A 144,179-nucleotide genomic window follows, 5' to 3' on the forward strand; every position below is an offset into this window, starting at 1 on the left:
ACACTCACAGAGTTAAATTGACATTGTTACAGTGTGCTCATACCCCCCCCCCCTCCCTCCCCTTCTCTGCACTGCTGGCCCGTCGCCGGTCTGTGTCATAGCAGCAGCAGCAGTAGCAGCAGCAGCAGCAGCATCACACAGCACACATTCACCATACAGACATTTATTGAGGCAACACGCGGATTGCGGCTGTATGGCTGCTGGCATGCACACGAATCGGGAGAGTACATGATTTTTTTGTTTTTGTTTTGATTTTCCGTATTGAGAATTTCTATAGGCTACACTTATAAGCTACACTTATTTCTCCCCCCCGAGAGTGGATCTAGTTCAATGTAGATTTGATGTTGCATGGCTCTATAGGTTCGTGTGGTTTTGATTAGAGGTATCTGTATCTTTCTGTCAGGGGTATCTGTCTGTGTGGCCGCAGACCTAAGCAGAACAGAACACCACAACAGAACAGGGGGTGTTCAGTGAGAGTCAGAGAAACCGCTGTCTGAGATTTAGCTATAACTGCGTCTGCCTGTCGCCTCCGATCGTCGTGAATGGACTGCCGCTCCCTCCGTGATTTTATTCTGCTGTCACTCTGAGTCATTTGTGGAAGAAGATGGCGGACAGGGCTGAGATGTTTTCCCTCTCCACCTTCCATTCCCTCTCTCCTCCCGGTTGCAGGTAAGATCAGATCCCACCGCGCCAGAATAGAGACGCAGCATGGTGGGAACGATGGTCGCAATCCGTTGACAATGAGACACGGATGGCGGGGAGAGCGGGATAAAATGGATATTATAGATCACTTACAACCGTGTTTTGATTGTTATATAGATCCTAGTAAAGCAAAAACTACCGAGTGACACAAAATTTAAGACATGATAAAAAATGAGCTATAGGCCCTGCCTGCTGCCACTGCTACTCCCTCCCTATACATCTTGCAGCCGCTATAACGCAATAGGCTATTATAGATGCGATTGCATGGGAAGGATGTTTCTATTTTGTTGACTGAAAGCGATCAAGCGTTTACATGTTTATTAATGGCAATCATTTTGTTAGTAATCAAAGGATCGGTCCATTGTGAGAAGTGAGAGTAGGCTATACCATTATGAGACGAGAGGGCAAACGATTGATTTGAGCTGCCTTGCGCATTCTCTCAGATTCAATTACCTCAGAGGGAGTGAGGCCCACGCCCTATTGAGACAAGCCCAAATGTGTTGCATTCCCCGTGACTATTTATATTGGCCGAAACGCTTTTGACAAAGCATATATTATTGCAATTTCATGGTTTTTGTGCAATGCCTATAAGAAAAAAGGGGAATGATATATAGCCTCAGATGTCGACTGTTATGATTACATTCCTTCAAAACGATTATCTGGTTTGATTGCATTATTTCACATTTGTTTCAATTTAGTGTCCCTGCTGTAATTTAAGCTTGGTTGCTGCAGATGGTAGGCTAATAGGCCTATTTTGGATCACAAGTTACATTGAGTATTGTTTGTATTGTTTTGTATTGTCTCGTGTTTTTTTTTTTCTTTCTTTTTTTCATGCTGATGCTGATGTAACTCTGGTGTATCTCATTATCTCATCTATGATAATAGCAGACCGTATGGAATATTGACGTGTGTTAAATAACATGATATCTGTATGGATAAATCACATGTTAAGCTAGCTACACCCAACTGGAACAAAGTGGGTTGAACCAACCCACATTTGTCCCACTTGGCTTGGGGGTCTAAAACATTTTAAAAGGCAGAATTTGTGATCACTAAGTGCAAAAGTTGGGATTTTGAGTGTGTGCAAAGTTTACATTTAGGCCTGAGGGTGGTGCTAGAGAAAAGGTCATGGGGTCACTCAAATGGCAAGGTCAGGCAGCGTCTCATGGGAATATGGCAGTAAAAATTTGAGATATCCTATACAAGTGGACATTTGAACCTAAGGGTAACACTAACACTAGAGGAAAGGCCGTAGGGTCACCATCAGTGGGGTTCATTCAGGGAGCACAAAGCTGCTCATCAAAGTCCTACATTGTTTGGGACAGACGGGTGGACCAACCGACCAATCTTGCCATCCTTAGATCCCTGCTAAGTGGGGGGTAAATAAAATAGAAAACCCTACAGTACAATTACAGTGATAAATAATCAGTATCAATATATAGCCCAGTCCTAAATATTAGTAATTATAATAGAGGACAAAATAGAAGAAGAAAGACAACATGCTATGAAATTAATATTTACCAGAGGTGAAATACAGTAGGTGCTTCATAGCTTTTGTCATCCTTATGGGTGCTCCATGTTCCAGCAGCAAGCCTTAGACAATGCAATTTAATCCTATTAGTAAACCTGGTCCATGCAGTTCCTCCCCACTCCTGCACCTCAATAAAGATAACGGTAACCAATTCCTTGTGTAAAGAACCATGAGAATGACCTTGATATATAAATGTGAGGGAACTAAACAGTACAGTCCAAGAAGTCATAACAATGCCAGTGTCACATTACTTGGCCTCTTTACAATAAACAATAAACAACAAAAGCAATATGGGAAATAAAGCAGGAATCATACAGACACAAAAGACAAGACTGACAAGAGTGGCCAAAACTAATGCATCTAATAACTGAGGCTAAGACATTTGAAAGTTTTAATTAATACAAATTCACCACCTTGTTTTCTTCCCTATTCCATTCTATTTCTGTTTTATGTATTATGGATGTAGTGCCAAATAATACATTGCTCATAAGCAGTTTGTTATGAGTAAGTAGTGTCTTTGTACGTTTTTGTGATTAATTAATGTGATTAATGCGCACATGTTTTATAAACCCAGCTCCATAGCACTCATCAGGGATTTAGTTACTGTTCATGGCATCATCGCATGGTCAGATCAGATCACGTTAGATCAATAGGCCAATGTTTTGCATGAGAGTTGATGACCTCAGCATTGAGCACATTACTGAGCTTTTGTCTTTGCAGCATCATGAGTTCTTTACTCCAGCACTGGTGGTTCATTACCTTTTACGTATTTCTTCCATTAAGTTACTTGTGTTAAGAATGTTATGTTGACACGCCTGCTATTGTCTCATTTTGCGACTCAGCTTTTCTTTGTCTTATTTTAGTTTTGTTGTTGTTTTTTTGGGCATGAGGCCCACAAGAGAATGTGGGCCTCAGTCACATAGCATGTGATCGATAGCCCAGTTTCATTAGGTTCCACCCAACTGATGTCTAGGTGACTTCTGAAAATGAACAAATATTTGTTTGATTATTGCAGAATTTTGCATAATGCTGATTGTTGACGTCTTCAATCATCTTGGATCAGCAACAGCTGAGCTATGTCAGGGTACCAAATACCAATCATATTAATTAAAGTGTGTGTGAGCGTGTGTGTGCGTGTGTGAGCGTGTGTGCGCGTGTGTGTGTGTGTGTGTGTGTGTGTGTGTGTGTGTGTGTGTGTGTGTGTGTGTGTGTGTGTGTGTGTGTGTGTGTGTGTGTGTGTGTGTGTGTGTGTGTGTGTGTGTGTGTGTGTGTGTGTGTGTGTGTGTGTGTGTGTGTGTGTGTGTGTGTGTGTGCACTGTGTGTTATGTTCCTAGGTGGAAACATAAGCCCTCCCAGAGGCTGTTTCTCTCTATATCATAGAGTTTCTCCCACACTGAGGGATGATGAAATTTACTCCATACAGAGAACATACCACTGACTTATATATTCATCCATGAGTGAGGATAGCTCAATAGTATAGTTCAATAGCAATGCTTCTGCTAGACAAATGTGGGATTATATTCCCTTGGAGAAAGAAAAAGTACAGGCGTGGTGAAGTTAGTTGAATGGTAGACATGTTGTGGTGTACAGTGATACAGTAATGAAGGCATCAGACACGTACATAGGTATGTATATGATACCGATATAGGCCTCAAAGAAGCATAGAGAAAATCTTCGGTTCAGAGTCAAATTTCAGCTGCATTATTATTATTATTGTATTTATTTTTCTCCTGGAACTAGAAATGTTCAAAATGTAGGATATACAGCTCGATGTCCACCTTTCTGATATAAGCCATCCTTGCTAGGAAAGTCTTCATAATTTAAAATTGGACAGTAATGTATTTTAGTTTGATTGTCTTTCATCCCGACAGCATCGCTCTCAGGTTGGCTTTCCAGGACGGAAACAGAAACTATCCGCCAAGGCCTGTTTATTTTCTATCAATTGCACACCCCATAAATCCTTGGATGTTTGCCTCAGACCATCCTTAGCCCACTAGCACAGATGGCACCTTTTGTGAGATATGATATCATACTATCACAAAGTATTATATATTAATGAATATCTGCCCAAAATGTCTGACGCACTGAACAATATTATTCACATACACATAGAATCGTCATGTCCGATTGTGTGTAAACCACCACTACTCTGCTGTCTGAAATATTTTACTGCGTCTAGCATCAGGTCTATTTCTTCAACAATGACTATGGCTATCTCCAAGGTCAACACTGCTGCACATTTGTCCAACCCAGGTATAGTACGTTCAGTAATGCTCAGGCAGGCAACTGCTGAGATTGCTTTAGCGGACACATTTGAGAATACACAAAGCTCTGCACTTTTGGCCTTGGAAAAGGACAATAATGCATACCTGTGTGGAATGTGCAGCTCTATCGCCTCCCAACAGTGATTCATTTAATCTCCTCCATTCTTCATACTGGTGTCAACTAGGCACCCTGGGCAAATTATTCAGTCTAAGGACTTCCAAAGTGCAGGTCGCCAGTGAAAACAAAAGTATAACATGGCCTAAGTATAATAATAAGTTAACAAACATCAAATGGACTGTTGGGCTATCAAAATGGTGTGGGGTTTACCTTCTCATCCATGCAAATATGAAACGACTGTCCACAGAACTCTACGTCAATCGGCAGGATCGTCTATCCGTTCTTGACAGTAAAAACAGACATCAAAACATAAGTCCTTCTAGGAACAACAGAGTCAAAGTAGTTAGAAGCTTTCTTATGTAGCTGCAAGTTTGTGCTCGCTTCAAAACATCAATGGCCTCTGTAGCTGTGGGGATTGGGGAATGACAGTAGTGTGTCATCCACGTAAAGGTCTCTCTACCAGTTGCTTACATCACTATCATAGGAACGTTTCTTGGTCCCTGTTGCTGCCTGATATGAAAGAAAGAAAGAAATGTTGCACATCAACTACATTCTTTCCCGTCTTTATTCTGGTTGTCCAAAATATTTAGCATGAACTCAATAGAAATGTAGTTTTCACTTCAGTTTTCTTCTCTAGAGTAGTCTCTAGAGATAACTTACAGATGATTCAGAAATATGGGATGATTATGAAGTATCACAGAAGACGAACATCAACAGCATTCACTCTCATGTCTACATGAAAACTTCAGCACTAATTGCAACAATGGCACCTTACTAGCTATATTTAAAGAGGTGGTGCCATGGTTTTGCACTTTTTCTGTTTTTCATGTGTCGACGAGGTTGATAGAACTTCATTAAGCCCCCTGGTGGTGTTTTTATGGTGTTTTATGTCTTCTCTGACTATTTTGAGTTTCTACCTGGAGGCTGAAACCTTGAGGGTCAAACGTGCCAATGGAAAAACAGCGCTTTAGTGACACAGTAAAAATATACCCTCCCCCTCATTATCATAACACAACAGGTGTGGGCATGAGGAGGAGGGACTAGGACAGGTGGGTGGTGCTAAGGTGAGAACCAGGTATACTTAATGAACTGGAGGCGTGTCCACATAAAAACATCATTTTAACACTTTTTGTACACTTTTTTGAAAAAAAAATCTTCCTCCTAGTATAACCATAATACCTGATGATTATGTTTTAGGGGGGGAGGGGGGGGAATCACTGAGCAAAAACTGAACGCATCTGTATCACTTTTTGATTTCAGATAAAAAAACATTATTTTACACTTTGGCTATTCAAAAATAGCAGATATACAAGCTCATAGTGCGGCACCGAGTGCCGCGTTACGAGTTTGTAGATCTGCTATTTTTGAAAAATCGTGAAAATGTGTGCAAATCTTTGAATATATATTATTTTAAAGACAGGGTGCGATTTTCAGTGATTTTTTCCCCCCCTAAAACATAATCATCTGGAATTATGGTTATACTAGGAGGAAGACTTTTTTCAAAAAAGTGTACAGAAATTGTTAAAATTATGTTTTTATGTGGACACGCCTCCAGTTCATTAAGTATAGGCCTACCTGGTTCTCACCTTAGCACCTCCTCCACCACCTTAGCACCACCCACCTGTCCTAGCCTCTCCTCCTCCTCATGCCCACACCTGTTGTGTTATGATAATGAGGGGGAGGGTGTATTTTTACTATGTCACTAAAGGGCTGTTTTTCTATTGGCACGTTTGACCCTCAAGGTTTCAGCCTCCAGGTAGAAACTCAAAATAGTCAGAGAAGACATAGAACACCATAAAAACGCCACCAGTGGGCTTAATGAAGTTCTATCAACCTCATACACATGAAAAACAGAAAAAGTGCAAAACCATGGCACCACCTCTTTAAAGCGAAAACATTTTAACTCAAATCTTTGCTTCTGGAGGTCCCTGGAACTAAATATTTTGAGATGGGGGTCCGCAGCCAATTCATATAGTTTTGGGGCTCCTTGACACGACAAAGTTTGAGCACCACTGACATGAAAACGTAGGTTTTTTAGAATACTGTTGGGATTTAGAAGACATTGTAGAATCGGCTTCAGGTCTTAATGGGCTAAACCCTATATACTTGTTGTATGTTACATAGCAAAAATAGCTGATCTACAAGTTCACATCATCTCATAGATCTGCTATTTTTGCCAAATGTTGCCTATTTTCGCAGAATGTTCACCCATTATGACCCAGAATAGGGAAGCTAGGGTTAATGTGGTTGAGGAAAGAACCACTAGAGGACAGCAATGCATATAGTTATTGTGTGATTTTCAGTTTATCCACCTGTGGCCTTAAAGAGAGTCATTTTAGCTGACAGTGTCCTGTTACCTTAACCCTGTCTCTTGATGGCTACTCCAATATTAACCCTCCAGTTTTGCATTATGTTACTTTGAAGTCAGCTGGAAGCTGAGGGAGTGACAGAATGGGTGGGGTGGTGGATGGCTGGTTGCCATAGTTACGGTATGAGGTAAGAGGCTTAAATCAAACACACAGGCTCACTTCAACATAATTGTTCCATCTCTCTCTCTCTCTCTCGCCACCCCGTGCAGTCTCTCTCTCTCTTGCTACCCCGTGCAGTCTCTCTCTCTCGCTACCCTGTGCAGTCTCTCTCTCGCCACCCCGTGCAGTCTCTCTCTCTCTTGCTACCCCGTGCAGTCTCTCTCTCTCTCGCCACCCCGTGCAGTCTCTCTGTCTCGCCATGATTTTGTATAACAATGATTTTCACCCGTCACCAACAGAAGTAGCTATGTCTTCTATGAAACCTGAGTACCAGCAAGTGTGTGTGTGTGTGTGTGTGTGTGTGTGTGTGTGTGTGTGTGTGTGTGTGTGTGTGTGTGTGTGTGTGTGTGTGTGTGTGTGTGTGTGTGTGTGTGTGTGTGTGTGTGTGTGTGTGTGTGTGTGTGTGTGTCTCAATTAACAGGCAGAACCTCAGTGCCACATCCCCTTTCACCCTGGTATCCATATTTTGGGTATGTCTTAGCCTAAAACATTTTCCCATTATTTAAATGTATCTCCCTCACCCAATGAAATGGGTGAGGGAGATAAAATGAGACCACACTTCCTTTGATTTGGCTTAATTTGATTTATTTTTAAATAACAATAATGATAATAATATCTATATCACACATATTTAATTGTGTCATTGAATTGCACCCCTTGATTAGGAAGCCTTCTTAAACACCTTGATGTTTGAGAATGCATGAATTTTTGATTCATGATGATTTTGATTGTGTGTGCCTGTGTGTGTGGCTATACAGTGCACACAGGAGAAAGGCACAGATGATGATGGCAGAGGGGTGGAGGGAGAGAGGACTGTGTTTTGGTGACGTTCAATGACTCACAGCCATAACAGCAGGACCCTGAGCGACTGGTATGAATCTGACTGTGCTACCACAATAACATTCCCCACAACATGGCCAGTGGCAATGTGTTGTCAAGGTGACACAGATTCACTCTCTTCCGGCATTAGTCTCAGTTCTTTCACAGTCTGTTACCAGGCAAAATAGATGGAAATTGGTACGAAGGAGATATTTTGAAGGAGACTATTATTCTAGTGCACGGTGCACCTCTCTCCAGCTGTGAGGCCTCAGGGTCTTTCACTGACTTATAATTGATGAAAAATCTCACACAGAGGTGGGCTGTAGGAATGTCAATGCCTTCACTGCTGGTTGTTAGCAGTAACTGGAGACACTATATTTCATGACAGGCATGGTCCACACACTGTGACTTTGAGAAAACACTAAGCAGGAGAAATAGACACATACTGTACTGACATGTCACCACTGTGGTGGCTGCATCCACAGTACCTGGCCTAAAATGTCACATGCTCTGTCATTTTAAGCTGCAATGGCAATTTGAATTAAATTTGATGTTAATCACTACTGATGCTCGTGTTGTTTTATATTAGTTAAATATTATGATTGATGGGGCTCACAGAGTCTTCTTGTGTCTGTGTATTGGATTACTGTTCATCCTCAGCTTCGTGTTTCTCTACACTCTAAATTAAGCAAAAGTTGGCTATAAGATATAGCATACCCAATCCAATTTATTTATAGAGCACATTTAAAAACAGCAGAGGTGACCAAAGTGCTTTACAATGAAGTAAAACGTCATAAGAAACAAACAAACAAAAACACAGTAAAAGGGGGCAATATACTGTATGTATGTATTATAATTGATATGTCACAGTAATTACTTTCACCAAATCCAAAACTTGCATCAGAAATTGTACTTACAGCGGTCTTATCATTCTCAGGCTTACTGAAGGAATGGATTAGCACAGGGAACTACAGTAGCATCACATGTGCACCTCCTTTGGAAAGAGAGAAAGAAAATGGGTAGATGAGGTAGAGGCAGTAAGTGGAGTTGTCCTTTTATTGGACATGGGGTCAGTCTGGGTTTTCCAGTGTTTAAAGGCAGAAAGAGGCCCATTGGGTGGACATTACCCAAAGTCTGCAAGCTGTCCCTGACACACATTCTCCTGTTTTGCAGTGAGGGGGAAATGGGGACATATTCTGGTGTGACACGCATTGCAGGGCTGGGAGAGAGCTTGAGCTTCAGCACTTAGCAGATGAGTAGATAAACAAAATGGAGTCTGGAAATACAGCAGTAGCCAAAATGAGAACAGCAGAAGAGGCCAAGTACAGTGGGGTTTAACGATGAATGGACAGGATATAAAAAATGATTGGCAATTGGCTGAGCATTATGGTTAGATGGTACCGACTCGCAGGAAGGCTTATATGAATCTTAAGTGATTTCATTGAATGTGGCCTGTTATGTGATGCATGCTGCTGGCTTGATACATTTTGCTATTACTGTATGTGCACATCTCTCAAAAAGCACAGTTTTTGGGGACATATTTTCTTTCTCATGAACATTCCCTCTTTCTCTCTCTCTTTCTCTCTTTTACCATCTTTGTTTGAACAGTCAATAATCCTTTGCTTCATATCCATCCATTTTTCGATTTCTCTCAATTAGCTTAAATGACGACGTCACCCATTTTCAGCCTTCTGTACTATTATGCTTCCCGTCTTCAAATCTCTACCCATTCAGTTATTATAGTAGACTGATAATATACGCAAAATCAAATGGGCAGATTGTCATGAAACTTAACACATTTGCACGGATGAACCCTATTGATTTTGGTGACTCCCATGACTTGTCTTCTACTGTAGTACCTCCTTTAGGCCAAACCTTCTATTTAAGTCACAGATATCTTAAAATATAATGGGCAGATTGCCATGAAACTTGCTGAACATATTCATGCTCCCAGGAAGATGAGCCCCAGCAGTGACCACATGATTATCCTGTAGCGCCACCCTCAGGCCAAAAATATTAACTTTTCACACAAGATATCCCATAATTTAATCAGCAGATTCCAGGCCAAATTTGGCTTTTACTCTACCACCACTCTTTGGTCAGTACACATACATATAATATATGTATGTGTACGGGACACAGTGTCAATATGCATACATTGTATTCATATTGTATATCTTATATATTATATTTATACATTTATGTAAATGTATACTAAAACATGACATTTATATAATTAATTTGGAACAAATGGCACTTGCGACATCTAGTGTGCTAACAGCTGCTGCCTGTGGTGAATGGTGATTTTCCATAGTGAAACACATACATCTGTGGATGAGTGGACACACACGCACACACACACACACACACACACACACACACACACACACACACACACACACACACACACACACAGGGATCCCACGTGTGGTCACATTGTCATATTTAGCTTGGACGAGGCCATTGATAATACATTTGGTGAAGGGATGGCATCGATGTGCACACAGGAAATAAGAAGGATGCAGACTTGGTGTTTAGTCATGTCAACCGACTACACTCAGAACATTAAAGTCAGAAATTACTTTAATGTAGAAATAGTTCACTACTGAATCCCTTACCTTCAATGTTTTGGTCCCTTTGTCAAGAGTGTCTTACAGAAATGTCACCATCATGATCTTAAATAGATAATGCTCCACACCTTCTGTGTTCACAGGTGTGAGATAATCAGACTCTCTGGTGGGATTGTCTCTCCCTGATTGACTGTGACCTGTGTATGAATGCTCACCCTAAAAAGACAATTCCAGACATGAACGAATGTGACACCATGATGACCTATTTACGCACCAAAATGCCTACTTCCCAAATAATGTCTATTTACAGTACATTATTTACAGGAATTGCACAACTAAGAAATGAAAACACCTTGCAGCTTTGACAAATCGTTCCAAAATGGGCAAAACGTATCTTAAATACTACCTAGACATTTCATTTGATCGACAATCGCCTAGAGCATGACATGTCATGGAATCTCATCATTCAATCCTTTGGGAGATAAAGTTTGCAAACTATAAATCCAGTACATGTCTCTTCTGTTAAGAATTCTATAGATATTACCACCTGTCTCTGGCTATCTTTCAATAACCTGGAACTTGAAATATGAAATAATGAGTCATGTTTTAAGTAATTGAAATGAGCTGCTTTTGGGTAATTTCTATAATTTCTCTTTATGGAGCTTTTGTATTCATTTTTTATTTGTTTCAACAGGCGTGATGTTTTACCCACATAGACACTAATCTGCTGATAGCTGGGTCTGATGACTGTGTTTTTTAACTACAGAGCCCAATTTATGACAGTTGGACTTGGAGTGTATAGGTTTTACTCAACATGATTGAGTAAGTATTTTTCACTGGCACATGCTTTTTTAATTTCTTGATTTCTGCAAAGCCATTTGATAAGCTTCCTAAACACACCTGGATCCAAGAACCTTTGCTTCATATCTACTGACGTCAATAAACTCCTCAGTGATGAGACCAAATTGTCTGAGTTTAAAGAACTGACTTCTTGGTTGACCGCGTTTCAGGGGTGTGGGATGATATATTGGCCAGCAGTGGTGTTTGATCTGTATAGTGTATGTAGTGCATAGTGTGCCAAATTTCTTCTCAATCCACATATCCGGGAAATTAACTCTATCCCAAGCTCAGTAAACTTCAAGTTGGGATCTTTTTTATTGAAATCTTGTGAACTCATGCAATTCAGCATGTCACCTTCAAAAAGACAAAAGATGCCATCAATGTCTCAGAACTATTTCGATGTCAAATTGTCTAGGGACAAATGAAAGACCTTCTGATAGAACAGAGATAAGTGCAGTTAGTTTAAGTTTTGGAGAGTATGAGAGTACCGCATCCTTTAGCTGTAGTGGCTCTTGTCGGACCGTTTTCCACATCTGTAGCGTTTATTCGGTTTTGAGGGATGCCCTTACCTCTGCCCCGCTGTGCTAAAAAGCGCCCTCGGCCATGGAGTCACTGTCACTTTGATACCCGCTCTACTGATAATCGCTTATTTTATTAAGCTTTCACACTAGTCAGAAAAATGCTTTCACACTGCATTGATTAGTGTTAACTGTGCAAATGCACGCACACGCACGCACGCACGCACGCACGCACGCACGCACGCACGCACGCACGCACACACACACACACACACACACACACACACACACACACACACACACACACACACACACACACACACACACACACACACACACACACACACACACACACACAATAATGAGAAGTTCCTTTCATGTCCCTTGCTTAGCCCATGGCTATGATAAAAAAAGAACATATTGGAATATTCAAACTTTATTTGAATACTATTTTAAAGATTTGCACTACACTGTAGATGGCCTAGAATACAGGTCTGATGGGAGTGAAACTCTAAGCTACAGCATACATATTTTCCAACCTGATTACTTTAAAGGAATTAAAAGGAGACCAGTGCTGGGATTTGTAATTGTAATTTCTCATCAATAAATGTGTGCTTTCATTCAACTAAAACCAAATTCTCTGCTTAGCCATTTAAAACAAATCAACAAACATGTTCTTCACCTTCTCTGTGAGGTCACAGCAGTAATGTTTAAGCAGCTGTGGCGAAGCCAAGGCGGTTGTTGGTGCGGTCGTAGACGGAGTAGTACTCCCTGAGGAACACGTCACCAAGGATCCACAGTGGTTGTCCGTTATGAGAGGGCAGATAGGTGGCGCTGATGGCCACTGAACAGAACTGGTATCCATTCTGGTAGTGCTACAGATGAAGACAGGATAAGATGTGAGTTTCATCAAAACATTGCGCATGCGTGACGCATACAGTATATCGTGAAACACTGCCGGGTGCATTATGCTGGCTTGCACACACTCATGCAAACAGAAACATGTGCTCCAACGTTTTTGCATGCATTTGAATGTGTACAACACTAATGTAATGTATGTTCAAGAAAAAAATCACACCCTGTGTGAAGGAAGCGGTGCCTTTGGGGCGGGGCTTCACTCATTTCAGTTCGTCCCTATTGGTGGTCTGAGTCCACTTACCAAATTTTTACGTGGTAGCATGCTGCAAACTGGAATGGTGGCTGTTTTAAGCCCAGCCAATGGGCAGACAGAGGGGACGGGGCTTAAGTAATTACAGTTTTTCCCTATTGGTGGTTTTAGTCCATGTACAAAATTTGTACTCCCTAGCATGCTGAGAACTTGAGTTATGGCTGTTTAAAGGCCAGCCAATGGGAAGACAGAGGGGGCGGGGCTTCAGCAATTTATGCTCGTCCCTATTGGTGGTCTAAGTCCACATACCAAATTTGGACTTGGTGGCATGCTGCAAACTGGAGTTATAGCTGTTTAAAATCCCGTGCTCATCCCGTGCTTGGGGGTCCCTGGACCCCTCTTTGATAACGTCAGCAATTCATGCTCGTCCCTATTGGTGGTCTAAGTCCACATACCATATTTGGACTTGGTGCCATGCTGCAAACTGGAGTTATAGCTGTTTAACATCCCGTGCTCATCCCGTGCTCAAACGGGCGGACAGACATAACATACGCTGGGGGTCCCTGGGCCCCGCTTTGATAACTTCAGCAATTCATGCGCGTCCCTATTGGTGGTCTAAGTCCACATACCAAAGGTGGAGTTGGTGGCATGCTGCAAAGTGGAGTTATAGCTGATTAAAATCCCGTGCTCATCCCGGGCTCAAACGGGCGGACGGACATAACATGTGCTGGGGGTCCCTGGACCCTGCTTGGAGAACTTCAGTGATTCATGCGGGTCCCTATTGGTGGTCTAAGTCCACATACCGAAGTTGGACTTGGTGGCATGCTGCAAAGTGGAGTTATAGCTGTTTAAAATCCTGTGCTCATCCCGTGCTTGGGGGTCCCTGGACCCCTCTTTGATAACTTCAGCAATTCATGCTCGTCCCTATTGGTGGTCTAAGTCCACATACCATATTTGGACTTGGTGGCATGCTGCAAACTGGAGTTATAGCTGTTTGCGCATCCCAGGCTGAAACGTACATACGGACAAAGTCAAGTGTAGAGCGGTTGGCACCGCTAAAACATAACAATAATAATTACCTGCTGGATGTAAGCAGAGGGAGGCAGAGGGAAGGATACCCCGCTGATTACGAAGTTGAGAGTTGGCAGGTTGTACATCTGGTTGCAGTTCACCACGTACTGGAAAACGAGATTATGACATCATGCAGTAAGGACAGGGATAGGAGCATGATATTGGGTCATTGACACATGTTAGCAGAATTATAACCTCACCATGTTTAGAACCTCCTACCATTACATGGTGACGAAGGAATCAAATCTGATAGTGTCATTCTGTGTGCCTTTGTGTCTTTGTGTGTGTGTGTGTGTGTGTGCGTGCGTGCGTGCGTGCGTGTGTGTGTGTGTGTGTGTGCGTGCGTGCGTGCGTGCGTGTGTGCGCGAACGTGTGCGTGTGTGCGTGTGTGCGTGTGTGTGTGTCCTTACCATTCCGGTATACTGGTACTCCTGGGCTCCAATGGCCTGCATGATGTCTCCAATCACCTGGCGAGGGGCAGTCAGCTGGGAGGTTCCAGTGTCAACGATGGCCTGACAGCCCCCAGAGCACCAGCCTGTCTGCCGGCCGTTAATCCCGAATCTGCAGGGCACCACACCCATTACAATGCCATTAGAATGCACAGTGGTGGAGAACACTAAAAAGGAACATGTGAACGGAAATATACAAGTAACGTCTAATCTAGATTCTAGAGAACACAACACTATGCTATAGCATTCAAGCAGACATGTGAGATTAACTGCTGGTCATTCTGATGGAATCTTATGGGGAAATTGGAACTTTAAAACAGCACAAACCCATCAACGCCAATCTGCCAGTAGGTTTCAGAAGTGACAGGAGTCCAGTTGATCTGGCCCTGGAACTTGCTGGTGTCCACTCCTCCAAAGGACAGCGCGCTGCCCTGCTGTCCTCCCCTGGACAAGACAACATCCCACAGCTTAGCTGCAATCTTCATGTGTTAAGACAGAGTGCTTCATTGTTATAATGTGAGGTGTAGAGTGTATGATGTTATATTTGGTATGTGTTTTTACTTAAGAGCACTGTTAATTTTCAGTGTACAGAGCATGCTGCTTGGATACCTGGAGAGGTAGAAAGCGAAAATGTTGTTATTCAGCAGGTTTTGAGAGATCATGTTGTCCATGACGGGGGTCTCTCCTCCGGCTGAGATGGAGGGGTAGGCCAGGCCCATGATGCCATCAAACTTGGCCACAACAAAGTTCTGACCGGGCTCGTTGGTGCTCAGACCAACCTCTTGGTTGTTGATCACAATGCCACCAATCTATAGGGTACACACATCACAAAGTAAACAACCAACAACATCAAGATTGAGGGGATTCAGTCAGGTAGAGAACATATGTGCTAATGTAATCACCTGAATGTGAGGAAACCCACTGCTCAGGGGAAACCTCCCTGGTCACAGGAGTTATTAGGCTTCCGGGCTTCAGTCAGGGCTACTCTGCTATACACTAATTGTGTTAGTGTATAGTACTGATATTGTTGTTATTTACTGTCATGGTTATATTGTAGTAATACTAGGGGAATGTTCAGATAATTTAAGCCTATTTTGAATTAAAGCCCAGTTCACAGCGGCAGTAAGCAGTCTATCTTTGTGAATCTCTGGAACAGACACCTTTTTGTCGTCTGTGGGTTTATTTAATTGTGACAGAGATCCATGGTTACTTAAACTCACATTGACGGTGTCATATCCAAAAACTCCAGAAAGGCTTCCAGCTCCATAGGGCAGGTAGAAAGTCTGGCCGTTGGCAGAGTAGGTAGAGGACTGCTGGGGGTTGAACTTGGTGTGAGTGTCTGGAAATAGCATAGGTCAGAATTATCATAAAGGGTAGCTCTCCATCAAACAGACTATTACAGATTACTACAGACTGGCAGTCGTATTAAGTCGGGAGATCAGTCATATCTCCCGTCATATGAACCAATCCTTATGCCCACAGAGCCTGTTGATATTTCATATCAGCATCCGAATTCCATGACCCTCTCTCTGCATGTTAGCTTCCCAAAGACCAATAATCAAAAATATGAATCCCATGTACTGCATGTTCTGTACAACATGCCAGTCTTTATGCAATGACAAAACACAAGTTCTGTAATCTCAGTCTACAACAGTTTCCAACTTCCTGAAAACATGTGAAAATGTTTTTAAGTTCAAAGTTATAGATGATACTTGTGGGCTGATGTTTATTGGTTTCAGCATTTCCACTATAGACGGTCTGTACTCACTGCAGGCCTGAGTGTTGCACTTTATGGAGTCCACCCACAGGTTGGAAGATCCAGTGTCAAACAGCACCTGGAAGGACTGAGGGGGGGTCCCAATGCTGATGGGTCCATAGTAGGTGGTCTGGTGGGAGCACATGTGTTAGAGTTACAGCCAGATAGTTAGGAAAACAACACATCTTGTATACTTGGTTGGCTAATAATACTTTGTAATATATGTGTCTGACTTTACAGTCACCTGTGTCATGGTTCCTGATATGCAGGTGTGAAACATGTCGGAAGGTACTGTACAGTATATAGTATACCTTCAAGATCTCATGATCTGAATTTCCTTGTATTCTTATATTTTCAAGTATAATGTGTGGAATTTGTAAGTGGGCCACACCAAAACCTGCTTTAAGGCCTTGCTTTAATTCCTCTACCATTATAGCTATTTACTTCAATAAATTCCAATTGGACATTGCATGTTCTGTGAGTTTCTCAAAAGGAAAGACAGATGTGATTGCAGTAGGTAGTATTTATATGAAAGACAGTGAAGTGACATAGTTGCTTTAATGAAGGTTTTCTCACATCAGCATAGTTGTTGATGTACATGTTGGCGGAGCCAGCAAACTCATTTCCCTGGTGGTACTTCAGAGCAGGATCCTGATAGGGAATTTCGATGCCCTGTTCTCTCAGGGCCTGACGCATGGACTTATGCTTAGTAAGAGGAACCCTGGGAAGAGAGGGCACAACAGACAAACAAATAAGTTTGGTCCCAATGTTTCCAATAGCATGTCAAAAGGTGCAAGTCATAGAATTTGTGGGATAGAAAGAAAGTAGTTCTTTACCTGTGGATGCCCTCGGCAAGCACCGCACACACTAGAAGAATAAGACACTTCATGTTTCTCCCTGTATCTCACAGCTCTCTCACAGGATGAATACACCTCAGTAAGGAGTAGAACAGGCCTTATATACTATTTTATATCAGACCCTTATCAACTCCTAAATCATATCAGATGAGACCCTTCTTTCAGACTCGGAATATGTTATTTGCCTTTGAAGTATAATTAGTTTACAGTATAGTGCCTTCATATCACCTTTTGTGTGATAGTGAACTTAACAAACATCCACACAACACTTCACAAAGCACTTTATGCATCTTTATGATAACATGAGTGAAGGGGTGTTTCATTTCAGCTGTATTCTTGAAGGGATATATTGTACCGGGTGGTTGTGTTGAATCTTTAATACAAAGTCTACATGTAACACCTTAAGGGAAGTTGGCACTTATTAACGCTGCCATAGTCGTGATAAATACCGCCATAATATAGCACCTGAAAACTTTGGGTCTATTTCTAAAACAAATTAATGTTTACATTTTTTTCACATTTAAAAATATGCAGGGAAATTAGATTTCTCCCTTAAATACTGAAGAGCAGGAAAAAGGAAAATAAAAAATGAAATTGTATAGAGTACTGTATGTGATCCCAGTTGTTTTGCTCAAACTTTGTTTGAATGTCCTTGTTTGTAAATCTACTAAAATGCTCCATCAGCAGTATGTTATTTTCCAGTTAGATACGACACCACATTCAAATAAGCAAGGTCAAGTCTATTGATATGGCATTGACTTTAACTTTTCCACAAGTGGAAAACGGATGTGTTAGATCAAGGTTTTAATATCAGTAGCACCTTGAACACAGTCTTATCAAATGTCCCTGTATCACACACCAATATTAACTTTTAATAGTCTTTGTTTTAGGGGGCTACATTACTGTATATTTGATATTTTTACTGTATTATATTTCAATTTGAATTTAGATTTGAACTGGATTTGATATTTGTATTTACTGCTTTAAAAATTAGCTAGTCCATGCCATGTTTGCAGTGAAATATACTGTAAAATCTGCCCCTTGATTCTCTCTGCCAAGTTTTAACCGCTGCTTAACCACTTCTCAAACCCTATAAACTTAGTTGACTGGGGTCCCCCAGGGGTCTAAACATGGTCCCCTCCTTTTTTCCCTTTACACCAAATATCCTCACCGAAAATAGCCGATCTACACGCTCACAACTTGTTGCAACGCAGCGTGTTGAGAGCTTATAGATCTGCAATTTTCTGCAAATGTTCACCCCCAGAACAAGGGCGTTAGGGTTCATTTGGTTAATGGATACCAGGCTTATTGCAATGGATGACACATACTATACTTGATATTGATGTCGGTTACTCATCCATACCCTTGGAGTCAGTGGCGATTCTATATGGGGGGCAATTTTTTTAAATGTATTATATTCTATATTTGGCAATATATGGCAAGTATATGCAGAATATATGCTGCATACAGTATATGCCATATTCAGGTTCATATATGTGCATATTTGTGGATATATAGTAAATATATGTCTCATATAGCTTATATATATACAAATTGATGCCGCATATCGCCTCTGACAAAACCTCCCAACTCCATTGGATCCTCAAACTGTCCATCAAACCACGCAACTCCACCCCCTCTCCTCTCCCTGCTACCCTTCCACAGCACAGCGCAGTGAGCGCACACAGACAGAGGAGGAGATCTACCGTGGAGCAGCAGATTAACAAACTGCAAGACGTTTTTTACCCCCGTAGTCTGTTAAAACTATGCAGTGTACCTGTTTATCAAACTTAGCACTGACGCTAATGTTATGAAAACAAGTAATTCTATTTCTAAAGTCTATGAAGTGTTTAATGAGGAGAGCAATGTGACAAGAAAGGAGTTCATAGCATTTCTCTCACTAGTTCTACTGAAACTCCAACTCTGTGAAACCTTCTTTGCAGAAGTTATTGTAATATTTAAAGTCCTATTTATTATTGTAGGCCTATATAATAAGTGTCACGAAGCATCAGGGCATTAATTCACACGTGATGCATTGTGAGCTTGGAGATCTATTGTCAGCTTAGCCCCAGCCCGGGGCAGCGGAGGGAGAGGTTTCAAATGGGGGCTGGCAGCCCCCATTTGAAACCCCCCATTTGAAACCTCTGCGATTGAAGCTATTGTCAGGCGTCAGCTGTTTGGACAAAACTCCTAACTCCACTTGAGCTGGATTTGGGTAAAGTGGTGATAATATAATGATACATGCACGTATCTGACAATATATAAAGTCACTATACCAACTTTGATGAGGCAGTATTGCTTTGTTTTAAAAAATATAAGGTTTTCTTAATTTCCTGAAAAATGAGCGTTTTGGAGTTAGCTGATTGCTGCCGGACAGCAGAGATATATGGATATATTTATGTACGCATATGTAGAGACATATATGCAGGCGTCCAATTTCGAATATGTCACATATATGTTGCATTTATAAAAACATATATGTTCATATATTTCCTTTGCCCCCCTGCTGACAGAGGCAAAGGTCGCCTATGCTTGGAGCCATGGAGTCACTGTCACTTTGATACTCACTTTACTGATAATTGCCACATTTTATTAAGCATTCACTCTAGTCAGAAAAATGCTTTCACACTGCATTGATTAGTGTTAATTGTGCCAATTTGCACACACACACACGCACGCACGCACGCACGCGCGCGCGCGCACGCACGCACGCACGCACGCACGCACGCGCGCGCGCACACACACACACACACACACACACACACACACACACACTGTGCACAATAATGCACAATAATGCACAATAATGCACAATAATGCACAATAATGAAATAATGAGAAGTTCCTTTTATGTTGCTTAGCCCATGGCTATGATAAAAAGAACATATTAGAATATATCAACTTTAAATGTTTGATCTACAATTTTTATTTATAATTGTATTATTCTTTCTATATACAGTATCATACTCCATCAACTATTTTAAAGATTTCCACTACACTGTAGATGACCTATAGCTCTGATGGAAGTGAAACTCTAAACGGAAGGGAAACTCTAAACTACAGTATACCTATTTTCTAACCTGATTATTTAAAAGGAATTAAAAGGAGACCAGTGCTGAGATTTGTAATTGGTTTATTTCTCATCAATAAATGTGTGCTTTCATTCAACTAAAACCAAATTCTCTGCTTAGCCATTCAAAACAAATCAACAAACATGTTTTTGTTTACCACATTATAAATAGCTTACTCAAGCCTCAAACTGAACATTGATCATTGCCAAAGATGGTTCAGACTCATTATCAACACAGTACAGATCGTTTGAAAGGCAAGTTGGTCTTCTTGTAAACTACCCACAAAGCCTCTCCAAAGGAAAGTTTCAGCAATTCCCAGATCTTGAATGGCAAGAAGTCCATACATTAGCTTAGGTATCATCAAACTATATCTGTGATATTGGTCAAACATAAACACAGTAATCATTATGCGGGCAGGTTTTGGGGGTACGGTCAGGTCACAGCAGTGATGTTTAAGCAGCTGTGGCGAAGCCAAGGCGGTTGTTGGTGCGGTCGTAGACGGAGTAGTACTCCCTGAGGAACACGTCACCAAAGATCCACAGTGGTTGTCCGTTATGAGAGGGCAGATAGGTGGGGCTGATGGCCACTGAACAGAACTGGTATCCATTCTGGTAGTGCTACAGATGGAGACAGGATAAGATGTGAGTTTCATCAAAACATTGCGCAAGCATATACAGTAGGCCTATTGCGAAACACTGCCTGGGTGCATGTGTATGTTGGCTTGCACACGCTCATGCAAACAGAGAACTTACCTGCTGGATGTAAGCAGAGGGAGGCAGAGGGAAGGAGACCCCGCTGATGACGAAGTTGAGAGTTGGCAGGTTGTACATCTGGTTGCAGTTCACCATGTACTGGAAAACGAGATTATGACATCATACAGTAAGGACAGGGATACAGTAGGAGCATGATATTGGGTCATTGACACATGTTAGCTGAATTATAACCAGCCTCACGAAGGAAATCAAATATGATAGTGTCATTCTTTGTGCCCTCAACTTTAGTGTGTGTGTGTGTGTGTGTGTGTGTGTGTGTGTGTGTGTGTGTGTGTGTGTGTGTGTGTGTGTGTGTGTGTGTGTGTGTGTGTGTGTGTGTGTGTGTGTGTGCGCGCGTTTGTGCGCTCGCTCGCGCGCGCTTGTGTGTGTGTCCTTACCATTCCGTACTGGCTCTGCTGGGCTCCAATGGCCTGCATGATGTTTCCAATCACCTGGCGAGGGGCAGTCAGCTGGGAGGTTCCAGTGTCAACGATGGCCTGACAGCCCCCAGAGCACCAGCCTGTCTGCTGGCCATTAATCCCAAATCTGCAAGGCACCACACCCATTACAATACCATTAGAATGCACAGTGGTGGAGAACACTAAAAAGGAACATGTGAACAGAAATATACAAGTAACGTTGATTCTAGAGAACACAACACTATACTATAGCATTCAAGCAGACATGTAAGATTGACTTGTTTGCCATGCTGTTCACTCCGATGGAATCTTATGGGAAAATTGGAACTTTAAAACAGCACAAACCCATCAACGCCAATCTGCCAGTAGGTTTCAGAAGTGACAGGAGTCCAGTTGATCTGGCCCTGGAACTTGCTGGTGTCCACTCCTCCAAAGGACAGCTCGCTGCCCTGCTGTCCTCCCCTGGACAAGACAATATCCCACAGCTTAGCTGTAAACTTCATTCATTCCATTCGATCCGGGAACGCAAATGTCTTCTAAATCCTAACAGTTTTCTGAAAACCGTATGTTGCTATAATATCAGTGGTTCTCACACTTTTTCATGTCAAGATGATATGTATTTGGTCGCGGACCCCCATCTCAAAATATTTTGTTCCAGGTACCCCCAGAAGCAAAGATATGAGTTACAAATGTTCGCTTTAAAATATATATATATTCAAAGATTTGCACATATTTTCATGATTTTTCAAAAATAGCAGATCTACAAGCTATGAGCTTGTATATCTGCTATTTTTGAATAGCCAAAGTATAAAATAATGGCTATTGCTAAAATATAAAATTACACAGATGCGTTCCCAGATTGAATGCGTTAAGAGTAGCTCCGTCATTGTTATAATGTGAGGTGTAACACTGTTAATTTTCAGTGTACAGTGCATGCTGCTTGGATACCTGGAGAGGTAGAAAGCGAAAATGTTGTTATTCAGCAGGTTTTGAGAGATCATGTTGTCCATAACGGGGGTCTCTCCTCCGGCAGAGATGGAGGGGTAGGCCAGGCCCATGATGCCATCAAACTTGGCCACAACAAAGTTCTGACCGGGCTCGTTGGTGCTCAGACCAACCTCTTGGTTGTTGATCACAATGCCACCAATCTAGGGTACACATCACAAAGTAAACAACAGGTAGTTCCGACGAAGCAATCTGATTGGTTAGCTATCTACCCGTGTTTCAAACGAGCATGACAGCACACCTAATCAAAATATAAAAATCAGCTGGGCTGATCAGATGGAGTCTAGAGCAGAGCCGGCTAAGTGGCTAAGCTAGCAGTTTGCATGGGAAGTTTGCGGCCGTTGTAGCTAAATCTGGCATTAAAAAAGAAATAATTTCTATCGAATATTTTAAATACAATGAGATTGAGCTAACAGTAAAGTTTTGTTTCTCTATGTGTCCAGTCTGAGTAAAGTTGTCTAGTGTGGCCGAGTAAACAAGGACTCTCTCTGTCAGTCAGACGGACCCCGTGTATTTCCAGGATAACAGAGATAACACTCGCAAAAAGGTTGTTATTTTGAGAGAGAAATATCCCGCAATATGAATACATTTTGATATGTTTTATTTTGATGGTAACTATTCCATAATCGCAATATTACATTGCATAAGTAAACAACTAACAACATTAAGATTGAGGGGATTCAGTCAGATACAGAAGTGCTAATGTAAACCACCTGAATTTGAGGAAGCCAAACACCCACTGCTCAGCCAAGGGGAAACCTCCCTTGTCACGGGAGTTGTTGTCAGGCCTACTCTACTATACACTAAAATGTTGTACTGATATATTGTTGTTATTGACTGTCATGATTATATTGTAATTGTAATAATACTAGGGGAATGTTTAGACAATTTAAGCCTATTTTGAATTAAAGCCCAGGGTGTGTGATTACAGCGGCAGTAAGCAGTCTATCTTTGTGAATCTCTGGAACAGACACCTTTTTGTCATCTGTGGGGTTTATTTAGTTGTGACAGAGATCCATGGTTACTTAAACTCACATTGACGGTGTCATATCCAAAAACTCCAGAAAGGCTTCCAGCTCCATAGGGCAGGTAGAAAGTCTGGCCGTTGGCAGAGTAGGTAGAGGACTGCTGGGGGTTGAACTTGGTGTGAGTGTCTGGAAATAGCATAGGTCAGAATTATCACAAAGGGTAGCTCTCCACCAAACAGACTATTACAGATTACTACAGACTGGCAGTTGAATTAAATCAGGAGATCAGTGGTATCTCCCATCATACGAACCAATCCTTATGCCCACAGAGCCTGTTGATATTCTTGTAATTAATTTCAACATTCGAATCCCATATACTGCATGTTCTGTACAGCATGCCAGTCTTTATGTAATGACAAAACAGTAATGTAATCTCAGTCTACAACAGTGTCCAACTTTCTGAAAACACTATAAAAAACATTTAAGTTCAAAGTTATAGATGCTACTTGTGGGCTCATGTTTATTGATTTCAGCATTTCCACTATAGACGGTCTGTACTCACTGCAGGCCTGAGTGTTGCACTTTATGGAGTCCACCCACAGGTTGGAAGATCCAGTGTCAAACAGCACCTGGAAGGACTGAGGGGGGGTCCCAATGCTGATGGGTCCATAGTAGGTGGTCTGGTGGGAGCACATGTGTTAGAGTTACAGCCAGATAGTTAGGAAAACAACACATCTTGTATACTTGGTTGGCTAATAATACTCTGTAATATATGTGTCTGACTTTACAGTCACCTGTGGCTATCAGGTTTCCTGATATGCAGGTGCATGTGACAAATGTCAGAAGGTACTGTATATACCTTCAAGATCTCATGATTTGAATTCCCTTGTATTCTTGGGAATCTTGCCAAACATTTAGAAAATGTTCTTTTTTATGTTCTTTCAGCTATGTGGACTGACATCCATCACAATGACTGAACACAATTAACATTTTAAAATCTTTTCAATTTTAATGTGTGGAATTTGTAAGTGGGACACATCAAAACCTGCTGTAAGGCTTTGCTTTAATTCCTCTACCATTATAGCTATTTACTACAATAAATCACAGAAATTCCAATTGGACATTGCATGTTCTGTGAGTTTCTCAAAAGGAAAGACAGAAGTGATTGCAGTAGGTAGTATTTATATGAAAGACAGTGAAGTGACATAGTTGCTTTAATCAAGGTTTTCTCACATCAGCATAGTTGTTGATGTACATGTTGGCGGAGCCAGCAAACTCATTTCCCTGGTAGTACTTCAGAGCAGGATCCTGATAGGGAATTTCGATGCCCTGTTCTCTCAGGGCCTGACGCATGGACTTATGCTTAGTAAGAGGAACCCTGGGAAAAGAGGGCACAACAGACAAACAAATATGTTTGGTCCCAATGTTTCCAATAGCATGTCAAAAGGTACCGGTCATAGAATTTGCGGTATAGAAAGAAAGCAGTTCCTTACCTGTGGATGCCCTCGGCAAGCACCGCACACACTAGAATAATAAGACACTTCATGTTTCTCCCCTGTATCTCACAACACTCCAGGATGAATACACCTCAGTAAGGAGTAGAACAGGCCTTATATACTATTTTATATCAAACCCTTATCATCTCCTAAATCAAGTATTTATACAGTGTATTGCCTTCATATCACCTTTTTTGTGATAGTGAACTTAACAAACACCTACACAACACTTCACAAAGCACTTTATTTATCTTTATGATAACATGAGTGAAGGGGTGTTTCATTTCAGGTGTATTCTTGAAGGTACATATTGTACCTGGTGGCTGTGTTGAATCTTTAATACAAAGGCTTCATGTAACACCTGGTGACCTGAAGGGAAGTTGGCACTTATTAACGTTGCCATAGTTGTGATAAATACCGCCATAATATAGCACCTGAAAACTTTGGGTCTATTTCTAAAACAAATTAATGTTTAAATTCTCTTCACATTTAAAAAATACCCATCCAAATTAGATTGCTCCCTTGAATACCGATTTGCAGGAAAAAGAAAAGAAAATGAAATTGTATAGAGTACTGTACTGTATGTGATCCCAGTTGTTTTGCTCAAACTTTGTTTGAATGTCCTTGTTTGTAAATCTACTAAAATGCTCTGTCAGCGCTATGTTATTTTCCAGTTACGTAGATACGACACCACATTCATATAAGCAAGGTCAAGTCTATAGATATGGCATTGACTTTAACTTTTCCACAAGTGGAAAATGGATGTGTTAGATCAAGGTTTTAATATCAGTAGCACCTTGAACACACAGTCTTATCAAACGTCCCTGTGTCACACAACAATATTAACTTTTAATAGTCTTTGTATTAGAGGGCTACAGTACTGTATATTTGATATTTTGACTCTATTATATTTCATTTTTATTTAGATTTGAACTGGATTTGATATTTGTATGCTGCATGCATGTTGCCATGCAGCGTGTTGTGAGCTTATAGATCTTCCAATTTCTGCAAATGTTCACCGCCAGAATAGGGGCGTTAGGGTTCATTTGTTTAATTGATACAGTACCAGACTTATTGCAATGGATGACACATACTATACTTCATATTGATGTCCCTCCCAACACCTTCTGTGTGATCAGGTAGAGTGTTTGGGGGGCAGCCCCTTACTGTACATTCAACAACTTTGTAGCTTGGGAGGTTAAAGTAATACTAGGTAACTTAAAAAAAAAAACTAAAGTAACATTTTATATCTTTTGTGAGTGGCAAATGTTTCACAACACCCATTCCATGAATTTTACCCCCGAAAGCCTTTTATAAACATATTTTCTATTGAAAGTAGACAGGGGCGTCTTTCCCACGAAACTACTGTGCTAGTAACAAAAATACATTTCATGCTGTTTTTATGGCATTATAGGATTTGAAGATGGAAAAACAACAGCAAAAGAAAACACAGCTCACGGTAACTAAAGCTCCACTGGCTAAGAGAAATTATCCGCAGATAGTATAAAACAACAAAAAGAACGCTTTTTGAAACGCTTCCGCCTTCCTGTGAAAACAAATGGAATTCTGGGTAATGCAGGAATCCGCAAAAGACCTGCAACGACGGTAGTGACCAGCAGAGGTTGCTAAAAATCTTTATTTTGGGACTTGCACAGTCCCCTTTAAACTCTTGAGGATATTCCATGTTTTGGAAACTCACCGTGATTACTGTGGCTATTTTGTCCCTGCCACTTATCCTCACTTTTACCTGTATCAGCATGTCCTTATTTGCTCCAGGTTAGCAAATAGATTAGATCACACCTTCTGTATATGGCATGGTCTCCCATGTGATGCAGTCAGTAAACATCCATAGGTAATGTGTGGAGTGTGCTGTCCTCGGTGGAAAAGCTGCAATGCAGCATTTCTCTCTGAGCTTCACACATTGTGAGAACCAACTGCTGGTAGAGAAAAGAGCTTGCTGAAGCTAATGGGGCAGAGATGAGATAGAAACTAATCAAGATAACATTGTATATAACGGCTCATTTGAGAGACATTCTTTTCCGTGCTGAGGCACTGTTGTAAATGGAAGTTCCCAGCTCTCTGAATAATGACAACCGCTTGGAAATGTATGCTAAAACTGGGAAAAATTAGAGCATGACCATATCCATTTGGCCACTATATCGGCCATTATTTTACTTTTTTTACGATATCGGTATCTGCAACTATTCAGCCGATGTGTCCAACTATTCAGCCGAGGTGGTGGCATGGTTTTGCCACCACAGGTTGATTTGAACTTCATTGGTGGTGTTTTTATGGTGTTTTATGTCTTCTCTGACTATTTTGAGTTTCTTCCTGGAGGCTGAAACCTTGAGGGTCAAACGTGCCAATAGAAAAACAGCGCTTTAATGACACAGTAGAAATAAACCCTCCCCCTCATTATCATAACACAACAGGTGTGCGCATGAGGAGGAGGAGGGACGAGGACAGGAGGCGGAGGGACTGGTTCAGGTGCGGTGCTAAGGTGTGAATCAGGTATACTTAATGAACTGGAGGCGTGTCCACATAAAAACATAATTTTAACACTTTATGTACACTTTTTTGAAAAAAATCTTCCTCCTAGTATAACCATAATACCTGATGATCATGTTTAAGGGGGGGGGGGATCACTGAAAATCACGGCAGCCCGTCTTTAACAAGTTTCAACATGGCGTCCCTATATTGATCATGTCAGTACGGGTGAACAGTTTGAAAAGTTTCCCTAAAAAATTGTGTTCAGTTTATGTGTGTATCTTATATTTACTTGTGTGCTTGTTGATTGTACGTATAATTAAAGTTAAATATTTTATTCATATCAAAAATGTATCTATCCAAAATGTATTTGATACATTTTTGATATAGGCAGTGGCATAGTTGCTTTACATCGGAAATAGATTTGATAGTTGTGTATTTTTATTTATAAATGTTCTCAAATTTCTTAAAAAGTTATTAAAATATATATATATAGATTCGTATTATTTTTTTCTCCAAAATTGGGACCAACATCAGAAATATAGCATTGTTTAGGCTCAAATAATGTGCTTGAAAAATGCAATTTCTCATGACTATGGAAGATACACCATTGTACTGATATCTTTCAACACATTGAAGGATGTGTCATTGGAACAGAGTATGTACCAACTTATCTATAGTGCATGAGTCTAAGAGACATTGAAAGGTAATATCTCAAAGCAGGCATCCCCAGGGCCAAGGCGGACATGAATCAATAAGAAATTTCTCCTTTGGAGCGTCCAGTGATGGCAGCAGATTATATACTGTATTTCTTTCTCCAACAATATATTTATTGATTTTTTTTCTTTTTCCAAACAACATACAACATTACTACAGTACAGTACATAAAACAAAATAAAATGAGCAATTACATTAAACATTACAAGACAATCACACAAAATAACAACAAGAGGACCACAAACAAGAATATGAATATTTATGAGATGATTTCTCTTGTGTTTTTACAGGCCAACCCACGATATTAGTCTGGAGGAGTTTGATGATGAGGATCTATCTGAGATCACAGACGACTGTGGGATTGGACTCAACTATGACTCTGACCCATATGAGAAGGCAAGGCTCTCTTTCATCTCTTTCTTCTTATCTTTCTTAAAGCTTATTTAGCTTATTTTTTCTCTCTCTCTCTCTCACACACACAAAAACAACAGTTGGTAAAATATAGCTGGAGATAGAATAAAGCTTGAGGCAGAAAAACAGAAAAGATAGACGAAATAAAGTGTGAGAGACTGGGCAAGAGAGAGCTAGAGTGAGAACAGAATACCTTCTGTGCAGATACTGATAACTACCCAGTTTGCTTCTCTCTTATGATATAAGAGAGACGCTGGCTGGTAGACGCTGGCTTTTATTTATGGGCTGTACACTTGCTCGTCATTACATTAGTGGCTACATTCTCAGAGTGCCAGTAGTCCATATCATGATTAACATGAGTGGAAGGCAGGGACTAAATGAGAAAGATGTTATACTGGTGCAGAGTGGGAGTGGGTAATCCATATAAGTGGATACAGCATTCAGTAGCATGTACTGTAATATAAAACTCTTCCAAGACAACCACTACACAGCTCATTAACCACTTTCTGGGTAGGTGATTTTCCAAAAAATATTACATTCTTCCAAAATTGTCATAGATTTTCCCAAAATGTAACAAAAAAATATACATTTTCAAATTGCTCAAAAGCAGCTGTGCGTTGGGAACTTCAAGAACAGCTTTTCTACTATTTGTCGTATGACTCATTTCTGCTGCCTTCCCCCTTGTATCATTACCGTAATCCTGAATTACACTTTTCCCTCAAAACCATCATCTCATACAGTATCATTCCTCTTTACTTTGAGATGTAAATATTTATACCAAAGCTTGTGGCTTTAAGCCATGGCTGCAGCAGAGGGCGGGTGACCCAGAGCAGTTTGCTGCTATGCAGAGACAATCCGCACCCCCCCTGCACCTCCTCTGTCTCTCCCTCCCTCGCTCTTGTCTCCCCTTCCCTTCCCTCTCTGCCACGCAGAGCGTTGCTCGGAGACGGAGCTACGATTCCTTCCCACCTTAGCTCTCTTCCACCACCCCCTGCCTTTCGTCCCCTCTCTCTCTCTCTCTCTCTCTCTCTCTCTCTCTCTCTCTCTCTCTCTCTCTCTCTCTCTCTCTTCCCCCTCTCACTTTTTCACACTCCTTCATCTGCCCGGGCAAGTGGGATTTAGCTGAGAGAGTCAGTTCCCCGCATGTTAAGCTTCTGTGGCATAAATCTGTAAATCTGATTATTATTTGTATTTTTATTTTTGCTACCATCACGTTAATCCGAGCAAGAGAGAAGACCAGCTATAATTCTGATATTGATGCTGGTGAGGCTTTCAACAGAGTCTCATTCTTTAGTGTGTAAGAAAAGACCTTACCCTGAAATTCTTGTAGGAGAGACTTCAGAGATGGGGATGTTTTACTTGCCAATGAGGTCATAGTAAAACATGCATGCTTTTGTCTGTCTGTCTGTCTGTCTGTCTGTCTGTCTGTCTGTCTGTCTGTCTGTCTGTCTGTCGTTGGTCTGTCTGTCTCTCAGTCATTATCAGCTTTACGCTTTCAAATAATTGCAGACCAGCTCCCCTAGCCACGCACAGCACAGCACAGGCCCTGACTGCTCATTTTACACAGTGTCAGTCCTTGTTATGTTACATCACAGCCCCGTCCCCCCCATCACAGCCCACAGAAAGTTATCCTGCTGACATGGGATAGCGGACACACTGGATTAGAGAGCATGGCCATAAGCCAGGGTTCTGCGTGCGTGCGTGCGTGCGTGCGTGCTCGCGCATGTGTGCGTGTGGGTCAGAGTACAGCTGTGAGTGTGTGTGTGTGTGTGTGCCAGCAAAATAACAAGCGCAAAGACAGAGTGGAAGAGACATCTGCCTGCATGCGGTTTTGCATGCATTTGATCATGCGCCTGTCAGCGGGACAGAGGACAGTTTGTCAGGTCATCAGCAGCAGCTATCCAATCTCTTTCTGTACGAAGATAACACTGAGGTTGGTAGAGTGGCTCTGAGGGTTTTGAGTTGATTCAGTCATAACAGTCTTTGATGTTTAGGATTTAACAGCCAATCTAAACTGTGGGATTATCCTTCCCCTGCCCAATCCCCAGCTCGGGTTAACTCCCATTTGTTACGGGGTTCAGGTTTTAATCGGCATAGCCCTCTTATATTAGTGCTTGACCTCTGGTGGCACGGCCCTGCATAGACACATGTGAGAAGAGAACGCGTGCACACATAACGCCTGATTTAAACCAAATATAAATCTGGCATAACGCAACCACGCAACCACGCAACCACGCAACCAAGACCACTACCCATCACTTCACTCTCACACTCCTTATCTCCATTTAAAACTGTTTGATTACACTTTGCGTTGAGATTTTCAATCATTTTACTAAGCAGAGCCTAAGACAGGCAATTAGAGTCTGTAATGGAGATCTTATTAATGTTTTTCTAACTCAATAAAGCTAACTCGGATCTAATTGCTTTCTAAATGTCACAACACATAATGAAGGGCATGCAGCCAGGACTTTTGTACAATCTGGCTTGCAACTTGAGTGGCTTATAGAAGTTTACTGAGAATGTTTTAGCATTTTTTAGTTTGTTAGAAGGGTTTGTGATGAGGACGCACGCACGCACGCACGCACGCACGCACGCACGCACGCACGCACATACATACACCGCTACCCTCTGCATCTTTACCATCTCACCTCTAATTTTCCACTTCCTGTTATTCCCAAATATCCATCTCTGTCTCCCCCTGGGTGCTGATTGAACACCTGTGTACATGTACTATTCAGGAAGTGCCCGAGCAAACGGCTGAAGAGTGATGGTGTTTGTATCTCGGGTACCACATCAGGGCTGGGGTTGTTTTTCACATGTGAAGATGGTCATTTACTGAGACGCAGCGATGTCATTGATAATTGGAGGGCCATTTCAGACCACTCTCTTAGATCATTGGTTTTCAAAGTGGGGTCCTAAGTGGTCTTGACCAATAATAAGCTGCAATAATGCACCACATCTAATACAACCGACTATACTAACCCGCTACATGCACCTAGATTTTTAGCGGTGCCAGCCGCTCTACATTTGACTATGTCCGTCCGTATGTCCGTCTGTCCGTTTGTCCGTTTGTCCGTTTGAGCACGAATGTCCGTTTGAGCACGGGCTTTAAACAGCTACAACTCCAGTTCGCAGCATGCCAGCAAGTCCACATTTGGTATGTGGACTTAGACCACCAATAGGGACGAGCATTGACTGCTGAAGCCCCGCCCCGCCCTATTATAGCGCCACCAGGAGGCCACTGGCTTTAAACAGCTATAACTCCAGTTTGCAGCATGCCACCAAGTCCAAATTTGGTATGTGGACTTACACCACCAATAGGGACGAGCATTAATTGCTGAAGCCCCGCCCCGCCCTATTATAGCGCCACCAGGAGGCCACTCATCAAAGGCACCGCTTCCTTCACACAGGGTGCGATTTTTGATGTGTGCATGCCCACAAACACGTGTAGTCGTGTACAGATAAATGCTCAAACTCATTGACAGATTATCTTGTTTGGTTCTTAGTAAGATCCCAGTCTTAATCATCCAATAATTCTACAAAGCTCTGTGCGTCTCTGTGTGCGTCTGTCTGTGCGTATGTGCCCAAAATCTCTAATGCCCGTTTCTCCTCAGTGGCTGGAGCAATTGATCTGCATTTGCACACAGCCATTGACCATTACCATGTGCACGGAACACGAAGCCCGTTTTTCGCTTTCCCCATATGTCAGCTGTTTATTAGTGTTCGCTTGCGCTCGGGTTCGCTTGCTCCCGGGTTGCCAAATAAATCATGTGCATAAAACAAGCGCCGATATTGCCACATACGTGAAACAAGCGGACCGTGCTCATATCCCCCGACGGGTATGGTCTAGTGTAAAGTAACTTTACTTTTTTTAAATATATTTTTATTTTAACCAGAAGAAGGAAGGCACTGGAGAAAACTCGGACAATGAAAGCCTTTTTTATGTTTACAGGGTGCAGGCAAATAACGGGACAATGTTTCGATGTCAATACATCTTCATCAGCGTCACGTTATTTGCCTCAGGTCATGACCTGATGAAGATGTATTGACATCAAAACATTGTCATGTTATTTGCCTGCACCCTGTAAATATAAAAAAGGCTTTAATTGTCTGAGTTTGCTCCAGAGCCTTCTTTCTTCTACACATACCAGTCCAGCTCCTGAGATGCACCGGACCAGCCTGAATTTGGTTTGAGACGCGGTGGAACCCCTTTTTTTATATTATTTTAACCAATATGTATGGTACAGTATGTTAATACAATATATCATCTTAAAGAACCATACAGGGGCTTAATAGGTTCTGTAGAGCAGCAGTGCTATAGAACCTCTACCACCCCCCAAAGAACTGCTGAAGAACCGCTGAAAAAACACAGTTTATTTTGTTAATAACTAACTACTGCACCAAACCATACTCTCTCCGCTATCTACTGGTGGTCACTTCCCTGTTAGATCCGTAAAAACCTCTTTATGATGAGACACCTAATTACCCCTATTACAGTCTCATAATTCACTCTCACCAATTTTCAATCACACAAATTGCTGTGCGTGCGTCCTGGGCTGATCCCTCCTATCTCCCAAGACTCCCTCAGCTGTCCACTGCCTCCCTGCATCAGCTGGACACTTGAGCTACCAGTATGTACTCAGTGCACCATCAAGCTACTTCCCTCCAAGAGCGCTATAGTCATTGACAAGCTATCATGTTTCTCTCTTGTGATTCGTTTCAGCAGAGTTAATGGCTGCAGCATCAGCCATGCTGAACAAGCCTCCGGTCTGAAACAGAATGTCAGATTAGAATGTCATTTGACACACTGGTCATCGTTCAGGGTCACTGAACTGTTGCACTAGCATTGCAGAGCAGAAATCCATGCAAGTCTGTGTTTTTAAGGATAGTCGTTGGGTTATATTTAAGATATAATATTAACCTGATTTTGCATGCACACATGTTTGCTCATATGTGTGTTCTTGTTCAGCTGTAGGCGCGTGTGATCGCTTCTTTATATGATATGATATGATATAAACATGGCCAGTCAGAGTGGTTGCTTGACATAGTTTCATCCTCATTGAATGCGATTAGTCTGTCCAATCCCTGGGAGTGTGAAAGAGGGCTAATCTCATTCACATCGACCCTCCTTCATAAGCAGAGTTGTGCTTATTACGTAAGTCTGCTGAATGGGGGGCGGTCATGGGGACCAGAGATGGGGTGTCCTTGGGAACCTGAGACCATGAGCATCGATTCTCAAAGGGAGACAACTCATATTTATAGCTGCTCTCTCTCTCTCATTCTTTCTCTCCCCCCCTTGCCTATCTGTCTGTCTGTCTGCCAGGTGGGCTAGCTAAATAATGCTTTCACTCCAGTGTGTAGATCTTTCACCTCAAGACAGTTGTGTGGCTTTTCACATCCTTATTGATGAACCCCAAGATGCTGGAAGATATTATAGGTCATTGTGGCAAATGATGTATTACTGTAGGTCATGTTTTCACAACGATAGAGTGTGGAGTCTAGTTTGTTTGTAGTTTGTTTGTTGTTGTTGTGGTGGTGGTAGAATTTGTATTATGATGGCCTACATTGTCACTGATAATAATGACAGATTATAAAACACTGCATCACACGGCTAATGATGATGAAAGACAAGTAATGCCATCACCCCTGCAACAGGAGAGAAGCGGAGAGGAACAATACAGGCTTCACGTGTAAACTGGCCGATGTGCACGTGCCTAAAGATTGAGTGTTCATTTCTGTCACCATGGCCTTAAGAAGCTTTTCTGTGCATCAGCAAAATTGTGTCAGGTGGATGATCAGCGGAGGACTGCGCTATGATGCCTCGTCTTAAAGGCTGGCACTGGGTCTCTGAGACAAGGAGAAAGTGCTGTGCTGTTCCAAATGCAAAGCAGAGGAGGATGGATCCTTCCCCTGTGCTTTTACTGTCAGATTCGAGATGAAGAGATGTACTGTTTGTGCCAGCTACTCTGTAAAATCCTCACCGTAAATTTAAGGCACTCAATTTGGAACTCTTTTGTGAATAAAACATAACTTACAATAACTAGTACATCTGCAATGGTTGGAGGTGGTCTCCCTATACTCTTCCACTGAGAAATGTTGTCCTGTGTTCTGGTAGGGACGCTAGTGGTTGACAAGTGGTATTGCCTGAAAAACAAAACGCTATATCTCCCCTGCCCAAGCGAGCATTTTGTCTTAGCTAACAGGTCTTAGCTAACAGGTAGAGTTTTGTCTCCAACACTGTGAATAAATGTTATGGATTGCAGCTTTAACTCTGAAATTATACAAATGTAACCAAATTGACTATGGGGGGTCCATTTGGTTAGATTTGTGCACTGACTCTCAGAGTTACAAATGGATAAATTAATACCAAGGAGGGTTTTCTTACCATGTATAGATTCCATTACATGAAGAAACATGTGATACTGTACCTATAGTAGCTCAACCCATAGCTGTACTGTACATAAATGTTGATATCATGATAGAAAGTGAGAGTTGGTTTCACCCTGTGTTGGCAGGCAACTGTAGAGGACTGAATTAATGAAGTATGGTACATTTTAAATTGCGTTGTGCTGCAGAAGAGCATAAAGCGTAGAGTCACGCATTCTAATCATTATACCTTCATCCATATTGATGAAACAAAAGAATGCATTATATAAAGGCCTAGAAACCCACTCTTTAATTTACTGTAGAGTCAGGAATTAGTTAGAATATCTCTGCTGTCGGGCCAATCACAATCCAAAATATTAACTTTTCAGGAAAAAAACAACAACATGTTTTTAGAACAACACAATACTGCCTCATCAAAGTTGGTACAGTGACTTTATACATTGTCAGATACATGAATGTGTCCTCCTTATATTATCATCAATTTACCCAAATACAGCTCAAGTGGAGGTTTTTGACCATTAATGTGGAGATTTCCGTCTGATTTCGTCATTCTAATCAATAATGGATCTCCAAAGTTGAAGTTAAGTGGTTTGACCGACGGTTTGAGGATCCAATGGAGTTAGGTGGTTTAGTCAGAAGCGCTTTTTAATACTTTTCATTGGTTCAATATTTGTAAAGTTGAAAAATGGAGATAGCTGCTTTCTGCTTAGCCTCGGAAACCCATGCATTTTTTTTTGTTACAAAAGAAAAAAAGCCTGGGAGAACGGTGCAGGAACGCTGGTCTTAGGACCTTGTTATCTCCTAACAAATCAGAGTGCAGAGGGGCGTCGCTCTAAATTTGGTGACGTCAGCGTGCTCCGTGCACAGGCCGGGGGGGGGGGGGGAGGGGGGAAGGGGAGGCGGGGACATAGATTGGTGAAGCAATAGGAAGCGGTGTTGGAATCCAGCACCTGGGTTTGGATCCGCCCTTCAAGACCATCGATTAGGCTCGTTCTCTCAGTCTACTTTCTGCCTGACAGCAACGATATAAAGGCACACAGCAACACAACACAGCACAGCACAGCACAGCACAGCACAGCACAGCACAACACAGCACAGCACAACACAACACAACACAACACACATGTGCTGTACGCAGTGGTGCAATGGGACTTCAAAATAATTTACTTTACCACTGACCCGTAAAGGCTTTGAAACCCAAGAGGCTTTATTGATCCGACTTCACTGTCCTTTACCCACATTCTCTCTCATCTTTCTCTTTCATACACACACACACACACACACACGCACACACGCACACACGCACACACGCACACACACGCGCACACACACACGCGCACACACAGAAACACACCCACACACCGTCTGATGGTCTCCTCTCTATCTTTTGGGCGGTCCACCTGAGACGGCTCCATTCTTCCGCTCTCTGCATGCTCTCATTGTATCTCTAAGTGCTTTCACTGTTTCCTGCTCTCACCTTTCTGCCCTCACCAGGAGATTTCTAAAAACACTGCTGAACACTGCATGTAGCTTCACTCTCCCTTCCTCTCACAATGATGTGTCTACGCCTAGACATAGTTGCACATGCACACGAACACGCACGCGCACGCGCACAGGCACAGGCACAGGCACAGGCACAGGCACAGGCACACGCACACGCACACGCACACGCACACGCACACGCACACGCACAGCTTGAACTCAGAAAATAAGACATCAGCAGAATCTGCTTTGACTGTTTATGTATATTCACTAACAGAGCCCTTCCCTATACTGCAGTGCTTTGGATCGCGTGCGTGCGTGCGTGCGTGCGTGCGTGCGTGCGTGCGTGCGTGCGTGCGTGCGTGCGTGCGTGCGTGTTTGCACTCAATCAAAGAATATTGCACTTATAGTTCTTGTCTAAAGAAAAGCAGGTGAAACTGGTGAAATAGGGTCCGTTTTTCCCCTTTGAGTAGTCTCACTGCCTGGTTGTTTATCCTCTCCTGTCAGAACTGTGGCTACTTCATAGCTCTGCTGAGAGAGAGACAGTATTAACGGAGAACATCCCTATTTTGAATGCCTGCATTCATTCACGTACCCCACCTCCTCCACCAGGACTGTCTCATACTGGAGAAGAGCGAGATGCACCACCCAATCTGCTCCTTCCAGGACGACTTCCAGGAGTTTGAGATGATTGACGATGAGGATGATGAGGACGAGGATGACGAGGACGAAGAGGTCGATCCCGACGCGCCTCCCTCCCCCTCAGCGTCCCCTCTCAGCTCCCCTACTCTTGGCACTCTGAAGAGCAGACCCACCACTCTGAACCTCACCACTGCTGTGTCACAGGTCTGGAGAACAGTTTCCATTCACTTCACATCACATCACAACCCCCCTTTTCTTGTTGCTGAAATGTGGTTTGCACGCATTATGTACAATAAAAACGATTAAAAGACAACACCACAAAATATAGATTACTTTAACTTTATACCCAAGGGCCGATATGACAGCAGCAGACCAATCAGAATCTGAACTGTTGACCTTGACGGTGGTTGCTGTGTTGATCAAGCGCTATTTTCTCCTTGCCTTTGTAACTAAATATGTCTAATATGGGTATGTGATGAACATTATCGCCCTCGGTTGGACAATGGCCGGGCAATCATTTCAACCATTCTCTAAACACAATAGAGTGCATGACCTCTGTAATGATCCTGTATAAGTCAATAAAATCTCACACTGTCTCCTTTCCCATCAGGATTCCCTGAATAACAACAGCAGTACGTCTCCAAAGAAAGGAAGCTGGCAGGACTCCCTACGAAACCCTACTTCTCAAGGTGAGAGAAGTTACTGACTGTAGCTCTAGAAGCTCTAGAAGAATATGACGTATGGTTTTGTTTTATGGTGAATGTAGTGAATGGCTAACCGCCGGTAGATGTGCTATTTCACTACATATATATACCAAAAAAACAACAATTGGGGGTTTTAATAATCACTCACAGAGTCCTTTCCTACTGCAGTGCTTTGAAGTGCGTGTGTGTGTGTGTGTGCGTGCGTGCGTGCGTGCGTGCGTGCGTGCGTGTGTGTGTGTGTGTGTGTGTGTGTGTGTGTGTGTGTGTGTGTGTGTGTGTGTGTGTGTGTGTGTGTGTGTGTGTGTGTGTGTGTGTGTGTGTGTGTGTGTGCGTGCGTGCGTAACATCTTTAGAAAACATTTGTAACATTTTCACCTACTATAAGTCCAAAGTAGGGCATCAGGTTGAAAGTGGTTGATTTAAAATGGCAAACTGAATGTCGCTATAGTTATTAAGGTCTGCTCTGCTTTCAGTCCGTCTGTCGCCCACCCACACGTGCTTGGAGGATGGCAGTCATGTGACAGGACAGTGCCCAGCTGCCCCAATCTCCCAAGCACCAGGCAAAGGTACTCTCCCAAAACAGGCAGGGGAGGGCGGGCACCCTCAGTCCCCTCGCAGGCCCCTCCTTTGCGACATGGAGGGTAACAGGCGGGAGAGGCCCGAATACGGTAACAATGGCCGACCGTCCAAGTTCAGAGCTCATCCCATTAACATGAATGTCATGTCGTGACGTGCTGTGAAGTAACGTGATGTGAATTGGACACCTTTTGCGATATACGAGTTCAACAAAACACGATTGTTTTGTACTGACATCCGCCATTCTTCCTCAAATTGGATCATGTACTTTAGGGAAGCACAATTTTATATTTTGATATGGATGATAGTTTGCTGAACTCTACTGTATATCTACAGTATATGTTTTTTATTATTCATCCCCCATCCTTCCCTCACTGACTGTGAACTTAAATGAACTGACATATTTATTGGCTCCTTAATCTTGTCTCTTCTCTCCCTCCTTGCACCCTGCCTCTCATTATTCATTCCCTCTGGACTCTTTCATTATCTCATCCTCTCTGGCTCCCACAATTCCATGCTCTCCTCACATCTAATTCTTTACTCTGATGCATCTGTGTTCTCATTACATCATGTCTTCATTCATTCTGTCTCATCCCTCATCCCCTACTCTCATCCTCGACTACTCTCATCATCTCCATCTCTGTTTCTCTACACCTTCCTTTCTCGCAGGTTCATTCGGTCAGCATAAGATACACACCTGCCCTGGTGATGTCATCGGTACCATCATCACAGAGCCTCCGATTCAAACCTCCAGAGTTCCCTCGGTGGATGAGCACTCCCAGTGTTCTGACACAGAGGTGGACCACGACCTCAACAGCGGCCACAAGCACGTGACCCGATGCACCACCGACACCTACACAGTCACCAGTGAGTCAGGTCTGGACCCGGAGTTGGAGAACGACCCGGACGGAACCAGCCACTGTTTGTCCTCCACCGCGCCCATTGGAGCCAATGACGGCGCTGACACGCCTCTGTCCGACGAGGAGCTGGAGAAGGACTTTGAGGTGGAGTTCATGCGTAAGGAGACCTATGACTTGGTGTGTAAGGAGAACCGCAGCTCGACATACGTGGAGTTCCCCTCCATCGAGCCCTCCGAGCTCGCCTCGTTCTCCAGCTACCTGTCCTCCAGTCGCTCAGATACACTCGACCAATCCAACAGCTCTGCCACGGCCAATGAGGCAGCAGCTAACGATTCCACTTCTCCATCGTCAGACCCGGGGATCGCCGACATGAACGCTAAGCGGAGCTATGTGACGTCAGACCCGGACCTGAGCTCCCCTGGGTCAGACTCTGACATTGAAGGGGAGCTGGAGGCAGCGTTTGCCTGTGGAGGTCCTCTGGTTTCCAACATGATCTCCTCCATCTCAGAGACGGAGCTTGACCTCACCAGTGACGACAGTAGCAGCGGACGCTCCTCTCACCTCACCAACTCCATTGAGGAGGCCAGTTCGCCCACTTCGGACCAGGAGTTGGACCCAGATACAGAGTTGGAACAGGACAGCGGCATTGTGGGGATGAAGGCGTCTCTGCTTCTGGGCCAGCCTGACCCGATTAAAGAAAGCTTGTCTCTACGATCTCCATCTCCCTTACCTTCTCCCACCCTGGCGACACCTTCTCCTGTGGACTCGCCCTATCTCCCACCAGAGCCCTATGATGACGGACTGGCTCTGATGGGGCTACAGAATGTGGATGATGAGTCGTATGAGCCCCAGGCTGACCCAGATGAAACTCTGCCCCCAGCCCAGCACTGCGAGGACAGCCTCTCCAGACAGATGGTGCTGGAGATAGAACCAGACCATGGTTTGGAGAGCTTCAAACGCTCCTTCTACCTGCCAGTAGGACCCAGGCTCATGCCCAACTCTGATGACTATGATGGAAGTGAGGGAGACTCAGAGTCAGAGAGTGAAGATGAGCTGAGTGAGAACTCAGACTCGCCCTGGCTGCTTAGCAATTTGGTCAACAAGATGATCTCAGAGGGGTCTTACCCAATCAGCTGTCCCGAGGAGTGCTTCAAGAGGAAACCGTCCATGTCTGATACCATCTCGCCATCCTCGGACATTGAGGCGGATAGCTTCAAAGAAGACACGCAAGGGAAGAAATCGTGGATGGAGGGATCAGAGGAAGAGGATGAGGATGGCCTGAGAAGAAGAAGGGAGGAGGCAGAGGAGAGGGAGATGAGTGCAAGACTTTCCAATGAAGATGACCGGTTTGGTCCCTGTCTGTACATGAGCAACCCCACCGCTGACACCATCGCCCCTGTGATTGTGGAGCGCTACCTCAACAAAGGAAGCCATGCCCATCTCATTAAAGACTCTGAGAGGAACTTGAAGACCAAGCCTTCGAAAAATGCCAGGAGACAGGGAGACGACGAAGAGGACGACACCAGGGAGCCCGATAACGACTTGATGATGCTGGAGGGGAGGAAGGAGCTTGACTCACCGAGCTTCAGTGAGAGCGTGGTCAGCGACAAAGACGAGGGACGAGAGACAGAGCCCAAGCCCACGGGTCGATCCTCGGCTTCCCTGGAGCGCATCACCGAAGTAAAAAACAGCCTGACGCTGGACATCCCCACTGCCCAGACCAATCGCTGCTTCAGCCTCACTTATTCCACAGACAACGATGAAGAGGAGGACTCCTCTCCCTTCATGAGTGACTTGAGGAAGCAGTCGTCTTACAGGGGCAGTGACCTGTATCTCGACAGTTCACCGCCCATTGATGACAGCGTTCGGAATATGCCCTTGTCAGACCAGGACCTCCCGCTGTGTGAGAAAGACCTGGGTGACAGACTGCAGACAGATGACGAGGGACTGGCTTATGACTCCATGAAGTACACACTTGTGGTGGATGAGAATACCACTCTGGAGCTGGTCAGCCTAAGGAGGTATGTTCTAAAAAAACAATATGATTGTTGCAATACAAGTTTGGAAGCTGAAATATAATTGAATTGCTGCGACATTAAACCTCAAAATAATAATAATAACAATAAAGTTTTTACTGGGAGCAGAAATAATAAATGTTACTATTGCTATACGGCAATTGTTTGCCTATAATGACGTACCCAAAATATGGACGCCAGGTTGAAAAGTCTGTCTGTGGGTTTTATAAATATTTAACCAATGAAAAGTATTAACAAAGAGCTTGTGACTCAATACTAACTACTGTACATTGCATTAACTGGAACACAGGTTCATTTTTCCATTTCCTGAAAAGTAACGGTTTCGGACATACACGTTTTCTGCCCGACGGCAACCTTATGGTCCTGCAGTTGTTTGTTAACACGTCTCCACACGTCTCTCTCCTCCCAGATGCACTTCGGTTCTGAGTGATGACAGTGAGCTGTCCACACTGTGCGACGAGGAGCCTTTGGGGACCGGAAAGGTGGTCTACAGCCATAGTGGCGAGGAGCTACGATCGGAGCTCCTCAGCTCTTCAGAGGACTCCTCCCCGGAGGCCGACCTGCCGTTCTCCAAGAAGTTCCTCAATGTCTTCGTCAACAGCACCTCCCGCTCCTCCAGTGAGTCACATGCAGAACCACTGACAGACACACAGCCCTTTACTGGAAGCCTCTGTCATCATCATGTGTGCCAACAGTAAAAGAACCACTTAAAGTCACAGGCTTACATCAGCATGCATAATGAGAGAGGTCTCTGTAGGGTTTTTTTTTAGCAAGGAAAATCGTTAGCGAAGCAGCATGTTTCTTAATGCTGTCATTTCAGAGCTCTCTAAATGAACAGATTAGGATTCAACTCAGCTCTGTCAGCCATGATGATGCATGAATACATGAGCTAATAAATGTAATGAAATAAACACGCACAAGACTTTGCAGGAGGGCTGTGCTCCCCAGTACAGCTATGATCACTCATATGTACCGTTCACATGCTTAATGAATGATGGAAGGCTGATTAGGCTGGCTTTTGTTACCATTTCTATCTTGATCTTTTGTTTAGACTTTGGCAAAGAAATCTATCAGCAGTATTTGAGTGAAACGAGTAGTAACCTCACATTAAATCTTTTTTACTTGACATGTTTTTACTAAAGGTCAGAGCCACAGATCATTTTAAATGCTGGAAATTCAAACAATGTGAAAAAACAGGACCTACAGTATGTTATAATTTGGCATTCTCATGGACAATGCACTGTACATACATTTTGGAAATTTTGAATTTTGAACAGCTAAATCCTCACATTTCCCATACTCAAGGCTGTGATGTCAGGAGTACAAGAAATCCAACCTGGCAAATTCACCAAACTCTGTATAAACAAATACAGGGACACTCATATCCTCAATATACATTTAATTTCACAATTAACAGTAGAAAGGGTTCCAGAGCATTGCAAATATAGCTTGTTTTAAATGCTAGTCATTTTCAATCTACATGCATAGGCAAATATTGTACCAAGTACTGTCAGTACCGTATTTACTATTAACTATACTTCCTCTACTGATGTCATTACTGTCCATTCTGCTACCTGTACCTTTTCAGAACTTCTCAGTTTAAGTCATTTCTGATTTAATTAAAAAATATATACTGTAGTCTAAATATTGACTTGGACTAGGATGTAAATATCTGAAGTTGTCCCTTATCTGTTGCCCTACCTTTAAACACTACCCTTTCAGGTAACATACTGTAGCTGTTCTGCTGCAACATCACATATCTCTTACATGTTTAGGCACAGAGTCCTTTGGTCTTTTCTCCTGCACGATCAATGGAGAAGAGAGGGATCAGACACACAGGGCAGTCTATAGGTAAGCCGTTCTGTTATCATGTGGTTATCAGTGATCTACCATGTCAACACAGGAACAGCTAACGTGCTTTAACCACTCAAACCCCAGCATCCGTATTGTATATAGCAGATCGACAAGCTTACACTGCGACGCATTGTAAGCCTGTCGATCGGCTATTTTCAGCGAAAGCTTTCCCCACAATAACAGAAAATACACTAGCATAGAGCCCTGAGGGACTCCGCTGAACCATATGGGGTTTAAGGGGTTAAAGCACAACAACACTTTGGTAGAGGTTTGGATTGTGCCGCTACCTTTGCCATGGTGTAAACTCCAAATGTTGGCAAAATATCTTCAATAGTTGTTCCGTTGATTAAAAATTGATGTTCCAAATGTTGTCTCCTCATTGCATGACATTGCAGCTTTTAAAGTTTTTTTTAAATCAATAAAATAAAAATCTCAACTTCCGCTTGATTGTTTTTGAAGATCCGGATCTGCGGATCCAGTCTTGGTCTTCTTCCTATTTCATTCAAAGAGTAAATACAAAAGGAAGTAGCCTTTTTTTTGTCTACTGGGATTTGTGACGTCATATAGTGGTAGAATCCGCATCGTTTGCATCTGTTTATGTGCAAAAAGAGAGACTTTGAGAACTGTATCACTATCTATATTTGAAATTTCGAATTTATGGAGCAACTATTGAAGATATCTTGCCAATATTTGGATGGCAAGGTAACTTCTAACTACACAATCCAAACCTCTACCCAATTGTCATTGTGCTTTTAAGATGGTAAAAACCTTGAACACTTTAATTGAATTACAACTGATTGATTTTTAGGAATGGAGTTTGTAAGATGGTTCCCTAGGCGGTTATAGTTTGCACTTTACAGCATGCAGTAGGAGACATGACCATGGTGAATCACCAATGATAACAGGGAATAAGGCACGTGTCCTAGCTACAGCTGTGTCCCTAGTGCTTCTGCAGGGGAACCAATGATATTCACACCACCGTCGCATTACTGTTGTCTGTGTGCATGCATTGGCTGTGTTCGTGTGTCCATATACTGTATATCCCTTGCACATGCATACATGTGTGTGCGTATGTGAGCATGCCCCTCCTCTTTCAGTACACAGTCATTTTCAGTCATTTCTTTGTCTCCTTTCTCTGCTCCTACAGTACCCCCCCTCCCCCATGTTCCATTCTCCTGGGTGAATGTGTGCTGTTTCATTACAGCTCTCTGAGTTGTCCACTGGGAGTCACCCAAAACCCAGACAGATGCTTCCGCCCATTAAACAAAGCCAAGCTCTGCAGGATCTCCTAGTTTGGCCCAGTGCAAAAACCTGCTCAATTTGTTAGCGTGTCATGATGCGAGGAGGACATAATTCAAAATGTAGCACCGATGTTCTGCTCTTCATAGATTGTGCGTCTGTCTCTATGCCTCCCTCTGCAGGTTCATTCCAAGACATGCAGATGAGCTGGAACTGGATGTGGATGACCCTCTGTACGTGGAGGAAGAAGAGGATGACTACTGGTACAGAGGTTACAACATGCGTACGGGAGAGAGAGGAATATTCCCTGCCTTCTATGCCCATGAGGTCATTGGTCAGTCCAAGGAGTTGCTAGGTGAGCGGAGAGGCCATTTGGCATTTTGGAAGTTGGAACTTTTTTGTCTTGTTACGAAGATGATCTCTTCTCATTTTGTTTCTTGTGTTTCTCCTGTAGCAATGAAGAGGAACCCAGCATGGACTGAAACATTCAACGTTCAGTTCTTGGGTTCCGTGGAGGTACCTTATCACCAAGGCAATGGCATCCTCTGTGCTGCCATGCAGAAGGCAAGTGTAACCCCCCCCCCCACACACACACACACACACACACACACAAGCGCACACACCCACACAAGTACGCACCCACGTGTACAAACGCACACGTCATCATAATTCAAACCTTTTTTCTGTGTGTTAGATTGCGATGTCAAGGAAGCGGACGGTTCATGTGCGACCACCTTCTCTGTGTGAGTTGGAGATCAGTATGCAGGGAGTCAAACTGATCATGAGCCTGGATGATGACTTTGACACTTTGGATGAGGTGAGAATAAATCATTGACTGAATCAATGCAAAGGAAAAGCTTTACCAAAAGATTACATAACTGACACATGAGTTTAGAATAGAAGGCTCAGATAAATCTAGCCATGAATGGGATTTAATTTGAAATAAATATGTAGAATCTTAATGCTCTTTTCTTTATATCTTTCCTATTATCTTTTATATCTTATATCTTTTGCCATCTCCAGTACGACAGATGTAGTCACTTCTTCCAGATGAAGAACATCTCCTTCTGTGGATGCCATCCCAAGAACAACTGGTACATGGAATAAATGCATGTTTTCTCAGTTTTCTCTATATAGCTTGGACTGTACAGAGACTCATTGCATCTAATTTTTCCTTTCTCTCTGCAGCTACTTTGGCTTCATCACCAAGCACCCCATGCTGAACAGATTCGCTTGCCATGTGTTTGTATCCCAGGAGTCAATGCGGCGTGTAGCGGAGTGTGTCGGGTGAGATGATGCTACGCTTGAGAAACACAGAGACTGATTCATAGATAGGGTCATATTTAAACATTAATTGTGTATTGTTATTAGCCTATAAAGATAAGGGAAACGGAGGGAAAGGAAATACCTTTGTTAGTCCTGAAGGGGAAATTACATATCTATCTATTCTATCAATTACACACCCTGTGAAGCCTTGAATTCATGGAGATTTTTTTGTTTTCGTCGTATTCCTAAGCCAATAATTTGATGACCGGCGGAAAAGATGCTAAAGCCTCCGGTGGGAGACTCCGCAAGTCTCCTACCGGAGACTCCGCCGGTTAGGAAAGCGACAAAAAATAAAAAATCTTCACAGGTTGTGTAATTGATAGAAAATACGTCGTTTTTTCGGTGAACTACTCCTTTAAGGGCAGCTTCCCCAGCAAGCTCTGTAAAATATAACTGAGGAAGAAGACAGAGAGAAAGAGACAAGAGGCTATTAAAGAATATTGAGCTAGGGTCCTGCTGAGACAGTTTGTACATGAATCAAATTTTATGTGTGGGTGGGAGCTGTGTGTGTGTGTGCGTGCGTGTGTGTGTGTGTGTGTGTGTGTGTGTGTGTGTGTGTGTGTGTGTGTGTGTGTGTGTGTGTGTGTGTGTGTGTGTGTGTGTGTGTGTGTGTGTGTGTGTGTGTGTGTGTGTGCGCGCGCGCGCGCACGCTGCTGTGCGTGCCTGCGTGCGTGTCCATCCATGTCCTTAATGACTGCAAGCTTGTTAACTTCTGAATCAGTCTGAATCAGGCGTATTGGGTTTGAATTATTAAATATATTGATGGTTCCCCAGACAGAACTAGGGTGTGAGACAGATCTGGGCAGAACAGTTTCGCTCATCATTTTCTCTCTCTGCTCTGTCTATAACAGACATGAAAAAAGACAGAATCTATCTAAAACAATACATCTATGATGAGTCTGTAGTTTCTTTTAACAAGCTAAAACATGTCTTTAGCTGTGTTTTAAACAGAATTGCATTTTACAGTTCGCTTTAACACAATTTGCTACTCCATTTGGGGCAGGACTAAATACTTGGCGTGAGAGACAGGAGGACATCGCTGCCAAATCTGTCATTAGCAAAGTGATAGATATGGAAGCCTTAATGTATCTGTATCCGTTTTGCTGATAAGAAGAGACTGGCTGGGAGACAGATCTGTTATCAGAGCTTAATACCACTGCATCTGTCCCGTCTCCAGGAGAGCCTTCCAGGAATACTACCAGGAGCATCTGGAGTACGCCTGCCCCACCGAGGACATCTACCTGGAGTAGGAATTGTTGCCATGACAGCGGCCTCCTTCCTCCTTCCGCTCACTGCTTGTGTAATGCTTATCGGTTTTGCCACCAGAGGGCGTCAGTGGAACAGGTCTTCTCTCCATTGCGAAACAAACTTGTGCATCCCTTCAGCAATCAGGGATCTTTTTTTAATTTATGTTCTACCGTATGCTAAGCGTTTGACTGATTCACGTTCATCTTCTATTTATCCATTTGTTTATTGTCTGTCCTCTCGTGGATGGATGGACTGCCTGTTTCTTTTAGTTAATCATTTTTCTTTTCAATGATATAAAACTAAGAGGCAGAGCATCTGTTAACTTTCCTCTCTGGTTTTTGAAACAAACAAATGACAATTATATACCTACTGCTGTTTCACTTTTCAATGCATGGCTAGTAGGGTTATTGCACACAGACACACCCAGAACACACATGCAACAGAACAGCAAGCAGCGCAACAGCCATTAAAGAGGATGATGCAGAATTGATGTGGTTGGTGAACTGTAAATATGTATTTGTCATTCAACAAAACGTGTTGATTTACAGGTTAAGAGTAGAGAAGAGCAGACAGCAACATCCTGGGTGATTTAACTCTGGATTCTGCTGTGTACAGTGAAATGTCCTTACCGCTGTGTTGCGTACGAGACCTAGTCTGTGTTGTAAATATTATGTATAGAGAGTAGAGACAAACAGGCGCCTCATACAAAACCATGGAAGATGATGATGGACAGAGATGTTGATCTCAGTTTTTTTCTGCGTCAACACAAGTGGTTTTAACTGCAGTGGCAGAAGGGCTCACGGAAGATTGCGGAAAAGTCATGAGTCATTGTGTTAAATGGATCTTGAAAGACAGCTACGGTTTATATGTCTCACAATTACCAACAATTACACAGCATTTCTGCAGTGGTTGAGTGCATTGACACTCACAGAATCAGGACCATAAATTGTGTTTTACATGATAAATAGAGGCCCTTTGAATGAGGGCAAGAAAGAGTCTGCTGGAGAATGTGACAACAGCAATGTGTTGTTTTAACTGTAGCTGTTGTGGCTGCTCACCTTCACTAGGGGGTGCTTTGATGAGAAATCAGATACCGTTAGGATAAATATAGATCACAAACTGTATGCTTTTGCAGTGGTCAATGCAACTTCAAGGTTCAAGAAAGCAAAGGTAATCTGAAGCCATACTAGCAGGATTCTGACTGTTAGACTCCCTGCGACACTACACAGCAAAAAAACTAAACTGAGTGTTAAACCCTAAATTAACACTTGTAGTTTTCATTGATACCACTAGTCTCCATCTTTTCTTTTTTTTCCAACTTGGCAAATTAAATTGGCGAAATAGATGACTGGATTGTGATGACAATAAGTAGTACAGTAGTAGTTATGTGTCAGTACATTGTACAATCTCTGGGTTACAAATCAATGAATTACCACAGAGGATTTTACTGTATAGGCAACTGTTATTTTCTGAGGTTGATGCTTTGATATAACCAGCACTCTGCAGGTTAGGAGAGATGGCTACGTTCTCTCATGTATTCCTTGGATTAACTTCATGGTGGTCGATGTTTACACATAATTTGAGGGGTTGTTTTAGCATACTGTAGCCTGCAGCATTAACATTAGAGGGAGGAGAGAGGCAGATTTAAAAATGTATGTCGATACAGCCAACTGAAGCCCAGAGGTGGGAGCCTAGGTTTTTAAGACGTCCCCAAATATCAGGTGCATCAGGGTAGATGAAGGTCATCGCTTTTAAGATACACATCCCCTGCTGCTTTCAATCACCAGTCACAGAGCAAGAACCTCAGATCTGTGAGATTTCCATGGTGACAGTTCCTTTGACAGTTAAGTTGACAAGAGGGCAGTAGGGTGTTATCTACATGTGTATCGCTGTCTGTTAGGTACTGTGTATATACTGTATATATAGTATAATAGCGAATCAAAATGATAGTGCTGTGTCCTTTATGTTAAGTATGTTATTGAAATGAATATGTATAATTGAAATGACAAATTACAAAAAAAAAATGATCACAACCAAACGAATAACCCTGATGGATAAAGAGAAAAAAACAAAGTAGTCTTTTTTTTGTGATCTGCCATCATTTTATTTCAGGATTCACACAAACTCTCAACTCAGCACCTGCCATGAACATTGGTATTTGTTCTCGCAAAGCCCATGAGCACTTCAGACAGGCTTCAGCAGCACATTTAGGGCACATTGTGTGAGACGTCACGTCATCATAATTCTGTGACACACCCACCAGAGTACTGACCAGTCTGCTGTTAGAGCTGAATAGTGACCTTGTCGGCTGCCATAAGAAAACTATTATTGCATCTTCTTGCCAATTATAGTCGCCTTTGAGCTCCAACAGCGCGCCCCCATCACTGACCTGTACGTGCGTCCTTGTTTCTGTTTTTCTATCTTGTTACGGCTTAGTTACAACCATTCTGTCCATATAGCTTCACAAGCCAACCTTCGAGGATCAACTTGTCCTGTTTAGCCGCTGAGACATGCGTTAACAGTTAAACCAAACTTTCGAATTTGCTACATAAACAAGATTCTTCACATTATACCTAGAGCAAATCAATATGTGACGGAACAAATGTATCTTATCTTCTACCTTTAAAAAAAATCAAGGACTTGTACAATTCAAAGGAAAAAAGAAGAAAAAGACAAAGAAAAGACAAAAAAAAAAATCACTCTGCCTTGTCATGGGTTTGGTCTTATGAATAAAATATATGCTTGATGTCCGAAAATGTCTGTCTCCATCTGTATCATTTATCAGTGGTCATCATTGTTGGGGCATTGGAATAAATTGGAATAACTTAAACACTGAACTTCATATGATTGTCAAGTACACTGATGTGTAATTGGAGTGCTTGAAGATTGTTCTGTCTAACTGGACCACAGTATCAGACAGACGGTAAAGCATAAGGACAAAAAGGATGGAAAGAATTAATATCATATACTATTCAAGTAAAAGCCAGGCATATTAAAAAACAATATTAATTCTCGTTAACATTTAGAAAATAAATTTAACCGAAGTTAGACATCCTCCTCACTGAGGAAACAATTCAATGGCCTTAGACATAATCCTGCATTAGTCAAGAGTACACATCATCACAAGTTCACAACATTATGTAATTGACAAAAATCATCATGTACTTTTGTTTGCTTGAGTGACATCAGTGCAGTGTCCTTTGATACATTCCCTTCTAGTTACAGTTTGATCAATGGTTTTGGCACTTTGCCTCATCAACACCGACAGCAGCTGGGTTTGGGGCTACACTGAGGGTTGCAGCAGGGCGCCAATGCAGGGTCGGCCCCTCTCCGTACTTGGCTCTCTCCAAACACCATGGAGGCCTCAAACTGAGCCTTGACCTTCAGGATCTTGGCCAGTAGGGACTGGAGGTCTGGTCTGCCCACCAGGGAGAGAGGGTAGTTCTCAGAAGGGTCTGCTTCCAGGTCAAAAATAATTGGGGGGTCATGAGCCTTGAGGAGAGCGAATATGTCACAGTCTCTGTCTGGGGTTGTACCGCTGTGGGTGGCTCCTGTAGTATGATGAGCAAATGTGTCAGAAAAACTCCTGCTTTATATGACATGGTCAAAATATTTCCTCTTAGACATTTTAACAATACATACCACGTGTGTAGAAGTGCGCTTTGTACTTCCCGAACCTGAGAGCGAACATGCTATACTTTTCACTGGGATCCGTAGGGTAAAACATCATGGACTCCCTCTTACTCTATAAAACAAGACATGTATGTAAACAAACAGATTATTTGGATATTAACTAAACTATGAATTTTGGTGAATGAGAAGTGTGATGCCTCTACAGTACCATTCCATGTTTGACTAGGATATCTGTCATATCATATCCATCAAGCTGCACTTGGGGTAGTTTGGCTGCTGCCAACCCTGCAAAAGTGGGCAGGATGTCCAGGGTGCTGGCCAGCTCATGGGTCACCCCTGAAAGATGCATGACAAACAGACACAAAACCCACTTAGATGAGAAAGATATGCAGCTTAACCATTTAATACTTTGTAGTATGACTGTGTCATGTGGCAAAAATAGCCACTCTACAAGCTCACAACGCATTTTTGTTTTTTTTCACCTATAATGACATGCCCAAATATTGGAAAATGCCAGTGCATTTGCTAACTACAGATACAGGTACTATTATGATGTAATGCCACAGAATATCAGAATTCAACTACAATATAAGAGTTCTGGTCGAATCAGTTGCATTAACCAAACCTTGTTTTGTGAAGCAAACTGCACTCGGATGAACTCTCCTCTTTTTATGAGATACTTTATCCATTATGGACTGTGTTCTTCACTGATAACCTAAGCTTCAGTGGCTGCTGATAATACCCAGTCCAATCACAGAGGACTGTAGGTAAATTAAGTGGTGCATTATATCACAGTGACCTGGTTTGATAGTTCCGGGCCAGAAGGCGATGCCTGGCTCTCGCATGCCCCCCTCATAGGTGGTGCCCTTCCCACATTTCAGTGGACCAGAGTTACCTCCACGGGACATACGCATCAGTTCAGGCCTGGTCACAGAGACAGAAATAACATGGCAATCATAACAGGGCAATAACACATCATAACAGGACAATAATGTGGCAGATTGTAAGAGCGCCATGAATAGTATTATTACCCGCCATAGATAAAAGATTCCTTCACCTTTGAAAAGAGGATAAACAAACATAGATGTGATGGCAGATTAAAATGTCTGCTCTTTTAAAAGGTAGGTCTATTCTGGTTAAAAGGCTTAAGCTGTTTACTAAAGAGCTGGAGAGACAGGGAAACTCCTGTTACTGAACAAATACAGTATATATACATAGCAACAAATATATCAGAATATAGAGCTATTTCACACTTATTTGAACAAATATCACTCACCCTACTGTACCTTAATTTTGCTTAAGAATTTGTTATTAAAAGATGTATTCTCGCTCTTTAAACCTATGTAGAGACTTTTCTCCCTATAAAAAGATAATAATAATAATAATAAAATAAAAACACATTAATTAGTACAATCAAGATACACCTAAACCTGTCAACAACCAATAAAATAAAATAAGAAAAGAAGTAAAGGCAGGCATTAAACAGGCAATAAATCCAATTAGGTTACACATCACAGAACACAGGCACCAACCCACCCGTTATCAGAGGTAAAGAAAACCAGTGTATTGTTGATCTGCCCTGTTTTCTCCAGGGTGGAAAGGATGTTTCCCACAGTACTGTCAAACTCCATCAGAGCATCTCCATAGGGGCCCCTCGGAGACAGGAATGCCGTCTCTGGACCCGCATACTGGGGGTAGTGCGTGTGCTGGACAAGGTTGGAAGAAAGTTTAAAATGTCACTCAAAATAAAAATACATTCATTATACAAAATATCAGGGCCACCAGCTCCTTCTGTGAAACTGAATGATCAGGTACTGTTTACCCAGTATATCCAGCATAAAGCTATTTGGCTCTCATCATAGGATTTCTAAGCACAATCACTTGCATGACTTAGGAGATTGTGCAAACAAGAGTGAAACTCACTTTAAGCAAGGAGATCATGACATACATATACTTTGTGTAAAGGAACAAACAAATTACAATGACTTGCAAAGTATGAGTGTACATTCAATTAAGTACCCACAATTAAACGGAAATATATCTAAACCGATATTTAGATTAATAACCGACTTATAACCAAATAATCGAGAAGGAAGGTTTTTGTAATATATATTTTTTCTCATTACATTTTTTTGCGTCGATTCCTTGATATATTATATCAAGGAATCGACGCAAACAAATGTAATAGATTTTTTTTTGTCTGACCACTATTTTATAATTCATTGTATAATAGTGGCATGCAATAAATAGTGAAAATAGCCCATTGTAGATCGGCTATTTTCACTCTTTTCTTTTCATCGTTCATTAATTGTGATCACGGCAAAGGTTTGAAGTCATGTCACCAGCCCTACTAACAACATTGTGAGCTTGTAGATCAGTTCTCTTTGGCAAGTGACAACTTGGTAGTATAAATGAGGCTTCAGTCTGCTCCTGATGCTTACGTGGGTAGGATAATAGAGGAAGAAGGGTTGCTTCTTCTCGGCTGAAGCAGTGATGAAGTCCGTAGCAAAGTCACTGTAGGCCCTCTCCAGGTCCAGGAAGTTGGTTGGCTGCTGCTTGATGACCTCGTTATGCATCAGTGGGACGGTCACTGTGCCAATGTCACAGAATCCAACACACTTAACATCAGGGGGGAAACAAGTCAGGTTGTGACAGGGGCCCTGAGGGAGGAAGAGGGAAAGAATTAAAGGAAAGAAAATACATATACCTGCAAGCCTTTATTATGCAGTTAAGAAATTGCATCAGGCATTACGTCAATGAACAATTACAAAACATTTGTATATATAGTTTCCCAGAATTGTTGACGTCTTTAATTAGTCACCACACATTAAAACCTCATAGTCTCATTTTACTTTTGTGCTAAGTATCATGTTGTGAGAGGGTTATTTAGTTTATTTCTTTTTTCCAAATGCGCCCATGTCACACAGTGGAATGAAAGTCAATGACACTGACCATGTCATGAGAGTAGGGGATCCCAAGGTACTGGTCAAAGCCCTGACGGGTAGGCAGGTACATGCCATTAGGCCCATACCCCAGATGCCACTTCCCCATGGCAGCCGTGGCGTAGCCAAGAGGCTTCAACACCTCCGCGATTGTGGTCTCATTCAGTGGCAGACCCCCAATAGAGTCTGGGTACAACACTCCTGGGTAGATACCCGAACGGGTCTGGTAGCGCCCTGTTAACAAAGACGCCCTGAAAGGCAACATGCAGCAAGTGATATATAGTGATATTCTCAGTAATATTCTCATCATCAGGTCATGAAGATGTATTGACATTGAAACACTGTCACACTCTTTTTTACTTGCAACCTGCTATTAAAAGGCTTTAACTGTCCGAGATGCTCCAGTGCCTTCCAGAGACCAGTCCCACTCCTGAGATGCACCGGACCAGCCTAAAATTGGCTTGAGGCACTCAAATTGAGTATTTCATGTCCATCGTGTATAAGGGGGGTTGCTAGCCTTGGATGAAGACTGTCAAGAGATTTCTTTTATCGATTCTGACATGTCAGAATGTCAGAATACATAAAATAAAGTCCAGTCCATGAGTCTTGGACTAGGGAAAGTGACCAACTATAGACTTTGGCTTTTACAATTATGTGGAAAAAAATAATAGGTTGAATAATTGGTTGAGCAATAACTATTTGAATCACTGTCTATCGCTAAAAGATAACACCACTGTAAAGTTATTGGCTGTCAACTCTAGACAAAGTCCTGCTCTCTCTGCCCCCCCCTCTCTCTCGCGCGTACACACGTACTCGCTCGCGCGCGCACACACACACACACACACACACACACACACACACACACACACACACACACACACACACACACACACACACACACACACACACACACACACACACACACACACACACACACACACATTGAATTGAGACACAGCTATTTGTCTTCCTGTTATTTCACCTGTTACCTGTAACAGAAAGATACTGGTAATACTGGTGATTCTGATTCAGTTATTGTCACTACCTGCAGTGCTGCACTTGTGACATTCTGCACAATGAGTACTTTTACTTTTGGTACATTAAGTACATTTTGACACCAATAATTTTGTACTTTTACTCAAGTACATTTTGAATTCCAGACTTTTACTTACAGAGTATTCCTACATTGCAGTATTGATACTTTTAATTAAGTAATAAATGTGAGTACTTTTTCCTCCACTGATTGTCATTGTCACTAGTACCTGGACGGGCTGCAGACCGGACTGGTACAGTAGAAGTCAGTGAAACGCAGTCCCTGGGCGGCCAGTCGGTCCAGATGGGGAGTCAGTGAACTGGGGTGTCCATAACAGCCCAGATCTCCGAAGCCCAGATCATCAGCGAAAAGTAGCACAAAGTTTGGTGGTGATGACGATAAGCAGCAGCTGGAGAAAAGCAACACACTTAACAATGCAAAGGGGATTTGATCCATTTTACGTCGCACTGATCATTTATAAAAGTGGAGCTTGGGAGAGATCTAGTAGAGACCAGACCACTGTACACTGATATAACTGAACCCAGGAAGCTTTTGACTGAATGAGGAACCACAACAACAACGTCACATGCGATCGTTTGAAAACGTCGCCTCTCAATGACGTCATTTGTTATGGGAAATGTAGTATTTTTTTGCTCTGCCTTGAGAGATTAACTTTATATTCTGTCATGGTTCCAGTCGGTCAGCAGGGGTCGCTAAGTAAGTTGACGTGGTTGATCTGATTGTTTGTTTTATATTTTATTATCATACAAATCTCAGACAACGTTACTTTTGGGGGAAATCTTGATGTGAAACACCCAGATCCTTATTGTATTATTATGAGAGCAAAACACGTAGCAGCATACATACATATAGAATAATAGGCTACAGGCGTAGCTGTTGTAGAGTAGCTAAATGAAAATGTACACAGTACATATATTTTAGGATACAGGATAGGTGGGAAATAGTGCCCACTCGTCCAAGTTGTTCTTTCTGGTGCCATGCCCTTCTCTAGAGGTGTCAATGTGCAGTGCAAGGATAAATATTGTGTCTAGTAGACCTACAGCTGATAAAGCCAAGGTCAAACTGATTGTTTCCCTGGGCAACATGTAGTCTAATACGTATAGTATAGTAGTAGTGCCTATTTAAATAATTGTGTTGTGTCAAAGTGTCTGGACTGTGAAGGAGAAATAAGATAGGCTAATAATTGCTAATATTTTCTAAATTCTACTCCCTGCCACTGCCAAAGAGTATTAATAATATAAGATTTTGAATTATTAAGATGCAGGGCCTGCTGCATCCTAATCATTCTAAATCTTATTTAGAATATTGACACTGAAAAATGAATAAGTATTTCAAATTCCTGGTTCGATTGACTCGGGTCAGAAATGGGTCAGATATGATAAAATAAAATAAAAATAGAATCCTAAAATGACAGTTAAGTAATGCAATCCAGTCTATTAAACACTGTTTAAAATGAACAAAGATATGAAAAAGCATCTGCTTTTGATGGTGATCTGCCTCCATAGACACAATTAAGAACAGTGGGTGAAAATGAATAGACATTGTAAATTGTCCGATACAGTTGTGTTGTCCTACAACAAAGGACCAAATAGTGAGTGAGAAGAAATTATGCAATTAATAATTGTGTGCCTAATATAAATGTCTTTGACATGTAACCATTCCTTTTGTGGGCAGAAAATGTGCAATTCCAGCCTTGAATTCAGTCGTTATGACTGTTCTTTTGTTTAGTCTGTCCTACAAGCAGTGGTGGAAAAAGTAGTGAAATGTTTTACTTAAGTGAAAGTATCAATACTGCATTGAGGAAACACTCTGTTAGAAGTAAAAGTCTGGTAATAAAAATGTATTTGAGGAAAAGTACAAAAGTATTGGCATCAAAACATACTTAAAGTACCAAAAGTAAAAGTTCACTTTATGCAGAATGTCCCATTTCACAAGTTTTCACAGTGTATAAAAAGTATTTTGAAAATAGCAGATCAAAAGGCTATTTTCAAAAGGCTGAAATGTATATAGGGCTGAAGTGGGTAATCTATATTTTGTAATAACAATCAAAATCTACAAAGTTACTAGTAACTAAAGTTTTCAAATAATTGTAGTGGAGTAAAAGTAAAAGTACTGAAAATTGGAAGTACTGCAGTAAAGTAAAAATACCTAAAAATTGGACTTAAGTAAAGTACTTGAGTAAATGTATTCAGTTACTTTACATTGTTTTCTTTTGTTTACAGTACAGTGCCTAGCAGTCAGACAAGCCCTCACACAACACTTTACCAACGCCCTAAACAGCTGGTGAATTCTTGTGTCTCATCTCTCGTGGTATTGTCATAGAGTGCCTGCCCTCTGGTGGCAGTCTGGTAGAAGTGCAGCTTGGCTCCCGGTACTGCAGTGTATCCTGATCCGTTGGCAGACAGCGTGCTAGTGTTGCCAGTTGTGCCAGCCTTTATCACTTTAAGGATGGCAGGATCCGCATGGAGGTCAACGGTAAGTGATGGACATCACATAACAGTAACAATTCGTTAACAAACAAACTAGCAGATTTAGATTTATCAGGCAGCTAACAATGAACTGAAGAGGGAAGGACACGCCAAGGCCTTTAAATGTCCTCCACACTTCACATAGCTAGCTTATCCCTTCTTCCTGTAGCCATAGCAACTTGACTCTAGCTAGTTAGTTAGCCATCAAGCTAACATTAACTACCGGATCGATACCTGACAGACTTACACAGACGTTCGCCGTGTTACTAACATTGTATTACTTTACTGTTACGCGCCCAGTCAGTGATGAAGCTTGGTCCCTGATTTCATTTAATTCTTCGCTGTATAAGCTAATCGATTGGTCTAATTGGCGTCAATGTCATACAGCCACAAGAATGCTAACGTTAACTGAAGAGTTAACGTTAGCTGTGCCTGTGCCACTGATGATTAGTTATTGTGAACCATTAATGTCTCTTAAACACTCCTCTTGCACTCTGCAGATTCTTAATCTACTGAGAAAGTGGGGTTTATCGATCAATGACAAGAATAAAATCAAGTCAGAGGAAGTAAGCATCATGATTGGTTCTCTATTTCCTGGCTAAAGAGAGACATAGCTAGATTAAGAACACCCCCCTGTGTAGCATTTTAGGGCAGATCTGGAAAGGACATTTTGATTTAATCTAAGCTTTATTGACTCACACAAGTGCAATACCTACCGTTCAGATGAGCTTTATGGTTATAGTTACCTCAAGGTGACCTTCCATGCTTCTGTTATACGTTAACTAGACAAGATGCTTCTCCATTTTGCTAACTAACCAACCCATGTGTCGTGACCCGTGTGTGTGTGGGGCAATATTTGTCACTTGGTACTAGGGATGCAACTATTAATCAAACTAATTAGAATAATAATAAAACATCGATAATCGATCATTTAATAACATAATTAATAATCTATCCCTATTTTGGAAATGTCTTATAATTAAAATTTAAAAAATGCATAAAAAATAGAAATACGTGTAAAACTGTCAAATGTAAAGTTTTCCACTGTGTCAAAGTATGAAATAGGGCTTAATTGGTTACATTTTGTTGGCATCCTTAAAGGACATGAGAGAAATGTCATTGTTGAGTCTAAATACCTGCTGGCAGCCTGGCAGACAACCTTACATGGTGAAGGTTATACATTCCATTGGCACTATGCATTACTAACTCTTCTGAGACGTAACAGTCTCTTGACATCAACAGAGATGGATTAATCCTGCTCTGCCTTCTCAATGTCCTTTACAGATCAGCTCCTTCATTCATCCCCAGCACTACACAATAGATGTTGTTCTGTGTTATGCTTTACTTTTCAATATATTGAAATGCTTTTCTGTGGTCTTTTCTCTCTTGGACCCATGAGGCACAATATATTGTATTCCCTTTGTTGAGTATGTTATACATTACAGAGTGAACAAGGATTGGTCTTGTCTTGAATGTGATTGGGTTAGAGATGTATGTCCATTATATCTCATCATAAATGTTTTATCAGACCTGTCATATGATATGCAGTAATCAAAACTTGAAAAAGAAATATCCTTGGCTCATTCTGTTTTTTTGCTTTTGTTATAATGCATCTTGCTGTATCGCCTTATGTTTTGAAAAGTGTCATTATTGCTCCATAGAGAGGATAGAACATCTTATCTGGGTGGTTGAAATAAATGGCCAGATTTTCTACATTTACTGCTGTTTCACAGTGGGACAACATTCTGTATGTTTTGCCCTCCCCTAAAGTGTAAGTCTGCTGATACACTGGAGGAATTAGCATGGCTGGAGCACAGATTAAGACATCATGCAGGGATGTTGTCCAGACCTATCTACAGTAGGCAATCATTATGTAATTGATCCATTTGTTGCTTCGACCAGACCTTAGCCTGTTATGGTTTTGTGTATCTATGAAACTGGGTCAACAAGCCCACTGACCTATAAACAATTGAACATGTTAATAAGGTTATCCACATATCCATGGCAGTTTAAATTGGCCTGTTCTAAGACAAGTCTCTTTTTTCTCTTTCAGGTGTCGCGGGTCGTTGGAGCTCTGAAAACAGAGGCTTCAAGACCCAGGATGTCTATCCGTGGGGTGTGTATGACCTTTTATAGGCCTACAACTTGAGTAAAAAGAATTTTACTATTATATACTTGTACACAAGATTAGGCCTGTCACTATTATTACATAATGGCCTAATCACAATTATTTGAGATAATCGCAATTAATCGTTTACATGTTGAAATATGTTTGTTCATTTTGAAAGAAATTCAGAAATGGTGGAAATCGCTTGTAGATAGGCTATTTCCACTATTTTGTAACAGATTTCGAGTATAAGATATAAAATATGGTGTATTTTGGCTATGATACGAGGCAGTATTGATTTGTCGTACATTATTGATTTTGATTATTGGTATCGGTCATTGTCTGTCATGGACAGGAACACCATCTGGCCTAAAAGCCACACAATTAAATCGTTAATCGCAATTATTTGTATGACAATTAATATTGATGTAAAATGTCATAATCGTTACAGCCCTACACAAGATGTAACAACATTGGATGTTGTGGTTGTTTTGCCACAGATGCAGACGGTCACTTTAATCCCAGGGGATGGAATCGGTCCAGAGATCTCCCAGGCTGTTGTGAAGATATTTGAGGCAGCAAAAGTAAGCACTGATGGGGAAACTGACACTTTTTGATTATGAACTCCAAATAGTTGGTTACATAACAAAAACTACTGGCAGGGTCCACCTGTTGCGAAACAAAAGTGTAACATTTGGCTTGTAGATATAGTATTAATTTTGCAACCCCCTGAAAACGCTCTAGCAGTTACAGGACAACAATATTTTCAGATGCATATATCAAAAGAAGAATGCACTCAATAGAATGAAGACCTCCACCCATGTCTAAAATTCTCTCCACATTTCTCACTGTAAAGTTTGGCCTGATGGTGGTGCTAGAGGAACAGTCATGCACTAATATCAAACATGTTTCATCCTTTTTGGAGCATGACACAACACATTTTGTTAAGGTACTGTATGTTACATTATCATATTCCTGTGACTCAGGCACCTATCCAGTGGGAAGAGAGAAATGTTACAGCCATTCAGGGGCCTGGTGGCAAGTGGATGATTCCACCTGATTGTAAGGAATCCATGGACAGGACCAAAATTGGACTCAAAGGTATCCCAGTATATACACCCTTACTGTACCCACTTAAGCCCTATTTTATATAATTATACAAAAGATAAATGGTGAAAATAGCTGTGCAGTGTGTTGTGAACTTGTAGATCTGCTATCACTATTTTTGAACATTTTTGCTGTCAATGTAGGTCAGCTACAAACTTTTTTGCCTATAATGTCATGCCCAGAATAGTGATGCCAGATTGTAAGTGGTTATCCTATCCATGGTTTGAATAATTATTAACACTTTGCTGACTTTTAAAGTGAATCCTGTCTATCTTTTGTGAAAATCTGACAAAATGTGTCTCTAGAGCTCACACACTATGCTTCTGGAGAAACTCTGTCAGTCTACATAAAACTTGTCTGCTCTACAAAAGGTTACGGAGCACCAAGTACCGAGCGGTCGAAGCCCTAAAGGGGGAGAAAAATGTGTTTTTGTGTTTTGTGGGGGAAAAAAAGTTGAATACTTTTGCGTAGATAACACATTTTATGTAGGCTGGTGGAGTTTGTAATACATACGTACATGTTCAGTGTTTTGGGCTTTATTGTCAGATTCTTTCATGTTAAAGAAGCCTAAATAAGAGCGTCTGCTAAATGCCTAAATTGTGATTTGTAATTGTATTTTAATCTACAGGCCCTTTAAAGACACCAATTGCTGCTGGCCATCCCTCTATGAATCTACTGCTCAGAAAGACCTTTGACCTCTATGCCAATGTCCGCCCCTGTGTGTCCATCGAGGGCTACAAGACGCCCTACACTGATGTCAACCTGGTCACCATCCGAGAGAACACAGAGGGAGAATACAGTGGCATTGAACATACGGTGAGAACCATGGCTGTGTGTGTATTGTTTCCACAACTCAATTACTCCCTTTGTCAGTTAACATATAGGTATAACTCCTTCTCTTCATATAAACTGTATAAAGGCTAATATATATTTGATGACATTTTTTCAATTTACATTGGGACACGTTGCCAGCTTTTAGATCAGCCATCTTCACCGAATGTTAGCCCCAGAATAGGGATGATAGGGTTCAAGTGGCTAAGTGAAAATGGTATACAGAGCTGCTGCTTGTAATTTGTAGGTGTATATGCAAGAAAAAACATTCAGAATTAATGGAGTTCTCTGATTTCCATGTCTTTCTCAGATTGTTGATGGGGTTGTACAGAGTATTAAACTCATCACAGAAGATGCCAGCAGACGCATTGCTGAGTATGCTTTTGAATATGCCAGAAATAACCAGAGGACCAGTGTCACTGCTGTCCATAAGGCCAACATCATGTAAGTTATGTCCAGCACTTGGCAGTTCATCATGTTAATGTTGGATTTGAAGGATTTATTTTCCATTGTTTCCATTGACTCCTGTAGGCGACTATCAGATGGGCTTTTCCTACGGAAGTGCAGAGAGGCAGCTGAACTATACAAAGACGTGAAATTCAATGAGATGTACTTGGATACTGTGTGTCTTAATGTAAGTATCCTGAACTTTATCTTATATACTTGCAGTCAATATAGCACGATTGTTCATGCTTTCAACAGTTTATTTTTATTTTTGTTTTGCTTTGTTTTTACACAGATGGTACAGGACCCCACACAGTTTGATGTTCTTGTGATGCCCAACTTATATGGTGACATCCTGAGGTCATTTGTTTTCCTAATAGCTTGCAATTGTTCTTATATGACTTAGTTTATAGTCATAGTTAATATCTGTATGAAATCAAATTGTGTTAGATGATAGTGTTTAATGAATTAATATAAAGCACAATTGTATAGTCAGCGTATAGCATGGTGTATGTAAGACCTGATATATATACTCTATTTACTCTTGCAGTGATCTTTGTGCTGGGTTGATTGGAGGTCTTGGAGTGACTCCCAGTGGAAACATTGGCGCTAACGGTGTTGCCATTTTTGAGTCGGTGAGGAAAATAGCTTTTCTTTCCTCCAGCACAGATAGTCAGATAGTTCTGTGTTGTTGATATATAGCAGATTGTCAAAGTACAAGTCACGCAACATAAGTTTGCCTGAGGCCATAATTCAGCATTTCAAGGGTCATCGTGAAACATTAACCCTGACAATGACAGAACATGATGTGTTTACTGTCAGGTTCATGGAACCGCACCAGATATCGCAGGAAAAGACATGGCCAACCCCACTGCTTTGCTCCTCAGTGCAGTCATGATGCTGAATCATATGGGCCTGCACAGCTACGGCAAGAAGATCCAGGCCGCCTGCTTTGATACAATCAGAGAAAAAAAGGTACACTAGGCGCCTTTGCTATTTCCTTCTTCTACGAATTCCGGTGTGGTGATTTCATCATGTATGGACCTCCCAGTACAGTAAAGAGTGTTCATTTACAGTAGAATTACTCTTTGGTAGAGGTTTGTGTTCTGTACTACTTACCTTGCCATGATGTAACTCCAAAGTCTGGTGACATACCTTCAATAGTTGCTCTGTTGATTAGAAATGTATAATACAAAATATATGTATATTGTTTTTATTTCACCTTATTGCCAGGAGTAGTCCCATGTTTACAAGGGAGTCATGGACAAGACAGCAGCAACACAAAATGTATCGCTTAAAATAAAGATAAAACAGCAACATAAAAATCCATTTTAAAACGGATTTAAAGATTAGTAGCGTTTAGTAACAGGAGTACAGTGGTCAAATAGTCCATTATCCAGTTTTTTTAAGTTCTCCATACTGGTGTCCGAGTAGCTCAGTCGGCAGAGAACTCGCCTTGGACTGCAAGGTCCCGAGTTTGATCCCGGGCACTGCCAACTCAGCGCATGAGTGGCACTGCTTGGGTAACTAAGTTGTGCGGTAAGTACTGAGAGCTGATAGTAGGTGTTGCGCTCCACCTCAGCAATCCATCTCTCAGGGGTCTAGCACATTAAAAAGGACATAGACACCCTCGTTCTTGGCCGATACAGACAATCTGACCTACTTTGTTGCTCACACCAATATTCTCCTCATTGTCTTCCATTGCACAATGAGACAGGTCCCAAACTCTCTTTTTTTCACATAAACAAAATTGAACAAAGCACTTTATGTAACATTACAAAACCACTGTATTTTTTATTTAGTTTTCAATAAAAATGTCAACGGATTTTTACAATTTGAATTAGTAAGAAGATCCAGGTTCAGGACTTTTAAATAGAAAAATAGACAGGAAGTTGACAGAAAAATAAAATGCTGTGTCAGGTTTTGCAATATTATACATTATCAAGATGTAATTTTTTCCATTTGTTAACACTTAACCTGCCAGAGTTATTTCAGATTTTTTGCAGTTGTCTGCCAGAGATTTTTCATTGAAATTAAAAAAGTACTCAGGAGCCGAGATACAGAATTTTTAAGTTTTAAGTTAACAAGGAAGTGGATAGGAGTCTAGATCTTCGAAAAATCATATCTCCTTGGTCTTTGGGTCAAATTTATTTTTTATTTTATTTTATTTTATTTTTTAAACGCATATATGTGTTATTGGCAGGCAAGTGATGGATTCTATAGAACGCATATATACGTTATTGGCAGGATATGAGTTAATATCCTTCCAAGTCGGCCATGACCATATTTTGTATTTTAAAACAAAATGCCAGACGGCTGGAGGATTGATGAGCTAAAAGAGTGAGTTTGAGACCTCTTTCACTGTGCAATGTAAGTCAATGCACTCACAGTGAGAAGAATGTTGAAAACAATAGAAATGACAATATTATTAATTATAATAATATAAAACATTACTGAATTCCAGAATTGGTTGAAAACAGGGTAAGAAAAACGTTTTTGGGGGGAGATATCACTTTCTCAACAAAGGAGCAACTGTTGAAGATATCTCGTCAGTATGTGGAGTTACTGTATCATGGAAATGTAACGACACAACCCAAACCTATACCAAAGTGTAATTTTGCTAGAGTGTAAAATTGGAGCCTTACTGTATGTGTGTTTATGTTATCTGTTTCAGGTTCTGACAGGAGACCTTGGGGGAAAATCTAAATGCTCCGAATTCACAGCAGCCATATGTGAGAAGGTGAAAGAGGCAGAGTAAAGAGATACTAAAAGGGAACCACTGTCAGGGGTTAGCTCTTTCTCTGTACTGTCACTGTAATACATGTTACTAAATAGTATATTTACCTCTATGGGTCCTATTTTGGGACCGGTGTACTGGCGTCAGGCACACACACAGCCCACTGAGGCAGTTGACTCCACGTCACGCCAGTGTGACTGTTTCCTCCAAATTGCGCCCTCTAAACAAGATTCAAGAGTTTGTGTTTCTGAATGTTTATTTTTAATGCTGCAAACACAAGCACCGTCTTAAAACCTTCTGACCATTTCCACTGTACATGTGTGAGATACATTCTAAATGCTGAATCTGATATATTATTCTATTATTTATTGGCTGATGTTGACTGCTGGCCTGATCACCGAGTATAAAAATGGGACATAAAATTGTGTGTAATTGCTGTTAATTATTTCAACCTAATCAGGTGTTAAGCACATTTCATTTGTTACTGCTAATGGCTAATGTTATTCATAATCAGTAAGTGCTTATATCATGTATTGTTGTGGAAGCAACTATTACATATCACATGCTCCTTCAAACGCAAGGCTTCAATATGACTCCCATCACTCTTATACATGTAACGATTGTTGTGTAGGAATAGTGTCAGAACACAGGAAGTAGAACAAAATACAAAAATTGGCATTAGCCCTATACAAATATTATTACAACAAATAGTGTAGCATAAAATAGATAAATTGAAATGAGTTTAAGGCAGTAATTGATAAATAAAGCTCACTATGCTCAGCTTTATATTTTTATCAGCCCGTTGCACTGCACAACCCCACTCTGAAGATGTATTATCAACTATTAGTCTCTAGGATACTGCCATAGTTTGCTCTCAAATAAAATTGAATTATTTTCTCTCCTACTTCTGCCTTTTACATACAATGAAATGTCATTAACGAAAGACCTCTCAATTAAAGGGATCATGTGGGTGACTTATTGACTTTGATAGCAAGCTACATTTACACATTAAAAAACCTCGGCAAGATACAATACATAACTCTTAATCTATGTACAAGTTCTGTATTTCATTGTGGTACATCTCCAAGATAACAAGCCGACGAAGCTTCATTGTGGGACCTAGAGGTTGAAAATAAATGGGGGGAAAAAAACAATTAATCCTGACTAGAAAATGACATGACTTTGTCATTAATACAGTAAGCGGACAATGCCATTAACATTCACTAATGTGTTTAGGAATCAATGTGGCCTTGAATTTACCTAGCTCTCCTCCTGAGACGGAAAAGTCCCTCCTCAGAATGATCCATTTCTGTATGCACTGGGCATTGGAGGTGGCTGCATTGTTGACTCTGTTGATTCCCTCTTGAATAGCCTGGTACACTTCCTTGTCTTTGCCTCCAATGATGTCTGACACGGTGGTTGCCTGGCTCCCCAGCTGCTGGCAGTACTCTACAGCCTCCACACTGAGCTCCTCTTTGGGCTCCAGGCTTTCCTCACTGCTGCAGCACTAAAGTTGAATTACACAAACCTTAGTTATGGCATCTTTAATTCATAATTAGTGTCGAGTGAATATGACTGTTGTGGCCATTTATTTTAGCATTTTTTACATTTATTTTAAATTTTTAGTTTTAGTTATTGACATTTACATCACTTCTTCACATGAGCCCTCATTATTCACAAGTAAAATAACACAGTGAATACCCATGAGAGCCGATGATTGGAGCAAATGTTCTTGGAAACATAAATTAAAACAAAAACAAAAAATGGTTTTCATACTCGTGTACACAACTAGACATTTTATATTAGCCAGATTGTTCCCCTTCCTGTAAAAGGCCTACAACTGTAAACAAAAAGGTTATTGCGATACACGATATGGTTATGGCAGTGGGGGTAGGGGGTTGTTGGCAACAAATGGGGACCCAGGGTATGGCCACCTCTAATCAATTTGATAGTAACACAAAATCAATGGGCTCAATGTCTCATTTGCAAGGACGTTTCCTTGGTATGAAGCATTGTTAGGAACATCTTATTACAGTAGGAAGCATAGTTACGTCCTAGTTAGTTTCCTTGCATGGTGGAAATGTGGGTTGGCTTTGGCTGCATAGAATATACCATAAGATGAGGCTGGGTACTCATATCAAGTTATTTTAATTTTTTTTTTTACTTCCTCAACCTCAGGTTCAGTTTCTTCTTTAAAATAAAACAAAACTACAGATAAAAACCAAAGCTGCATCAAAAGATATGTTACTGCACTGTTACTTATGTAAGTTACAATTCATGTAATCTTTTGGACAAAACTGGAGCCGAATAAGGAACATTCCTAACTAAGTACCAAGGTAATAGGCTGCATCCTTCCAATGACACAGAGCCTTATTTGTCTCAAAAGACTTGTTCTTGCAGTGCATGAGATCGGGGCCACACCACATGGATACAAATATTCTGAAAAGGACTGACAGACTGTTTAAGACTCCTTGTGCATTTGATTTAACCAGGCCCTTTTGTAGTTGCCTACCTCATTTGATCTGACTTTAACTTTGGTTGTTATTTTTGTTATTTAGACGTGAGGCCAATTCTAAAAACGCCTTCTAAATCCTGACCCAAGTTTTCTGAAAAACTTCAAATATTCACTCAAAAATGACAACAAATGTATGTTGCTATATACTACTGTACATAGCAACAAGAACCCCAAAAGGGGTTCCCGTCCTGAAAGCTATAGTTACAAATAGGGGATCCCGCAAGGACCATTTCAACCTTGTTTTCATATAATTGTTTCTGTTCATTATAAGATTACACCATTTTTGTCTACTCAATCTGTGTCTCAGAGGTGGGCTGTGGACAGTTCAGAAACCCACCTACATCATCGGTACTATTTTTCTTTATTTTTGTGTGCTATCTTTCCAGTAAGAGAGAGGCTGTAGTTTATATTAGCTTGGAATCCCATCGATGATATCATTGGTAGGAAAGTTTCTGAACTGTTCATAACCCACTCTTAGAGTTAGCACAGAGTGTGTTGATGGGAATGGTGCCATCTTACAAAAATGGGTAAAAACTAAAGATATGTAAGATGAAAAACTTTTCCCCCAAAATACTGTCAATCCATCTTTCTCTAATCAGAACCTGTTACAGTGGTATCACACTTGACCTTTGGTATAACATTATCATAGTCACAGCTATTCATGTGCATTACCTTTAAGGTTAAAAGCAGTGACAAGAACTTCTTCTTGTCCCCTATCAGCATGGCATTGCTGACGATAGGCAGCTCCTTCTTCACAGCCTCTTCTATGGGAACAGGTGGGACATTCTCTCCTCCTGCTGTGATGATGAGCTCTGAATAGAGAAAGGTCACCGTGACATCTTTGCTGTTTGTGATGCAGAGCGCAGTGACAAAGTGTACAGTGACCCGCTCCCTTATCTGAACAGAACACCATGTACTGTAAATGTGGCAGTTCTAAGCTGAAATTGGCAAACTCAGCAATTTGCTGTTTGTGTGACTGTCCTACCTTTTATCCTCCCTGTGATGTACAAGAACCCTTCCTCATCTATTTTCCCCAAGTCTCCAGAACGTAGCCATCCATCTTCATCCAACGCCTCTCTGATCTTGTCCTCCATATTTAGGAAACCCATGAAAACGTTACGTCCCCAAAAGCAGATTTCTCCTGTCCCCGCAGAGTCTATGTCTGCTAGCTTGTACCGGCAACCAGGGACCACCTTGCCACAGCTGTCAGAGAAATACACAGAAACGCTTACCCTGTTTACACTTTACTTGTACTCAGAGTGTAAACGGGGTAAAGATTGCCAGTATGTAGGACATATTACTATTAAATTGAAATGTGGGACAATAACTGAAATCACAGGACAACTAGCAAAAGGGCGGCCTGGGCCGCAGCGAGGCGGTCCAGGCACCCTAGGCTGCAATGCCAGCCTGACAGCGTGTCGCGGGTTCGACTCCCGATCCCGACGACCTTTCTTCTTAGGCTTTTCACAGCAATTGCACACTGCATTCATGATCTTGTTCCAAAAATGTGGTTTGCTAAATTAGACCTGCTGGTGGCGCTATAACAGGCCAACGTGAAAAGGGGGGCATTTCTTCCTCAGCCTAGTGGGAATGTGCATCCAAAATTTCACGGAAATCGCACACTGCGTTCATGATTTGAGGAATTTTGTTCAAAACGGACCTATCCTGCAAACTTTGTAAGCCAATGTTAGACAAGTAGGATGGAATATGAAATATCGGACACATCCATCTTGATCACAAGACTATAGAGATACTGTGTACCGATTTGCGTGTTTTTTGGACATCATCTGAAAGAGTAAGAGAAAAACATTTGTTTTACAAAAGTCAGCCTCCTGGTGGCGCTCTGAAAGGCAGATGTGAAAAATGCAGCGCAAAGGTTTTTCCTTGGCCTCTAGAGAGTGTGCGTGCAAAGTTTCACGCAGATCGGTGCAGTTATAGGTAAAAACGTGAATCGGCCTGTTATAGCGCCACCATGAGGCTGATGTGAACGTTTTGAAGTGCCATTTCTTCCTGGGCCAAGTGGGAATCTCTGTGGAAAATTTCACGGAAATCGCATGCTGCGTTCATGATTTGAGGCATTTTGTTCAAAACGAACCAATCCTGCAAACTTTCGAAGCCAATCTTAGCCAATCAGGATGGAATATGGAAGATCGGACAGATCCGTGTTGATCACATGACTATAGATTTGTGTGTTTGGACCAAATCTGTAGGAGTAATATCCAAAAATGTGTTTCGCAAAAGTCTGCCTCATGGTGGCGCTATGACAGGCTGATCTGAGAAATGTGGGGCAGAGGTTCTGCTGTGGCATCCAGGGAGTGTGTGTGCGCAGTTTCACAGCGACGGGCCAACTGTGGCTGAGATTAGCTGCTTGCAGACAGAAGGACGGACGGACACACGGACGGACGGACGGACGGACAGGGGGCAAAACATACTCTCTCGCCATGCCTTTCGGCCTGGCGGAGACAATAACAATTTACAAAACAAACCATATCAACCTTTAATATCTTCTATCTTAAGTCAGTAAGTCAGTGACATTGAAAGTTATTAAATTGTGCAAGAAATTCAGAGTGGTTCAGCAGTATTGAGAAGCTGGTCAGTTTGAGGAAAGAAGCTGCAGTGGCGTCATGCAGTCTGGGTGATGGATCTGATTCTGTACATCTCCGGCCGTTTGTCAGTTTGGTGAAGAGGTTTTAAAAGCCATAATTCAAAATGAATACTGTTAGTGTGATGTTTATCTGCTTTAGGCTTACCTCGGTAGTTTGTAAGCTTTGGGACCAGACATAAAGTGTGGTCCTGTACTCTCACTCATGCCATAGGCCTCATACAATCGGATGTTGAGGCCTAGGAAGAACTGCATGGTTTCAGTAGCAATTGGTGCCGCTCCAGAGAAGAATTTCTGACAGCAAGAGAAGCCCAGCTCAGCACGAAGCTTTTCCAGTATGAAGCTGTTTGCCAGGGCAAAGAGAAAGGGCTTCTCCTCATTTCTAACAGGAAAGAAAACATAGAATGTTGTACGGTACCATGAATGTATAGGCCTAAATTAAATGGATGTCTCTTAAGTATGGGTGTGGATGATTTAGAATGTAGAAGTATTTCTACTAGTCGTTTAGGTAGAGCTGCAGAGTTTTTATACAACAGATCAAAACGATAAAAATGTTGTCAGGATACAACACTACCTTTATGCTGTTGAATAATAACGTAACCGCATTAATCCTGGTATCCCTATTTTGGGCACATTAGAGGCCAACATTCTCAAACAACGCCTAGTGGTTCATTTAGACACGTGTTGCACAGCCAAAACTGCTCACGATATAATGTGTTGTGAGCTTGTAGATCAGCTCTTTTCGTTGTATGATGTATCAGGCTTAAGTGGTTAAACTCCATCAGTACTTACTTTTGTGTACACGTTTTATTTGTTTCCAGGCTGACAGACATGGCCCATGTTACCATTTTCTTTCTCACATATCCACACTGACTAATTCCTTCCTTTATCTTCTCCATCATCTTCTCCCACACCCGTGGGACACCCATGTGAGATGAAGGCTGGACTTCTTTCAGTGTTGTTATCAAACTACCCTAAAGAAAGAGGGTATCTTCACTTAACTCTAATAGAAGTGGAAAGTAATACTCTACACACTACACAGTAATATAATCTCAATAATTTAAATGTACAAGAAATGTATCCAACATTTGTGCACTCTCAGAGGTACAGATGGATACATTAACACAATTACACAGGATATTACAGTGTAAATGATGTACTTGAGTTTTGAGTAATACTCTATTCACTGTCTGAAGAATATTTTATTCGGTAAATATTATGTGTACAGTATTTTATTTTTGTGTATTCTTAGTCAGCAGTGATTATACTGACTTTAGTATATGGTAGCAAACTGTAACCATCACCATAATGACCTGAGGTCTCTCCTGAGAATGAGACCTCAGGTCTCAATGAGATTACAATGAAATAAAATAAAATAAAATTCAAACTCCAAATACATGATTGTAGTGAAACATGTGAAATAGATATGTCAGTACATTTGATCCCTATGAAAAAACTATTCTTCTTTTCATCTTTGGGCTGTTGTCACACATTTCAGAAGTAATCAATTCTAAACTCATGACATTATACCATGTAGGGCCTATGCTTACCTTTAGGGCATCTGGCTGTGCAAAGTATACGAGCTCTCCGTACTGGATGCCCGTCCACAGGTCATAGATCTGGGCTGCAATGTGACTCAGGGGCAAGTAGCTCACCAAGGACTCCTGTTTAGTGTCAGCAGGCTGCATGTCCCCAACTCTGCTGGCATGATTGGCAGTCCATGTGATCTAAATGCATCAGAGTGTTGGTTGGACAGGGTGGGAACTTGGCTATGCTATATGCCTTATTACAGTATGTGTCTTTTGTAGGCTATTGTACAGTTCATAGTCTGACTATGAGCAGGTAAACAGTCACCACTGACCTATTCACATGCCGGCCATTTTGATATTACATCACATTCAGGGGGGTGAGAAACCCCACCCTGATAATGGCCAATAAAAACGTGGCAACAATATACAGTGCATGTAATTGTATTGAAATACTGTAATTATCTGATTTGTAGACAGATAAGTAATCACACTATTCTTACATTGTCATGGCTGAGCATGACTCCTTTTGGCTTGCCTGTGGTACCAGATGTGTAAATCAGGGCACAGCATTGATTGGCTCTCTGACTGCTGATAATGTCATCCACTTCTTCCTCAGAAACATCGAGACCCAGCTCAATGAACTCCTCCCACTGTCCCAAAACACCAACATACAATAATTATGTGTCATCATCTGAATTCAAAAGCCACTTCAGTCAGTGTAATAGGTTTATGTTTCAGAATTTCTTACAGAATACAGATTGGGTAGCTTCTGCTGGAGAGGTTCACTGTACTGGACTATGGCTTTCAAATGCGGCAGTCTGTCACGTATCTGTGGCATAAGAGTAAAGTGTTTGTTGTATGACATATTGCTTTGGGTCAAGCAACATGTCATACAACACTGAAGCATAAATTAGTCTTAAAGGGATAGTTCACCCCAGAAGAAATTGCAATAATTTGATGACCAGCGGACCGGTAGGCAGCGGTTCCGGTAGGAGACACAAAGGAGACTCTTTGTGTCTCCTAACAGAACCACTGCCGGTCATCAAATTATTGGCTTAGGAATGCAAATTTTTTTTTTTTAAATTCAAGTCTCCATGGGGTGACAAATCGATAGAAAAAAAGTTATTGTGGGGGTGAACTATCCCTATTGCATACACTGAAGTAACGATACCTGCAATATCTTATCCAATTGCTTTTGGTTTTCCACCACAATAATGTTAGCTTTGGAGTCACTGGCCACATAATAGCAAGCCTCTGGGGAGTTGGTTGCATAAATCCCTGTCATTATCCCACTGCAAGGAAGAATATGAAATATTACTGAGGTAGAAAAATAACATAAATGAAGTTAGCAATGCATACCTAAGGAGAATGTGAGGGATGTAGGGAAGTAATGTATATATTGTGCACAATCATTGGTTGGGTCAGTTCAATGCAGTGAGTAAGCCATGCCATGCTTGCTACTGTAGCTATAGAAGGTCTCTTTCTCACCCTGCAATGATGGCGCCAATCGCTGAGAAGAACCATTCTGCTGAATTGAATCCTAGTATGGCCACTCCATGGAATCGTTCTAAACCAAGCTGCACACGTTTCCATAAAGAATTATTTCATAGACACTGATACCTAATTTCTAGTGAGCGTTACAATATATATAAATATAAATATGTATATTAACAGTAACACTATTTTTGGGAACTATACCTTTAGAAAGCTCTTGGCTGCTTTCCGACAGAGCTGATAGTACTCCAAGAAAGTGACCTTTTCCCATTTGTTGTTTCTCTTGCTGGCCAGTGCATACATACTTCCATATTTTCCCACAGAGGCTTTGAACATCTGATGAACTGTGACAGGTTCTTCTGGACAAGATTCTTCTATCCTCAGCCTGACTGAGCCACTGGCCTCAGAGGTCCAGAGAGAGTCCGCTGGAGCAAGACATGCACTGGACAGCACCTCTGCTATGCTCTTCTTCTCTAGAGAGAGAGAGAGAGAGAGAGAGAGAGAGAGAGAGAGAGAGAGAGAGAGAGAGAGAGAGAGAGAGAGAGAGAGAGAGAGAGAGAGAGAGAGAGAGAGAGAGAGAGAGAGAAAGAGAGAGAAAGAGAAAGAGAAGAGAGAGAGAGAGAGAGAGAGAGAGAGAGAGAGAGAGAGAGTTTAAATCCATATTCAAATCCAATACTTATATCAGCAGGATTGGATTTCCATCTGCAGACCAATATTAGGCAATAACAGTAGGGTCTTTGGACAAAGAATCCTCCACCATCACAGTCCTCTTATTCAGCAGACCCCTGCTCTGTATGCAGTGATGTAAAGTAACTAAGTAACTAGAGTATTTCCAATTTTTAATACTTTTACTTCTACTCCACTACATCTCAGAGGCAAATATTGTACTTTTACTTCACTACAATTGAAAACTTTAGTTACTAGTAACTTTGTAGATTTTGATCATTATAACAAAACATACATTAACCACTTCAGCCCTATATATATTTTCAGCCATTTGAAAATAGCCGATCTACAAGCTCACAATGCGACACATTGTGAGCTTGTAGATCTGCTATTTTCAAAAGATTTGAAGTAACAGAGTAGTTCTGCATTGCATGTATTGATACTTTTACTTAAGTCAAACATGTTAGTACTTGTTTCCACCACTGCCTGTATGTAACTCACCAACAGACACCTGCTCTTCATCCTCTTCCTCACCGTCAGCCATTGACCCCTGAGCTGAAGACACGAGACTGAAACACAGAAAAGAAACTCACATGCACCCCGCTGCTTCACATTCAGCCGGTGGTCCCATGGATGGGTGGTCCAGGCTGCTGTTCACATTGGATCACGTAATTCTGATTGTTTACCCAGCACAATGTCAGGCTTTAGGTACACTGTAAAATACTGAGTGGTGATTGAGCTCTGGGAGTGTGCAAATGGATAAATGAACACTGAGGATTTGACAGTGTACTCGCAGATAAACCCCTCTCGCTGTGCTTGACAGAGTAGTTCACTGAAAGACTTTTCATTTACCACCAGTTGCTGCTAGACAGATAGATAGATTTTCTTTTTCAATTCAACTATCCAAACAATGTTATTTTTATTCTCGGTATCTCCTGTGACAGACCTGTGACAAACCTGTTTGCTTTGCTTCAGCTGTCACACATTTACCACATGCTGTTCTACCCCCCCATTTCACTCACATACACCAGCTGTGTTTGCGAGTGATTGATTACTCTATCTGTACCTTTGTTAATTTCCCACAGAGGTAGTACTCAAATGGTAGTACTCAAATGGTATCAAAATGTACTTAAAGTGCCAATAGTAGAAAGTACTCATCATTCATTGTGAGCTTGTAGATCGACTATTCTCAAATGGCTGAAATGTATATAGGGCTTAAGTGGTTAATGTATGTTTTGTAATAACAATCAAAATCTACAAAGTAACTAGTAACTAAAGTTTTCAAATAATTGTAGAGGAGTAAATTACAATGTTTGCCTCTGAGATGTAGTGGAGTAAAAGTAAAAGTATTGAAAATTGGAAACACTCCAGTGAATTAAAAAATCCTCAAAAGTGTACTTAAGTACAGTACTTGAGTCAATGTAGTTAGTTACTTCATACCACTGATTTCCCAATAAAAAGTCAAATTCTATAATCTAAAATGATTTTAATACCTCTTTTAACCCGTTGTCCTGTTTTGGGCTTATCATTATAGGCAAACATGTATTTGTTTTTCTTTTCTTCCCAAAAAGTGAAAATAGCAGATCTACAAGCTCACACTGCGTGTAGATAGATATATAGATAGATATATCCTGGAAAGATATATCTTTCAACAAGTCCATCTTTTGTGTCAATGTCAATGTGTTCACACTTCTCTATTCAACAACATCCACATTAATCAAGGCCTTGATTCAATTTGGTTCAAAACCAATGCATCCTCCCAAATTCACAATAAACAAAACAAATTAAAACATTTTCCACAAACCCCCACATTAGCCAGGTGACGAATATATCTTTGGTTTCACCAACAGATGAGTGGGAAGGTCCCTTTATCTTCCTCACCTTCAGGCTGTCTTAAATCACACTTATATATCCTGAATCCCTTCTCAGATAACATTACACTTCCCCCAACAAACTGTATGGCCTGTGGTATTCAAACAGCTGTTTAGACATACCAGTTGTCCTAAAACTAGGTTCTTTTTTATCTTTAACATAAACATCGTCTCTAACAAGAATTTTCACAAGTAGCGATATAGATAGATGATAAAAGATAAATAATCTGCAATAAGATCTGTAATTAGTCCAAAGGCTTTGAAAGAGAGTGGCATCAGTTTATTGACTCACCGCCTCCTCAGTAAATGGTTTCTTACCTGATAGTAATGTTAGCAACATCCTCCTCATTAAGAAATTCCATATTTGTTTTTATTAGAATAGACCTTGCCGTGTCTTCACAGCTGGTTGCACTGGTTTGGATCCTTTCAATTCACCCAGAAGAAGTTGTGTAGTGGGCTGTAGAAAAATAAAAGTTATTTCCCCATGAGATAAGCACCACTTGTAACAGCATCAAACTCCTTGGGAAGGAACAGAGAATGTGGTCATGAAAGACATGCATGCCACCTTGTTGCTGATTACAAAATGAAGTCCAGTGGTCTACTCTCCCAAGAACATGTACAGAATATGAATGAGTTTGCCTTTTCATATGTAAAACAGTGGGACTATAATTTTCTCTTTAATCACATGCCATGGAAAGAGGTCCAAAACAGTTCAACAGTTTTCCTATAGTGGATCCAGCAAAAACTGTATGAAGCATTCACCAACTGTGGTTATATAATATACTGATATTATATTTTATTAACTTGCTTTTGTACTTGCATTGTTATTAGTCGTTATGTACTTTTTCTAGGTGTTTTCATTTAATTAGAAACTTCCATAACGTGAATACTAGTAGTGTGTACAGAACTTGAAACTTGAAATTCAGGTGGAGAAGAGTGGAATAATACCCCCAAAATTAAATCGGTTCATAGTTCATACTGTGTGTAGTTCTATGAAACTTTTGAAAAAGTGGCTCCACCTGAGTAAAATATCAGAATGCATTGGTTGGGTTTATCTGTGGAATATGTGTTGATTTCATGTGATAATGTGCTAAGTATGCATGCTAGCCTACATACATTCCTATTCCATCCTGCCTGCTTTAGTCAAATCTACAGGACTGCAATGGAAATAAATAAAGTTCTTTATTGTGATACCCTGATAGATTAAGCATTATATGCATATCTGTGTATTGTATTGTATCTGTAGCTTTCAAATGTTGTTAAAACAAATTATTTTATATGGAAATATGTTGGGGAACTGTGGAATAGCGTCCTTAACTATATATTACACTTTGTTATATTTGTCATATTGAGTCTTGGGCCAGGAATGAATGACGAGTTCAAGATGAATTAATGTATGAGTTCATCATTAATTAAGCATTAATAACGTGTGAATTTGCATGCTCAAGTAAAGTGTGACACCCCCCAGTCATTACAGTAATAATTGAATTTATTAAATCAATTAACAATCAGCCTTCATGTAGGCTAACTGCAGTGGTGTAAAGTAACTAAGTACATTTACTCAAGTACTGTACTGTACTGTACTGTACTGTTCCAATGTTCAGTACTTTTACTTCTACTCCACTACATCTCAGAGGCAAATAATGTACTTTTTACTCAACTACAATTATTTGAAAACTTTAGTTACTAGTTACTTTATAGATTTTGATTATTATTAAAAAACACACTAATCACTTCAGCCCTATTTATATTTTGGCCATTTGAAAATAGCTGATCTACAAGCTATATGTAGATTTCAAAAGACTTTTTATACATTTTGAACTTGTGAAATGGGACATTCTGCACAATGAGTACTTTTACTTTTGGTATTTTAAGTACATTTTGATACCAATATTTACTTTTACAATTTTTGAATTCCGGACTTTTACTTGTAACAGGGAGAGTACTTCTACATTGCAGTATTGATACTTTTACTTAAGTAAAACATCTGAGTACTTCTTCCATCACTGCATGTAGGCTACTGCACCTTGATTAGCATCAGTGCTGTGAAGCCACAGTGAATCAATCAGCACTCATCATGACCACACTGATATCTGCACCAGAAAGTTCCATTCGCGAAAGTTCTGTCTCTGGAGATAAGAGTCTTCCCACATCGGAGGGACCATCGCGTTGTGATTGGCTAGTTGGTTGCTAGGCCACCACTGAGGGGGGGACCAAATGTGTATTGTGGACAGCATATAAATACATTTATATTGTACAGTATGATGGACAGTAACTACAAGGACTTGATTGTTTGGACCTGACATTTTTTTCCTGCCTGAGATCTTTTAAATGTGTAGGTATTAGTCACTTGCAAATTCAGAGTTGTTTAGTCAGCTGTTGCATGACAACCACCTAACTAGCCAATCACCGCACGACTAATAGTGTTGCCATGTCTGATTATTATAAGCGACTTTGGGTTTGTTTTTCTCAGGGACATGGTTTTTCTGTTAAATTGCTAGTAAATATTGGTAGTTGCGGGTTGCATTTTTTGGGGGCTTGTTTCTATTTGGGCTAATTATTATTTAAACCAGTGGTTCTCAAATATTTACATGTCATGGACCGGGTCCATGACATGTAAATATTTGAGAACCACTGGTTTAAATAATAATAATTTTAATTTGGGGGTCCATTGGACCCCCAAATTAAAATGTATTTGTCCCTAACCCACATCTGAAAATGTTGTGTACCAGATTTGTGTTTCAAAAACCTTCCAAATATTCCATAATTTATTTCAAGATTAAAAAAATCAATAATAATCTGCAAAGAAGATCGTCTATCGGTTTAAAGCGCTGATATGACCTGGTCGCTTCTTTAGGGCTTGTTTTCATAGACCGGTTTGCTTATTTCTCTTACAAAATCTGGCAACGCAGCGCGACCCACCAAACCACCCGTCCCTCCCAGCTATGGCATCTGGCCGCTATGACTAAAAACCAGCCCAGCCATCTTCCACAGAAGCAGCACAATCTAGGGAATAGCAGTAAGCAGCTGTAAAGTAAGTTTCCTTTATTTTCATCAAACAACTCCATACTCAATAACCTTTCATAGTCAGCTTTTAAGTACACACATTCGTTTTGTTTTTTCTTTAATCACATGTGATCACATGTGACCAGGCACGGTTACGCCACTATAACTGGCATTTAACGTTATTAAGCTCATCAAGAAGGGTTATATCAAGACGATTTTTCAAAGGTATTTTCTTTTAAATCCCCTTTTCTCCAATATGTTTTTTTTTTTTTTTTTTTTTTTTAATAGCAGATGCGTTGTGAGCTTGTAGATCGGTTATTAGCCAATACAGTGTATAGGTTTAAAGTGCTCAGACGGGTTAAGGTCGAATATCAAGACGATTTTTTTGTTTTGTAAATAGGCTATACCACACGACTTGAGGCTTTATTGTAAATAACGTTTCATTTCTGCTTTTATCTTAATTCCAGGTTGTCATCATGGTTCACGAAACCGGCTATTACGAAACCTTGGGTGTCAGTCCTAAAGCCTCGCCCGAAGAGATCAAAAAGGCTTATAGAAAGCTTGCATTGAAATATCACCCTGACAAGAACCCCAACGAAGGAGAAAGGGTACGGTATGGACGGACATGATGATCACCCAAAGCCCCTGTATGGGCATCTAGGAGGGTCTTGTTTCTATTTTAGACTGCTTGGCTCTGTTGAATTGACAGCAGCAACAGAATGCCTGGAACTTTCCAGAATGACATCTGACTCTCCCTGATAAGTCTCAGTCTCTCTCCACTTACAGGACAGTCAGTGGTGGAAAAAGTACTCAGATTGTTTACTTAGGTAAAGGTATCAATACTGCAATGTAGAAATACACTGATACAAGTAAAAGTTAAACTTTTACTTGAGTAAAAGTACAAAAGTATTGGTATCAAAGTGTACTTAAAGTACTAAAAGTCGAAAGTACTCATTGCGCAGAATGTCCCAGTTCAAAATGCATAAATATCTTTTGAAAATAGCAGATCTACAAGCTCACAAGAGCTTGTAGATCGGCTATTTTTAAATGGCCAAAATGTATATAGGGCTATAAAAAATAATCAAAATATACAAAGTATCTAGTAACTAAAGTTTTCAAATAATTGTAGTGGAGTAAAAGTATGATATTTGCCTCTGAGATGTAGTGGAGTAGAAGTAAAAGTACAAACTTGTACTTACAGTAAGTACAGTACTTGAGTAAATGTACTTAGTTACTTAACACCACATGCTTACAGTACAGTAATGCTAGGTCCTTACAACAAGATTAGTCCCTTATGGTGAAAGTGTCCATTGATATACGTTGTTTAATTGTAAATGATGCAAAACCTTCGAGCCCACTACTAGTACATGTTCTTTTCCACATTACAGCATGGGCTTATTAGACCGACAAGTGAAACTTGTAAAACACTGGACTGACACATCATAGGATATGTCTATTTTATATATCCAGCCAACCTCAATGTATTTACCATAGTCCATTAATGTCCCCCCTTTCAATAGTTCAAGCTCATATCCCAATGCTACGATGTGCTGTCAGATCCAAAGAAGAGGGACTTGTATGATCAAGGAGGAGAGCAAGCTATCAAGGATGGTGGCATGGGTGGAGGAGGTTCCCCCATGGACGTTTTCAACATGTTCTTTGGAGGTGGTGGAAGAATGCAGAGAGAGAGAAGAGGTGAGGAATAACACATTTTATATTATCTACAGTATATAATGAGAATACTGTGAGTGCTGGTTGACAGGCCTTCGGGGAATCACGCTATGATGTCTTGTCTTCATGTCATTTAGGTAAGAATGTAGTTCATCAGCTTGCCGTCACCCTGGAAGAGATTTACAACGGAACCACCAGGAAACTTGGGCTCCAGAAAAATATCATTTGTGAAAAGTGCGAAGGTGAGTAATCGTTTCAGTGAATAAAACTTGGCTTGTCCTATCTGTATGGTAGAGTCTGTTGATACAATAACTAGTACATCTTCAGTGGTTGTTGGAGGCAGTCTCCCTGCTCTTCTATTTAGAAATATAGACCCGGTGTTCAGGTAGGAACACTACTGGTTGAGTGTGCATAACTGTAGTTCCCTTTTCCAGAAGGTGGCATAAACACAATGTTTCTCAATTTCTTACAGGTTATGGTGGTAAAAAAGGTACACTGGTAAATTGCTCGGGTTGTAAAGGACGAGGTGTCACTATCAAAGTACAACAGATCGGGCCAGGCATGATTCAGCAAATCCAAAGCATGTGTGCTGACTGTCAGGGAGAGGGCGAGCATTTTAGCACCAAGGACCGCTGCAAGAACTGTAATGGGCACAAAGTGGAACGCAAGAAAAAGATTCTCGAGGTTCACATTGACAAAGGTACTACTCTCAACATGTCAAAGATAAAAGCATAATTTCTTGAAATTATGGAAATCTTGTAATTTTGTATTACCACAATGTCACACTGTAACATGTGTTGTGTCATGTAGGAATGAGAGATGGTCAGAAAATTACATTCCATGGAGAAGGCGACCAGGAACCAGGCCTGGAGCCTGGTGATGTCGTCATTGTGCTGGATCAGAAGGAGCATCCTGTTTTCCAGAGACAGGACGATAATCTGGTTATGAAAATGGATATCAAGCTGGTTGATGCTCTCTGTGGTTTTAAGAAGACTATTCACACATTAGACAACAGAACGCTGATCATCAGCTCACAGCCAGGTACTTTGCAGGGGTTAAACCACCTTATGACACTTGAATATCTAATAGACTGTGAGGTAACGTTGTTCAAAACTATGCCGTCTGTTAACAGGGGAAGTTGTGAAGCACGACGACATGAAATGTGTCCAGAATGAAGGCATGCCAATTTACAAGGATCCTTGTGAAAAAGGACAGCTATTCATTCAGTTCCAGGTGAGAACACTCATTCAAAGCTTGACAGACCCCCAATGATGCACAAGTTTGAGATGCATGTCATTTACTAATTTTATAACCCCTCCCCAGGTTGAATTCCCGGAGAAGTACTGGCTTCCAGAACATCTAATGTACCAGCTGGAAAATCTGCTTCCTCCCAGGGAGGATGTTAAGCTATCCGATGACATGGAGGATGTTAATCTTGGCGAAGTGGATCCTCAGTCAAAACAGAGAAGCCAAAGTGGGGAGGTTTATGATGAAGACGAGGGGGGCTCTCAGGAGGGTGGGGTGCAATGTCAGACACAGTAAATGTAGTGTATGTGAAATACTGTACATGTAAATGTGAAGGTCAAGGTTTGAACTATGCCTTAAGAGCCGCATCTAAAGAATTATGCCGTAAGAGCCTCTTCATCTAAAAACATTATACACCACAAATTAGCTGAAATGCTAGTTTGTAACATCTGCCAATAATACCACAATTTGTGTCTTTTTCCTAGTAAAGATATTCAAGTTTTATTTCAGAAGATTAGTACTGCTCTCTCTCAAAGTAATGCTACGACAACAGCCGTATTTCTGTCCGTTCTGTCCAAAATATTTAAAGACTTCTTTTCTATGTTTGTTCATGAGAAATGTACATGTGCTCATTCAGAAACTGAAAGGATTACTTGTATGCTTTCTATGAAAGGTAACTTTCCTCATGACACATCTCATTCAGTGTTTCAGCATTTATTTATTATTTCTCAATAAAAACAAATGCCATCACATTTTCACCAGCTTCATGCTTTATTCTTTATATAGGGTGTAATCATTCAAATTAACAAAGGTAGGTTTATTCATAGTTTTCACCATAAACAAGGTATGTGTATCAAGTACCTAACCATATGGCTCAATGACAGAAAGAACCTGTCATTTCATAGTGAATGCATAACTATAAAGCTCTTCATTCATTGTAATCAATGAAAAATTAAGGCATTGTTCAGTAATGTCTCATTTACAACATGACTGTTCCATTTGCTTTGTCGTTCAGTGTTGCTTCCTCCTGAAAGAGCAACCTGGAAGATAAAAGCAAAACAGAAGATTCAGTTCCATTCCATTTAAACCAGCAGATGCATTGTAATAAGGATAGTTGTGCAGTATTTGTAGTCTTGACCTTGCCACAGCCTACTGAATTTGTATGACAGTTGAACTTACCCTCTGTCAGTCTCGCCTTTCCTCCGGTTGGCTGGCACAGCACAGTTGAGCATCCCACACAGAGAACCACTGTCTGTGCATGGCTAAAGACAGTAGTGATCTTGTAGCAGCCTGAAATGAATGTAATTTCATGGTAAATACAATAAATAGACAATGATAGCAATGATAAGTATATATATATATATATATATATATATATATATATATATATATATATCCAATATAAAATGTAAGAGTTTCATGTGAGACTGCTGTAATGCCGGTTCAATAAACACGATCTTGTTCTAACTCAGGGGAATGTACTATAGTAACTATACAACTATATACTAACTTATACATCTAAAATCATACATGCAATCATGATAGTCTAAGTACAATTGTGAATTGTGAAAAAGAAATGTTGTGCATGCATATACATGTGAAAACAGCAACTAAAGTAGTGTTTAGCATAAAACTATTTACAACAAAACAAATGGGCAATGTCTGCATGGTGGGAGCTTGTATGACTAATAATTTCACCCACTATTTCTACATCTATAAACCTGAGATTTGACAATAAAGTTGGAAGTTGATCTTTTACAAATCCATACTGCACACCAAGACAGGAGATTAATTATTTTACATTTCATCGTTGCAAATTCATCAATAGGCCTAATTTTATCAAGATCAATATGTTTGATTAGCTTACTTCTCTCTCAATAGAGGAAACAGATGCTCCTTGCTAGATAAGTGCAGATACCCAAGTAGGTCTTCTGCTGAAAGTACATTCAGCCTCAGTGCCTACATTTTATGGACTAACATATAAGAGCAAATTTGTGATGAAAAATAGTAATTGTTAAACATATACTATTCAACACATTTTCCTTGATTGTCCAAATTGCCTGGCACCCACAGCACCCATTGACGCTCTGCTTATGCCTGAACTCCATGTCAACATTTGTCTTGTGCTTCATATCCATCTTATTGTTCAGAGCACATCAGTTCTTTCAACATACCTGGGCATTTCACATCCATGAAGTACGAGTTTGGGCACTGAACAAGTCTTTTCTTTTTGTGCTGTCTTCTCTCTAGATCCACAGAAGGATGGAGCAGGTCTCTGGCCAGCTAGGGGGAAAAACAGCAATTCATTAGTCATAAATGTCCTTAATAACAGAATGTCCTAAATGATAATTGTGAGATCTGTAAAGTAGTGATCGCAAAAAAAACAACAACATGCAAACTCATAGCTCCCTGCATGTAAGCATCATTGTGTAGCAGCATCATTCATAATTATACTGACAACACACCCAGAGGGTGCTTCAGTGCTTTCAAAACGACTATTGTGGCAGTGCTATTAGAGATATACACATACTCAGGGGGAGGCATCCACCTCTTTTTGATCCAACAGATGATCAGATTAGGCTACTGAGATGATCAATTCAGTTTTTCAAAATGGTTTAATGTGTATACAAATCTCCAGATAGTCATCGTTTATCTTATCCTCATTATTCATATTAAGTTATATAATAAGATATAAAAGCAATTATGATTTTCACTGTCTGGCAATGGGTGACTATCATGACAGCCTTGGAAAATGGCCAAGTGATATGGGCCTGAAAAGGTTGCCCAACCTTAATTTCACATTATTCTCTTCCTTACCATTTTTTATATTATTTATTTGTTGTTCATTATTGCTACAATAATGTTGAGGAACCAGAACAAACACACACACACACACACACACACACACACACACACACACACACACACACACACACAGGGTCATCGCCATGCTGACTTGTGGTGGACATTTGTCAAAATTCTATTTTTGTCATGGACATACAAATGAGTGGGCAATAATATTACCAGCAACACAAAGAGCTATAGCCTTAAATGACCTTTACAGGTCTGTAACTCTGAGAGAGTGTACAAATGGGACTCTCAGAGTTATGGGGTCTTTGAAAATAAAAGATTAGAGAACCACTGTGTAGTGAACTCCTAATGTGTCATAGTAAATCAGTGTCATGCATATTCTGAAGAAAACCTGCAGACTTACATTCAATAATGGGGTCTTATGATCAATATAATGTCATGTAAAAAACAAAAAATCTAAAATTTGCCACGGACGAGGCCAAGTGTCCGTGTATTGACACATTGAAGACCCCTGACACTCACATACACTTTATTTGATTTTATTTATTTTTTGCCAGATGGTGAAAACCAACTTTGCTTTTATCTTTAGGTAACCTTCTATGAACTTCCAAACCAAACCATAACAGCTGGCTGTTTCGAATTCCTTAGAAATCGAAACAGATACACAATACAAAACAAAGCCCAAGACTGCTATTGTGTAAACTTGTTTGTGAACTATATACACGTCAAGTGAAGCATTTCTGGAGGTCCAGACTGCTGATCCAACGAAAATGTTACATTACCTAACGATGTTGTGTTTCAGCAAGTAGCCTCCACCCAACCAACCACCCACACACTGCGAGCAGAGCTCGGCTTAGCTCTGGTCCACAGCGTTAGAAGGAGTTCTCCTTAACGCTATGGTACCTTGGAGCCGTTGCCCGCAAACCCGCTGTAGCTCAGGCTGCGCAGCCTCTCGTCTTTAGTCAAAATTAAAAATACACTTTCACTATTCACCAAAATAAAGACGGTTTTAAGATGTTGAAAGCCTACTCTCCTTAGTGGGAACACTCTGAGCCCCCGACCTCACGTCTAAAATACACTTTTTGGGCAGAAAAGAAAACATTTCACCGGAAGGAAAAATCTGGTCAATAGAAAAGTTCCATGGACCAGATCTGTAGGGGGCGCAGTGGAATAACTAAAACTTGTTTTCCTTCCGGTGAAATATTTGTTAAAAATTGTAATTTAAACGTGAAGTAGGGGGCACCGAGTGTTCCCACCGAGGAAAGTAGGCTTTCAACATCTTAAAACCGTCTTTGTTTTGTGAGTAGCGAACGTGTATTATTATTTATTTTACTACAGACAAGCCTGCGCAACCGTGGGTGTGCGGGCAACGGTTCGAAAGTACCACAGCGTAAAGGAGAACTCATTCTAACGCTATGGACCAGAGCTAAGCTCGGCTGAGCTACGCAACATGTCAGCCATGCGCCATCGGCCATGTGCTGCTCCAAAGTAGCACGCTACCAACACAACTCACACAAACAACACGGCACTTTGGACAAACGAATCACACGAACAGTTGACAACGCTGCAGAACAATGTTAACAACTGTAAACCTAAAAACAACGTGTTTACTTACAGGCATTGTTAACGGAGCTGTACTTGTTTTCCTTAGTTATCGTACGAAGAGGCTGATTGGCTGACGGACTGACAGTGTTGCCAGATTTTGAGAAAGAAATAAGCAACCAGGTCTGTGAAAACAAGACCAAAACAAGCGACATAGATAGGCTGCCTACTACGGCTATTTGAAAATAGCCAATCTACAAGCTCACAACGCGTCGTGCTGTGAGCTTGTAGATCTGCTATTATTAAAACTTTTTGTTATTTTGGAATATTTTAAAAACATTTTTAACAACAGAAATCTGGCACAATATTTTTTGATGGGAGCACTGCATGGACAAATAATGGGGGTCCTCGTCCTTGCCATGAAAATGTTTGAGAACCACTTGTTTTAACAACATTAAGAAATAAGGAAGTACACTTTAGAAACAAGCCCCACAAAAACGCAACCTGCAACTAACAATATTTATTTACAAGCAACTTTACATAAAAACAAGCCCAAAGTCGCTAAGCGAACATGGCAACACTGTTGATTGATTGACAGGAACTGAGGTTGCCAGACAGACCACGACTACAAATTATATATTCTTTAAAGAAAATATATTATTATTTAAACAATTCTAATATTGTTGACATGTACAATATAACAATACAATTATACCAAGATACCATCTTTTTTTTACATAAAATATAAAATTAAGATTTCCAAAAGGCTCCAAATGGGATCGATTAATTGATTGATTGATTGATTGATTGATTGATTGATTGAATACTTTATTAGTCAAAAATGTAAACAGCACGAGGTACAATCAGACATTTAGGCTAAAAGGATAACACAAAACAATCCTGGGGACTTGTTTCCATTGTGGTCCTATGCATCAACATAGTATAAAAATAACACAATAATACATATCATCAACAAATATTTAAAAAAACACTATGTTGATGATCGAGACATTTAATTGGCAATGAGAACATAACCAATATTAAAGCAAAAGCCATGACTCATGCTCTTATATTCCATATTGTGTTGGTTTTCAAAGTTATAGGCTTCAGGAGGACAATGTCTATCTATAAACTACATAGACTATCATGCGTAGGGTGAACGTGACGTCACGTCATTCCTCCCTGCCCTCGGCCGCTATAGACCAGTGTTGCCATGTCTGCTTATTATAAGCAGCTTTGGGCTTGTTTTTCTAGAGCACCGAAGTCTGACATCGTCTCGATTCGTCTGCATCGTTTATGATATTCATTCATATTTGATACAGCCGGAGAAAAATTTAAACGTCTTAAAAACGATGCTTTGCGTTGTAAGCCTTTAGATCAGCTATTTCCAAGTAGCCGATGCATAATTATGTTTAAAGTGCTCACTGCTCATGTGGCCTGAAGTTGCTTCTTTTGGGCTTATTTTCATAGACCGGGTTGCTCATTTCTCTCGCAAAACCTGGCAACACTGCTACAGACAGCTGGTGAGGATTTCCACAGAGAGGGGATCCTTCTCAGCTTTATTACACCGTTATTAATGTAGGACACAAGTGTTTTTAATGGCGAAAACGTACGATTACCTGTTCAAATTACTGCTTATTGGAGACAGCGGTGTAGGCAAGACATGTCTGCTGTTCAGGTTCAGCGAGGACGCCTTCAACACCACCTTCATATCAACAATAGGTGAGTCTCTATACCAGTGTTGCCAGGTTTTGCTAGAGAAACAAGCAACCAGGTCTATGGAAACAAGCCCAAAAGAAGCGAACCCGGCCCTCGCCCTTTAAACTTATACATTGGCTATTTGAAAATAGCCTATCTATAAGTATCTTGTATGGGGGGGTCGCTGGCATAAAATATTTTCAGATGGGGGGGGGGGGGGGTCCGCAGACAATACATATTAATTTGGGGGTCCTTGACTTGAAAATGTTTGAGAAACACTGGTTTAAATAACATTAGGGAACAAGCCCAAATAAGTAACTACTCTTTAGAAACTAAACAAACCCACAAAACCCGCAACCACCTATATTTACAAGCAACTTTACAGAAAAAGAAGCCCGATGTCGCTTATAATAAGCCGACATGGCAACACTGGTCTCTACCCATTGAGCTTTAGATATCAGTGGGTAAATATTCTTTATAGCAGCCAGCCACCGCCTATTGTAATGTAGAGCTACCTGCTGAATCGGGTAACCTACCTGAAATATATGTATTCTGTATTTTAATCTATGCATGTACGCTTATTCTATCATTACATGTTAGCAGTGCTTTTTTTGTATTGTTCTGCAGGTATAGATTTCAAAATCAGAACAATAGAGCTGAATGGAAAGAGAGTCAAACTTCAAATTTGGTAAGAGTTAAATGGTTCCAGCTCCATATATCTAGTAGGCTAAACAAGCCACATGAACATGCATATCCTAATATGATTCATGTGTGGAAATGGCCCAGCATATTTCATTTTCATTCTGCAGGGACACAGCAGGGCAGGAGAGGTTCCGAACCATCACTACAGCATATTACAGAGGAGCCATGGTGAGGCACAACAGCCTTTGTCTGTGTGATTTTCACTATTTAACTAGAGAGGGAAATCTCTTATGTGTTGTTGGGGCTGTGAAATTGTTTATAAGTATAAAGTATAAATATACAAAATAATATTTCTCTCCACAACTGTACAGGGGATTTTACTGGTCTATGACATCTGCAATGAGAAATCTTTTGAGAACATAAAAAACTGGATCCGAAATATTGAAGAGGTGAGCTTTGACTTGAAACTGAGGATATTAAAACAAATATCTACTGTAGTTTATAGAGTAGCTTACATTATTTCACTTATAGAATTAGCATTTGCTAAAAAAAAAGAACAAATAAACAGTAAAAGAAGTGGACATAAATAGAATGGTATAACACTCAGTATTAGTAGTTTTGGTGACTTTGCTTGATGCCTCTTTCACTTTCTTCCCCAGCATGCATCATCTGATGTGGAGAAGATCATCTTGGGTAACAAATGTGACATGACTGACAGGAGACAGGTGTCCAAAGACAGGGGTGAAAAAGTGAGTCTCTAGATCATTACTGAGTGACAAGTGGGCTCAAATGCACTGTATGATTTTGGACAATAAAGTATATCAACACTGAATCTCTATTTTCCTCAGCTGGCTATTGATTATGGAATTAAGTTCTTGGAAACCAGCGCAAAGTCTAGCTTAAATGTTGAAGAGGTAAATTGAAAGAACTTTACTTTTCTTGGTTTCTGCCCACTTAAAAGTACTTACATGTATCATTTATATAATTAATTCTTGTACACTGTTTTTCTATAGGCTTTTTATACTATTGGCAGAGACATATTGAATAACCTGAGTACGAAGACCGTAAGTACAATACATATATCTATTAAAATCAATACTAAACTTTGCATATGATTACATATGTTTTATGCTTATGAGAGTTGCCTTTTTAATTTTCCTCTGACAGACTGACAGCAACCCAGGAGTTGGCGGGCCTATCAAAATCACAGAGAAAAAGTCAAAGAAAATCAAATTCTTCAAGTGTTCACTGCTCTAGAGAGGAGCATGTCTGTTGGTGGCTTTCTGCTTTCGGGACTTTCTTATAACAGCAGTAGTGGTGGTCATGTTCTGATGACTGAACTGCTAAGTGAAGCTCACGTGCAGATGGACAAGATCCTTTCATGATGTGTAAAAACAGAAGAGGATGTACAGTATAAGAAATGAAGGCTGGATATCTGCTCTGTTTAGAGACTTGTGCATTGATGGTCAGCTATTGTGTAAGTTGCCCTCGCTTAGTGTTTAACTCTGAGAAAGGAGCAAATCTGTTATCATGGATATAGTCCGACTTTATGTCAGTGGATGGATCTAATTATTTCTGATGTCCCAGACACATACAGTTGTCTTACAAATGTAAAGAGGGATATTAAGTTTCCTTCATATTCAGGCCTTTCCCACATACTATCTTTTGTCACATATTATATCATGACAGTCAAGCATTGAATGTATGTCTTTGTTCATGTAACTTGATATAATGATATTCAGCCTCATGTTGTACAGGCAACACAACTCAGTGTAACTGTTAATGCCTGTCAGCCAGCAACAACAGTGTCACGACAGACAACAAAATGTTTAATTAGGCATAACGTATTCTCTTTTGTAAAACGTTTATTTATTCAGTGGTAGTTTGTCATTGTTCAAATGTGATTGGTTGTTGGATTCCTGGAAAGATCTTGAATGTATACATTGTATTACAGTAATGTCAGTATTTGCCTTTGCATGAAATAGATAGGGCACTGGTTAGCTGTTTGTGATTAAACACAAGAGAAAATGTACCTACAAATGTTATTTAAGTATTATGTCAGTCATGTTGAAATTAAATATTTCTGTCAGCATATATTATGCCACAGCTAATGTATCGACAATTAGTGATTATATTTAACATTGATTTTCACCATATATACAGTACATTAAACATTAACAGACACTGACTTGGCAAAGATGCTTATGTTGATTTCCTTAAACTATGACAGAGAATGTAAATGTGTGTCTTTGTATGATATGTTACACCAATGCAACAGTTAAAATAAAGAGAGTAAAGAAAGTGGATCTTCAAAACAAATTGTCATGTTGATATATTTCACTGGCTACTGGCTGGTGATTATTGATGATGAAGAATTTGTTAACGTCTTTTAATTTCCATTCCATTTTCCCCACCAGTGTGAGAGCAGCTTTAAAAACATGGTAAATATTCTGTCTCAGTTGGCAGTCTCATTTCAATTTCATGCTTCTCTGCCAATCCTTGATTCCTTCTTCTTTTCTGGTTCTCCCCTCTATAGCAACTCTTCAGCCTGATTTATACTTCGTTGTTCATCCTGTCAGGCACTGAATATAGCCGATCTACAAGCTCACAACGTGTTGCATTGCAGCACGTTATGAGCTTGTAGAACTGATATTTTCTGTGTGTGACACTGGCACACAACTAAGTATAAATCAGGCCTAACAGGTATCTTCCATTTCCTATTGGTCAGTCCCTTCCGAGAAATCATTCTCCTCTGTTCCTCCTTGCATGGATTTCCTCCTCCGCAAGTCTGTTACTTCTTCTGGTCCTTTGTTCTCCTGTGCGTCTTCCACTTTAATTTCTGGTTCCGAACTCATGTCCTCATCTTCGGGTTTAAGCACTGACACTTCGCATGCTACGACAATGTCTGTTTCACTGGTGGAGGCTTTGGGCCCGCTGCTCACAGCCAGCTGCGTTGCTTTCTTGTCACCGGCATTCCAGCTCTGTGGTCTTTGGGAGGGGAACAAAGTTGTGCCTGCTACGGTTAGATAATCTTTTGGGGTGCTCTCCTCTTGCATGTTTGTTTGGTCTTCTTTGGGATCTGATGGAGATGGAGGTGTTTCTGCAGGTTCCGTTGGCTGTGAAACAGCATCAAGTTGCTGTGCAAGAGTTCGGACCGTAGACACTTTTGGCATGTGTCCAGAGAGGCTGGGGTGCACCTTGTATTCCAAGTTGGCTGGCCACTGATTTGGTGCCTTAGCAACCTGCTCCACCAGTGATCTGTAGTCTGGAGGTTGTAGTGCTTCATCGCTTGCATCGGCTGGGTTGAAGATGATGCCGCTCATGGTCCTCTTCTTTTGTGTGGTAGGTGAGGTGCCTTGGCTCTCACTAGGACAGTATCTCATAGATTTAGTCCTCTTGGGGGAGGATGTCGGTGGGGGCAACTTCGCCCTCTCTGCAGGTTCCAACAAAGCTAGTTCAGTCGGATGCTCCTCTTCTTTAGGTTCCGTCGGCTGTGAAAGAGCATCAAGCTGTTGGGCAAGGGTTTGGACCACAGACACTTTCGGCATGTGTCCAGAGAGGCTGGGGTGCACCTTGTACTCCAGGTTGGCTGGCCATTGATTCGGTGCCTTAGCTACCTGCTCTACCAGAGATCTGTAGTCTGGAGGTTGTGCTTCGTTGCTTATATCGGCTGGGTTGAAGACGATGCCGCTCATGGTCCTCTTCTTTTGTGTGGTAGGTGAGTTGCTTCGGCTCTCACTAGGACAGTATCTCATAGATTTAGTCCTCTTGGGGGAGGATGTCGGTGGGGGAAGCTTTGCCCTCTCTGCAGGTTCCAACAAAGCTAGTTCAGTCGGATGCTCCTCCTCTTTAGGTTCCGTCGGCTTTGAAAGAGCATCAAGCTGCTGGGCAAGGGTTTGGACCACAGACACTTTCGGCATGTGTCCAGAGAGGCTGGGGTGCACCTTGTACTCCAAGTTAGCTGGCCATTGATTTGGTGCCTTAGCTACCTGCTCCACCAGAGATCTGTAGTTTGGTGGTTGTAGTGCTTCATCGCTTCCATCGGCTGGGTTGAAGATGATGCCGCTCATGGTCCTCTTCTTTTGTGTGGTAGGTGAGGTGCTTCGGCTCTCACTAGGACAGTATCTCATAGATTTAGTCCTCTTGGGGGAGGATGTCGGTGGGGGCAGCTTCGCCCTCTCTGCAGGTTCCAACAAAGTTAGTTCATTCTGATGCTCTTCTTTATTAGGTTCCGTCGGCTGTGAAAGAGCATCAAGCTGCTGGGCAAGTGTTTGGACCACAGACACTTTCGGCATGTGTCCAGAGAGGCTGGGGTGCACCTTGTACTCCAAATTGGCTGGCCACTGATTCGGTGCCTTAGCTACCTGCTCCACCAGAGATCTGTAGTCTGGAGGTTGTAGTGCTTCATCGGCTGGGTTGAAGATGATGCCACTCATGGTCCTCTTCCTTTGTGTGGTAGGAGAGGTGCTCTCACTAGGACAGTATCTCATAGATTTAGTCCTCTTGGGGGAGGAGGCTGTTGGTGGGGGCAGCTTCGCCCCCTCTGTGCGTTGAACTGTTATCTCGGGCACTACAATTGGTATATCCTCAGGATGTTTTAACAAGGTACTCATAGTTCTCCTCCTTGTGCTAGGAGATGGGGATTGGCCTTCGATGGGATAACCCATCAAGGACTTAGCCCTTTTTGGAGAGAGGGGGCTGACCGGCTTGAGTTTTTCTGGCGTCCAGCCTGCTTTCAAGAGTGCTTTGTCCAGCGGATCCGCTGCCATCTCTGTGGGCTCATGGGAAATGGCCTCTCCACTTCCTGCCCCAGTGAGAGACTTCTGGTCACATGGGGATATAAGGATATCCACACATGAGCTGGGGCGTGACCTGTCAATGCCGACAACATCTAAGGTATGGCCGTACTCCTTGATGCTGAGACGAGTAGCGGAGGCCTGTTTCACACTCTTTTGACTTTCCAGGCCCGTCTTAGCCGCATCCTGGGCCGCTGCCTCCTTCTGCCTCTCCTCCCTCTGCCTGTCTCTCTGCTCCTCCATGTCCATCTGGAAGCGGTACAGACTGTAACCATCAGCGCTATTAATGCTGCCCTGGCGGAAGAGGCCATCACCGACTGATGAGTTCCGTGAGTGACTGCGGGTCAGTTCCAACTTATCCACTCCAGCGAGCTTCTCCAAGGCAACCGCCATCCGACCGTGAATCTCCTCCAGCTGGGCCAGGCGCAGGTCCACCGTCTGCAGGGAGGCCTTCATGGTGTTCTCCCTCTCGTTCACCTCCTCCAGACGCATGGACATGTTCTCTACTCTGTAAAGGACACCAGGAACGTCAGGAGAAGATGCCATGATTTTTGATTTTTATGAATATAATAATTAGAAGGATAACTGACCTTTCAGAAGTGACTTTGATGCGCTCATCAGTGGAGGATTGCTGCTCATCTTCCTTCTGCCGAAAGTATTCCTCAACACACTGCTCCTCAAACTCGTACAGAGTCTTTAGCTCCTCTGGGTTTAGCCTCAGCTCTGTTGGAAACAATTTATAATATTACATAGAGGAAAGAATGCTTATTAAGTTATGGGGTCAAGTATGAGTATTGCCATGGATTCCAGGGTGAGATTAACTACTAATGGTTCCCCAATAGGCAGCCCGTGGGGCAACTTCGGCTCGCGAGAACAAATTGTCTGGCCCGCACACCCCTGTTATAACTTATGCGTCGCGTAAAACACATAAATCAAGCCAAATATCACACCAAGTGCTCAATGCGCTTTTTGGACCACATCCCGATCCCGCACCATATATCTCCCCCTGACCTACAGTATGATGTTTGTCTCCGATTGGCTCTCTTTCCATAATATAAAATTGTGGTCTTTCCCATTAGTTCCTTACTTCCTGGTCTACTGGCCAATCACATCGTGGACACAGCGGGTCCTCGCTTTGATTGGCAGCAGTCTGGATAGTGAGGAACTATCATGCTGGAAAAGTTTGTGAAGTGCGAGTCTTGCCAATGATTGTGTAAAAAGGAATAATGCGTCTCTGAAACTACAGTCCCGTCTTGTATGGATAATGACCGTGAGGTACAAATCGTTTGAAATTGTTTGACAGTCGCCGTCGGGTCGGAGTTCATGTTGAACAGAGGGAGACATGGTATTGGTATGTAAATATTTACAGCGTGTGTGCGTATGCCTGCGTGTGTGTTTTGATTTCATTTGTGTCGAGGGCCCACTCACACATACATGTGCGACAACGTGTCGGTGTGTGAGGGGAGTTCAATAAATGGAAGTCACATGCTTTTCAAGCGTGCGACGTGCCAGCGGGGGAGGGTGAAGGGGGGTGATCTTAATGGGTGTGTATGGGGAAAATGCATGCCGGCCCGGTGCCACGTGCGTGCTTGTGTGTGTTTATTAGTGTGTTTGCCCGAACAGGGCAACCAGACTATTGTTATCCTCCGAGGCCCTAACAGTTTATTTTGGATTGCATCTCCTCCCACAGTTTGTTTTTCCCAATTTAGTGCCTTATGTCAAAATGACCGGCTTCACCGGGAATCGTGCACTTGAATTTTGCTAAGAGATTGGTTACATAGTTTAATTGATATTGATTTATTAGTGCATTAAATTTCCCCACTTTAATGGGAAAATGAAAAAACTCCCATTCAAGTATTTTTTTCTCAGAGACCGTAAGGGCTAGAGTCTGGGAGGGGAGGTTCATAATTTAATGCGATATTATTACACCAGTCGGCCTCATGGTGGCGCTATAACAGCCCACTTTACGTTTTGGCCTATAACTCTTGAACCGTAGGTTGTAGAATAAAAATATTTTTTCCCTTGATTTATTGGGTCATGACGCAACTCCCCATATAGGCCACGCCCATTTGCATCAGGATAGATTTTCCGCCATTTTGAATTTTCGTCAAAACACACTTTTAGCTCCTCCTCCCACATATTTTGTCATTACCGTTCGTCCGTAAATGGCTTCCAAAGTTAGCGGAAGGGGGCCGTTTTACAAAAAAGGCCACATATCACGAACAAAACGTCCAGTCAATCCCAAATTTGAATCACATGTCAAGGGTGGTTTGCTCAACAAATCCCCAAAAGTATTTCCACTTTGATCCATAAGGGGTGCCACAAATGCTCAAAATGTAACCGTTTGATACAAAAACCTTTTGTTTGGGGGATCAATCCTCTCAAAATGAAACGCAAGTGATCTCAGGAGTTACGTGACAACTGACAATGTAATTGGCGCAGCCTCCGACGGTATTCCTCCCAGCGTATTCCTCGAGTCCCGGCGGCAGCGACCCGCGACCGGGTGCAATACGTTAGTAAACGGGATGTCGGATTATCGTATGCCTCCCCCCGCGACCGGCGTCGGCGCAACCACACTCTGCAATTGCCCTGAATTGCGACGCGTCTAGTTTCATTTGTGTTGGTGCTATGTGCGTGTTTTTGTTTGACTCGTGTCGTTGCTGCGTGCATATGTGCTTGCGTCTGTTTGTTTTCACTTGTTTCATTCACGCCCACGTGTAGAAAAGCAGGAAGAAAGAACATGGGAAGAGGTCTACTGTAGGAGTAGGAGGTGAGTTTCAGTGTACCACTGGCTGCCATAACATAGCATACATATTATGCAATTAAAACACAATCACTGGAGCAGTGGTACACCCCCCCCCCTGCTATGTTTTTACTTTTTAAAATATTTTAGATTTCTGCCTATATAGAATGAGCACACCATTCAAAGTAATAGGGCAACAGAATTGAACAGTTCAATGGAGTGGTGCCATGTTCTATTCGGTTCCTCAAGCTCTAATAATCCCATGCTCAAAATAGGGACACCAGGTTACTCATATTTATGAAAACACTAAATCTTGATATGGAATATACCAGAATCATGCGGTGGATCATTCTCAAATTCATTATGTGAGACACATTTCAAGAGATGAAAAAACGATCAAAACGGTCCACAAAAAAACACGCTATTTGGGGAGGATTGATCGTCTAGTCAGTAAGAATACTCTGAAGACTCTTGCAGTGGCCCTCATACAAGGTCATTACGATTATGCATGCACCTCGTGGTATCACAACACCTCCAAGGCCTTAAAAACAAGGCTCCAAACATCCCAAAACAAACTTGTAAGGCTACTTCTTGGCCTCAATTACAAAACCCATCTAACCCCTGATCATTTTGATAGGATTGGATGGCTTAGGGTTGAGGACAGAGTACAGCAACTTGCTATGGGCCTGGTCTTCAAGATATACCACAACATTGGGATCCCCCTGTATTTGTCAAAATACTTCAAAAATGTTAATGATGTCCATGATCACAATACCAGAGGCAGCTCCACAAACCTTGTCCAACCCTTTTTTGGCTCAACAAAGGGAAGTAACTCGTTCTCATGCTATTCATCAAAAATGTGGAACGCCCTACCAAAAGGAGTAAAGGAGTGTAAAACCCTACTCTCTTTCAAAACTGCCCTAAAGATACACCTTCAGGAGGCTGCAATTGGAAAATGGCCCCTGTCTAAGTCCTAACCTAACCTAGCCCCCTACCCCCTACCCCCCCCTCTCTCGCCGCCTTCTTTTGTACATATTTCTCACTCTTCATACCAGTAACCTGTAAACTGATTGTATGACATTCTATAGTAGTTGTGTATATCTGTCTGTCTCGTGTCTCTTATATGTCATCATTATTTGTGTGCGTGGGGAACTCATTTGAAACAAGCTCAGTGCTTTTATGAGTCTTCCAGTTTAGTAGACCTTGTATTGTGAATTTGTACTTCCATGTACTGTTGTTCTCATGTCTTACTAAATAAAGTACATCAATCAATCAATGAGTAGCAAAGGAGACTAACTGAGGCCCTTGTCCTTCTCGTCTAATTCCCCTTCTGGCCTCTTCTTTCTACATCGTCGGAAGAGCCTGTTGAAGACGATGTAGAGGTGGCTGATGATGATGAGGGGTGGAGGCAGGAGGGGCCGGTCATGGAACGTCATGATCAACTGATACCTCTGGAATTTCCACACCTGATTGGAGATGGACTTAACTTCCATGAAGGTGTTGCTATGGAAAAGGAAGCAACGGCCAGTGAGTACAAAAACGCAAGCAACTTAGAGGTAGATGACTTTCAATTGATCAATCAAACTTAATTCATATAGCATAAGTCACTCATCACATGCAAATCCAAGTGCTCAACATAAAAAAGTGGAAATAAAAACTGTCCAAATAAAGGAAAAACTAAATATGAACATAAAAATGAATAAAATATATAACGATATAACAAAACTAATAAAAAATAAGAAAGTAAAAGTGCCAGATGAAATAAGACAGGCTAAAAAGGTGTGTTTTAAGTTTTCTTTAAAACAAATATCTACACTATGCCACCCTCATGTCCTCTGGCATGCTGTTCCACAAGTTGAGGCCATAGTGGCCTCACTGTGGGTCTTGGAACAACCAGGAGACACCTTCAATGGATGGATACCTGTTGTAAAACCATGTCAGGTTTTCACATTCCTGATGTGGTCAAATTAGAGTCTATGATGACATTGACACCTAAGTCTTTAGCCTGATGTTTTGGACTGAGTGCCAGTGACTTCATTTAGGGTTCAGTTTCTCTCTCTATGCCTCTGCTCCAATGATGAGTATTTCTATTTTGATCAGAGTTGTCAGTTTTAAAGTTACCAGGCAATGTAATATATGAATTATATGCTTACTTGAAGACTGCAATGAGCAAGTTGACCAGAAGGATGTTAGCCACAAGGAGGTAACAGGCCATAATGGCAGGTGTGAGCCAGGCACCAGGGATACATGGTGGATATTTCTTTCCATCCTCATCATATAAATGTTCACCACAAGGAGCTAAAGAAATTTGAGTAAAAAGTGGGGGTTAATTGTTTTTATTTGGACATTCAGTTTGTCACATTGATTTGAATGTTGTGAGCAGAATACTCACGGTTGATTTCCATTGCATAGACTTTCCAGAAAAGCATAGTAGTAGAAGGGAAATGGGGAGACAGTGTTAAAATCTACGGGCACAGGGCTTTTTAATCATACTTCTGTCAATGTCAAGAAAATGCACACTAGATATTCTATGTTTTTACCATCCTAACTTGACTCTACTATGGCAATAATTTCATTTCATTTCTCAATTGGCTTATAAAGCTATTGTGAAACTGGGATGAAAGTAAAAATAGGTTAAATTTTATGATTTTAGCCAAGAAATGAAGTACCAGAGAATCAAACATGCAACTTTTGGGATAAAACATGTTAATCATGTCAATTTCAGAAAAACTGGTATTATTGTCCTTGACCTTAAAATATATCTTAACCTTGACAGAAGAAACACAGTTCATGTGAGTTCAACTTTAAGGGCAGATGATCATTACTGAAGAGATTATTTGGTTCTTCAACATATTTTATGGTCACATATTGAAACATGAGCCTGTCACAACTCAAACTTGCCAGCAGAGGGCGCTAAACATCTTGATTAATTACAACATAGTGAATACAACCCCATAAAATAAACCACATTGCAGGGATTTAAGACGCATAAATTATAATATATAAAACTGATCATCTGCCCAGGATCAGGAAACAGAATCTTACTATGAACTCTAGTCTTACGGTCTATCGAGTCCGCAAAAACCTCTCCATAGATCATCCAGTAGGGCATGTAGAAGATGTTCCTGGCCAGGCGCCATGTGGGTACCTCATCAGGGTGCAGGATGGCCTGTCGGGCCACCCCGAAACTCATGAGCACCACCAACATAATCACTACAAAATACATCATGTCGATCATCTGGAAGACATTGAAGGAAATGTTTTTGGGTTACCCTTAGCATGAGGCAGTCCAATCATCATCAGGAGTTCAAAATGAATATTTCATTACCATCTTTCCTATCATCATGACATAGGGTCCAAGATATTTGTTGACTCCAAAGATGTCCAATACACGGATGTACCAGAAGATGATGTCTATACAGTAGATGACTCTGCCATAACCCATATAAGGCTCTTGCTGCAGTCGCAGCAAGAGGCCAATAAGGAAGGTGGAGATAGCTGCTAGGTCAGTGATGTTCCAGTATTCTTCTAGCCATACATTAATCTTCTGTTTCAGCTTCCCAGGCTCAGACATCAGAATCTGGGCAGAGTACAAAGGGCACGTAGAGACTTCACCATGAAATCGTGCAAGAATAGAGCTGCATTTGACATCTATAATAATGTCTAAACATTACTTATGCCTTTATTTAGATGATTTGTGAAGAATACATTTTGTGTTCAAGCCATCATGTATATCTTTGCCTTTTACCTGTCTGACTTTCTCAGAGCCAAGGGTGAGGATGTAAGAAATGACAATCCACTCTTGAAGCGATGGCAATCGCTCCATCTTCACCAGAATAATATAGTTGTACAACAGCAGATAGCCTAGATAGGAAATCTACAAAAAAAAGAGACAATCATACAGTCATATTATTAAAATAACATACCAGTGTTATTGCATGAAAGAGAATTTCTATTCACAATAGTGAAGACTCTTCCAATACAGAAAATAAATAAATAAATTAAAATATATATTATATTAAAATTGACTTAAGGGAGGACCGGCCGGCGGGCCGGCGGACCTCGTTGTCACACTATGCCCAAATATGGAGTGTGTTGTCTAACCTCAATGCGTCGTCATGGCATCAGGTGCAAACAAATCAGTCAGCTCCATATTTGGGCACAAAAGGGGGCATGCCCATATATGGGCATATACTGATGACATCAGGGATCTCCATATATGGGCATACTATATTACACACACACTGTGAGGGCTGCTATGTGTGTCCATATTAGGTTTTCAGAATATACATCTACAATGTTTTTTGTAAAACACATTTTCAAGGTGGAAATATATTTTCATATTAAAAAGATGTTGGCCACCCAACATGCTCAATATACTGTAGCCTACATTCCTTCTTCCAGAATACTTACAGTGTTGAACCAAAATTTGGTAAAAGGTGCGTTGTAAAACTCAAAGATCTTTTTGCCAATAGGAACCCTCCGGATTTTAAAACTGCCCTCCTCTTCATCCCCTTTCTCAGAATTTGCATCGGTATTAGCGTCCTATAATAGAAATAGCAGCATCACAGTTACAGAACTTCAATGCCTCATGTCAAGAGCTACAAGTATCAGAATCATGTGCAAAGATAAAAGAAAAAGAAATAAATCAGGACCTTTTTGTCATCTTCTTTGTCCTTTCCACCCTCTGCATAGGCATCATCTCCATGACGGAAATCCAACAACAAAATGAAAGGTGGAAAGATAATACCCAGAATGACCTATATGGACAAGAATTAAGTCATATTATTCCCAAGCCTTTACGCTCTCACCTATCGAATTTTATTGTCACATCACTTAATTACATGTAAAAAAGGGGGTGAAATTATTTTTTGTGTAAGCTCTAAAACATTGCAGTTACAGGAAGAGAATAGGGAAGAGAGACAGGAAGGCACAATCAAATCAATATACAGTCCAGCATACATGAGGTGCATGAAAAAATGCTACAAGGTACATTACAAATTAACAGTGGATAGATGGCACAATGGAAGGCAGAATTGCTTCTTGTGCAACCGGCTGTTGCCATGTTACCTTGAGACCAGGGTTTTTGCCAATTCTTAGGCAGCCCATCCACATGTCAGTCAGCAGCATCTGGCTGCAGGTGTGGGCAATGAAGTCTCGCTGCTTGCCAGCCACCGCCAGTTTGAGACAGGTGGAGTTACTCCAGTTGGTCAGCTCATATGTTAGGAGTTTCATAGCCACCTGCTCATCATGCTTATAGGATTGGTCCAAGAGCTCATAGGCAAGATCTCCAAATTCTCTATGAAACACAGAGAAACACGTAGCACGTTATCAGTCAATGGCATGCTGCCCTGCCCCAGCGCGTCTGATATCTGACATCAAGGGGCGGATTCAAAATCTCTGGCGAAAACATCCGCGGGCTCCCATTGGTTCACCGATCTGTGCGCCTGCCCCCGCCCCGCTCCGTGCCCCTCCTCCTCCCCCAATGTGCAGCATTGAGAGCCCTGACGTCACAACATTTGAAGCGACGCCGATTGCACTCTGGTTGGTTGGGGAAATGAAAGGTTGACTCCCACTTCCTATGCCAGAAACGTCAACAGCTTGGTCCAGGCTTTCTTTTTGAGCAAAAATAAAAGCCTGGAGATCGAGGCTAATGGCATGCAAACTGCAGCTGAACTATCAGGGAGAGGTTTTATATCAAATTTGTTGTATCAGTGGAGAAAAAAATAATAACAAGGCTCTCACTTGGAGTTGTTCTCCAGGTCTTGGGAGATGTCATCCACCAGTTGACTCTCAGAGGTTTCATGAGCCATGGCCTTGTAGAGTTTACAGGCCACCAGTGCTTTAGCCATGGCCTCCTCTCCTCTCTGCCACAGGAACAGTGCCATCTTCTGTCGCTTCATTAGCACTGCCCACACCATCAGCTCATGGAAGGGGAACTTGAACCGACAGACTTCCGGGTCGTCCGAATCGACTTCAACCTCCGCCTCCGCTCTTCCTTTCTTCTTGCCTTTCTTGCCTTTCCCCCGTGGTTCATCATCCTGACAGAATAATAAAAGGCAGAGAATGAGCTCCATAAATGACACAGACATTTTCACATTTTAGGAATGCATTTAAACTCTCACACAAAGAACAAACTCTCACCTCCATCCCGAGAAGTTTCAGACATTTTGGCTGAGGGAAAAAACAAAACAAAAACAAATAATTCATATTATGCACAATATCAAACACAATTTTATGTGATGAACAGCCTCATTTTTCAGTTTATTCCACTCAAACATACCCTTTTTAGTCCATACAGGTTATTGTAGAGGTTGCGAAAAGCCTTCCTGGTATAATTGCTCCTGTAGGCTCCTCCCATCAGGTACTCCAACACTAGACCAATGTCAATGAGGGTGATCTGATAATCTGGAGGAAGGTTCCCCTGCAGCAACACCAGAGAAAGGCCTCAACATAACATCATAAACATCTGAAGTATGGGACATTATGTGGTAAACAGCCTCATAGTTATGAACCATACATATATATACTTGTATGTTTCGATTTTAAGTATCTATTTAGTGTCCAACATACATTATCTTGTAATTTTTTGTGTAGTTTGAAATGTATGGATGAAATAGAGAAATAGCGAGGCTAAGAAAGGGTCATATTACCTTTTTGACATCTCTCACTACAACATGCAGTGTATTAGCAGGGCCAAGTTTCTGCAATGTAGAATAGAATGATGTTCTAGTTATGAACAGTAACGTTTTTGTCTGTTGCTTTCATCACCACGACTTGGTGGATTTCAAAATTCGCATTTTGGGCATCTGAGCTCTACCAGGCTCACCGTGTTGTACAGTTCCTCTAGCCTGGGAATGGTGAGGAAGTGGTGAATATTGACGCCGTTCTCGAGGAGGAGCTTGACAAAGTCCACTCTATCCATCACCAGGGCATCCATCATTGCCTGCTCCAGAGAGTTCACCTAAGATATTGTTACATACATGTGGAATTACAATAGATAATATTCTCTAAACACATAGTTATTGTCAAAGAATCTAAATTAAGTTGTTCCCTAGCCTACTTTAGGAATCTGAAGCAGAATTATGACCTACACAATATTTTATAAATCATTAATAATGCCATAGACTTTCAGCCCTAAAACCTGGAGGAAAGTTATTAATAAACATCTATTCATTTTATGTGCTTCAAACGTAGTATTGTTTGCTACAAGAGCTTATTTGATTAATTTATCCAAAACCCAATGCACAAATTCCATTGGAAAAGTCCAATGGGAACCCATGGTGTGTGTAACTTCCAGATTGACCTACAAAAAGACGTATAATGTCATGATACGGTGAACTTGTGCCTTACCCATCTCATTATCTCTAGCTTCCTGGGATCCGTCTCTTCTGGAGGTTCAGGTTTCGCCTTTCCTTTCCCTTTGCCCTTTCCCTTTCGGGCCTTGCTGCGTGCAGGTGGAGGGGTTTTTGCCTTCTCCTGGGCCGGGACTACGGCGGTAGCGGTACTGTTGGCTAGGGATTTAGCAGGCTGGACCAAATAGTAATAGGTGTTAAAGGAGCAATATTATTTGTTATTTTTTCTTATGTGAACACCTGTGTATTGGTCCATTAGGCTGTGATGATTATTATTTGATAAATCTCATAGGGTTTGCATGCCCAAGCAGCAGTGATGTTTTACATCATTTTTCATAAGGAAAGTTGTGTTGTTCACTGAATAAATATATATTTTTATAGATATATTCTCTTAAATATATATTATTTTCGTGTGTGACTACTCCAATCTCTATGAATATGCTTATACCACTGAGGTGACCACTACTCACTGGTAAGTGATGTCCAAAGACAAAGATTTGATTCTTGGCGATATCCACTCTATTCCAGGCCAGAGCCAAACTAAGCTGGTCTGGAGCTGAGGCATTTGTGCCTGAAAACACAGAAAGTAGAAAGAATAGATAGATGGATATATGTGATCTGAAATGTAGTATAGTGAGAAAAATATTGCTGTGGGATTTGTGTTGTATGCTGAAGTAATACCTTTTAATAAGGCAGTCAGAATTGCCATTTCAATATCTTGCTGTCCCTCTGCACCCATTCGAAAAACTGTGATCTATATTTGACAGAAAATAAGACATCAAGGAGAGAGTGACTGAGAGCACAATGTAGGGATGGAGATGAAAATCGAAAGTGGGGATTAATCAATCGGTGAAGAAATGAAGAAATGAAAAGGGTGGTTACTCCGACTCTTTATAGGATATCTTCTTTATGATTAATTACAACTGACTGGACATTCATTCATTCATGTTACGGACATAATCCTGTCAGTGCTATTGACCAAGACACTGGCTTTAGAGCTGGCGTTGGTCCGTGACTCCCCAGGCACTGCTCAGTGCTTAGTAGTATACTGTATGTGTCAAATACAGACAAGGAATTTCCAACAGGGATCGATGAAATATAACTGTGATTAGTCGACACCTATTGCACACCTGTCCACCATGGACAGGTATGACACCTTAGGTTTCTTCCTTTTCTTTTGCCATTAAGGGGAATTTTTCAAACCCATTCAGGGGATAAGAGCAGGGTTGTGTGACATGTTTTGATTCCTTTGTTATATGTCGGCCTGTGAATGGGAAGGCCATACAGTAGCTGAGTGGGCGGAGAGGCCGTCTGGGAATCAGAATATTGGTGCACCCAGTCTACATGTGTATGTGTCAAAGACTCAAAGTGTCCCTGAGGAAGACACTTAACCCCTAACTGCTTCCCGTGTGCTTCTAAAAATGGAAATGGAATTTCAGGTCTGTGCAAATGTGCTTGACAAAATAGCTCTACAACCTTTGAGACTGTAAGAGTGATTAAGGGCTAAACAAATAAACTTGAATTGACTTGACATGGCTTGACTTAACTTAAATAACTTAACTCTTGTTAGACTTTAACTTTAAATGTTCTCTTTGCTTAGTGTTTAGCCTTTTAACTAGTTTTTCTCTTTAAAAAAAATATATATTTTTTTGACTTTTTAGGCCTTTATTGATAGTACAGTAAGTTGACAGGAAATGGGGGGAGAGAGATGGGATCGGGACTCGAACACGCGACGCGCTGTCAGGCTACATTGAGCACTAGTTTTTCTCTTGATAAAGTTGATTCTTTTTTGTTCTGTTGTGTAAAGCGACTTTGAGTACAAAGAAAATAACTATATAAATTGGATTTATTATTATGACTCAAACTTTGGACGGTTAAATTAATATGTATTTGGCTGCAGACGCCTATCTGAAAATATTTTGTGCCAGGGACCCCCATACAAGATTTGTGTTTGATGTATGTGTTTAGCTTGCTTATCGTAAGTCGCTCTGGATAAGAGTGTCTGCTAAATGCCTAAATTGTAAATTGTGTTGTTAAAATGTTTCAAAAATATATTTTAAAAATCACATTTTAAACATTTGTTTGAAAATAGCTGAAAATAGCTATTTTCAGAATGCCTATAAACTTATTTTGAAGCTATATTAACTAATTTTGCTGGGGACCCCCTGGAACCCCCTCAAGGACACTTGGAAGTCCCCGGGCCCCACTTTGAGAACTACTGACTTAACATATTCATTAATTTGTACATTAATGCACTTCACATGGTTAGGTAGCTCAATTGCAACTCTCTGTGACGGACCATACAAGTATGTTTGGCTCCTTCATGGAGTGATAGGACTTGCCTTGTTGCAGCCGTGGACTATATCAAATGCAATTACACTGACTGGCCTGTCACTATGTCACATGAGCAGCCACGGCTAAATGGGATTATGTTGGCATGAATGTGTGGCGTCAGGCCAGAGATCTCTGAGCTGGTCTCGGGATGCGTTAATAATGAGCACCCTATGCCTCCACATAAAGCAATTGAACTGAAAACTTGTGGTGATCTTGCAGACAGTACCAGTGTGAACACAGTGCTGTTTTCCCCCCCAGTAGAGAGGCTTGTGCGAGGATGAGCCAGTAATTAAGTTAAATGCTCCAGAGCAGTAGATCGGTGCAAAATGCGACCCTTTGAATGAGGCCGTTCATTTGGTTGCCCCAGCTGTTCACATGGAATGCACTTAGGATGAAAGGATTATGTGGGAGCTAGACAGTGACACTGAATCACCTGTAGTTTAGTCACGGCAGTTTTTACGGGCCATGAATTGCCTACTTAGCCAGACAGAGCTGGCTCAGAAACTTGGATGACCTGTCACATTGTCTGAGTTGGGTATCAGTGGAAAGTAAAATGGCACAGAAAAAAGCTCCCTGCTGTACGGTCTTAAAAAACATTGTCTATCCAAATGTGCACAGCACTGTGTTTGGAGCATTAGCAGTGTAATGCAGTATACGAACAGAAGATACAGACATTCTGTTGAAATGATACCACTCTGGCAGCAAAAAAAAAGTGAGTGAGAATGAGCATGGAGTAGAGAGATGACCCTGAGGATTACGAAGATGGATCCTCTTCTCCATCTGTGTTGTGCAGACCACTAACGGTGGATGAAGTAATGGACCGCTAAAACAGGTGGCTCTGTGCAATGATCTCTCCCGCCCAGATGTATGGCGTCTGCAGATTACCTGGAGCGGGCATTACATAGTACTAATCACATCACTTATACCCCAAGAGAAATCTGCAGTGGATGCATAAATAGTACTGCTATTTATGCATCACGTGTTTCTCGTGCAAACACTTATGGGAACCACTTTGAAGGGTAATCTGCAATCTGTTGAAGACACCTAATGGCTCAGTGTTTCACCCGAGAGCATTTGGTCGCGCTGATTGCACGTTTGTGAACACGCTGTAAACACTGTAGAGTCGGCTGTCCACCGCCACTTTAAAGGGTGTTTGTAAAACACATTAGGGTTGATGGAGGGATTGAGTGTGATGCTTAGAAGCTGTGGATATCCTGGATTACGTGATGGAGCACACATGACCAACGTGAGTAGGAGGAATGACAAGCAGGTGGTGTAGGAATATGTTTATTCGATGGGGTCAGCATCAATACACAGATGAGTGAGTTGAAAAATGAATGACAATGGAGAATGAATGATTTGCAATTGAAAATATTTATTCATTTATTGACATATCGGTCACATACAGTACAGTATGAGGATTTTTCATAGGTGAATAATTGTGAGACATTAGCAGCATGGAGATACGGTCCTAGGAATGTACACATCCTTTAGGAGGATTCATATATTTCATTTGGATTCATTCCTCTACTCACCAGCTCTCTTTTCTTCATACATTCCAGGACCATGGCCAGGATCTGCTGTGATTGGTGCTTGTTGTAGTTGAAGGTCTTTTGAATTGTCACCATGAGCTGGTCTCTGACGTCGTCACTCATGTAGCTGGAAGGACAGATTGGTGACGACATGTTAAATTAAATCCATTTGTAAGTCAGACGGTGTACAACCCGTAAGGGTCCATTTGTTTACATTAACAGTTGTAGTTGTTGAATTAACAGTATGTAGTGTAGCACTACAGCTGGTGGTTCAGTGAGAGAATGGGTCTTACCCTCCATCCTCTGAGAACTTGTGTGCGAAGGAAAGGATGTCAGAAGCACGGCCGCTGCCGTCACAGATCACCACAGGAACTGGAGGCTCCTCCCTCAGGCTCTCCAAGGTAATAGAGATGACGTTGGGCCCTCCCTCCACGATCAGACACACAAGAGGGACCCCTTGGCCCAGACCTGAAACACACGTGGGGAGTGGTCGTTATTTACTGTATCACCCATCAATCCACCTGTACATCCGCCTCTCCGCACATTTATCCATCCATCCATCCATCCATATATTACTGACTCTTATAAAAGCACAGCACAGAATTTAGGAAGATGATAGGGTGATCATGGAGAACGTCTTTGATGTAATGTTGCTGTAATAACAGACTTCACCACAAGAGTGGCGTCAGACAGTGAAGTCAGTGGTGACAGCTGAGCATCCCTTTGCTGTCCCTGCCTTATCACGAGCTCCAGGCATAGGATGACAAAGGGAAACCCACAGGTCACAGAGATGCTCTCCATCCACACGTCCACAGGGGAGAGAGACTAGGCAGTCGGACTCCAGGTCCCACTCAAGACATATTATGGGAGGGGTGGCGGGTACTGCCATACCCACTGTGTGACTTACGTGTATTGATCTTCTGCATGGTCATGTGTTTCTCCAGCTGCCGACGTAGTTTGACCTCTGAGCCATACTTTCCAGAGGTGCCGTTGTCGGCCAGGATGAAGTGGGAGTGGCTGTTGTTAAGCACAGCCAGTTTGCTCAGGGGGTTGGACATTGTCTGGTAGGGTTTGGTCACCTGGAATAAGAAGAAGCACTTATTTAGTGTACTGAATAATCAAGTATCGTATGAAACAATGTTTGTCTTGCAAAATTGGTGGAATGCGGAGGCACATATCATTACATCTTTTCCAATGAGGTCTTCTTTGTTCTCCAGGATCCCCCAAGGAGCGATTCCTATAGCACACACCTTCCCCCGGGACTTGGATGAGTGGTCCTTCAATGCATCCCCCACATGACGGATCACTCCTGGAATCAAATGACCCAAACATGCTAGCGTGACTAATCATTCTTTTGTGCCTCAATGGGGCAGCATCATGGGACACAGCGTGGCTACTGTGTGCATGCAAAATCCACACAGGCTAGCATTTGAGAGACATTTTCCCTCAAATGCTCTAATTATAGCACCTAAACCCGTGCCCCTGGTTTGTTCAAATCTCCTCTTGTGAATTGCAGAATGGGCATTATGAAATGAGTGTTTAGGGGGGGAAAGTAATCTTCTAATAACATAGATTGTGATTTGTTAAGTAAACACAGAACTGTCCCTGAACTGTAAATGGTTAGGGTCTCACCAGTGTTGACTCCACCCGTGAAGATCCAGGCCCCAGTGGTGACCGCAGCTTTGATCAAGCCCTTCCCAAACACCTGCTTTAGTTTCGGCTGGAGGTCAAAGTTCTGAAGGCCGCCATGCACAGAGATGAGCAAGGTGGGCAGTTCCAGTTGCCAGTCCTTCACCATCAAATGGAGCAAGTTGTCAGGTTTGCAGTCATAGGTCACTCGGATGTACTGAGAAAGACAAGTGAAACGTGTGAACTGACAACATACATGCAGTGATGTGTTTATTAAGCTATCAATTCTCACTGCGCTACCAGCTATCAATCCCAAATCACAGGGTACACAAACAGTGATCAGCAGGTCAGAGGTGAAACATACCATGGCCTTGTTGACGAATCCACCACCTTGGAACTCGATGGTACCGTAGGAATCTGTTGGATAGGTCCGAGTGTGTTTGGCCACGGACCACTTCTCCTGGGGGTCGTGGGGCACCAGCTGGTTCTCCTCGCCACTTTTCAAATGCAGCGCTGTTAACTGGCCACAGGCACATCTACGTGGAACACGGAACAGGCCGTCATTTTACACACAGAGAGCCACTCAGTCACAGGGCATGTTCAGGGGGACATGCTGTGTGACACAAACAAACTTAGTGCCAGATTTCTGAGCTCTACTCATAAAAGCGTATTGATTCTTTATAGAAAGTCCCAAGCACGGCGCCACTCTGTGGCCTCAAGTAAATTAGAAGTGAATGACACAGATCAAACACTGATTGTTTGTGTCTTTGCAGGGGCTGTCTCCTGTCCTCGTTACCCAGATGGCCCAGGCTCTTTCATGCCTGTGGGCGTCTCTGGAAAATACGTGCCTCCATGCACACATGGCTGCTCTCCCTGGCAACCTTCAGCCCTAGTTTCAGCACCCAAGGGATGATATTCAGGCACTATATTATACTATAAGAAATTCCTCATTTTAACCTAAAACCACAAGTAATCCATAATATATGTAGATAATAACCATGGCAATGCTACTATGTTATTATGATGTTGTTATTATGCCCTATGTTTCAGAGAGATATACATGTTTAAGTGACAATTCTCACTCAGCATAGTCAGGATCTGTTTAACTCTGTCTGTTAAGAGTCGTGTAACTATTCTTGTCCTCAAAAACCAAATGTTGTATCATATAACACAGCACAGAGACATACAAAGCATTTATTGTTGATGTACATTTGAAAAGTAGAATTCATGGGTTGAATTTGAGCATCAGCTTAAAATAGCTGGTGGATATCCAAGAAGGTTACTTTTAACTTAAATGTAATTTATACTGAAGATATCTTGAGGAGGAGGTAACTGCTGTTTGCCCCATACTCTACAAGCACATGGCGTGATGTATCTAATCATACTGTATTTTACCATAGGAGGAAGACAGAGAAATACTTTGAAATTACCTGGTCGGGTCCTTGCTGGGCAATGCGTGGACACATTCTCTTTTGTAAAATGTCCTCTCTATCCAAGCTCTGTTTACCTGTAAAAGAGAAGGTTCCAATGTGTTAACTGATATCTACTACTGTCAGTGAATTTACCACACAGTGGTTTAAGGTAGATCATCCCTACAGACTTTTAGGACAACTGAAACATTTAGTATCACAATTACTCATGATCAAAATTGCAGTTCCGTCCCAATTCCCGGCTAGAAGAAAACAAAGTGCAAAAACAAACCTCACAGAGTTTATTGGATAGATTAGGCTGGTTTGAACATGATGGAACGAGGTTAACAAGATGAAAGATTGATTTCACTCATAACATGTCATTAGTGCATACTGCTAGCTGAAGCTGAATAACAGATCTGTGTTGTGGAACATCTTTTATTGTCTGTTTGATTCTCAGAAGTACATCACACAAAAGTAGCGTGCCCACTCACTACATCACATCCTGCTCCGATAGCTGTCTGATCTGTTTCCAGTGCTGAGCAAAAATAACCTGAGCTGAAAGCAAAGTTTGTCTGAGGGCCATTGTCGATGGTGGAGGCCCAATTAAATCCCAAGTTTTGGAAGCAGATCTTTTACCAGAAGACACTGGTAAATTATAGAGGAAAAAAAGCCTTGACCCAAATTAGATTTGCCCCATAATTCAGTTTGTTATATAAACACCGCTATTGCACTTTATGTTTATGCTTCACAATAATGATGGGCGTAAATACAATGCAGTGGATGAACTAGAATCAGGTCTTGTGACCAGGAATCACAAGTATGCAGTACCCATGATGAGCAATGTCACACAGTGCACCAACTGTTCTCTCTTGGACCATAACACTTATTATGGCCAATAACAACTTGTTATCTTCTATTTAAAATGATGAATATTAATAGAACCTATTCAATCTAAAGACTTTATTTGTTAACAATTCTATGCTAGTTAATTAGAGGCCTATGACTAGATTATGGGGGGAAAAGTTAAAACTCAGAGTAGAGTAGATGGTATGTTATTCTTAATAAATTGAATATATATATATATATATATATATATATATATATATATACATACATACATACACACACACACACACACACACACACACACACACACACACACACACACACACACACACACACACACACACACACACACACACACACACACACACACACACACACACACACACACACACACACACACAAATAAATCCTTAAAATTGAATACCCTATTCTCATGCACTAGTAATTATCAATACAAACATATAACTGGCATATTGATTATTATTTCCAAAAGTGCAATGCTCAAAGCAGCTATCACTGATCATTTTAAAATAAGATTTGTAATGGTTCAGCAGGCTCACTGTCAAGTAGAGCAAGGCTCTGCCTTATAACGTTAAATGTACTGTAGTTAATATAATAATAACTATATAGTGATACAGTTATGCTCACATTTACATTCGCTGTCTCTGAATTCACATCTCAGCATGGATCTTGTCTAACTAATATCATCTCACCATATGCCACTATTTGTGATTACACAAATCTAGTATTAATCCTGCCATATGGTCCTTCTTTAACGAAATGAGATTTAAAGAGCATCATCTTTAAATAGTGTCATCTATGGAATATAGGTCCACTTACATACGATCTTCCATCAGAACCGCGAGAGTCCTAACCCCAGAGCCGGTGGGGATTAAGCCTTAGTGGACGTACAAGGAGGTCTGCAGCCCTCGTCCCACAGAGCTCTCTCTCCCAGTGGTGCTCTCCCAGTCCACTGGTCTCAATGAATCCCACAACACATGAAACTTCTTCACTTTATGTGGGCCAGTTAATATGATGAGCATGTGAGCAGGCTCTTTGTTAGCCCAAGTCTCATGACTCTAGTTCAAGGTAATCCTTTTGGAAGTCCCATGACCCTGCTCCTTGCCCACAGGGTATTTTCATCCCTTGCTCGAACAAGGCACAATAAATCTACTTTGATAACCAGGCCCTAATCTCCAATTTGTTCAAACTCCTTTCTTTGTGCTCACTTTGCAGCATGGATGGTCTTAGCTGGTGTGAGAGGAGCAGGGTTGAGGTAAGAGTTTTCAGACTAAAATAAGTATGAAGTTTCAGAGGTAAGAAAGAGGTAAAGAAGTTCCACAACTTTTCAAAATGTCCACCCCTTCCAACGACTTTGATTTCAACCCAATTTGCATAATTGAGAGAATTGGATGCCGGCATTCTTTTGGAAGGCGCCTTGTTAAGACATGACTGCTCTCCATTCGGGGGCAAGGTCAGCCATTACTAATTGCAGTTAATCTCTGTTTCCACCAACCCCATTCATGTTGAAGAAGAGAAAACTCAGCAGAACGGCATTCAGCTTGGTTACTGAATATGCTCTAAATGTTGCTTTTTAACATTGCTGGTTCTAGGATGGATTTGCATCTCACAACTCTCACCAGGAAGAATGCAGGTTGCTACAAAACACTTTTTTTTAAAAGCCTACTGGAATAACAGTCTGATATTTGAACAAGGCAAAACCAGAAATTTGATTTCAACAAACTTCATTTCTTTAGAGTTTGCAGAGGGGATCAGGGGATCAGATCAGACCAAATCTAACCAGCTGAAAATACATCTCTTTGGTTCGCATTTCAGATTAACTTAAGGAACACAATTAAGAATATATGAATGAGACATTTTTAACACATCCCTGTGTAAACAGCAGAAGGCATTTGATGAACATGAGTCCAAGAGGCAAGCACAGCCAAACACGTTCAAAACCTCATTTGAAATGGCTTTCATAAGCTCTCCTTTTATGGTTGAAGTGAGCAGTTTGAGCCAGACTGTAAAGTCACTGGTGGGAAAGACAGTGGTGGCTGGTGGCTGATGGCTCAAAGAGACAGAGATACTGGGATCCACTTCCCCAGTTTAGGGCCAGCTCCGGTAAAAAACACACGTGGGCTACTGTTAATCATAGCCAAAGAAAACAAAGAGCACTTCCAGTAGGCTTCAGCTGGTATGACGCAGTTATTTCAGCTTATTTAAACTCATTATCCACAGCAATTAAAACCAAAGTCCAGGCAACCAGCTGCCTCGTTACAATAGTCTTTGAGCACTTACAAAAACCTTGAAGAAGTAGAATTAGATTGTGTTGCACCAGGCAAATTAACAGGACTTACTGCGGGCCGAGTAACAATAAACAACATTCATTCAAATATGTAGATTTTTTTTCTGAGAAAAACGTTCACTCAAAACAAAAGACAATTGTACAACACGGCAATTATAATTGCGGAATCAGCATTATGATTGCCAAGATTTGAGAGAGGCCGGAGTGATTGTGTGATTGCACTGATTGTGACCTCTAATCTTCAGCACTTTCACTTCAAGTGATGCATTTCCTCCTACATTTGGCCATGCTGTTCAAAGCTAAGTACACAATGCCATAGCAGAATACCGGTTGGCCAATACATACATACCAATCTTTTCAAACATCTAGCCTAAGTTCTAAGGGAAAAGGACAACTTGCGTTACCACTTTTACTGGCTTCTTGACTGAATAGTTATGGTGTTGGAGTTAAACTTCAGGTTATTGTGTGGATAGCACATGAATGACATTTGCCCACAGATACCCTTGCCTGTTCAAAATGGAATCACATGGGCCTTGTCTCCTGACTCACAGATTAGTGAGCTACTGTATCACAGAGCACTTTGTTCCAGGGCAGCTGCAATTACATGGGTCTCTCAGCCCCCAATAGCCATATGGTTAAGGCCCATTATAGCACTGATTCTAAACGTGGGGTCCAGGGACCCACAGGGGGTTCCAGAGGGGGTTCCAGAGGGTCCCCAGCTAAATGATGGATAGTTAAGAAAAACAACGGTAACTCAGAGAGTGTACAAATGGAACAAAATGGTTCTTTATGAGTCCATTTGGTTCCATTTGTAAACTCTCAGATTGTCCTCTCAACACTGAGGATTTTGCAGTGTAGACAGGGCCTAATGCAAAAGGGGGTCCTTGAAAAGTTGAGAATCACTGACCTATTAACCATTGACGTGGCTTAATTCAATGCCCATTTTAACATTGGTAGCTGTCTGAAATAAGCAGTTGTATACAAATTAGTTAAAAGACTTTGCATTTTGTCAAATGGGTTCTATGGGTGAATATTCCATGCTAAATATTCCAATATTGAGACTTTGGTCAGACAACAAAAGCCTGATCAGAGGGAGCAATGGAAATGGATCAGAGGGGATTTAGGGGACATAGGTGGAATGTGATGTCACCAGGGGTGAAGATAAAAGCAAGTAATTGCTTGGCTTTGGGGTTGAGTGGAATTTTCACGGATAAAACTTAATGCAACGTGACAGGAAGGAAATCCCTGTAGACTACTTTACTGTCTGGAAAAAAATATTTTAAACTCGCAGTCAATTCCTCGTGGAATGAATTAAAGGCTGCCTTACATATTTTCACTGGGGGGAAAATATTTAAATAAAAGTGATGTACTATATGCAACATGGGGTCTTGAAACACATAATATCCATTTAGCCTGGAAATAACTGTTTGCAGTCAGCCCGTTTGTAAAAGCACTCATTGTCCTCCTGGGTTTGAAAATCCAGTTAGCTATCACATGAGCACAACATGTTACTGATTATCCCTACATTTGAGAGAGTCATAAGATGTGTTTTAAAGCTGCTGTTTTCCCTGAAGGGGCCTGTCCTCACAATGAGTGAAATCAAAGGATATACAACGTTAAATTAATAATATAAAAATAATAAATAGTTCCATTATGTTGAAGCTTTATGAACGGGTACATTTTTCACAACTAATGCCACGAATCTAAAGACATTTATATAGTGACAGGCTTCTTCCATTGTGCCTTTCCTTTTTAATAAAAGCAGAATCTTCCAGGATGATGATACCTCTCTACCAACAAGCCATTAGTCAAGAGTTTGACAATGATATTAGCTATCATGCAGCACCACAATGCTACAAGTAAAATCCTCATTTACGGTAACTCTGAGTTACAAATGAATAAATGAACACTGAGGATTTTACTGTGTACCTCCCATGGCTTTCTAAAAACTAGATTTGACATTTATGAACTGCAATGGCGTTTTCCCACTGGTATCATAAACGTAAAGGACCTACTATCAGCCCAGCAAAGTCCTTGTCACTGACTGAATGTTTATGATAGCGTTCTGTACATTTGATTATGTATTCTATCACACTAAGCCACTTTGTAAGGTTCAAAGGTTTAAAAAATAATGAATTAATACTATGATCCAACCAAGGGACGGCAACCATAAACTGACCACATGTTTTAGACCTGCACCCTTCCAGAATCTTATTTAAGAATCAGCCCCAGTATGAGACGCGTACAGCATTCATGTTGTAATGAACGAAATGTAAAAGCTGTCTAACTCTGCATTCTACAGGCCGCCAGTATGAATAAAAAGCACAAATCCAGGATTAAAGATTACAATATCCATATGAAAAAAAGTGTGGGGAAAAAAAACAATTCCACACAGCCAATGAATTTATATTTAGCAACATGTTTGATCTCATTAAATGCATTATTCACTGGAGAGCCATTAAAACAAGTGATTTGTTTTCCAACATAAAACCTTATGAAAAGAAAAGTTCTGGATTACACAAAAATATTAACCAAATGGTACTCTCAGTGTCTGTAATCCCACCACATAATGCCCATTACAATGCATAGTAACCCATTATAATGCATAGTAACCCGTCACACGCACAAGACCTTTGCAGATGTTAGTGTATATGGTTGAAGTCATGCATCATGTGCCATGATTATTTAGTCAAACAGTGACCTTTTGTCTCTGAGTTAGAACATATTTTAATGTATTATGGCTGGTATATGGTATTAAGGCTATCTTTACTGTATTTACATTTGGATTATGAGTGCAAATCTGACCTAAAGTATATTCTGAATAAGACTCATCAGAATTTGACATGGTTAATACTGCATGCTTACTTTCCTCTATGTGGACTACTTTCCTTTATGTCTCACCCCATATACATGACACCATTTTGTTTTCTTTTTTTGCACAAAGGCCTACACTATATCTGTTTACTGTTCTACTGTTGCACCTTATGTACACATATGCATATCCTGCTATTTGTAACCTCATGTACATTCATACATGTTTGTATATATGTAGTATATAATGTATGTATATATTTCTAAGTTACTCTATTCAACATTTGATTATTTGACCTGATTCTATCCTTGTTTTTTTCCTTGCTCTTCTACCTCTTCCTCCCTTTCCTGAAAACTACAAATGATGGAGCTTGTATGAAGAAAACAGATTTACACATGTAAACCTGTGATGTGACAATGAGGGCGATTCTGATTCTGCTTTGCATTTTGAGGCCTCTTTTGTGATCCCATTCTTGCCTTTACAAATCACAGTGACGGCAGTTATCATAGTTAAAGTTTACACTCCATAATTCGTTCATTGCATCCTTAAAACACAGTTCCACGCTTACTCCTGATTCATATTGTACTTCATCATACAACGGTGTCGCTTGACGAAAATAGCAGATCTTCAAGCCGCATTGTGAGCTTGTAGGTCTACTATTTTCAGCTAGTGAAACCGCTGTACGACGGAGTATAAATGAAGCACACACGCCATTAAAACTGAGTCGTGTGTGGCAGTGTGTTTTCTTAATCCCAAAACGTACCAACTGCTGGGATGGAATAGATGTGTGTTAACATTACATACTGATCCCATCTTCCTCGCTTTCAAGGACACATTAACAGGAGTGTGTTAATCACATGAAAGCAGACATTAGAAAGAATAAAAGTCCTTAATCTGCCATGGCTGTGGATGCCCATACTGAGCCATTATGAAGGATTAAACTGCCGTTCCGGAGTGAGTGTCTCTTGAAGCCTGCTGGACCTCAAATATCACTTACAGTAGCTTTTACAGTAAGATGGGAGTGCAGGCACTCACATCACTGATCTGCCCATGAACATGTGTTGACCCCCTCTCTATATCTCGCTCACACACACACACACACACACACACACACACACACACACACACACACACACACACACACACACACACACACACACACACACACACACACACACACACACACACACACACTCTCTCTCTCTCGCACTAGCACCAACAGTGGCAGGGCGAGCAGCTCAAAGCAGCAAGATGTCATGTGGCTGCCAAATGATATGTTAAGACCTGTTGGTTGTCCATGACAACCCCATCTTTATGTACACATCATGACGTGATGCAAAATACAAACCATTCTCCCCATAATAACAACAATCATTTATGGGCTGTATCCAGAAGTTTGGTCATGTTTAGAGTCATTTTAGGAACAGCTCAAAACCGGTACTAGTTTAATAATAACGATTGCAATTCATTGCACCCAACCTCTGCAAGGTAACACTGAATCACCTGTTGAATACGGCCTAAAGTTCTAATATGTTCTCTGACAGCTAGGATGAATCTTACCTTTGTCGATCCAGAGGTGGTACGCTTGAGGGAGGACCGCTTGGTAGTGCCACTAGCTTTATCTTTACCTTTATCCATGTTCAAGACTCAGATGATGTCTCACAGAAGCATGTAAACATGACACGGAGAGATCCTCCGTCGACACATCGGTGTGTGTGCACCGGTGACATCAACAGCACTGGAAATTAGCCAGAATCAGCCCTGGGCACCCGCTGCAGACCCGAGACATGACGGCGAGCTCCCAACATCACACACTGAGAAGAGTAAACAAAAGTTTCACCATCGGTGCGAGGATCCCACCACTCCTCTGTCAGCAGCTTTGCTCACAAATGACAAGATAGAGATCCCAGCCAGGGGATATAAATCACTAGATGACACACTTGACACATAGACCCCCTTCCACTGCTGGCCGTCCCGTAATCGGGCTTAATGCGGCCAGCTCTTTGAAGCCCCACAGTCTAATGGATAGAGATTTAATAAATGGTTATTGAAGGTAAATCTACTTTGGCGCACAACACCCCACCCCCATCCCATCCCCCATCCCAAAAATGGAAAGACCATGCAGTTTATACCAGGTGACTGTCCAGTCATGTCCCCCAGACAGGGTTCAGTGGGCTGGAGAGATGTACACATGATGTGTGATGATTCCCTCAAGTTCAAACAAATGCACACACAGTGCACATCATTTGCAGTTTTCAGGAAAGCAGAAAACAATTTAAACAGAAAGGAAACAAGGAAAGCACATCAGAAGTGTCAAATATTCCTAATATGAGTAGAGTAAATATACAGTATACATAGATCCATGGTTAAAAGAAACAAATGGCAATGGAATGAGGCAGTTAAAATAGCAGCAGATAGAGTAACTGATATACCGTATTTATACATAGTATAAAAAACAATCACAATAAAATAGCAATAGAAACATCGTCCCTTGTGTGTATAGTATCACATGCAGTTAAATTAACCGTGAGGATGTTATTGAGTTGAAGTATGCTGAGGAGCTGTACAAATTATTGTGCAACGATTCTAAGCTACACTGTATATCAATAATATTATTTTGTAATTGTTATTGTTATTGTAATTTGTAACTATGATTACTGGGAATGTTGTCAGTTTGACTTTTGTAAAAGCAAAACTTTCACATGAAAGTATGTAATGGTGTATACTACTATAATAACTAGTGTTGCTAACAGCACTAGTTTTAAGTCTGAATCCTACATTAGAGTTTGGTTTAGTCTCACTAGCAATGTCCGCCCATTCGTGAACAAAGAGGGTTGGAATGTGGAAAACAAAAAAAAATCCTGAAAGCCATCAGAGCGTGATAAATTGCACATTATAATCAAACTGTTTCATATATTAGGTCAAATCGTAGTGATTTTTTTAAACCTGGGATGTTGTATGTATCCAGCTAAGCTAGCTGTTATACACACATCAAAATACATTGCTCTCTAGACTAATACAAACAAACAAATTGTAGTCTTTAGATTGTTTTTCCCTCTCACTTCATGAAATACAAAAGAATATTTAAAAAATCCTGATGCAAGTTATGCAGCAAATTTTACACCAGAGTCAAATAAGAATTATAATCTGAAAATACAGATTCACTTGAAAAGTTCTGATGGGGAACTTTTCAAGTGAATCTGTATTTTCAGATTAGATTTTTTAAATTGATTTTAGAAATATATTTTGTCTCAAATGTGATAAAAGCTTTTGGCACAATTTGGAAGGCAGTCCTAGCCAAAGGGAATGGAATCAGCAAAATCTGACTGATCCATCTTGATCACACGACTCCAGTAATAATACGTACCGATTTGTGTGAGTAGTAGCAAAAAGTGTGTTTTGAAGAAAACGTGAAATAGCGGAAATCCAGTCAGCCACAAATGGCCTACAATATAATGCACATTCATGATTTGTGGCATTTATTTTGTGAACATTTTGAAGGGAATCTGAAAAAGCAGACATATACATAACGATCACATGATCACAGAGATGATGTGTACCGATTTGCGTGAGTTTTGGACTAAATCTGTTGGACAAGTAGCAAAGTGTGTTTGACAAAAAATGGCCTAAGGGGAGTTGTGTCATGATCTAAGGAAGATTTAGGACTGTATGACAGAGGGTTCAAGAGGTATAGGCCAAATCGGAATTGGTCTATTATAGCGCCACCATGAGGCCAATTGAGGAAATGAGGGAAATGGTTCTTCCTTGGCCTACTGGGAGTATTATGGAAAATATTTATATTCCACTCAGGGTGAAGTGTAGACACTTTATTGAAGATGATTCGAGCAGTAAAACAGCAGGACAGCAGCATACCCCTCTAGCCCCAGCAAGGCCTCAGACCCTTCTATAGTTCTCCAGTCTAGCAGATGCCGTCCTTGAATGGTCATATTCTATGTACAGGCATGTTACACTTATAGACAACATGGTGTTGCTGAACCAGCCAAAAAGTTAATAGTGAAGTGTAAATAGGCCTTGGGACAGCTGCTGACCTAATGACAGAAACAGAAGCTTGTGACAAGACTCCCTGCTGTGAAGTTAAACACTCTATAGTCCAAATAAAATCAGATACCACGGATATTATTTTGAACAGATTGTCATTCTATGAATTCCATAACAGGAGTGTACACGCAGATTGGTCCTATAGTGCCTGAGATTAGCTGTTCAGAGACAGACAGACAGACAGACAGGAGCTAAAACATAATAGCTTGGAAACCAGACGAATAGTCTGACCATGCCAGGCTAAAAACATAATACCTAGCTTTCGGCCGTTCCGGCCTGTCTCCTGGCGGGGATAATAAGAGATTCATATGCCTATCTATCTCAGTCTGGTTTAGACAGCAACCCCACCTATTGGACACTGATTAGAATGGCTATACAAGTGAAAGTCAGATATTTTCCAGATAAGCCTAACTACTGCCTCTTTTATGAGGATAAATAAATCTATTACACAAATGTCTCACAGATATCCAGCAAATGCACTCAAGCAAAAAACATTAATCTGCAGTCAATTTACATTTGAAATCCTTAAGTATGTGTATCAATTCATTATTACCCACTTAAAGTTGACCGATGTCCCCTATGGGTCTATACTTGTTTCCCTCCTTTTTCCCTCTACACAAAATCTCTTCCTGGAAATGTATTTGCTAGCTTGTAGATCTGCCATTTTCAGCGATTGTTCGCCTCTTATGAAATGCCCAGAAAATGCTGGGGTTCATTTGGTTAAACATCTGTATTCAAATAAGCTCAAATAAGTAGGTTACACCAAATCAAGGTACAACAACTCTACTACAGCATATTGAAACCATCTAATGATAGGACTTACTCGTAGCCTAAGCCTATTAAACTGTCATCAAGCCCATGCAGTATTGAGATAGAGGTTTACCTGTCTTCGACAATGTAGGCAGTTGACTGGGTTCTTTCTAAAAGCAGCTCAAGCCATGGCAAAGTCTTGAAAACAGCAAATCAACCCCAGGTTAGATTTCCCTTTTCCCCCACTGCAGTCATGTTTATCACTGTTAGTGTTGCCTCATTTGAAGAATGCATAATGCATAATTCCTCCTCGTAAGCAGACACAAATAAGCTTTATCATCTGTTGGGATGGCTTTGCAGGTGTCAATTGAAGAGATTACTTGCCCATGGGAGCAGGTAGAGCAGTGCCGAGAGGTGAAGCAATGACAACTGTAACTCAAGACAGCAGCCTCCACAGCCAAACATTTCCATTATGGCCTAGCCAAGATTCAGAAGATGAATGATCAGTCCAGTGTCAGATCAAACAGGGCAATAAGGCAGTTCTCACAAATATGGGAAACCTGGGAAGTTCAATAAACAGAACTGGGATTCTACGCACACTGAAAACATTATAGTGTGTTAGCAAGTGTTGATTTATACGTGAGCGTTGATTTGTGAGTTCCACAGGCCAAAACCCCTCGTGATTGTGTCCATCAGTGGTGTTTAATTTAATAGATGTTATGGTCGTGTTTTTTATACACTCTCTGACTAACATAATAATAAACTTTATTTGTATAGCACCTTTCATGACATGAAATGCAGCGCAAAGTGCTTTACAGAGCAAGAATACAGTTACAGTTACAACCAATTTAACAATAAAGCAAACAAAAATAAAATAAAATAAAATAAAAGCAAAAGCATAAAACAACATTAAAATAGGCAATACAGTGAGGACTTAAAAATCAACCAAAGAATCAGCTAAAAGCAAGAGTGAAGAAATAGGTCTTGAGCTGTGCTTTAAAGCTATCGACAGAGGCTGCCTGTCTAAGGTGTAATGGGAGTTTATTCCACATGTTTCACCGTATTTTTTATATGTCATTGTAGGCACCTCGAGCAGGTCAGCACTTGAAGACCTGAGGGGCCGGTTTGGAACATATCTCTCTAGGCAGTCATAGAGGTAGGAAGGTGCCAGACCATTTAGAGCTTTATAAACTATTAAAAGAATTTTAAAATCAATCCTAAAAACAACCGTGAGCCAGTGTAGTGAAGCTAGAACTGGAGTGATGTGTTCTCTCATCCTAGTTTTAGTTAAAATTCTGGCTGCCGCATTTTGAACAAGTTGTAATCTGTCAGTTGTTTTCTTAGGCAGGCCAGAGTAGAGTGCGTTGCAGTAATCAAGCCGAGAGAAAACAAAAGCGTGGATCAGCGTTTTTGCATCGTCTAACGACAGATAGTCTCTAATTCGCGCAATATTTCTAAGATGAAAGAAAGCAATCTTGGTTACATGATTAATGTGTGTATTAAAATTCAATTCAGAATCGATAATAACCCCCAGGTTCTTTACTGTGGTGTTACTTTCTACTGCCAGGTTACCAAGTCTACTTATTATTGATTCTCTCTGCTCACTGGAGCCAATTATGAGGACTTCTGTTTTATCCTCATTTAGCTTAAGAAAGTTCTCACTCATCCAGCATTTTATACTGGACAGATAGGTCAACAATGGGTCTAGAAGATATTGCTGTCCTACTGCAGTATATGTTGCAACATAATAATGGCACAAAGATCCATGTTGCTCTATTTGAAATAAGCCTCCCATATATTTTGGTTTCCACATGATGATGATGATGATGATGATGATGATGATGATTTTTCCCTCCATGAAGAACTGTCAGAGAATTATCAGTTGCATGATGATGGCAAAGCACCACAAGAGGGCGCTCTAACATCTTGCATAAATAATGACTCCACAGATGTATATTTTAGACCATTGGATGTGGAAATGCAATTTAAGTGTTCCATTGTATCACTATTAATATAAAATGTCAGCATGTTATATCTAGAGCAGTGGTTCTCAAACTTTTCAGGGCGTGACTCCTAAAAATAATCATTTTTGAACTGGGGACCCCCCACCCTGATAAGGAGTTGAGGCATTTAATTTTGTTTGACTTGTAGATAATATTGTGAAAATAGCAGATCTACAAGCTCACAAGTGAGCTTGTAAGATGGGCTATTTTCTATTTTTATTTTTTTTGCCTCTTTCTTATATAATTTGGCCAATGTTTGACCAGTTGTTATAGTTTGTTGATTACTTTTGATGGTTTTTTCCTTTTCTTTTTTTTTAGGTATTAAAAAGGTCTTTAAAGTCCTTAAATTGTCACTTCACTGTCACCTGGGGAGTGGGGACCCCCCAAAATCATGTGGGTACCCCCTCGGGGTCCCGAACCACGGGTTGAAAACTACAGATCTAGAGGATAAAATCCCAGCATACATACCACCATGAACATTTTTCACATGCTGAATGATGCTTCTCACCAGTGTTAGGCTACTCATTAGAGTCAATTGTATCACTGTTGGTATCTTATATTAACTTTACACTATCATTCTGTTTGTTACAGATGCTTTGTGTCAAGCACTGTCAACGTTATACTGAAGATTTTTCATTGCAGTTGTTGAAGTAGGCCCACATGAGATGTGCCGTTGTTATGTACTTGTTAATTTGTTAATGTCTTCTCCCGGTGACTTCCCTCTGCACTTAAACCAGATGGGATAGGAAGCTGGTGGGAAAAGTACTCACATTTTAAGTAAAAGTATCAATACTTCAATGTAGAAATACTCTGTTATGTATCATTATCATGAGTAAAAGTCTGGAATTCAAAATTTATTTGAGTAAAATTACAAAAGTACTGGTATCAAAATGTACTTAAAGTGGAAAGTACTCCAGAATGTCCCATTTCACAAGTTTTCAAATCTTTTGAAAATAGCAGATCTACAAGCTCACAATGCATCACATCACGATGTATTATGAGCTTGTAGATCAGGTATTTCCAAATGGCCAAAATGGATATAGGGCTGAAGTGGGTAATGTATGTTTTGTAAGAATAGTTAAAATAGTTAAAAGTAACTAGTAACTAACGTTTTCAAATATTTGTAGTGGAGTAAAAGTATAATATTTGCCTCTGAGATGTAGTGAAGTAGAAGTAAAAGTACTGAAAATTGGAAATACTCCAATAAAGTAAAAAGTACAGTACTTGAGTTAATGTACTTACACCACTGGACATAAGAAGACAACAGCTGGAAAGCAGGTTATACAGTAGGCTGTGTGAAATGAGTTCCCCATGTGATACTCGGGGAAGGAAAGGCCCAGGGAGACTGCATTGGAGGAAGCAAACATATTTTGACCCTGTGCTCTGGTGCAGAGTGGAGACCCCTCTGTTCTAATGAAGTGCTATTCGGTGGAAGTAGCCTTTAGGTCAAATTAGTCGAAGTAAAAGTGTATTGAGTCAAATTTCTTTGGATGTAAGACTTCCAGTGAAACTGATCCTGGGGTTTTCATTTCATCCCAAGAAGACTAATTTCACTAATTAATTAGACGTGCTAATTTGTGAATTCACCTGGTGTAGTGTTGTGCTGGAATGGAAACTGAATACCCTCACTCCTTCAGGCATATAATTTAGGGATGCAACTATCTTTTTTTTCCAAAGCAATATTAAGCCATATTAACCACTTAAGCCATATTCATATAGCATACAGAAAATACTGTAGCTGATCTACAAGCTCATTAGGCGTTGCTTTGCCAATGCAGTGTGTTGTGAGCTTGTAGATCTGCTATTTTTGAAAAGTTTTGAAAACCTGATCATTGTTATTTTATTCAAATCGATTTTTTTTTAAATAATCAATTAAATTGATTAGTTTGATTAACTGTTGCACCCCTGATATACTTGCATTATACCAACATGCTATGTCATTTCTCATGGTCACCACCACCTTTGGCAGGCAAACATGTGCAATCAAAAGTAAATAACACCTTCACAAAGCGTTACATGTACACTCACTGCATAAGTGCCCTGTGGAAGAATACAGAACAGAACACACTGCTCTGGGAGTACAGCCAAATCACTTCTTGTTTGTTTACGTGGGCTCCATCCAGCTTATCTATTGCTCCTGTAGTGACCAACAGCAGCAATAGATAACAACAACCACACACAGCAAATCTGCTTCTATTGAATTGGGTGTTGTTGGTTTTTATTTTATGTATTATAGTTGCTGAACAACCAGCTTTTCCCATTGTTGCCAAGGAGATCAAATACACCCTCACCTGAGACCTTGGTGCTTCAGGTGTGCTCGGTCCCATGGTCCCAGAAGCAAGTTTAAATTGGTGAGAGCACACCCTTTGTTTGTTGGTTAAAAAAATACATGAATGCAGTTGTACTACTGTAACTGTTAAAATGCTGCCCTGGTGTTTTAGTAATATGTTGTTGTTGTTTTGTGCCGACATGCACGTAGGTGCATGCAGATCTGGATACTATGCCACTTGGAGGACATTTTGGCTCGACATAACCCACACTTCCCCTTCTTGGTAGACCAAACATACTGTCCACAATGAATGGTACATGTGAATGAGACTTGTCAGAGCTTGTTACAGCATGTGTATAGATTACATTATCATCATTTGTCTTCTAGGAAAACAATCTAATCTAGAGCACAATACAGTAACAATCCAGATGGACCTGATCTAGTTAAAAGTCCATACCCAATTTAAATCCTTAGAACACAAAGCTTTAGGTTGTATTGTACAGGGCATTGTGTCAATCAATAGCAGTTCCCCTACTTGTGACTGAATATGGGAAAAATGAACTGATTACATGGTACAGTCATTGCTTAGGCCTATTTGCGGCTGTCGTGTGTGCAGTACAATGGAAACAAACAGAAATCTAGTAGATGTTTTTGAACCCATGCAGACACAGTATACCCAAACATGCAGAAAAACAACAACAATAAGGGTGACTATGATTTGCCTTCCTTGATAATGTGACTTACAAAACACTTATTATGTCTCCCTAATCACAGTGACCTTACACATTTAATCGCAGGTTCTTACAGGCACCCTTTCTTTGTGAAAGCTGTTTAAACAGATTGTTTTACCTTTTCTACTGGGATAGGCCTACTGTGTGTGTATACTGTATATAGTGGACAGTCTCTGCTGTAGACAGTATTGGGAGAGAATGATTCGGGCATGAACAGATTGGTTTTGGTGTTCTGACACCACAGCATTCAATTGGACTGAATAAAAAATTCACTGACTGCACTGTTTAAAGGGGGAAGAAAACAATTATACATTTCTTGCAGCCTTGCTTTTGAGATTTGATTCTAGTTGAATCCAGATAAAACAGGGTTTTGTCTGGATTCTCTACAAGAGAATTAACACCAGGTTAAGACCTGCAGGAACTGATGTTTGTCAAAATAATCATTCTGCTGAGCATGTGATCTGCTCTGTATGTGTAAATGATAATGATATGGCTGTGTTTTCACCTCCTCAAAGCTGAGGGAGATGGACCCCTATGGCTCATCTCTCAGAGCTGCAGGGTGGAGTCACAGTGGCAAAGTCCACTGTCAACAACACTGCCAGGGGAGGTGGAGAAGTGAGCTATGCCTGGACCACAGGAAGGGACAGCAGGGTGAACGGTTGCAAAACCACAGATATTGAGACACATGCCTTACAAAGAACATATTATGAGCATAATTGAGATGACAGCGTGTGCCATATCTGTTACTGGTAATCCCCACTTTACTGTATAAAACCTATACTTTATATGACTGTGGGCACAGTCGTTACAAGAAGTATTAATTAGGCTTAAGGGTACGCTGTAGTTGTAGGGTGTTTGATTAGAAACCAAAAGATTTAGCAATCACCAAGGTTGTGCTGAAAGTGTTACCCTAGTGGGGGCCATAACATATAGTTCTTGTTTATGGTACTCGGTTTTCTACAAAATAGCTATTTTGACTTCAGAAATATTGGTTGATGTAAAGGTGGCCAACTGGCCATAAACCAACCGTATGTGCATGCCAGGCCAATGCTTGCCGGAAAAATGCATAATGGGAACACAGTGAAAGGCCAAAACATACAGAAAGGGGAATTTTCTCAGTCAATATGGATGGTATCATAAATACTGCTGTTTCTATAGAATATGATAACCATCAACAATTAACTAAAATGCACATAAAAAGCATGAGAGTGTCCCTTCCTAAAAATAACCTTGGGTTGAGGTAGACAAAGCAGAGGTGTGGCTTTAAGGCTCAATCAGAGTGTCTGACTAACAACTTCACTCAGGAACAACAACAGGGCAGGCCTGTGCATATACAGCCATCTGAACTGAGATTGGCTCAGTGCACCCCACTAGAGTAAACTGTTCCTGGAAACCTGTCCCATGGGGCAATCTCCCGCTTGGCATAGCTAAAAGGCTATAGCACAGACCTACATATGTATTCCACTCTCCACTCAACACTGGCTGGCGTGTACTATTGACCTGGGCCCACACAAAGGTTAACAGGGAATCCATATGCTGCCCTGGGGTTGTAAAACAACAGCACTCTTGACCTGCAGGAAGTCACCCCAACCACTAACTTCATTACACAATGTATCTTACTTAACCGACAATGACTTCTCCCTTTGGTGAGAGAATTTGCATCCTCATTTGCTACTGTGGCATCTTTGCCAGTGAGAGGACATCCATAAGCAAAGAGCAGTTCCCAAGAGCAGTTGTAGGAGGATATCTGGAGAAGAGGGTGGTACAAAGCTTCTCAAAACTCAGCTGTGTCAACTTCCAGTGTCGAGTCAGTGCACAACATCCAAGCAACCAGATGTGCGATTAAAGACTCAGGCGCCTTATTTTTCACATTTTCCACATATCTTTTCGAGTGACTGACGTGGACAAAAGAAACGGATATGTTTTACCCTCCAAAAACATTACTCTCCAAAAACATTTCTGAGAGGTGAGAAGGTACAGCTTAATTTGAAACAGAGGAGACAGGAAGAAAAAAACACATTAGTGTTCACTTGTGTACCAAGAACGAATGCCACGTGCTGCAGTTGGCGCTTTGCCCACGGAAACTCCAATCATCACTGACTGCCTCAGACCGCTGCCACAGTTTAATAAATGTAAATGAATGTTAGCATAGGATGTAATCACGAAAAATCAATAGCCATCACAGTGGCTGTTTACTTCAGCAGTCAAAGTGCTACTGTGAATGGGATTACTGAGCATTTACGAGCCAAAGTCAGTCAATATTTGGAATTCTTCCTCTCAGCCAAAGGCAGTTGTCAGTCCCACGCTAGCCTTGTAAAATCCAAAGAGATTTTTCTTTCACTGGTGGGCTACACATAAAACACAGCATTATCTGGCAGGATAAAGCAATAAGGACTACCTGTCATTTCACCGTCTACTGTTTAAAGCAGCAGGATCAGGTACAATGCAGACACATTCTTACTTGGTATTATTGAAGCTCAATGGATATGAGTTAGTGTGCTGAATGAGTGTTACTTTGTAGACAATACAATCATTCCAAACTTTCAAGATTGTATTCTCTGGAATTAACCATGAACCAAGTAAGCTTCTCTAAAGTCAATTAGATAGCTGCTGCTTCATGGCAGATCAGTGTCTGCTGTCTGAATGCAAGGGTGGAGAAGGACTATGGACAAGTGTTTATCACATGGGCTGTGCTCCTGACTCATTTGGTTTGAGGCCACAGTTGAGATCTACTGTAGGGATAAGAGAAGAACAAACAATGCAAAGCCATGGCCATGTCGTATCACCAGTCACAGATGCACCCACTAAGACTGTTTCAGTGGATTAGGCTGTCTATATATAAATCTTGCATCTTATCAGCAGTAAACAACAGCTTTGGGCTATTTCGCTGTAAAAGTTACCTTGAAGCTGTAATTCAGTCAAATTTATACAAATTAAGCTAACTGGCACAATTATTAGATGGAATTTTCCCATGCTGAATTAAGAGATATACTGCTTTGCTTCTTTTGTCCAGCATTAATCACATGAACCCTAGTATCCCTATTCTGTGCATGTCATAATAGGCGAACATTGGTTGAAAATAGTTGAACGTTTGGAAAAATTGCGCATCTTTGTGCCCCAAGAGATTTGGTGTAATGTGAAAAAAGAATGTGGTCAAACTAAGTGTAGACCCCTAGGGGTCAAAAGTATGGTTTAAGTGGTTAAGTATCTCAAAACATCAAATACAACACCAATCACTATGAAACAAACGGTTACAGGTCCAGTGGGCTTGACCGTAACCCAACGTTAAATTGGCAGTTTATTCCTAAATGTAAAAAAAAAGATAAAGACTAAATGTATTCTTTGGAAAATAGTCAGAAATAATGTACATAGTGTACATACATGGTACATCATTATCAGACCTAAATTTACCCTTCAAGTTCTTGTTTATACCCAAAATGACTGGCTATCACGTACATCCTCTCCAATGGACAGGTCTGCCACTGTGATCTGCAGATAGGACAGCACCCATTTACTAAAAGGAAGTGGCATTCTTGTGTATCTGCGTGGAAGACAAAGAGATGCTGAGATTCTCATCTTGTCATTGATTGGCCCAGGGTTTGTTACTGACCATAAGACCCCAAGTCAAAGCAAGTAGATGAGCACCTGTCTAATCCTGCTGAGGGTAGCAGCATTGTCATTATCTATGAGCTCTTTAGACTGTATTAATTAGAATTGCTTTGGATGATCTGAAACACAGATGGCGGTGGGGGGCTGAGCAAATGGTAATGAGGTAATTGGACAGGATTCAAGGAACAGACAAATCTATAAAGACAGGTTGACTGGGGTCAAAAGACTTCAATCATGGAAACTAGGAGATGCTCCTTAACTCCAGAGAACCAATCCGGCCATATCTGTTTGATGTTCAAGGAACATGCTGTGACAGTGTGAATTTATTATAGGTGTTATAGGTGAGCTTAAGTCCTATATCAAGAAAGTGCAGCAGAACTCAACATGGTGGCCCCCATCCATTGAGTTCAATGGACAGGTGGTGGCGCCATCTTGTGTGTTCCGGCACTATTACTTTCAATGTGTGAGGTCACGTTCTCTTTCTGGAAAGTGCTTCGTCACACGACGAATCCTACTATAATTGCGCGAAATCTCTGCGTGTGTGCATGTGTGCGTGTCTGTAGTTCACATATCTCGAGAAGCGTCCAACTGACTCAAACTCAGCGTGCACCTTGCAGAGGACCCAAGGGAGTGTGATGCCTGCCATAGAGTCGGTCGGATAGGCGGTTGTAGGCCTACAGAACTACTACTGGGTATATCGGTTGATCCAACCGATATACCCAGAAAAAATAGCCAATTTTCTTTTTACAAATTTTTAGGATTTATTTTGTGTGAAATCTTTTCCCTAATGACATGCCAAAAACATGCCGTGAAATGTTATGTGTGTTATGTGTTTTGTTTAAAATATAGTCCCTTTTGAATCACATGAAAGTATTTCCTGATATTCAACCATCTCCAACATTTTAGAAACCTCTACCTCTCTCTGCTTTATTTGACACAAGCCTTTGAGATGCATATTTCCCCCAGGTTTCATTCTAGGCTATGCACAATTGATTTATCTCTGTTCCCACACACCAAGCATTTGAAATCATTGCTAAAATTGAAAACTATAATTCTGTCGCAAAACATTCACAGGAGCCAGGACAGAGACAATTCTAATGTAGTATAGAATCTCCCTGCAGAGAGATTCACCTTCAGGGTTCAGCATACAGCCTTGAAAATCATTCACAGTCACAACTTCACTCATAAAACTTGTATAAGGTTCACTGTCGACACAGCCCTTCCTTGGCACATATTTTACAGTTATTGCAGTTATTACGTCATGCATCAACAAGTGATGGTCTGGAATGTTTCGCTTGGAAGGTTTTCCACAGGTGAATACCTCACTGTGTTTAACGAGCTGAATAAAGTGAAGGAACTAAACAAGTCATAATGGAAAAGTAGGGCTGTAAAGATGCCCCTCAGATGCCAACAACAATATGATTGGGTGTAGCCTTTGCGTTTTCAGTGGTATGGTATGGGGCTGCAGCAGGGGAAGCCCAAGACAAATTTCCCTTGTGGACAATAAAGTTTACCTTGACCTTGATGTTGTAAAAAGATATACATTATTATGATATAGGCTATTAAAGGAGCAAAAGGGAAGCACTTTTCTCCAAAGATCCCAAGATTGCAGACAGTAGGCTATATTGTATGTCTTAGTGGTTAATTAACATTGTTGACCTACATAGGGTGCAGGCTGCAGCCATGTCACTATTTAGATTTGATTCAGCCTGTCTCAGAGATTCTCCAGACAGGAGACTCCAGAGAACACATAGCAACAGAAACTGCCCTCCCACTCCCCCACCCCCTGTACCCTCCTCTGTCTAGCTCTCACTGCGCTTCCAGACCAGTTGGAGTTGGGATTCTATCTGGGACTTTGGGGGGAAGGGACTAGAGTTAACATATGGCTTATTGTGCGTTATGGTTTTCCGCTGATGAAAAACCACATCAGTTGCCGCATGTCGGATACCTCCGTATAAACTTGGGTGCTTATAGTGTAATTAATATCAGTTTCGCTACAGTGGCTAAAATGTGTCTCATACGAAACTGCTCGTGCAGTTAAACTGCTCAGAAAAGTAGCCATCTGGCCATATTTGAAGGGTAACAGGATAGGTGGGCACCAGAGAAGAGTGGGCACCTTGTGTGAAATTGGCAAATTTTCCCTAAATGTTATAAAATAAAATATTGGAAAAATGTTTCAAAGTAAAGTATACATGATTAGAACATGCTAAAACATTCGACAATTAATGTCTAATATTTCTACAATTGCTACAAATTGCTACAAACCCTGTATATCCAGTCATTTTGGGGCAAGAAGTTGAAGGATATTAAAATTAAGTCTGATAATGATGTATCGTGCATGTTCACATCATGTATATACTTTACATTACTTAACTTGAATAATTTTTCAACATTTTGGACAAAATAGCCAATTTTACATCGAGGTGCCCAGATGTCCCTAGTGCCCATCTATCCTGTGTCCATTTGAAAGTACCACAATATCTAGCTTAAGCTTCGTTTAAAATTGAGCGATGCAGTTTGCGTGGCGTGCAGCGCACTCAAAAAGTGTTTTGAGTGAGCTCCATTCCAAAGACAAGAGTCATCTCTGCTGCTCTCTCTCGCCAGTTTAATGTGTGTCGCATTTACAAGTTGTAATCACGTTGGCTGTGAACTCCTCACAGACAACTGCTGGTGAATGATGACTACCTGTTTTAAAAACCCTGTTTGCTTGGGAGTAAAATTAGTTGCTGGCACCGTTTTGTGGCACCCTCGCGTGTCTAGCAAAGCAGTCAACCACAGTTCGGTGACGCAAAGGGAGCTATTAATATCTCAGGAACGGGATGTTCTGTGTTCGGCATCGGGGTCATTCGAGGATAAACAATGCGCAGCCCCTTTATACAGTCTCATTATGGCGAGTGTGAACGATTACGTTTATATAGATAGACTAATGCTACGCTAAAGTTGGAGACGTCCTATAGCCATGGATACACGACGGTCGTCCGTCATGGATGAACTTCACCCTGGTGTTTGCACGTTCCCCATTTACAGCCCGTACATCTACATAAACGTTCAGATTTCAAATGTAAAGTGCTTACCCCATGGCCACGGATGTTGCAATTATGTATGGGCCTACAGAAGTACCCGTATCGTCCGTATTGTTCAATAAAAAGCATTTTAATCCGATTGTTGGCCATTTTCTCATATAGTTATAATGTATCAGAGTGCAATACACCTCCCAACCGATAGGGTAGTTGAAAGTTTACGGCGAAAATAAGGAGAAAATGGCCACCGATCGGATTAAAATGCTTTTTATTGAACAATACAGAAGATACGGGTACTTCCGAGGGCCCGTACGTAACATCCGTGGCCATTGGGTAAGCACTTTATATTCGAAATCTGAACGTTTATGTAGATGTACGAGCCGTAAATAGAGAAAGTGCAAACACCAGGTTGAAGTTCATCCATGACTGTCATGAGAGACGTCTCAACTTCTCACATTTCAATTGCTCGTCAATACTGCGCATTCACGTGGCTGCACCGTCGTGGCGTGGCGTGCCGTGCGGCGCTGCCATGCACTGCGCGCAGTGCGATTTTGTATAATCTAGGCGACGAGCCTCGCCCACTTGTGAACTCGTTGACTGTGGGGTGTGTACTCCGATCAAAGCAGTGAAAACAAAGTGCCATGTGACGGGAGAGTACCAATTAGGAAACCTTACATTTTAAAATTTGAACTCCTCATTTCTTTTAATCTCTCGCACTTTTCCCCCCACATACAGATCTTTGAAGTTAACCTTTGTTTAGTCGGCTTTACACGCATCATCATTTAGTCTGCCAGACATAACAGTATGCACATACAAGACGGTTGTTGGTTTAATTAAAAATCAAGCTATTTTAGTGAAATCACTAGATTGTAAAATAACAGACTTATTAAAAGACAACATGCACACACAAAGCACATGCTGGAACATGTGTTTTAAAGGGAAGTGCACAGATGTGTCCATGTCATATAGCCCAGTGGTTATGCTATCATTCCAAAGTCTAGATAACATGTGTGCATCAAGATGCTCTGCAGTTTTTCATTCATTTAGGTGAATGCTTTCTTTCTTTCTTTCATTTGTTGGTTAAATTAATTATTTCTATCTAACTATCTACCGGTATCTATCTGTCTGTCTGTCTGTCTGTCTGTCTGTCTGTCTGTCTGTCTGTCTTGTCTTGTCTTGTCTTGTCTTGTCTTGTCTTGTCTTGTCTTGTCTGTCTGTCTGTCTGTCTGTCTGTCTGTCTGTCTGTCTATCTGTCTGTATACTTATTTCAGTGATTTGAATGCGTGCAGAATTGTTGAGCAAACATAATGTGGGTCTATGCTCTTCTTCACAACTTCATGTCACACTACGTCACACATGTCCCGGGCTTGGACCAAAATACTATATTCAGGGATTTGCTTGACACAAACTTGATTTATGTCATTATTTGACACCAGGTTACAATCTGGGAACCCATTGGAAAAAAAGCTTGAATTTCAGCGTTTGAGCTGAATCTGTCTTGAGAGATTACTGTGGATATAACATCAGCACTACAGTTTAATGCACTGCATTGTAGGCCTACTGCATATACATTAGTACATAAAGGAAACCTTCATTCCATAGTGCTTCAGGTGGTCTCGTGGCTAATGAACAGTATAGGATACTTCCTGAGGGTGGGCATGCAATGAAATTGCCTCACACATTGGATGACCAGATAAAAGAGACCCTAATTCCATAGCATCAGCATGGTGGGTTAATGCAGTGCCTGGGGAAACATCATCACCCAGCTGAATGGAGCATTTCAAGTCATGTCCCCCATGCCAAAGCCTGCAAGGCATCCCGCTCCAGTCACTGCATGCCACTGGTCAATGCATATAGTACCACAGGTTGCAGGCAAATGGGATGCAACAGCAAAACTGAGTGCGCTTCAGTTTGCTCTTTTGACTTGCATTGTGTGGTGCTGACAAAGCCACCATGTTGTGATGCAAAAGAAACAATGATTGCAGCACACAGCTCGTCATCATTCCAGGCTGTAGGGATTGTGTCATTGATTCTGTTTAGGTTTGTCAATCATTTGCATAACAGGGATTTCGATTCCATAGATACATTGTTTATTTATTTACAAGCACATGTATGACAACAATATAATACAATACAACTTTTGATTAATGTGCTATGCATTTCCAATTTTTGCAAATGATCATCAAATTAAATGTGGAGAAAAAATGTCCTACTAATCTCCAGACCTTTATTGGCCTCAATATAAAATTTGACCTTTGACCATTACCATGATATAGTGCATACTATGGATGTATAATCTATTCATGACGTAACTTGAACTTGTTTAGTTGTTGTATTTCAATGTAATATTAATTTTGTGCACTTGCACTGATAGTCTTGCCTTGTGATTCTCTTACTTGACATCACTGATCCCCATTGACTCACCTAGTAAGTAATGTGACAGGCTTGGGTCCTGTTGTATCCAGCCCTGATGAAGACAGTGTGCTGTAATTAGCTGAAACCTTGGTAATTTGTATAATAACCAAAAACAACAAGACTGTTTGCATCATAGCAGTTCATGTGCATGGAGTTTTTTCAATGTACCAGTGTATTTTCTCGTACCAGATATTTCTGCTTTCAAATAGATCCTCGATCAGCAAAAAGCCATGCATGTATATTATGGGTGGCAGGGGCTAATGCCAAAAACAACAACCTCATACCTACAGTTTAGAATAAGGGTGTAACCTACTGCTTATGATAGCAGACATATTATGTATGTTTACCAAGGGGGGTAGGATATGAAACGTGTTTGGGATCTTATTTTTGTGTATGGCAGACAGGTATATGTTTTGTGTTTAAATTGAGATTGGCATGTTTGGGTCCTTTTGTGTAACCTCAAAGTCTCTGGAAGTGTCAGGTTTGTACTCTTTGTGTGTTACAGGAATGTTATGACAGCAGAGTCAAGGTGATAAGCAGGTAAATAGCACTGTTGCGCATGTAACCAGAATATCCTGCAGGACGGAGTCCAAGTCACACTCTGTTACAATAACATGTATTTTGGACTTGTTTACTTGCCTCAGTTGCGCCTCAGTGACTTCACCTGACCTCATACAGTATGATTACTGCGCACAGAATATTCACCAGCAAATGAGTTAGCACCTGCAATCAGAGACAGACGGAACAGAGTTGAACTGGTAACCTCGCAAAATGGCAGCATACGAAACTCTTTGTAATAGTTAATTCTCCTTTGCAGCGCACTGTTGACTTACAGGGCATTGCATGTTTACTATTTGCCTGCTCTGTGTGACTAATTGTCTTTTATTGCTTTGTGTACAGGTAAAGATTCCACCTGGCCCCACAGCTATTTAAGTCATCATTAGTCATAGGCCTTTTCTGCCAATGCGTCATCAAGACTAAAGTACAGACAACATCACAAGGGAAACGTGCAACCTCCAACAATCTTCACGTCTACCCCCTTTTGCGTTCCCTTCACATCCAGTTGCTGCCTGCACACTCCACCTCACCTAGCACTCTTCTCTCCTTGTATACCTTCTTGACATCTCTTCAGTAGATGCTAGTTTACTATGCAGATACTGTACGTTACTTGTTAACATTTGTTGTTTGATTTGTTTTTCTTGACCACATATGTTAAGAATGTTATTTTACATAGCATGTTGTTTAGACATAATATGCTAGGTTTGATGTTTACTTGCTATCCTGTTTCTTTGAAGCACTATTGTTCTCTTTGCACTAGACAATTTACCCTGTTGTTTGTTGACTAGGGTTCCTGCTTACTCTACTTACTCTGATCTCGCACTTGTACGTCGCTCTGGATAAGAGAGTCTGCTAAATGCCAAAATTGTAATTGCTTAAAGGAGTAGTTCACCCAAAAGACTTATTTTCTATCAATTACTATCTAATCGCACCTGGTGGCATTAACCAATGGACCAATGGCCATGAGAATACTGCCATCAGATCAGAACTTCACCACTTGCTTCTCATCACATATGTTTTTTTCTTTCTTCTTCTTTCAATCTCAGCCTTGACAGGATGGGCCAGCCAGCTGGTTTTAGTGGTCAGGGTGCCCTGTGCTTAAAAGGGATCTCTCCCATTACAAACACAAAGTGGGGGGCCAATCAAACCACAGATCCTGCCTGAGAACTTTGTGTTAGTCCTAGACAGCTCTGTTTGGACACTGTGCTCTGGGGGTGGGTGCTGGGATTTGGGAATGTACAAAAGGTCTCTTGAGTCATCACATTGCTGCAACCACACAGAGAGGGAAATGCAATGCCTCAATAATTCCCTCAATCTTGATTAAAAAACAAATACTTTAGGTGAAGATGCTATAAGTGATATATTTTATTGAAATCAGTAGTCATTGCTATACAGTGTTTGTTCAGTAACGGGGGTCCGAACAGAAAATACATTTTCAGGTCGGGATAGAAATTGTATCCAATCAGGAGAACTCATACAGGATACAGGATAAATTGGTGTCCTACCTTAAAATGTTTACTAAAGAGCTTGAGAGATGGGGAGACCTGTGTTACTAAACCTATAGCAATGATTATTAATCAGAATATAGAGCTTTAACTTTTTAACAACTAACTAACTTTTTTTAAACCAAAAACAAAGTTTTTGTTTTACCAAAAAATATCATACACATGATGAATATTGAATAATAAATGACTCCACTGTGAGTTTTGATTTTATTTATTTATGATTATTATGTTTTTTCTTTAAAGAAATGTACCATATGAAGGGCGTAGGTCGATAACATACAACTAATTTCCTCACTGCCTCATTTGGACTTGTTTTGTTCAAGACACCCACTGAGAACTGATAAATACAAGCAGTTTCTAGCTCTGGGGAGTAGCCCTGTGAAAGAGGAACTACCCTCTTGTCGAGCTGTCATAGACCAGGCCGCCAAAAGCAGGAGAAGAAACACGAGAGCACTGAGTTTTTTGTGGTTGAAAGAATATGTAAAGTAATACAGCCAGATGGCCTTCTGAATGGCTCACTGCCTTGCTCACACTGAACACTGGGAACTTTCTAGTGTGGGCTTTTGTGCGCAGCACTGAAAGTGTGCATTCATTCTCACAGGAGAGCATCAGCTGCAGCAGAGAGGCAGGTCTCGTCCTGCAGGACTAGTGCAGGTTTGTTTCCTATACCCAATTGACCATGTTCACACGGCGGCCATTTTGTGCTTATGTCTTACTTGGGGGGTGGAGAACACCAACCTGTGTAATTGGGACACTCTTAATTTGAGAAATATTCATGCCAAAATCCCCTTCAACTTAATACTTTGTTCTGGTGATGTACAGTAAGCAGGTCCCAGCTACTAATCAGCCAGCTGAATCAGTTATTTTTTTCCCCATGCTTCTAGAGACCAAGCAAGCAGGCAAGGGGACACATGGGTGAAGTTCATAACGTTTAGTTTCATTGTTTTAGGTTAAGGGTGCTGTATGCGCACACGTGCACGCGCGCGTGCATGCGCGCGCGTATTTTTAATTTTTTCCTGATTTGTTCCTTTTTTCTTTCTTTTTTTGTTACTTTAATTCGGTTCATTCGGTCCCAGAACACATATTGCACTGAATCCCCCCCAAATAACGACCAACAACAACAGGCAAATTATGCAAAAAAAAGAAAAAATGATTTTATTTAATTTCTTTTACATATTTTTTTTCATAGATTATTTTCAGGGGGTGCTGCAGCCCCCCCAGCACCCCTACTTCCCGCAGCTATGCACAGTATGATGGGAAAACCAGTAAGATTGAAAAAGGTGCACTAGTTCTTCGGCGTGAGGCGGAGCAAGCGGAGGCTTTGATGTCCCTGCGGTACAAACCGAGTGCTCTGAAGGAACGCTGCCTCCCTTCGAAGTGTTCCGAAAATGGATTCAAACGTCATTCCGAATTAAATAAATAATCCTATTATATGTTGTGAGAGGGGGGGGACAAGCTAAACCGCTAAGACATGACTGTAGAGATAATGTGTACCGATTTGCATGATGTTTGGACAAAATCTGTAGGAGTAATGTCAAAACATGTGTTTTGAAAAAATCGGCCTGCTGGTGGCGAAGGCCAATGTGAAATATTTGGGCCAATGGTTCTGCTCTGGCCTCCAGGGAGTGTGCATGCACAGTTTCAAGCAGATCGGCCTAACGGTGCCGGAGATTAGCTGTCCACAGACGGACACACACAAGGACGCACGGACGGACAGGGGCGAATACATAGTCTCGGCTACGCCTACGGCATGGCAGAGACAAATACCAAACAATGGGTAATAAACCATAAAAATGTTAACCATAAGATATATAAAAATAACAAAGACAAGTGGGCATGTTCTCAGAAGGACAAAACTGTCTGCGTGCTATTTCCTTTCTCACTTCCACTACTATTACCATAGTTACTGTGCTTGAATTTGTGAGGTTGAAAACAAATAGAAAAAGTTGATCGTGATGAGTTTCACTTCAACTCTCTAGATATCTGTGTACACTAAAACTGATCAGGTGCACGAGTGAATCATCGCTAGGATTTAAGTAATTGTGTTATGACAGATGTCTCTTTTATATTACACAACTTTGGCATCATGTTGACTTGAGGCGTGGGGGGGGAAGTAATGCCCAAGGCAGTTTGGCTGGGGTCCAGTTGGCATAAACTGCAGTTCAGAAAAGGCCCTTTGAAATCCATAGTTCACTGGACAGAAACGGTCATATCTCAGAAACGTACACGCTATTAATGATATATTAACGGCATACTTCACTCCCTGCATTTTAAAATGGAACATGTTCAGAGAAGCATATAAAGTCAAGTGTGTTGTGTATAATATAATCTAGCCGCTTGTCTTGTGGAGTTCATTAAATGACTCAACAGCAACTCAACTCAAAGTATTTGTATAGCCCTTAATCGCTATTAATCTCAAATGGCCTTGAGGGACACATTTAATAATGGAAAAGAAAAAAAACTTGATGGGAAAAGAAACAGAAGAAACCTTAGGAAGGATCACAAAAGAGGGGACCCCCTTCCATGGTGGACGGGTGTGCAATAGGTGTCAATTGGTAAAATCCAAATGTGAAACAAAAATAAAATAAAACATGAGGCACTAGCCTAGACTAGGTTTAACTTTATTGTCAACAATACCAATTACAAGGAAAAGGCATGTGAAATTCATTGTGCGCTAAAAAACAACAACACAGCGCTACAGTCTCAAGAAGAAAGATGTTAAAGACACAGTGTCAAATGTAATCTGTGTTAAACTAAGCTGCTAAACAATCTATATAAAAGATCTAAACTACTTGTGCAAATTAGCTCATGTGCAAACTGCATTGTCATTGGTCCCAATACATTAGCCACAGAAATGTGGCCATATAGTCCGGGCAAGAAAGAGATGAGGCTCGCAACTCACTTTTGTGCTCCAGGGTTTATTCAAACCATATAGTCCGGGCCATGTAATGTTCAGTGTGTGTTCATAAGTCTGATGGCGGCCAGGAAGAAAGTGCTCCATAGTCTTTTTGTGCGGTTAGAAAGGCTGAGATACCGCTTGCCTGGCCGCGGCCGCAACCCTGGCCTGAACAGGCTGTGGCTGGGATGGACGTCCCCAACAATCCGTTGAGCCATGGCCACGCACCACCTCTCGTATATTTCCTGGACGGAGGGAAGCTTACCTCCAACTATGCGCTGGGCTGTCCGCATCACTTTCTGTAGTGCCTTCTGTTGAAGAACAGTGCAGCTCCCATACCATAGTACAGTACACTGGAAGATAGCGGAAGAAAATAGAGGGATTAGTTAACAGGTTAAGGAAAGACTTTTGATCATTTGGAGGTAACCAAACCCCTTCTGGCTTACATGCGTTACTAGTCAGACACAGCAACACTGAGGATTCGTTTTATATTCTCTCTAGGCAGTGGCGTGTCCAGGGGGACGGGGTGGCCTAAGATGGCATGTGCCACCCCTGGAATCTGACTGGCCACATTATCTTAAACTATGATTGGCCATCTGTCAGATGGCATTTAATTGTCTATTTGTCTATAAATTCAACTTTAAACAGGAATTAAAGACACTGTAATGTGAAATTAAAGTCGATATGAGCAATGGACACAAACATGTTAAGTGTGTGTGTGTGTGTGTGTGTGTGTGTGTGTGTGTGTGTGTGTGTGTGCGTGTGCGTGTGCGTGTGCGTGTGCGTGTGCGTGTGCGAGTGCGAGTGCGATGCTCAATACTCCTGGCTTATGCATATAAGTCAGTACCCCACTTGGGCCACCCACCCCAGTCAAAAGATTCGGGATAAGCCACTGTCTCTAGGGGGCGTACTCTCCTACAATGACATTCATATAGAAAAATCAGTCTGTCAGTCAGTCAGTTGATGATTGGTTAATGAATGAAATAATGAATACAATATTGAAATTAAAATTTGACAAAATATGTACACACGCAAGTGAAACCATTCTATGGAATTATTTATAATATAGCTTACTTATTATAGCCAATAATATAGCTCAATATTGACAACAATCCAAGAGTGTGTACACAGGTATTGTCCACACGCATTTTGCAATCATATTTAAATGTTATATAATAAATGATATAAAATTGAGGAAAATTAAGACGAAAATTAGTAGTCTGTCTCCTCCCCACAATATTCATCATTAAAATTTCACCTTGGCAACCTGTGGTGAAACAACTTTCAAGTGACTGAAGTTTCTGGTGCATTTGGGGACAAACAGTATCCAATGAATGGGGCGGCCGCTCTGACGATGCTGCCAAGCAGCTACCGGTCGGCACGCCCCCAGCATGGATACAATCAGCAGCATTAACAGGCGCTCACGAGAGAACCGTCACTCTATTGGAGAGTGCGTGTGTATTGAAGCCGCGATGGGAGTTATGACATCTAAGTTTTTAGGCTTATTACTACCAGCATCGTTGCACTAAACAAAGAACATTGCTTTTGCGTTGTCTACATTTTTTTTAGACGTTTCTCTGTCTTGTAGGATGTTGATTACATTGGAAAGCTGGGTAAGATCATAAAAAGTCAGTTCTCTGATGAGAGCGACCACCTCAACACCATCATACAAAGGGAACCACGGAACAAGTACTTTTTTTTACAAGCTTTCTGTTTTTGAATGTCATAAAGAAGCAGGGCTGTTGTTTCAAATACAAAATGGATCACTTTGCAGCAGAGTGCCTTGTTTCAATGTCCAGCCGTGCAATTGTTCACGGTCCTAAAGGGAATAATAGGGAGATTAAACCAGAAATTGCGTCTGCTCCAAAGAACGGAGAGGAAATTAAAGAACCTTTGGTGAAAGATAATTCTTCTCTTTTTGTGGTGGCAAGAATTCTGGCGGATTTTAACCAGCAGACTCCCAACAATGTTGCCGATCAGGCAAAAATAAAGGAGGAGAGCTTTATGCCGAACATCACAGATGATGGAAACTCTGCCACACCTACCACCGTCTCCGATCCTGCACTCAAACAAAGAGGCAAAAGATTGAGAGGTCGAATTGAACAAGAATCACCTCAGAAAAAGCACAAATGCCACTATTCAGGTTGTGAAAAAGTTTATGGCAAATCATCCCACCTCAAAGCCCACCTAAGGACACATACAGGTCAGTCTCACTGGATGTTAATATGTGATGCTGTATATAGATCTCGAATTAGTTTAATAATAGCCTGCACAAGAGTTGATACAAAATGATTTAAAGTAAGAATCCCACGATTAGGCTACCATTACAAGTGGGGGTTCTTACAGACACAATATTCGTATAATAGTCCTGGTCGACTACAGTAGCCTGATAACATTGCATATGATTTTTTAATCCACGTATGCATCCGGCCAGTATGGAAATCATCATAGCCTTTAATTGATTTGTGCCTTTTTAAGTTGGATGTAACTTTGCGAAATACCTTTTTAATGTAGTGTGGGGGAGGGAGTCAAACACAGTGCCACTCCCACTCTAGAGTATTGTCGCCGCTCCCCTCAGCAACCCCTACCCCATTGCCTCAAATGCCCTATTCTGTATTCTGCATTAACAGGAAGACCTCGACTGCAGTGCAAATGCACAACAAAACTGCCTTGTTGTTCCGATTTATAGCTTTTCTTTGTTTGGATAATTAACCACTTAAACCCCATATGGGTAATTCGAGTCCCTCAGGGCTCAATGTTAGTATCTTTTCTGTTGTTGTGGGGAAAGCTTTCGCTGAAAATAGCAGATCGACAAGCTCGCGGAAATGTGAGCTGCTGTGAGCTTGTCGATCTGCTATTTTCAGCGAAAGCTTTCCCCACAATACCGATGCTGGGGTTCAAGTGGTTAAAGGACAAAATTCTGGTGAGCGCCATATATAGTACCGGATCACTGTTTATATCAGCAGGTTCGAAATAAAAAATAGGACGATCGAGGCACTAATGCTAGATACATCATGCAGAAAGTTTTCGAACCCATCTGACAAGTTGCACTGCCGTGTCACACTGCAGATAAGGGAGAAATCCAGCATGTCATATTTGACCTTCTTGAAGAACTCTTGAATTCGTCCGATATTACTGTAGCGGTTTCCCCGGGCCATTCCCCAAGATAGTCTACAAAGAGAAAAGAGATGTAATGTTGATCAACCCAAAATTGCAGGTTGATAGCAGTTGTGCAGTAGTCGCCTGTCTGCCCAAAGCTCTTTGTTGTGATGTGCCACACCCCCGCTACATAGACTGCCAGCTGATCTGGCCAGCAACAGACTCTGCTAGCTGAGCCCAGAGTAGACAACTCATCGCTCTGCTCAGTGCTGTAAAGCACATGTACTCAAGGCCTACTGAAGTACAATTTTGAGGTAGCCTGCTTTTACTTTACTGGAGTATTTCCAATTTTCAATACTTTTACCTCTGCTCTACTACATGTCACAGGCAAATATTGTACTTTTTACTCCACTACAATTATTTGTAGTGGAGACATTTTTATTAAAAAAATTGACTTTGTTGATATTGATTATTGTTACAAAACATACATTAACAACTTTAGCTGTATTTAAACTTTGGCTATTTTCAAAGCATGTTTATACATTTGGAAACTTGTGAATTGGGTAATTCTGCAAACTGAGTACTTTAACTTTCAGTACTTTAGTATATTTTAATGCAAAATTTTGAATACCACTCTTTTATATGTAACAGAGTATTTATACATTGTGGTACTGGTACTTTTACTTAGGTACAAATTGTGAGTACTTCTTCCACCACTGGCTCTGCTCTATAACTTTACAGCAGTGATTCTCAACAAATGTAATTTCAAGGACCCTCTGTTTGATATGCTTTAGGATTAGGCCACAGACCCCATTTGATATGATTTTTATTTCTGGGACCCCAATCTGCAGTCTAGGGGTCCAATTTGGTTCCCAATACACTGTGTAAGGGTCCTGTAAGGGCCTGTAAGGCTCCATTTGGTAAGGGTCCATTTGGTAAGGGTCCATTTGGTTCGTATAACTATCAAACATTTAGCAGGGGACACCTTGGAACTCCCACAAGGACCCCTGGGGGTCCCTGAACCCTACATTGAGAACCAGTGCTTTACAGCTCCAATTATTCTTCATAAATGGAACAAAATAATGCCCAATTTTCTGAAACACTGTGTAAACTGTGTCCAACTATCCACATTAAATATGATGTGGTAGCCTATTTATTGTCAAGTCTCACTCCAAAATAGTTTCCCCCTGAGACACCAGACAAAGCTGTATTTGCACCAGCTGTAATATGCAGCTGCACTGAAATGTGTAGATCTGCTGATTGTCAGAAACACAGCTGTATATTATGTTTAAGTATGAGAAATGTACTCTGGGCCATTCACACTGAGCACTGTAACTATAACTATAAAAATATAGTTTTAAAAATCGTTCTAAGTCAAGTGGATGGCAAAGTTCACACCGACTATAAAGAAAATACAATGGTTAACGATATCTTTATAGTTATAGTGCTGAGTGTGAATGGCACTTTGTTAGCTTACGTAATGTATATTCCTATATTCACTCCACTGTACTTTTTTGGTCCTATTTTGTTGCTCACTATAAGCCCTGCCTCCACCTCTTGCCTACAAAGCTTTTCTCACTGCTGAATCCTGCCTTGTGATTGGTGTGTGTGAATAATGACTGTGTTTCTGCTTATATTTGGGTAATGAGAGAATGTGGGTCATCTGAGTTCAGCCGTCTTGGCTCAGCCAACCTGCAGCGTTCCAGTCAGCAGTCAGCGTGCCGCAGCCTCTACTAGCAGAGTCGAGAGCGAATGGATCTGTGTGGATCCTTGCCCAGCTCCAACCAAACACCACTATCTAATTGATGGGGAACACTGTGTAACAGACACAATTTAAACACAGAGCCAGAGAGAGCTAGCTGGTGTCCTCACTTGACTCTGTAACGCCCAAAGCCCCAGTTTTTAAACTACTCTGTATATAATTTTAGTGCAACAGGAACTGGAAATTGAATGCATTTTGGCAATTGTGTGTGTGTAACGTATAAAATTATTCTGACAGAGGAATAGGGTATGCTGTTGTGGATCTCTTATATTCAGGGCAGAAGCTGCTCCATACTATGCTAGGGTTAAAAT

General features: G+C 41.1%; 11 protein-coding genes and 1 long non-coding RNA gene across 12 annotated transcripts in view; 5 read left to right on the forward strand and 7 right to left on the reverse strand.

Annotated features, from left to right (window-relative positions):
* The first annotated feature begins 547 nt into the window (after window positions 1–547).
* On the forward strand, window positions 548–47,521 carry mapk8ip2 (mitogen-activated protein kinase 8 interacting protein 2). The gene is made up of 14 exons (XM_084061125.1): window positions 548–669; window positions 28,337–28,442; window positions 36,939–37,172; window positions 37,579–37,657; window positions 38,145–38,339; window positions 38,917–41,128; window positions 41,553–41,761; window positions 42,919–42,994; window positions 44,419–44,591; window positions 44,691–44,800; window positions 44,931–45,053; window positions 45,260–45,330; window positions 45,425–45,523; window positions 46,740–47,521. Exons 1-14 carry the CDS (start codon window positions 605–607, stop codon window positions 46,810–46,812), a joined length of 3,825 nt encoding a protein of 1,274 aa, XP_083917251.1. The 5' UTR covers window positions 548–604; the 3' UTR covers window positions 46,813–47,521.
* Window positions 12,601–17,163, reverse strand: LOC311047335 (gastricsin-like; the record flags this gene model as incomplete). The annotated part of the gene is made up of 9 exons (XM_084060020.1): window positions 12,601–12,765; window positions 14,078–14,176; window positions 14,480–14,630; window positions 14,846–14,962; window positions 15,128–15,327; window positions 15,739–15,857; window positions 16,287–16,404; window positions 16,851–16,995; window positions 17,111–17,163. 9 exons carry the CDS (start codon window positions 17,161–17,163, stop codon window positions 12,601–12,603), a joined length of 1,167 nt encoding a protein of 388 aa, XP_083916146.1.
* On the reverse strand, window positions 20,655–24,892 carry LOC311047348 (gastricsin-like; the record flags this gene model as incomplete). The annotated part of the gene is made up of 9 exons (XM_084060038.1): window positions 20,655–20,819; window positions 20,955–21,053; window positions 21,353–21,500; window positions 21,719–21,835; window positions 22,322–22,521; window positions 23,414–23,532; window positions 23,909–24,026; window positions 24,580–24,724; window positions 24,840–24,892. The coding sequence occupies 9 exons, from the start codon at window positions 24,890–24,892 to the stop codon at window positions 20,655–20,657; spliced, it is 1,164 nt and encodes a 387-aa protein (XP_083916164.1).
* A 1,361-nt stretch (window positions 47,522–48,882) lies between the features above and the next one.
* arsa (arylsulfatase A) lies at window positions 48,883–55,003 on the reverse strand. Its single transcript, XM_084059881.1, has 8 exons — window positions 54,648–55,003; window positions 53,396–53,636; window positions 52,885–53,103; window positions 51,980–52,149; window positions 51,243–51,367; window positions 50,652–50,779; window positions 50,453–50,555; window positions 48,883–50,361 (listed from the first exon to the last, which is right to left on the reverse strand). Exons 1-8 carry the CDS (start codon window positions 54,872–54,874, stop codon window positions 50,066–50,068), a joined length of 1,509 nt encoding a protein of 502 aa, XP_083916007.1. The 5' UTR covers window positions 54,875–55,003; the 3' UTR covers window positions 48,883–50,065.
* A 1,779-nt stretch (window positions 55,004–56,782) lies between these two features.
* LOC311047268 (isocitrate dehydrogenase [NAD] subunit alpha, mitochondrial-like) lies at window positions 56,783–65,022 on the forward strand. The gene is made up of 11 exons (XM_084059923.1): window positions 56,783–56,914; window positions 58,961–59,023; window positions 59,515–59,598; window positions 60,001–60,115; window positions 60,750–60,937; window positions 61,263–61,396; window positions 61,484–61,586; window positions 61,692–61,756; window positions 61,947–62,031; window positions 62,219–62,371; window positions 64,071–65,022. The coding sequence occupies exons 1-11, from the start codon at window positions 56,888–56,890 to the stop codon at window positions 64,152–64,154; spliced, it is 1,101 nt and encodes a 366-aa protein (XP_083916049.1). The 5' UTR covers window positions 56,783–56,887; the 3' UTR covers window positions 64,155–65,022.
* A 150-nt stretch (window positions 65,023–65,172) lies between these two features.
* Window positions 65,173–75,172, reverse strand: acsbg1 (acyl-CoA synthetase bubblegum family member 1; the record flags this gene model as incomplete). Its single annotated transcript, XM_084059568.1, has 14 exons — window positions 65,173–65,252; window positions 65,394–65,640; window positions 67,321–67,460; window positions 67,634–67,851; window positions 69,399–69,632; window positions 70,043–70,224; window positions 70,801–70,977; window positions 71,280–71,429; window positions 71,528–71,608; window positions 71,951–72,071; window positions 72,268–72,356; window positions 72,478–72,746; window positions 73,441–73,508; window positions 75,129–75,172. The coding sequence occupies 14 exons, from the start codon at window positions 75,170–75,172 to the stop codon at window positions 65,176–65,178; spliced, it is 2,097 nt and encodes a 698-aa protein (XP_083915694.1). The 3' UTR covers window positions 65,173–65,175.
* Window positions 75,173–77,776: 2,604 nt separating this feature from the next.
* On the forward strand, window positions 77,777–81,488 carry dnaja (DnaJ heat shock protein family (Hsp40) member A). The gene is made up of 8 exons (XM_084059922.1): window positions 77,777–77,844; window positions 78,284–78,424; window positions 79,337–79,511; window positions 79,625–79,729; window positions 79,960–80,187; window positions 80,298–80,528; window positions 80,620–80,720; window positions 80,811–81,488. The coding sequence occupies exons 2-8, from the start codon at window positions 78,293–78,295 to the stop codon at window positions 81,027–81,029; spliced, it is 1,191 nt and encodes a 396-aa protein (XP_083916048.1). The 5' UTR covers window positions 77,777–77,844; window positions 78,284–78,292; the 3' UTR covers window positions 81,030–81,488.
* Window positions 81,480–85,269, reverse strand: rps27l (ribosomal protein S27 like). Its single transcript, XM_084059929.1, has 4 exons — window positions 85,159–85,269; window positions 82,907–83,015; window positions 81,912–82,022; window positions 81,480–81,772 (listed from the first exon to the last, which is right to left on the reverse strand). Exons 1-4 carry the CDS (start codon window positions 85,162–85,164, stop codon window positions 81,744–81,746), a joined length of 255 nt encoding a protein of 84 aa, XP_083916055.1. The 5' UTR covers window positions 85,165–85,269; the 3' UTR covers window positions 81,480–81,743.
* Window positions 85,270–86,674: 1,405 nt separating this feature from the next.
* On the forward strand, window positions 86,675–89,744 carry LOC311047272 (ras-related protein Rab-8B). Its single transcript, XM_084059928.1, has 8 exons — window positions 86,675–86,807; window positions 87,411–87,471; window positions 87,593–87,653; window positions 87,797–87,874; window positions 88,085–88,174; window positions 88,274–88,339; window positions 88,439–88,489; window positions 88,593–89,744. Exons 1-8 carry the CDS (start codon window positions 86,684–86,686, stop codon window positions 88,680–88,682), a joined length of 621 nt encoding a protein of 206 aa, XP_083916054.1. The 5' UTR covers window positions 86,675–86,683; the 3' UTR covers window positions 88,683–89,744.
* A 16,730-nt stretch (window positions 89,745–106,474) lies between these two features.
* On the reverse strand, window positions 106,475–108,302 carry trpm1b (transient receptor potential cation channel, subfamily M, member 1b; the record flags this gene model as incomplete). Its single annotated transcript, XM_084059927.1, has 5 exons — window positions 108,179–108,302; window positions 107,818–108,031; window positions 107,370–107,494; window positions 107,093–107,264; window positions 106,475–106,653 (listed from the first exon to the last, which is right to left on the reverse strand). The coding sequence occupies exons 1-5, from the start codon at window positions 108,179–108,181 to the stop codon at window positions 106,475–106,477; spliced, it is 693 nt and encodes a 230-aa protein (XP_083916053.1). The 5' UTR covers window positions 108,182–108,302.
* A 14-nt stretch (window positions 108,303–108,316) lies between these two features.
* On the reverse strand, window positions 108,317–111,046 carry LOC311047274. Its single transcript, XR_014600956.1, has 3 exons — window positions 110,913–111,046; window positions 109,245–109,321; window positions 108,317–108,350 (listed from the first exon to the last, which is right to left on the reverse strand). It is a non-coding gene; the product is annotated as an uncharacterized lncRNA (long non-coding RNA).
* Window positions 111,047–140,239: 29,193 nt separating this feature from the next.
* Window positions 140,240–144,179, forward strand: part of klf13 (Kruppel like factor 13) — an 18,867-nt gene continuing 14,927 nt past the window's right edge. Inside the window, exon 1 of the mRNA XM_084059926.1 lies at window positions 140,240–141,210. Within this exon, the coding sequence (XP_083916052.1) occupies window positions 140,766–141,210 (445 nt within the window). The 5' untranslated portion in view covers window positions 140,240–140,765. The remainder of the gene's footprint in view (window positions 141,211–144,179) is intronic.

Source organism: Gymnoscopelus microlampas (genome assembly GCF_963454915.1).
Source record: "Gymnoscopelus microlampas genome assembly, chromosome: 6".
NCBI lineage: Eukaryota > Metazoa > Chordata > Actinopteri > Myctophiformes > Myctophidae > Gymnoscopelus > Gymnoscopelus microlampas.

What these genes read in the sequence shown, in the direction of transcription:
- LOC311047268 (XM_084059923.1), top strand. Translation starts at nt 56,888, where the DNA reads ATGGCAGGATCCGCATGGAGGTCAACG. An exon ending in GATCCGCATGGAGGTCAACG is followed by an intron (nt 56,915 to 58,960) that starts GTAAGTGATGGA and finishes TTTCTCTTTCAG; the next exon opens with GTGTCGCGGGTCGTTGGAGC. An exon ending in GTGTTGCCATTTTTGAGTCG is followed by an intron (nt 62,032 to 62,218) that starts GTGAGGAAAATA and finishes GTTTACTGTCAG; the next exon opens with GTTCATGGAACCGCACCAGA.
- arsa (XM_084059881.1), bottom strand. Translation starts at nt 54,874, where the DNA reads ATGGATCAAATCCCCTTTGCATTGTTAAGTGTGTTGCTTTTCTCCAGC. An exon ending in GCCCGGAACTATCAAACCAG is followed by an intron (nt 50,780 to 51,242) that starts GTCACTGTGATA and finishes TGCATCTTTCAG; the next exon opens with GGGTGACCCATGAGCTGGCC. An exon ending in AGCGCACTTCTACACACGTG is followed by an intron (nt 50,362 to 50,452) that starts GTATGTATTGTT and finishes ATCATACTACAG; the next exon opens with GAGCCACCCACAGCGGTACA.
- rps27l (XM_084059929.1), bottom strand. An exon ending in CATGGATGTGAAATGCCCAG is followed by an intron (nt 82,023 to 82,906) that starts GTATGTTGAAAG and finishes CATTCATTTCAG; the next exon opens with GCTGCTACAAGATCACTACT. An exon ending in AAAGGCGAGACTGACAGAGG is followed by an intron (nt 81,773 to 81,911) that starts GTAAGTTCAACT and finishes TTTATCTTCCAG; the next exon opens with GTTGCTCTTTCAGGAGGAAG.
- mapk8ip2 (XM_084061125.1), top strand. Translation starts at nt 605, where the DNA reads ATGGCGGACAGGGCTGAGATGTTTTCCCTCTCCACCTTCCATTCCCTC. An exon ending in ACTTTGACACTTTGGATGAG is followed by an intron (nt 45,054 to 45,259) that starts GTGAGAATAAAT and finishes TGCCATCTCCAG; the next exon opens with TACGACAGATGTAGTCACTT. An exon ending in CGTGTAGCGGAGTGTGTCGG is followed by an intron (nt 45,524 to 46,739) that starts GTGAGATGATGC and finishes TCCCGTCTCCAG; the next exon opens with GAGAGCCTTCCAGGAATACT.
- dnaja (XM_084059922.1), top strand. Translation starts at nt 78,293, where the DNA reads ATGGTTCACGAAACCGGCTATTACGAAACCTTGGGTGTCAGTCCTAAA. An exon ending in ACCCCAACGAAGGAGAAAGG is followed by an intron (nt 78,425 to 79,336) that starts GTACGGTATGGA and finishes CCCTTTCAATAG; the next exon opens with TTCAAGCTCATATCCCAATG. An exon ending in AGCTATTCATTCAGTTCCAG is followed by an intron (nt 80,721 to 80,810) that starts GTGAGAACACTC and finishes ACCCCTCCCCAG; the next exon opens with GTTGAATTCCCGGAGAAGTA.
- LOC311047272 (XM_084059928.1), top strand. Translation starts at nt 86,684, where the DNA reads ATGGCGAAAACGTACGATTACCTGTTCAAATTACTGCTTATTGGAGAC. An exon ending in AGAGTCAAACTTCAAATTTG is followed by an intron (nt 87,472 to 87,592) that starts GTAAGAGTTAAA and finishes TTCATTCTGCAG; the next exon opens with GGACACAGCAGGGCAGGAGA. An exon ending in ATAACCTGAGTACGAAGACC is followed by an intron (nt 88,490 to 88,592) that starts GTAAGTACAATA and finishes TTCCTCTGACAG; the next exon opens with ACTGACAGCAACCCAGGAGT.